At 49.1% G+C, this 140831-nt stretch overlaps 5 protein-coding genes across 13 annotated transcripts in view; 2 read left to right on the forward strand and 3 right to left on the reverse strand.

Moving 5' to 3' along the window:
- DIS3L2 (DIS3 like 3'-5' exoribonuclease 2) overlaps nucleotides 1–22952 on the reverse strand; it is a 181360-nt gene extending 158408 nt beyond the window's left edge. The window contains exons 1-4 of one of the 2 annotated variants that reach the window (XM_041467906.1): nucleotides 22891–22952; nucleotides 19799–20518; nucleotides 4464–4622; nucleotides 4029–4171 (exon numbers count right to left, since the gene is read on the reverse strand). In XM_041467906.1, the coding sequence (XP_041323840.1) occupies nucleotides 4029–4171; nucleotides 4464–4622; nucleotides 19799–20495 (999 nt within the window). In that variant the 5' untranslated portion in view covers nucleotides 20496–20518; nucleotides 22891–22952. Of the gene's footprint in view, nucleotides 1–4028; nucleotides 4172–4463; nucleotides 4623–19798; nucleotides 20562–22890 lie in introns of both variants that reach the window. The other variant, XM_041467905.1, reaches the window with a different exon arrangement.
- Nucleotides 22953–33564: 10612 nt separating this feature from the next.
- Nucleotides 33565–36863, forward strand: NPPC (natriuretic peptide C). The gene is made up of 3 exons (XM_041467702.1): nucleotides 33565–33657; nucleotides 35038–35338; nucleotides 36728–36863. The coding sequence occupies exons 1-2, from the start codon at nucleotides 33565–33567 to the stop codon at nucleotides 35323–35325; spliced, it is 381 nt and encodes a 126-aa protein (XP_041323636.1). The 3' UTR covers nucleotides 35326–35338; nucleotides 36728–36863.
- A 317-nt stretch (nucleotides 36864–37180) lies between these two features.
- COPS7B (COP9 signalosome subunit 7B) lies at nucleotides 37181–55627 on the reverse strand. Of its 5 annotated transcripts, XR_005955171.1 has the most exons (9): nucleotides 55539–55627; nucleotides 53475–53650; nucleotides 52233–52308; nucleotides 50608–50696; nucleotides 49818–50020; nucleotides 48441–48546; nucleotides 42294–42413; nucleotides 41396–41501; nucleotides 37181–38474 (listed from the first exon to the last, which is right to left on the reverse strand). XR_005955171.1 is itself a non-coding variant. In XM_041467704.1 (7 exons), exons 2-7 carry the CDS (start codon nucleotides 53634–53636, stop codon nucleotides 42405–42407), a joined length of 645 nt encoding a protein of 214 aa, XP_041323638.1. In that variant the 5' UTR covers nucleotides 53637–53650; nucleotides 55539–55627; the 3' UTR covers nucleotides 37181–42404. The 5 variants fall into 5 exon arrangements, 2 of the variants coding, with proteins under 2 accessions (XP_041323638.1, XP_041323637.1); XR_005955169.1 differs by having other exon boundaries at nucleotides 37181–41501; XR_005955170.1 differs by having other exon boundaries at nucleotides 41396–42413.
- Nucleotides 55628–60223: 4596 nt separating this feature from the next.
- On the forward strand, nucleotides 60224–94881 carry PDE6D (phosphodiesterase 6D). The gene is made up of 5 exons (XM_041467947.1): nucleotides 60224–60398; nucleotides 87622–87710; nucleotides 90858–90983; nucleotides 91800–91905; nucleotides 94259–94881. Exons 1-5 carry the CDS (start codon nucleotides 60349–60351, stop codon nucleotides 94338–94340), a joined length of 453 nt encoding a protein of 150 aa, XP_041323881.1. The 5' UTR covers nucleotides 60224–60348; the 3' UTR covers nucleotides 94341–94881.
- Nucleotides 94882–106943: 12062 nt separating this feature from the next.
- Nucleotides 106944–115423, reverse strand: PTMA (prothymosin alpha). 4 transcript variants are annotated; one of them, XM_041467969.1, is made up of 5 exons: nucleotides 115021–115423; nucleotides 110902–110973; nucleotides 110131–110221; nucleotides 107510–107583; nucleotides 106944–107055 (listed from the first exon to the last, which is right to left on the reverse strand). In XM_041467969.1, exons 1-5 carry the CDS (start codon nucleotides 115063–115065, stop codon nucleotides 107008–107010), a joined length of 330 nt encoding a protein of 109 aa, XP_041323903.1. In that variant the 5' UTR covers nucleotides 115066–115423; the 3' UTR covers nucleotides 106944–107007. The 4 variants fall into 4 exon arrangements, with proteins under 4 accessions (XP_041323903.1, XP_041323901.1, XP_041323904.1 ...); XM_041467967.1 differs by having other exon boundaries at nucleotides 106945–107055; nucleotides 110125–110221; nucleotides 115021–115420; XM_041467970.1 differs by having other exon boundaries at nucleotides 106949–107055; nucleotides 110131–110218; nucleotides 115021–115415.
- Nucleotides 115424–140831: the final 25408 nt, after the last annotated feature.

Here is a 140831-nt window from a genome sequence, read left to right on the forward strand (position 1 = left end):
AGATTTATAAAGATTTTCCATTGCACTTATTTGCTAAAGTTTACCAGCAAATACAGAATACCAGATTACCAGCAGCATGTATTCCATACTCTTTACATGCTATTTGAGTACTTTGCTGCACTATCTAATTTTATGTCTCACATAACTTGTACTAACAAGGACACTTGCCCCCATGGCAGGCATAACCCAGGACAACACCATGGAAACAAAGATGACCCACTGAGAGAAACCCTGGGGTATTTTATGCTTAAGCAAAGTGAGAACTGACTTGCTGTCATCAGTTTCTATTAGCAGTGGTACCCACTCATGGAAAACTCTCATTGGTTGTCCTCCACCTATTTCCCAGAATCAGTCATCAGAAGCTGCTACAGAGAGAAAGGAAAAAATGGAAAGGGATTGCTGCTGTGTTTGACAATGAGTCAATTCCCATATGTGGCTCTACCTACCAGCACTAAGCCGATGAGGGGATATCCTGTTTTCCTCTGCACAGTCCTTTGAATAGTGTGGGACAGCTGTCAATCAGTCAGGTGTAAATGCCAATCATGCACATGAAAAATCAGGGTTTGTGTCCATGGCCCAGAAGGCACCAGAGCAGCAATATGACCATGGATGCCCAGCTCCAGCAAACACACAGAGGAGCATGGTGTTACCACATTTATTGTGCAGCCTGTTTATCTGCATTTTATATGCACTACCTAATTATGAGCAGCATTAGAATTCTTACGTCAAGTAATATTAAAAAACTTCAGCTCTTCCTTTAAGCAAGAAACTCACAAAATTTATCTTAGAAAGCAGATGGGCCCTATTATCTGTGCCCATGAAAATCCTATTTACAATGTTGTACATTTCACGCTGTGAAATCATATCTGGAACCAGTCACTCTCCCCATCTGCAATGAACAACTGTTCTCATATGTGTATTCGGGGGTGAGGATTTGGCTGCAGAGTCTCATGATGTCACACTAATGTTGTATTATTTTACAATAGCTTGCAAATAATAGCTGCTATATTTATCAATGTTTTTCTGTCATTAGGGCTTTTGTTATGAAAGGGAAGAACAAGGTCTGCAGGAAGGTTTCTAAAACATTTTCTGATGATTCAAGGCAGCTTCACAGACTCTTGCCAATAAAGTTTCTAACCTTACTGAACTTTCCCAGTGAGACACAAAAGGGTCACGATTTTCAAGCTGCTTTGCTAAACGCAGGGCAGGCAGTACTCAGACTAAACTTCAAGCATCCCAAACCAAGCAGTTTATAACAACTATTGTAACACATATGCCTAGGTTCGTTTGTACGTACAAAACACCAAAAAAAGGTCAGGGTTCACAGATATCTGATTGCTACCAAGGCTTCTTTTGAAAAAACAATCCATGAAAACCAGGGAAACCCCAACTTTTGCATCCACAAAAGCCTTTGAAGGAAAAACACCCTTTTAACAGCAAAGCAGGCTCTGCATCTCCGTTCACTCCACCTGACCCCAGCAGCCCTGCAGGGAGGGTCTGGGAGACACTGGAGGCGTGGAGCAGACATGAGTTTCTGGCTGATGCTTCAGAAGATGATTAGAGTCCTTTGGGTCAATGCTCTTTCATACACAGCCTGATTTCATCTGTTGTGTGTAACCATCACTGTGCACTCACGGAAGGATGCAGGAGTTATTCAATCTTGTTTGTCTTCAGGCTATCCGCTGTGATTCCACCAACCTGATACTCCTGGGGTTTGCTCCCTGCAGTTTGAAGGGCAGGGAAGTGGGAATTCTGTGCACTCATAAGCGCCTGAGCTCAGATCCCTTTTCTTGTGGAAGGACGCTTCCGGACACGTCACATGACAAAATGAATCCAGGAATCCGCAGGTCACACTTCTGCTACTTATCAAAACATGACTAATGCCAGATACAGCACCAGAAGCCATCAAAATCAATACTACTGTCAGACGTCAGCACCCATAAAGATAACCTTTCACTCTTCCTGATCTAGGGCTGCCCAACCATGGCACTTGTGTGTCAGCTGAGCAATCTCAGGTCTGTCAGGAGTTTCTGTGGGTTGGACTTTCAGGAACACTTCATTGCACAGCTGCATTGCCAAGGTCCTCCAAGAATCTCAGTGTTATGGTAGGCTCTTTTCTCCCTAACAGAGCTCTCAAATTCCCATCCAAATACTTCCAGGATGCTCCAGGAGACAGCCCATGTTCAGAGAGTCATGCTGCCTGGGAGCACTCCAGTTTCCTCAGGACCATCAGATGCAGACCAATAGGTTTGTCCTCCCCTTCCATAGGCTCCTGTGGAGCCTTTTTGCAGGTTACCATGCCAGAACAATGCCCTGCTTTGGGGGATTAACACAATGGGGATGTGTTCATTCTGTCTCTTCCCATTGTAGCAAAAACCACTGAATATTCATCCATTCACTAAAGCTGCTATCAGGTTCTCACCTATCCTGGTTGAGGCTGCAGTGATGAATGGTCTTGATGAAATCATAAGGATGAATGAACTGAAGATGAGAAATACTGAGCTGGGATGCCCATGATCTAACACTCAGCTCTGAATTATTAAATCTAGCTTCTACAGTCTCTATTGTTTCCCTGACATGTGGAACAGGATGAAAGGAAAACAGACAGAGCCTAAGAAAGCACATATGACTCTTCCAGTTACGCAGCACATGACCTGGAGTAGACACTACACATTTACAAGAATTAGGGATTCCTTTGCCAGGGATCATGCAATCACAAGTCTGTGGGGACTCAGCATTTCAATGGGATTCTCAGGTAGTAGTCATAGCCTGATGTGCCTCATCTGCAGCTGCATTTGACCTCATAGGCAGTCTACACATACTACACTTAACACTATCAGGCTGTTACCAAAAATGGTGCCAAAAACACTCCTGAAGGTAAGGCAGAAGCTTTAGTTGATGCCATATGCCAGTGCAGCCATGAGAGAAGTCACAGCCTAAGGCTCCCATTTCCTCCCTCACCATTTGCTTCCCATTGCAGAAGTCTGTGATGGTCTTTAAAAATGCATTGGCCTAAGGTCCAAGTAGCCCAGTGGACCATGCTGGTGATCAGCAGGGATATGATTTCTCTCAAAGCTAAGAGTGCATGAGATTGGTCTTCAGGATGGAATCAGGCAGTCTTTTATGTAAAATCCTCATCACACCTCCAGAGATTATGCCATTCTAATGATATACAAGAATTATTATAAAATTATTACAAAAAAACCAGACAAAAATTGAGGTGATGTCATTTGAGACTCCAGTGTATTGATGAAAGTAAGTATCATAACCCCACCAATACTACAACATTAATTAAATGGCAATGGACTTGTGTTTGGGTTAACAAAGCCTCAGTGTGGATGTCATGCCTTCATTGACTTCCACCTGCCTTTCTTCTCCAGCCAGTCTGATCTCACTAGGATGCCAGGTGTGTCCTGAAGAACATTACACCATGTTGAAGACTACTATGAACATGGTGCAAGGATGCTCTCTTCTTCTCCATCTCAGCCCTGCCAATCTTCATGTAAATCTTCTTTATCCAGCAGACAGGACAGCAGGTCCACCCCCACATTCTTTAGAAAAGAACTGCTGCCTACTGATGGCAGCAGTTTTGCTGCTTCAAAAAGAAGCACAAACATTTTTGTGAGAAATTTCAGCAAGAGGTATCTTGCTAAGGGCATTTGTTTTTGCTTACACTGACACAGACAGAGGCTGCCAGCAACTGCTGTTGTTTTGAGCATCACTGGTAAAAGGAAGTGTCTCCCCAGTAATGACCAACATGGCCAGGAGACTATTCAATGAGAACTCTGCAATTTATCCCTAGAGTGGATCAGGAATTTTACAGAACATGCAATCAAACAAAAAACTACTTCAGAGGAATGTAGGAGATTCCATCCCACTTCTCATCCCACTGAGAAAGGGAAAATATCTTCCTCTGGCATCTACAAGTGCTACATCAATTCCCTGTCATCAGCTGCTGCTGATTTCCAACAACTGCCTGTGGTTTCCACATTTATCACAAGAGCATGGACACTGTACGTTTCAGGCACCTGAATTAGCTCTCCCCTTTTCAGTCCTGCTGAAACATCTTCCCTTGACACGTAGGCTTCAAATATACTCTTCTTTCTCCCTCGAGTGGGTTTATTTAGATTCTTTCTGTCACCTGAGGTTGGGACAGTAGCATAGCATCCTCCTGCAAACAAAAATTCAGAAGTGTTACCTTGCCCACCAAACATGTCTGTGTATCGTAACAGAATATGTACACAAGTTTTATATTTAAAGTTGAACTTCTGAGAACAGTTTGCCTAGAAATACTGGCACCCAACTTCAGAACACCGAAAAGCCTGGAATAATCATATTTTACAAATAATCAACAATCTTTTACAGCTCATTTTAAAGTCAATAGCATTCATCCCAGCCCATTTTTAAAGCACAGGCTTCAAGGCAGCTTATTCCTGAAGCATGTACACACACTCCTTTAATACCTCTGGGAGTTCCCAGTTGTCTGGGATTTATTCTGCTGTCTGAATTGTTCATTGTTTCTGTCTGCGATTCAGAGAGTTGCCTCTTCCTATCGAAGTTCTGGGGAGTTCTTGCAGATTCAGAGTTGTTTCTCGTCCTTGCAAACCCTCTTTTTTCTGCACCTGAAATCAAATACAGGTTTGAAATAACAAGGAAGGGAAGAGGAACCCCAGTGCCAGCTTGTGGTCCTGGTGAAGCTCACGGTCTCTAGTTCTTCAGTACAAGTTACAACCATGAGTCACATCCTTTATCCAAGAGAAACAATGTCTTCATTAGTTCATTTGTAATCTGTTGGCTCTTTGGGCCTCGTAATACACCACTAACTTATTTTAGCATAAATAAAACGCTGGAAATTACGATGCTAAAGTTGGATACAACCCTTCCAAAATCCTGGGAAATTCATTAGAGCACATAAAATGTGAAATTGTTAAACTGTTTCCAAAGTCTCCACCCCATTAAGCCCCCAAGTAGTGAGAAAATATAACCTCCCTACAACTTAATTAAGCAGGTCAGGAATCAAGGAGACAGAAAAAAATTAACAACCCCCACTGGAGTTATTAACTTAGGAGCTACCAGAGGCAGCACGGTACACAAGGACACCAGAAAGAAGTGCCAAAGCTCCAAATGTCCAGCCTGCTCAGAACAGGCCACAATCATATGAAAATATTCTGCAGAGACTCACCCCTTACTTCCCTGCCATCACCTCAGCCCCTTCCCTACAGCCAGGAGAGCAAGCAGCAGCTTCCAAAGCGTATGCCAACGCTGTTCCACGGATCAGCACATTGGAATGCAACCCAGCGCCGCGCAGCTGCCCTCTTGGCCCTCCACCTGGATACTGAACATGTCATCACAGCTTTGCCTTCCAGCCCCTCCTGGCTACGCTCCCTGGGTCCAAGCTTGTACCTGCAAGTCAGAAAACGTGCAACGCCAACTTATTTGCTACGGTGCTATCCAAGTTACAAGGCAAATTTTTTACCTGTGGTATCCTTCTCAAACCAAATAGCAGATTGCTTCACAGCAGCAAGAAAAAAATGTTTTAAAGGCTGTACGTAAGCAGAGATCTTTAAAAAATATGGTGCAACAAGAGAAAACTGCTACTTTGCCCAATCACAGAGAAAAAGCAGTATTTATATATATAATAACAGGCAAATCAGCAGGAGGGAGGGATCCTCCTAATTCAGGAGGGGAGACACCAAGACAGGCAGAGGGACAACTGAAGGTGCCAGCTCAGACCAGTCCAGGAAGAGATTACACACCACAGCAGTGTCTCCAAAGGGGAAGCTGAAACAAAGAGCAGGCTTCTGTTTTCAGTCACAATAACATAACATAGTTGGGCCTTTTTCTACACAATCAAGCTTTTCACACTCTGAGGGTGCTTCCAGGGCAAAGACTGTTTGAGGAGGCTGCAGCTGTAACACGGCAAATTTAGCACAGCAGCAAATTTAGGTTTCAGTGAGGCAACGCAACCTGTATGGCTCACATAACGGGATGGAACTAAAATTAACTGATTTGCAACTGCCTAATGAACTGATTTACAAATGTCCTAAGGGTCAAGTTAAGTTTAAAAACAGACACCAAAAGTAAAAGTACAGACTAGAGAATTGGCAACACAATTTGCTCCTGGATATGTTTTCAGAGACATTTTGGTGAAGGAATCTGACTTAAACTGCAACAGACAGGATTTTAGGCTGCTCACAGAGAGGTCATGCAATCTGCTTCATTGGAGGTTCTTAAAAATAGGTGAGACAGACGTCTGCCAGAGTTGGTCTAAGAAGAGTAGTTTTTTCCTTGAGGTAGTGAAATGGATTACACGAGCTCGTAAGGTCCCCTAAAGCCCTCGTTTCTATGACAGCAAGTCACAGAAAATACTACTATGAATTAAAGAGCCTGGGATAAAAAGGAGGCTAAAACTTAACATATAATTAAGAAGGAGCTGAAAAAAAAATAAGAGAGCATAAAACTAAAATGCAGAGGGGGGTGAAAGCAAAAAAATATCTCATGAATTGGGCAGCAAGCTAAGAGCCAGAATTCGGCACGGCAGAGAAGAGTTGTCCAAAACTTGGCTTGTCCAATGGTTCAAAAAATTTGGGGCCCCTACAGTCAAAATTAATGTACAGCAACAGCAAAGGGTGGAGAAGCATCTTTGTGTGATAAAAGCAGACATGCAGAAAGGCATCTGCACATTTTCAGCACTTTAACCTTGGGCTTGCTCTGTGAAGGGATTTTTCATTTTCTCAAACTCAAAAACAAAACTCAAAGACAAAATTCACTCAACAAACTCTGCTTCAACATGGCTGGCCTGCACAGCAGTTTACACACAGCCACTTTGGATAGTATTTGGCCCCCTTGGCCATGACATTTATGGCTAAACAAAGCCACCCCTGTTACAAAGCCACAGGCAACTGTCACAATTAGCATTCAACCGGAACACATCAAATTCTGCATGACTGTAATCTCTTGTATTTCTTCTTTTAAAAGAGACCTAACTACAGGTCACCATCTGTTTCAACTAGAGTCAGTATTTGTTTCTGCAATGCACCTGTCCCCTAAAACTGAAGTTAAAAATACCTCTCAAGATGGGCTTTCCTGCTGCCCCCACTGCCCAGCATCAATATTCTGATGCATAAACAAACATCATTCCACAAAGCAAACTGTAACTTAACTACTCTACACAGCATAGGATATATTGACACTATTCTTTCTGAAAAATCTATCACAAACATGGTTAAACCCTATTCCAGCACCATATGTGTCAGTCTTACATTTTCCTTGGTGTCACAGTTGAGTGATTTGTAAGACAGAACAAAATCTCTCATGGCAGGATGTCACACAAAGTAGCAACACATTCTAGGCATTAAAATAACCAAATACTAAATAAATTATTAAGCAATGAATACAAGAAAAAATTTAAAATAATTTCACTGGAAGGAAGACTAAAGTGCAGAGCTGAGGTTGGCTGGTCCATCCTAACAGAAGACTTGAAGCAACCACAGAGCACCAAACACATCTGCTGTGCAGAACCACTCAGGCCTGAACACAGAGCAATTCCAGTGCACAACATGTAAATATTCACAACATGCAGCAAATGCAACACGTTTAGGTGTTTATCTGGCTGCAGAGATGATGTAGAGATGCTCCCTGTGGATGTAGCCAACACTTGCCTGGGATTTCTAGATGTTCTGCCATTTTCAATGGGATATGACAAAGGACTAATAATTTGAGGAAAGGTGGTTGACTGTTCCGTACTTGAAGTCCTCTGGAGGGAGATTTGGGTTGGGAAAAAATCCCAACACCTGCACCAGGCATGGAGGCTCCCTATAAAAGCGACAGAGGGACACCTAAATAGGATCAGCAGTGCCACCAGGGAGCAGGGAAACCCTTCAAACTAGCTAAAGGGAAGCACCTGTGGGAAGCAAACACACAACTCCCACCTCCACAGCCAGAGAGGCGTGAAAGAAAAGTGGGTGTATTCATGGGCTTTCAGGACAGCTCACAATCAGTCACTCAGTTTTATTCCCATCATGGACACCAGGAAAAGAAGCAGAAAGGATGCAGTGGCTGGTTGAGCTATGCTGGAAGGACAGCACTGGAGCTTCATCCAAAATCCAGACCACCTCACTTCATTTCCATCACAACAATGACATCACACAATGGCACATTTTGGTATTTAAACCAAGGTACCTATTAATCTTTTCTCATTTGGGGTGAAAAAAATGCATGCAGGCAGCTTCCCAGAATAATTGATCTGGCTTACAGTAAGAGAGAAGGCTAGATGTTTTAAATCAGCTTATTTGGACATAATTTATACAAAATCACTCTAGAGTTTAGCTTTTGAAAAGTACTGCATTTAATTAAATTTACATCTATTAGTCAGTTGATCAACTAGATGGTCAACTAAATCAACTAAAATGCTCAACTAAACATGAAGATAGCAAGGCCAGAAAGTCTTTAATTTTATATTAAAATTTGCATATTGCTTTACATAAGAAAGAATCAAGATCCTCAATTTTATTTCCCAAAAATAAAACATTCTAACTGCCCTCTCACACCTGACAATCTCTTTGATTACTGCCAGCAGAGAAGGAAAGTATTGCTGAATCTTTATTGGCACATCCATGACAACTCCCACCCAGGATCCAGCAAGAACCAGTTTTACTTGAGAGATCCAAGTGAATTTCAAGATAAGGAGATCTTGGTATAGTTTCTCCCTTTCCTACCAAAGGGCATCTACCCTTTCACCAGACATTTTCACCTCCAAACTTCCAGCTTTCCATCTATATTATTTATGTAGATGCCTACAATAGTTAGGCAGCTCCCTGGAGTGGGTAGGACTGTGAAAGCATCACAGCAGTGCTGGTAACACCTCCGCAGTGTCTGGCCCCTCCCAGACACTATCTCAGCATGTAATGGTTCCTTTTACATTAAAAAAAAAGGAATTTATGTTGAACAGAACAATACTGTTCAAAGATTGGACAGAACAATATTGTTACAAACTTTTTCAATAAAAAATACTTGCATCTGCTATTTACTTTTATCAGTCCGTGACTGGACACCAACATGTACACTAACTCTGCTATTGCTAAAAGGATTTTCCATGGCTTCCCAGCATTAGATCATGGTCTAGCTATGGCAAGGAATCTTTGGAAAACCCTGTTTTCCAGTGAGCATAAGCGTGAGAAGAAACAGAAGCATACCCCCAGAACTGGTAACATGCAATAGAACAATTTGTTATCAGTTAATGAGACACTCTTAACACAAAGTTCCTAAATATTTGTCCATATTTCTACAATGTTCCATTTCATTGCTGACTCATTTCAATGACTTAAACCAATTTCCTTCAAAACTTCCAAGTAATTCTTCAAGACAACCCAGCTGTGCACTTAGTAAGACATGATAAGGGCACACCCATGATCTTGAAGACATGGCAGCTACCAAAAGAAGGATCACCCAACACAGCCCCTAGCCCCAAAAGCAGAAATTAACCAACCAAAGACAACAAGAACTACCCTGATACCAGCCTGTGGTTAGTCTCACACTCCCATTTAAGACTGATTAGGTTAAACACAGCAAGAAAGTTAAATAAAGCATGTTCCTGCTCATCCTTACTAGAGATTTAATGAATTAAGTGTCTAACCACAAGGCAGCCCAAGGCATCACCTCACAGATCTGTCAATTCAAGTTGGCCCTTGACTCCTGGCAGAGCTGACAAAGCAAATTTTAGAAACCATCAAAGTTGGTCTTTTAGCAAATGAATACTCTCCAAGAGCTGCCAGGAAGTTCTATCTGCAACTTTACGAGGCACTATGGATGCTGATGTGTAACAGTGTGTATTAATAGTCTCAGTACCAAAGTTCAGCCAACACAAACTCTGCCTTGTTTTGGAAAGATATCTGGGACATTAAAAAGTCCACAAACCTACACAGCCCCTGAACAACTAATCTCAGGTACTTTTGTGAATCTGTCTCTGCACAGCTTTGATGAGCTGGGGGGACACAGCTCCTGGCTGGGAGCTCTGGACAGGCACAGACCTACTGTTGGCACTGTTGTACCAGGCAACTGCCCCTTTCATCCTCCAAAGGCAATAAACTCTGCCAGCAGAAGACGCTTTGCCAGTACAAACTGCATTAACATCAGGGTGGTTTTGCTAGGATCCCTGTGTCTGCCCCTTTCATATACTTAAGCAGGCAATTTCAGAGCTATTTGATATTTTCTGCAGCTCAAAGAAGCCTCTAGAATAATTCCCTCTCAAAATTTAAAAGCCAAAATATGTTTGTTAGATTGTTTTGAATTTCTAATGCACCAGTGACATCCAGTAGATGCCGTATTATAGAAGTGATGAAGTCAAAAATCTCCAAGCACTTAAATGACTACTACAATATCCGGGATCAAATTACCACGCACAAGCAAAAACAACAGACAAAACCAACAAACACCATTGAAGTGATCTCAAATGTGAGCTATGTCAACAAAAACACTGGTCACAAGCAGGCCAGAAGTAACAAGCTATTTATGTTTTGCAAAATATTTTGCGGATTTAAGAGATTAAATGCCCAACTAATGGTAACAGCCAAATCCTTTTTTGTTCTATTTAGTTTTAAAAGGAAAAACACAAAGACAGCTGGTGGTATAGTTGCTCAGGGAAGGAGTTCTGTACCAGGAATTAAAAAGACACTCCTTGGAATCAATCTCTGTGCTGGAGCCCCAGTAGTACACATACAGGACCAAACCCCATCCACCACATTCACTGAAAGCACAGCTCTGTTTCAACCTATGTTAGAACAGTCGAGCTTCCACATTTCTCTAAATATGAAGTAAAAGAGTTCAGAGTTCTTGGACAGCCTTGGAACAGAACCATTTCCATGAATTTTACAGGATATTGAAGCCAAGAGCTTAAATAAAGTAGATGGCTCAAGATTAAAGACAAAGCAATAGAGACAAATGAGTATGTCATAGGAAAGAATTCATTAGGGATGTAGGAGTGGAAAGGCAAGACTTGGTGATATGTTATCAGTTCAGTGATGTTTCATTGCAACAGAGACCTGCAGGAGATAAACGTGGTAGGCAATATTTCAGATGCTCAATCTGGAGTCCAAGAGAAAATCTGAGTGTGTTCTCCTTATCACAAGCAACTAAAAGAAGATCCTTCTTCTCTCATGAAATGTAAATTCAAAGAATCTTAAACTGGAGGTTCTGCAGCACATTCCTCTGCTTGGTCCAAGCCAGACCACAATCAGCTGCAGCTTGATCATTGTTAAAGCTAAGAGTTCCTACAACATTGCTGTGAGTCCTCCTCAAAAGCAGCCAAGGAAGTGAACAATTTGAAATTATCTTAATAATTGAAAAGGAGGGAAAACTTCCGGGAAGGGACTATCTTGGTGGAACTCAAAAAGAATGGTAATATAACAGCACTGTAGGGATTTAGACAGATGGCAGATTGCATAATTAAGTTTAAAGTTAATTAAACAGTCATTCAAAGAAGAGAGACAATGCAAACCTACATTTACATGCACGGGCTCAGCCAAAATGCAAATTCTATGCAAATGTCCTGAACTGAGTGGATGCTGCCTTGAAATCCAGCTGTCAGAAGTAGCTCCCAGGCCCCCCAGCCTCACTAATTGACCCATTATGATAGGCCACCAGGGTCCAGCCACAGCATAAATCTAAATGTAACTTTCCACCATGAAGACAAATCAAAATAAAATGAGAAGACATGTTAAGTTAAGCCTGTCCACACAGCTCTAAAATGAGTTCAGGAGTAATTCAAAGGACTGGAAAAGCCCAACTGGTTACCAACAACTCTCTACAACATAACACAGCTCTGCCTGAGCCAGCCAGCAGGCTGTCTATGGGCATGGCTGTGTTTGTGCACCAGCACACTGTGAGCCATGGGTGCAGCCATCCAGGAACAAACCCAGAGAGCTCTCTCATCCTGCCTCTTTGGAGAAGGTGATTCTCCAAAGAGCTTTGGCAGAAAGTCTGCCAAAATCTGCACAGAAGAGTTGAACATCCAACCACAAAAGAACAAAGGGAATCCTCACCACATGGGAAACAAGTTGGCCACAGGCAGCATATCCCCCAGCCAGTGACTCCAGGTGGGGAAACACAAGCTGTCATGGTTTGTGAGGGAGTTCTTAGGGCCATGAGCTGCCTTTGGAAGTGACTGTGCCACTGCAGCTGATCATAAACGATTCAGACATCCAACATTCTTACAATGAAATACTGAGAATGAAACACTCTGACTTAGGAATGAAGGTAGCAAAAAAGTGGCATGTCCATGGATATTAAGGAAAGTCAGAAGTAGAGAGAGATGCTCGTTTCCAGATTCATGAAAATGAGGTAGAAAGGACACATATGGTGGAAGGCACATGTTGCCACTGCTCTTTTGCTTTAAGCTGCACATACTTCTTAAAAACTCCTGTGCTGCATGTCCCCAGATTTCAATATGGAACTAGGGAAAATAGTCTTGCTGACTTTGGCTTTCAGAAAGGGCCCAGGCTTTGAAAAACTGAAATGAAGAAAAATGCACAATGGATTCTTTCTGCTGCTGAAAACAATGCTGTGGAAACTGCTCCTGATCGCCAAGATCATGTGCTCACGACACCATGCTTCCACTTCCAAAACACTTCCAAGCATCCTCATGCTTGCAGGCTTTTGACTTCAGTAACTCTGACAGTAATTGCAGTTTTATTCAATTCCTCAGCAGGGTTTGTGTTGCAGGAGTACTACAGGAGCGCAGGAGCCAAGGATACCATTCCAGGCTCTGAACGAAGGGCTGGTGACGAAACTCATTTAGTAGCAATAGACTAAAAGTTTATCAAAATAGTTACTGTGCTCCAGCTGCGTGCAGCAGCGCAGTGGTGTTGTCAGGGAGGGGGTACATCTCTTTTGGTTTTCAGGACTCTCTGTGAACCTGCTCCACCCTGCTCCTGACCTCCTCACTACCTACTCCGCCTGATGACTGCACTCCTCCAGGCTTCCACTCCTGCCTTGGGATGTGGGTCAGGGCTGCTTCCATCCCCCTCGTCCTTCCATCTTCCCTAAACATATTCCACAATGCCTTTTACTCTTTGTTTTATCCAGCAACTACACTGTGAAAAGGCTTCTTCAAGACTTCAAGGAAAACACTTTAAAAACACAATATTGTGGAAGTTCTGTCTTTGATTTTTCTAGGCTTCAGTAGTTTGAGAGAAGCAAGTTGCTCAAAGATCAGAAGAAGCTAAGAGGCTTTGAAAAGCAAAATACCTGACAGGAGGTGCTAACATAGTAGAAGACATTAACAGCTGAAGAAATCAAAGAACTGCCTTCAGATTCCTACATATCCTGAGGTAACCCAAGCTGCTGCTGAATGTGTTCTTCTGCTGATGAACCATTCCCCATACTATACATTCAGTGCAGTAGGTACATAAATCACAATCCATAGCAGTGTGGGGGAAAATGCCTAAAAACATACAAACTGAACAAAACCACATTTTGGCCGCTGGCTTTTATTTGCAGAGAGGCTGGAATATTCTCCAAGGCAGGACATGCCCCATACATACATCTGTGGGCTGCAGCTGCTAGTGTTGACATTTTCCTTCAGCACCCTGGAATTTTTTTTTTTCTTTTTGTCACAGAAGACATTATTTTATGCAATAGATCACAACATTTTGTTTTCCACCCTGCCCCAGCCAAGTCTCAATTCTCTAGCTTGGCTTTCCCCACAAGAGGGAGTTTGGGATATGCAGCTCACAGCATTTAATGGTGACGGTGAGCAGGGGATTGGGGTGGGAGGGCAAAAGATGGGCAACAGCATTTGGGACAGGAAAGCTAGGAGCAGAGTTGGACAGGAAGGCAGCAGAGAAAATCCACAGCAGCCACAGGCTAGAGAGGAACCACAAGAGCCTGTGAATTCAGCTGCAAAGAACCCGGCCAACCTACCTGGATATCCGTGGTGAAGGAGACACTTGGACATCACCTGAATAACAGGCCAGACCTGACCGGGGTGCATGATCTGAGTGACCTCATGGACAGCAGAGGACAGAGGGCTTTTACAAATTAACTCCTGTTTGAATGACAGCATTTTTCAGGGGTGGAAATTGTTATCAGGGCTTCTAAACGTGCTGGTGACAGCTCACATACCACAAGCCTTGGTAAAACTGTTCCAATGGTCATTCACCCTCACTGTTAAATTGTGCTGTTATTTCAAGCCTGGATTTGTTTAGCCTCAAACGCATTATATCATAATCTGCTCAACTGAGCAGCCTATTATTGAACATCTGTTCCCCATGTAGGCAATTTACTGAAAACTCTCCTCCCCCAAGCATCTCTGTGATAACTAAAGCAGGGTTTCTCCAATCACTCACAATCCCAGCGTTTTCATCTTCCCTATGGCTGTCCTCTGAGTATTCATCAATTCATCACCATCCGCCTCAAACTGAGGGCATCACCACAGGATATAACACTCCAGAAGCTGCTGCTGCCGTGCCAAAGTCACAGAGAGTCCATACTCCATCTTCCAATTCCCATGCTCATTCATTACCCTTTTGGCCACATTTCACAGGAGGAGGACGTTCAGCTGATTAATCCACCAAGAGCTCAAAACTTTTTTCCAAGCTGTTGCTTCTCACACTGAGTTCCTCACACTGCTATCATGGCTCTGAGCTGGCAATCCAATAAATGGATTTTGTTTTGCTTGCTCCCAGTCCACCAAGTGATCCAGATGGCTGCCAGTAACTACCCGCATTATTCAATACTCTGCAAGTCATCAAAAAAAAACCCTTTTCAATCCTACAGCATATTTTCTTCCTGATGACTGACAGACATATTAAAACAGCACAGGGTCAGGACATGACACTGCAAGAACCAGACACACCTGTTGGTAACAATTCTAAAATTATTGCTGTATTTAATTAATTAATTTAGTTTGACTAAACAGGTTTTAAACCATTGCACATGCGCTGTGATTTAATTAAGTTCACACAGTAACATCCATTTTCACACCTTTGGCATCAAAACCCTAATCTCATAAGAAACTGACACTGAAGAGCTCAACAGGACCTTTGTTAAATAAATTGATGACAAGAATGAAATGATGTAAAATGAATTAAAAATCAATTCAATTCTTCCATGAGCCTATTATTTTCCTAGGACCAACACCACACTGACAGGCATAGTTACCTGCACCGCATAATGGGGGCTAGTGAGTAGAAAAAAAAAGTAAAAAAAAATAACAGGTTAACAGCAACAACATGTATTTCCACTGAGGAACATTTTCACCTAAGCACTAAGTAGGTGAAGGAAGCTCCTTCATTCACAGAGGTGAGAGCTTTGCTGCCAAATGCAAGGGCTCCTTCTGCAGCATGGTGTGCTTAGGGCTCTGGTAAAGGGCACAGAAGACAGTTATTAGATCACATACAAAAAACACAGTCCCTGCAAGGGCAAGATCTCATCTCCCCAAGAGAGGATACATCAGATATTAACTCACATACTATAGCTGATGTTTGCCAAAAAACATTAGTTGCACAAGATTCAGGAATGCAACATTTTTTCCTATCAAAAGCAAGAGAAATTTATGTTTGTGATGACGTTGCTGAACCATTAGAGAAAGGAGCATTCTATTTTTCATGTATTTTTCATATTTTTCATTTCTCAGATGGGGCCATACAGTAAATCCAGTTTTCCCTTCTCTCACATATCTTATTACTATGATTAACGTCATCTAAGGAACGTTACATTGAACCTGGCAAGATTAGCTACATTTTAAAGATTTCCACAGCAACCAACATTCTCCATTTATTGAGCTGATTCCCGTGGCCTTTAGGAGATTGCTGGCTCATGTTTACTGGTGCCAGATAGGGAGATAACAGCATTCTTGAGACCTGAACTTCACCACACAAGAATTGGAAGACTCAGCCGCTAAAAAGTATGATTATCCCAAATTAGTATTACAAGAAAGGAAAAGGAGAAGATGTGGTTCTTCCTCCAAAGTCCCCCCAGAGAAACAAAGGCAAACACACAATTATACTGCAGCATACCATGGGAAGACAAAATACCTGAGCTTTTGCCATCTTATTAAGGCTGATATTCTTGAGCACTGTTCCCATCAAACACACGGGAAAGCCAGTCCAGGATATTTCCTTTACCTATCCTGAACCTTTTAAATGTCAGGATTGCAGCCACAAGCACAACACCACCATCCAACAGCAACAATTGTTTTTAAAGCTCTGATGCTAAACACCAGCCTGCTTGCCAGCACCACTCCTTCGTGGAAGCTGCCCAAGTTGGTTAAGTACCACAGGCTGGGCAAATAAATGCCAAGTGTCAGACAGATGATAAATCAGAAAGGGCTGTGGAAATCTTCCACTGTTTCATGTTGTTACCCAGGAATTGTCTGCTTCCACTCAGGGGGCATGCTGACCCTAACAGATGGGCAAGATACCTCCATCACATCATAAACCTGAAGTTTTTAGTGAGAGGAGCCTCAGCAGGATACCTAGGGAAGCTGATAGTGTTCTTCCCAAGGAAGCTGTCTGCAGATACAGACTGAGACAATATATCCAGCCCTGCAAAATCTGAACCTACTTCAGAGCAATCAGCCTTGACCAGCATCCTGCCCCACCCAAGTTTCAACATCAACAAAGCCACCTCATTCCCAGGTACTCCAGCTCCCAAGATCCTCTGAAATCAAGCGTGGCTGGGAGATGGTACTCCACATTTGGAGGACAGTCCTTTCCTGAAGATGTCTGATTTCTAGGCTTTCCACCTGGGAATGTGCTATCAAACAGCAATTCTCCCTCAAAAAAAAGGCTAACAAGTGCATGTCCTCAAAACGCAACTGAAATCTTAGTGTTCCAAATAAAACATAGCACTCGTTGTAACCTACTTATTGAGAAAGCAAAGCATCACAAATATTGAAGTTCCACATAGCAGCCATGCAAATCTCAACTCCCGGCACATGACAGACAGATGCTGCAGAAAGAGTCAGCACATCTGTCCTCAAGAAAAAGGAGGCTTTAAGCCCTTTTACAACAACAATTTCACTTAGTCTGAAAGAAGATTTTGATTACTAACTATGGAATGAAGTGGAAAAGCGCTAAGAGCCTTTGATCAAAGCCAGAAAACAACCCAAGGGACTTGATAATTTTCTGTTAAGGAAGTTTAAACCAAATTTTAGCACCCAAAGAATCTAGAGCATTGGAGATTTAAGGGAAAATACCAGGAGGAAAATTGTATTAGATTAAAAATTCTAAGCATCACAATTTAAAGTGATATTTTAGGATTATCTTCTGGTTTAATGGGTTTTGTTTGGGAAGAAACCTGAGAGCAGAAGGTTTTACAGTGATTCTCCTTACAGAGGTTAAAACTGCACAGAAGGGAGCAACTGTGGGATTCCTCTATCTGCAGCTTTGTTTTCCCAAATCCAAGAGTGCTGATGCCACACAGGGAATCCAACCTGCAGTCTCATGACTATGTCACGTATCACATAAGGGACAACAAAGTTCTGTTCACACTCAGCTCTCTCAGCTGCAAAGCCTCCATGAAAAGCAGTTTCTGTATGGAACTCCAGACAGAACATCAGCAGAACTGAGCTCCTGCGCTCAGAGATGCCTGCTTGGGGCTCCATAAACCACTCTGCTTTCCTCTAAGGCCACAGCAATCACTCTGCCACTGAAGGGACATTCACAGGGACCAGTCCCTTGCTGCCTACAGCCTGCCCCAGGGCACTCAAAGGGTTTTCACTGATCACTATATCCACCTTCACTATTAGCTCTGCCAGTTTTAGGGTCATTGTAAACCCGGCCATAGCTAAGCCTGAGCTGAAGAGCTGTTAAGAAGAGGACAATGAAATGAAATTATATAAAGAGAGATGCTTGCCTTTGAGATTAGCTCAAAGGGCCTTTTGGAAAGCCTACAACAGTGTGAAGAGAGCTAATTTGTGAGGAAATGTCACTCCTGAAAAGATGATATGCCTAGCTCTCATGGCAGAAGCAATTCTTGCCATCACAGCTTCACAAGCCTTGATTTAAACTGATCAAACCAGACACCTGCCTATGCAAAATAATATGACTTATATCAGCATCAAGAGAGAAATACAAGCTTTGAAGTGAGAAAATATTAATCTGATACTGTGATGTGTGAGTTCTTATACCTAAGCACTTGCCTACTGCAAAATCTTCATTTCACTTAAACAAGAGTCCTAAAATACACTCAGACTGAACAGCAGAGAAGACATTTCTCTGAAACAAGTGACATATTTATTTTTTCCTATTTCTTTCCTCCCCAATAAACTGTTTTCACATCCCTGCAAGCTTTCTGGAGGGTAACCAGTTGCAGCTACACAGGAGGGTGGCTGGGGAGGCATGCAGGGGAAGAAGAGGAAAGGAGGCACTGCTGTGCAAATAACTTTCCAATAATCTTTCCAACAGTGTGAGTTTTCCACCTGGGAAGTCAAACACAAGGGTCAACATTTTCTGCTTTAGGTGTTTACACTAAACAAACAACCAGTTTTTAAAGGGGTTGTGCAACCCCACTTCCAACCAGAGCAGGAGGTCACTGGGGGTGTTTGCTTTTGAAAGCCAGGCTATTTTTACTTTATCCATGTAGGCACCTGTAATTTTTCTGGATATAAACTGTATGCCTTTGAGACTCTTCATCTGTCATCTGCTCTTCCTACGCTTCAAAAGCTGAAGGAAGTGAAGTCTATTACGACAGGCCAGCACAACAAATAGTGTTACAATGAACCATGTAAAAAAAAGGCCTCCCAAAAATCAAGCTCATCAACAAATTTTACCATAATCTGCATTAAATCTCTATCTGTGATCAGTCTCACAAGCACTCATGGAAGTTTACCAACTTTAGCACATTATGTATCACCACAATCTCAAAAATAACCCAGAAAAATCATATTACTTGCCCCTCTTGAGTCTTAGGGCTTAGTTTTTAAGACTGATTTAGCTAAACAGTTATTTAATTTTCAGTTTAAGAGTTGTGATAGGCTTCAGGCTGATCTTACCCAGCTGAGAAATCCATCTCTCTTATTACAGAGAATTTAACATGGTGACATTTATGAGTTCCTTCAGTAGTAGCGCATTAAGATCAGGCTATCAAAGTATTTCAGCATAAATAACATTCAGAGAAAGTTTTCACCCATTACATTGAGAAAAGAAATTTAAAGTGTCTGGTTTTGGTTCCTTGTTCATATTGTGTTCTGAGGTTCTTTTAATAAAAATTTTACTTATTTATCCCTAAGTAGGCTTTTTGCCTTAAACATCACATTTAAGAGGCACATTCATTTTAGTACTGCAAAATGTGGTCTCTTTGTTACTAACAGCAAAATTTCCTGGAGTCAACACTCTCTATCAGGAATTGGCTATTATACAGACATCTTAGCCCCTGAGTATTAGATTTACCTGGACCAAAAGCAAACCAGCACTCCAGATTCAAAGAGGCAATGCAAAGAAAAGCATGACTGTGCCCTGAGTCAGCTCAGATCCAGTGGTCTTATTAATCTGGACTCTACACCACAGAAATTGGGCTCTTCTAGACCTGAGCTGATCCTGGAAGCAGCACAGCCACAGTCACAGAGTTTAGGCCAGGGAATTAGGCCCTGCCAGCACCGAGCTGGCTCCACATGAAGGCATTTCACATGCCACATGGCTTACTTGTAAACCAGGACAAAGCCACCCACAGGTAACCAAGGGCTGACTAACTTGGACAGAGCAGGACTGGCTCCTGTTAACTCATTCATGACTAACACATTGCATTCAATTCCACAGCAATTGTAGCAAATGGACCAAACAATTCATCAGAGTGAACTCACCTTGGGCTTGACCTGGAGACAAGTGACTGTTTTTTCTGGCATTCATTGCCAGCACATCCTCAACAAACTGTTCAGTCAACAAGTGTCCAGCTGCTGTATCAGTGTTGGCAGGATATCTGCCTCGTTTCTTATGTTTCTTCCTCCACATGTCCTCCTCCTCCCTCTCATCAGAACCAGAAGATTTCTGCAGAGCCCCTCGGTGTCTCAGGCTGTTTGATGCTCTCCCACCAAGGCTGTCACTCACATTTAACAGGCCAGATGCAGTTCCACGCTGATACACATAATAGTCTTCCTCCACCTCCAAGTCTCCCTCTGGACTAACAATGGCATTTTTTTTAAGAGAACATCTGTTCAGAGCACTTTGGGGTTTATCGTTCTCAAACCCAGGCAGGGGCTGTTCCAGGTGAGATGTTCTGACTGGTGAATAGCTGTGCATGTTTATCCCATTCCTGACTGGATTATCCTTCACCAGGCCTCTCCTCAGAGGCAGGTCCACATCCAAGCTGGGGTCATTGGAGAAGCCTTCTTCCAGCTGCATCTTCTGTGCAATGTGGTTCAGGTAGGACTGGAAGCGGCCGCTGTGGTGCTTCTGCAGGAGCCTGGCATAGGCGCTCTTCTGGGAGGCAGCTGCCTTGCTCAGTCCCTCCTTAGCACCTTGGGCAGAAGCTGCACTTCTCACAGACCCCAGCTGGTCCATAGTGCAGTGAAAGGCCCAAACTTCTGAGAGTTGTAAACAGATACAGAGGAAAAAAGGTTTATTTTCCTGAAACAAAGTGTCAAATTATTGATTACACCAAACGACACAGAAGAATAACATTTTTGCAGAAAAGGAATTCTGGGTTTGTAAATCATGCCAGTGTGGGAAAGGGGTTTCACAATGTACTCAACACTTGCCCTGCACCAAATCACTCTCCATAACCTATAAGTGGTCACAAGCCCATAAACTGTACCTGCCCACACACCACATAAAGAGGGATTTTGTCCCACCCCAAATATACAGGATTCCTTTAATCTGCTCTTCCTTGCCTTTGAAAAAGCCAGGAAAATTAAAGCAGCAACTGACAGACTGACAAGAAGCAGCAGTTTAGTGGTTATCAGGAGCAAAATCTTGTCATGTCCAGCCCAGAGTCCTCAAAAATAACTGCATCCTTACTGAAGCTCTTCACTGTTGCTGTCAAAAGCAAACACTGCCTGTCACCTCCCTCCCACAGTGACTGACACTTCTCCATTGCACAGGACAGTTCCTTCAAATACCAAAACTACCCATTTCAGCTTGTCTTTTTAGTCATGAACTCCCTCCCAGTGCAACAGAAGTAAAATAATAATTATCTTGCGGGAGCTCCTAATTCTTACTGACTGAGACACACTGCCTGCAGCTCCATCCAGCACCAATTTCTGTAGATGGTGTCACATCTCCACCTTTGCTACATGAGTATGAAACTTAAGCAGATCAAGCAACTTTCAATTCCTTTCCAGGTGCTTTAGCTTTTAAGCTTTTGGAGCAAAACAATCTACTAAATTATGCTCAGCTACTTTGAGGTAAATTACAGGTATAGACAGGACACAGCAATGATTTTTGCTGTATGTAAAATCGAAGAAGAATGTAAGAATTTCTTGATAATGGAGCCCAGTGCAACTGCTGGCTTCTGTGTGTTTTCATAAAAATGCCTCTTTTTCACTTCAGGACAAGTTTGAAGCTGAACAGCTGAACTTCACCCCAGCTGGTACATGAAGAATTTCAGGGCTCACTGTCTTCTCTGCTATCCCAGAACCATGGGGCACTGTACTCTAAGTTTAAATAAGGATGCTGCCCATTAACCTCTCCCTTCCCTTCTCTAAGCACAGAGATGTTGGCAGGACAGAATACGGAGATCAGCAAAAGCGAAATTTATATTCACTTCCCTACTCCCACCACGCCTGGAATTTTTCTTTGCCCTTACTCAGCCCTCTTCTCCCTTTCACTGTTGTTGCACAGAGGATAAGCAGCCAGGCAGTCTCCACCATGCCCACCCTGCCTGGAAGGGGGCATTACCCAGCAGGGACCAAGGGCTGCAGAGCCAGCTCCTCCTCGGCGTGCCTGCTCCGGCCCTTTTGGAGAAACAAGGTGCATTGCACCGGGATTTACTTCAGTAACTGGGCACGGATGTGAGCGGGCTTCACAATGCAAAGCAAAAATTAAAAATCCCTGAACAAATAGGAAAAATTCTTTATGTGGTTTGCGATTCTTGTTCCTAAGATTTTCCATTGGTGCTGGCCAATAACTAAACTCTTCTAATAGACTGACCTGCTACCGAGCTATTACCCAACACACACGGGTAGGCCTACACCAGCTTTGAACGTCACCTTCTCCTGTTGCCAAGGCAACAGAAGCAGATAACATTTATAAAAGCCAGTGAGACTACTCTCCAAACAATGGTTTGGTTCCAGGAGACAGGAATTTGCCATTCTTATTTACCAGTAAAGAACAAACATTCACAGCTCGTTTTCACAGTATTTTCTACAACTTTAACCACATTAGCAGTCAGCAACCGCAGCACTGAAAGACACAAGCCCCTCCGCATTACAGTTTCATTATTAGTCTTCTTCTGCGGGCAACCAGGAATTGAAATATTCCCCAGAGGGCGGAGGGAAGGCAGAGGTGGGTACAGGTATATCCGCCCTGCTGGGCACGGTGATAACGACGAGTGAAACGCCACGAAGGCCGCGCAGAGGGAGGCCGCTGGCTGAGCCGGGCGCAGGGTGAAAGCCGCCCCTGTTTTTGTCACCCGGCTGGCTCTGGGGTGAGCACTGCCCCGCACCACACGCCCGCCGGGGTGTCCCACTCCCCGGCCAACGCTCCAGCAGCACAGAACCCCGCACCCTCGGCACCCTCGCCCGCCGCCTCTCCTGCCAGGAGCCCCCGGCCCCCCGGCAGCGCGGCCCGGGCCGCCAGCGCGCTCCTGCCGGGCCCGGAGCCGCCGGACAGCGACAGGACAGCGAACTGCGGGGCCCGGCTGCGGCGGCGCTGCCACCGGGCTGACCGCTGCTAGGCCGGGCTCCGCAGGTCCCCCCTCCCCGGTCCCGGTCCCCGTCGCCGTCCCTGTCCCGCTTACCGGCGCCGAGGCCGCTCCGCTCCGTTTGAATGTCCCAGCGCCCCGTCCGCTTCCGGGGCAGCGGCGCCTACGGGCCGCGGCGGGGCCCAGAAGGGCTCAGCGCGAAGCGCTCGCTCCTCAGCCGGCGCGGCGGGGTGGGCGTGGGGATCCCCGGCCGGGGCTCCGGTTTCCCGTGTCCCAGCCCCGCTCCCTGCCCTGCAGAGAGGTTCCCGGTGGTCCGGGGGAAGGGGAGCCTCCAGGCAGCCTGGGCTCCTCTCGGCCAGGCACAGCCTGTGAAGCTGGGAGCCCACCGGGCATGGCGGGGCCGTGGGAGGCAGGAGGTGCCGGCACCCGGCCCGGAGTGCCCCAGCCTGCCGGGTTTGCAGACACCGGGATCCCGGGGGGTTTGGCAGCCACCTGCTTCCAGCCGGGACCAGCGGAGCCTCCTGGGATGGGTTGCTCCAGCTTAAGGCCAGCGCTCCAGCTTCGTCCAAATTTGTATCCAGATCAGTGAAAAAAGCAAGGATAGCTGATCTGATATTGTAAAGATCTGAGTCTGGTGTTGTTCCCGAGGAAACTCACAGCTTTGCAAGAACGTGTGCCTGCTAAAGTCCATGGGGAAACCTCCTTCAGCACCTACACAGCCTCACCTTCACTGCAGAGAAGAGCAGGCTCCAGGATCCCATTCCCTGAGCTCTCTGGGATCCCATTCCCTCAGCTCTCTGGGATCCCGTTCCCTGAGTTCTCTGGGATCCCGTTCCCTGAGCTCTCCCTGCTCCCCTGGCACTGGGAGTTGGGCAGCAGGCAAATTTGCTGATCCCCTGCTCACCCACGCGACAGCACCCAAGGAGTGACCAGCCCGTGGTGCTGAGCAGCAGTGCCTGGCCTCCTCCAGGACAAGTCGGAGCCTGTGGATCAGGGGGTGTCATTAAAGCATGAGACCAGAGTCAAGAGCTGGCACTTTTATTGCCTCCTCTTTCTGTGACCACAGACCTCTCACAAGGCTTTATAGCAGTCAGGCTCTGGCTGACTGAGAATACGTAGTTTGGTCACCCTGGAGTTACCTGCAAACTCAGGCTGTGTTGCCACAGAATTTCAACCAGAAGAAAATCTGGAGAGCAATAAACTGTCCTCATGGCACCCCCAGTCAATCCCATTTGAGTTGTCTGCCTGGAGAATACCCTCAGTGAATGGAGGAATGATCCAAAGGGATGTGAACTGCTGTCTCCTGGGAGGGTTCTGATGGGGAAAGGCTCTGTTTAGTCCTCATTTTGGCAGGAACATCTGAGCAGGCATCCATGCTGCCCCTTCACTTGGGGTGGGGAAGAGCCGACCCCACGGTCCTTATTCTCCATCCTGCGTGCTGCAGGTCAGTGTGCACGTTGCCTGGTGTCAGTCACCTCTGAAGCCCACGAGGACACATCTGCCCAGGCTGCAGCATCACCTGTGGCTCCCAAACACCACCTGGCCCCTCAGCCATTCCCACGAGGCCGTGGCAAGCCCAGACCACTCCAGCTCCAGCCCTCGGGTGGGTCGAGGGAGCTGCCCTGAGAAAGCACCAGGCTTTTGTGTGGACCAGGGGCAGCGAGCACAGACCTGCCTGCACAGGGACAGTCACATCCGCCCCAGTGCCGGGATGCCACCAGCAAAGGCAGTGTCTCGTTTGCATGAACCATGCAGATCCAGCAGCCTCTGCCCACGATCTGCTGGCACTGATGCCAGCTCATCAGCTGCCCCACCCTGGCAGCTCTGGCCACCTCAAGGAGGAGAGTGAGCACTCAACTCTGCTCTGGCATGGCTGAGAGGCAGCGAGTTGCCCCACACTGGCCAAGAGGAAGCGAGCAGCCATCCTCTGTTTGAACAGAGCCACCAGCCACACAGCAGCTGCTCCCACGGGACCCAAAGGCAGAGCAGGGAGACCATTTCTGCTGGAGCTGGCCCCATGGGTGGCATGGCCACACGGGATCACCCTGTCAGAGGGAAGATGTGTGCTCCCCTTCTCCCACCTGCTCTCCTGGCAGCTGATAAAGCAAGGTGGTTGGCACTGTGGAGGTGGGTGCTCTGTGAAGGCAGCGTGGTGGCACAGCCCCAGCTCTTCAGGGCTGACCCGTGCCATCCATTCAGGCTGCCCTTGCTGCATGGAGGAGAGCAAGGATGGGGTGAGGGGACCCAGGGCCTCCAGCCCCACTGTCCCGCTCCCTGTACCAGCCAGATGGGAACAGCAGCTCCTCTCCATGTTGCTGAGTCACACTGTGCCTCTGCTCTTCTTCATTCCAGTGGGGATGAAGCTGAGCTGGAAGTTTGGCCAGGCTGCCCCCTGCACCAGCAAATTCAGCATGCCCTGGTCCTTCCACAGATGGGAGAGGAGGGAGGATTTGGTGTTTGGTAGGGCCACTGCCAGCACTGGGGCCTGTGGCTCACAGGCATATCAGGTGTGGTGGGAAGGATACGGCTCCACAGCTGGATGCCTCTGTCACCCTCACCTCCTGCCTCCAGCTGGGCCCTGCTGCACAAGGGGCTGTGATCTCCAGCAGGTCAGCAGAGCACTTCTCAACCCTGCTCTCCTGGCAGCAGCCAGGGATTTGGGAATCTTGTCTGCTCCATGGGACAGAGCCTGTGTTTGTGCCCTCTTTTCCTCTACCCCATCGCTGACCTGGACAAATGAGAGTTACAGCAAATCCGTGTCTCCCTCCCAGTGCCCCGTGGGCACAGAGGATTCTGAGTGGCTGGGAGCAGCTGCATGCCCATCCTTCACACCCTTTGGGAGAAGTCATGTGCAAACATCACAGCAAGCTGGTGCCTCGTGCAGCATCTCAAACACAATCCCTCCCAGGGAAGGCTGGACTGCTTCAGTCTCACCTTTGGCTCCATTTTCCATCCACACCATCCTGGTGGCTGCTGAACAGAAGGGAGCCATTGCCTCACTGCTGCTTCCCTGACCCTCCATGGCATCTCATGGGCTTTCTAAAAGGGAAAGGTCCCTGAGCAGATTTTTCCCCTGCACTCTCATTTCCTGGGGTGCTGTAGCAGCAGGCCCAGCCGGGTGCCCTGGCTTGCTTTCCCACAGCACAGCATTATCTCACCATCTTCCCCCAGGCAGTAACTGGTAGCTGCTTCCCGACTTGGAGGCTGGAACGTGTTGTGGCACCTCGGCCGAGGTGAGAGCACCACATGGCTGCTTGGCCAGGAGCTCCCAGGGCTGACGAAGGCTTTGGCTCCTCGTGGAGCAGCGAGGGCCCGCCCGGCACTCGTTTACATCAGCGTTCATCAGGAGTGACTGGCCAAGGGGCTGGAGCCACCCCGAGGTGACTCAGCAAGGGGAAGCCTGGATGGGAGCAGAACAGCTCCTGTGAGCTTCCCTGTGCTCCCTGCAGCCCACCCGGCGTGAGCTGAGGCTGCACATGGAAATGCCCCCTGCAAACCCAAATGTCACCTTTCAGGTGTGGGCCATGGCAGAGGGATGGAGGGCAGCAGGGTGCTCTGCCTCTGCCTCCCTGCTGTTGTCTGCAGGAGACACCCACATGGCACAAGCATGAGCTCAAAGGAAAAGCGGGGCTGCGAGTTTGCTCTGGAGCTTCTGAGTGCCCTTGGAAATGTCGTGATTGCAGCAGCAGCACCCAGCATTAGGCCTGAGTCTGTCTCCTTTTGACTTCTCTCAGGCACTGGGGGTCATCTGGGCACTTGGCTGGAGGACATGAGCCATGCTCAGGGAGGATAAAGGAGAGCGTGACAGATTTATTACCATAAATAAGCTAAAAACCATCTCTCTCCACAGTAGATACCATCTGCTGTGTCACAACACATGTGGTCTTGCCCCACCCGTCCTTCAGCTTCTCCAGTCTTCTCCTGAGCCCTCCATACCTCTGGTTGGGAAACACGCCACCCAGGATCAGGACTGATGGGTTCCCATCGCCTTCATTGCCTGGAGGAAGGTCTGCAACTCACCCCAGGCAGGGGGCAAGGTCTGCCTTGGCTTTGTTTGTCCAGTCAAGGAAGAGAGAACTAGACCCCAGCAAAGAGGGACAAGCAGACAAGAAGCAGGTGAAGGAGGCAGTGGAGGAAGGTGGTGAGAAGCCAGGGTAGGAGCAGAGTTAGTGCCTTGCAACTGATTAAATTGAGGTCACCTGGATTTGTCTTTTGGATACCCTTAAGCCTCTTCTCAGTAGTTCTGCTTGTTGTAATGGTCAAATCTCTTATATCCCTCAGTTTTCAGTGTGGACAGCCTTCCAGTGGCAGGACTGAGCCTCCCAAAGGTGCTCAGACTGGCTATGGATGACACCAAAGCTCCACAGGTCACATCAGGAAACTTGGGAAAGGAGCTGCCCTGCACTTACTGAGCTTGTGGGCAGCAGGGTGGGGGGACAGAGTGGGTCAGGGCACATGGGGCAAGGGATAAGCAGTGAGTTCAAACCCCTTCTGATGCTCCTGGGGAGGCGGAAAAGATACTTTCCAGAAGGGCAGGAACTAAGGAACCACACTGCTATGCAGTCCCAGGGGTAGGGACTCACCCCACGAGCCCTGATCTCCGCCCTGCATCTCCCACTCCACACACCAGGATGAGATTGGAACAGCCCCCACGGGGACCCCTCTGCAGGTGGGTGATGAGCGGGGGCAGCATGCTGAGGGCACGGGGGGATGCTGCAGTGGGGACCACGGGCTGCAGGGTCGGTGGGCACGTCCCAGCAGCTCAGGGAAGGCAGGCAGGGGCTGCTGCGGCCCCGCTGCGTCCGGCAGGCAGGCGGGGCACTGAGTTATCAGTATTAGCTCATGTGAAAGCTCGGTGCCTTTGTATCTCAAGCAAACACCGGCCATTATGCCCCAGCAGGCCGGCATTGTTATTCTGTCTGGTTGCTAAAGGTTAGGGCTGTGGAGCCCTGCACGTCCACAGAGGCTGCCGTGGGGTGGCAGCGGGGCCACCGTGACCCCCTGCAGCCACCTCAGCTGTTCCCAGGCATGGCCAAAACCCAGCCAGACCCTTATCGTCTCCACAAGGCTGCCCCAGCATTCGTGGTGCTGAAATCTTCCAATGCCAGCTCCCTTGCCCCAACCAGGGTCATTCAGTGCTCCTCAGCTGGCACCTGCACAAACTCCCTCCAAAAAGAGAAAAAAAAAGAAGCAAAAAGGCCAAACTTGGCTTCAGTGGGACCACAATGGGATCACCTCCTTTTAGGAGGCCGAAGACTTGGCCACCAGCACTGCCAAAACCTACACATTTGGCTCTCTGCCTCCTAACACTGCCCTGGGGTTTCCCACATCCAGGGGCTCCAGGGTGACACTCAGGAAGCCCAAAAGTTTTGTCCTGAAGAACCAATGCCAAAGGGACTTCCCACCACCTGGAGTGGGTTCCCAGGGAGCCAGTTCAGAGGAGCTGGAGGATGTTTGTGTCTGGCAGGGGGCTGCTGATGGCTTTCTCAAGGGTGGCAGGGGTTTGCACAACCAAACCAGGTGGAAGAGGCTCCTGCCAAGCCAGGACGTGCTGCTGCCAGAGCCATGGGGCTTTTGAGGACGTGCTTTCCAGGCCTGGGTGTGCATATAGCACAGGAGGGCACAGACATCCCTCCCCTGAGGCACTGGTGGCATCCGGTTCCACCATGGGATGGAGATTCCCTGGATACAGGCTGGGGGTCCATCCCCACAGGCCTGTTGGATCTCTTCTCAGGATCTGCACACAGCATGGCTCCCTGCAGGGATGAATGTGATATCAGTAACTCATCCTGTGGCCTTTCTGGGCCATCACCCCTTTGGGCAGTTCCTATTCCCAAAGGGATGCTCAGTGCCAAAATCAACAAGCTGGGATGATGTTGGAACCCCAAAACTGTGGGTGAAACACTGCCAGACCCCCATTTCTGGGGAAAGGCATCTTCAAAAAGGAGGACAAAGATTTCTGTGGCATTTAGCTTGGAAAATCCCAACAACCTGCCCCTACATCAGCTGCAGACCTGAGGCTGCCAGGAGCTGGAGGCAGTGCAATTCATGTCCTCTGAGGACTGATGCAGAGGGAGGCTTGTGGTGTGGAGTCACCCGTGCATTAGAATTGCTTCATTTTATTAACATTCAACAAAACCCTGAGACATTGTGTTCCTGCTCCCACCAGAGCAGTGAGGCATCCCAGCTCCAGAGCACAGATATCCCATTGTAGCCCTGGAAAAACACCCAGAATGTCAGGAGGAGACTGTAGCATCCTAGGAAGCCCAGGAGAAATGGTGAATCCCAAAAGACAAAGCCCTGAGGGAAAGAAAACCACTGTGCCTGTGAGAATATCAGCACTTCACTAGCAAAGTCCTGTGAGTCTCTGCCCGGGGCTTGTCTTTTCTCCTCAGCTTTGCCACTCTGGGAAATTTTGGGAGGGGACAGAGAAGCCCCTAACCCTTGCAGCACATGCAGCCCCATTCTTGCCTGCCCCATCAGGGCAGCTCTGTGGGCTGTCTCTCCACCACCATCCCAGTTTGGGGAAAGGGGATATTGGCCATGCCTGTATCCTCAGCCAGAGCCCTCTTCCAGACCCAAAGGAGACAGGGGAAAGTGCAAAATCCCGAAGTGTTTCCTGTAATGCCTCATTCAGCAGCAGCAGCATCCAAAACAAACACCAGGGATGTTCAAACAGGCCAAAATCTCCATCAGGGTTTCAGACAGCACCCCAGGAGCATCACACCTCAGTGTGTGGAGCCACCCCATAACAACCTGGTGGCTGCTGGGGCTGGGAGTTAGAAATGGCCAGTTCTGATCTGCCAGGCCCCTGCCTCAGGGGCTACAGAGTTATTCCCCAGAAAACCTTTCTTTAAAGCATCCTCAGGAGGCACATCATCACAGAGGTGGGACCACACAGTCCCCTGCATGCACCAGAGGCTGCTCATCCATCCCAATAATGAAAATTGAAATCTCTCTTCAAACTGCTTCTCACTGAGCTGGCTATCACCAGACCCCTATAGAGGTACTCCAAAACCTGTAAAAGAAAGAAATCCAACTGTAAAAAACTCCTGTTTCAGCACATCAAACCCTTGGTGACATTCTCTTGGTGAACACAGCACACATCATATTCCTGAGGACTGGTGGTTGGTGGCTGTGCTGGAGGGCAAGTAGCTCCCTGATCCTAATAGCTGCTCCATCTTTGTACCTCCTCCATCCCACCACCTGGGATGGTTCTTAACCAAAAACTCCTTGAGTTGGCCACTGGTTATGGGGAAACATCAGCCCCTCTGGCATCACCATCACATGCACTCAGCCTTCTGATGTCTCTTTCTGCAAAGGGATGATTGGCTTTCACATGGCATCAGCTGGAACTCCTCATCCTAGGGTTATCCATCTCTTGAGCAGGAAATGCTCTCCTGGCACAAGGCAGCAGAAGAGACATAAATCTGGCCTGTGATTTCCCAAATCAATAAGAAACATGCTCCCTAAGGATAAGTGAGTTGAAGAAAAAGGAGATGAATCACTGGCTGTTCACTGCTACAGTAGCAGCTTACTTCAGACTTGAGTCCACATTCTATCCTGTGAACTTTCTTGACATCATCCTCTGGAAGGTGCCTGGAGCCTGGCTCCTAATTTCAGCCAGGAGAGCCAGGGCCCCACTGCTGCCCTCAGTGCTGGCATGGCTCACCCCTTGCTTGTGATGGGGCCAGAACACCCCATGCTGCTGTCACACATATCCCCATGACCCATCTCCTCCCACTCTCCAAATCATGCTGGCACTGGTCACACTTTGATGAATCCCTCTCCATCCTCAGACAGGGGACGTGTGTCCTCTCTCTCACACACAACACAGTCTCTGCCCCCTTCCCCTCTCCCTACACACCAAAACTCCCCATACTCAGGGCTCACCCCATTTTGCCAAGATTCGGCAGCATCTCCACGACAGCCCATTCCCCATAATCCAGGTTTGATGCTGGTTTTTCTCAGGGACAGGCCAGCCCTGGTGCCCCTCTCTCCTCCTGGCTCTCTTTGGGCCCCGGGGTGCAATAGGGAGGGGTGTCACCCCCTCCAGCCCACCCCACAGGTCTCCATCCCTCCTTGTGCAGCTGTGCAGGATCCTCTTTGCTCTCCAGTGCCTGGGGAAGACCCCTGTGAGCCCAGCCCTATCTCTGCACTTCTCATTTTCCACACATGCCTTGAGTCTGCCAGTTCTCATCCTGGGTGATCATCCCACAGGGCTGTGCACTAATGAAGGTCCATCCCTTTAAGGGTTAAAAGCTTTCAGGCCCCCATCCCACCAAACAAAAGGGTTTCTCACTCTTAACCCCTTCCTGCACACCCCTGCTCCAGCTCTGAGCTTTTGCCACCCCAGTGGATCCGATCTGGTTTGAGTTAAATCTTTGTGTGCGCCCGGCTCTGACTTCGGCAGAGTAATTTGAATAACAAGACTAATTGGATTTATAAAGCACAGCCCCCCCCTCCCCCCCCCAAACCCGAGGCTCTGCACAGTGTGACAAAGAAAACACACTAATGAAAACCACGCTGGTGAGAGCCGAGGGCAGGGACAGCCTCCTGCGGCAGGCACTGGCTGAGACCTGACCGCCCTGTGGCAATCGTGGCGATGCTCTGATCCCCCGGGGCGAGGGGCAGCTGCAGCCGCTCCGGTACCGGCCCCACGAACTGCAGCGTGCCAGGGGGGCTGGTGGCAAGCGAGGTGGCCCTTCGTGCCCACACTGTGACATTTCTCTGCAGCCATCGCTTGTCTCCTTCCCCATCCTGGATCCACCGGGAGAAGCCACGGGACAGGCTGCCCACAGCACCAGGGCAGGAGCCAGCACAACCAGAACGGGGATTCTGTGGGGGGTGCTGAGCTGCTGGTGGCCTCGGGCACCCCGACATCCCTGGAGAGATGTCAGCTCTTATCCTGTGGAGAGCCAGGGCTCAGCTGCTGCTCCTCTTTCCCCTGCAGAAGCCTTGCTGATGGGGGTAGTGGTGCAGACCCCCGCATTCCTTGTGCCCTGGTGAGGCTGGCTGCAGCATTCCAGCTACACTTTGTGTGGGACAAGGACTGAACCCCGAGAGAAGGGGCCTCTCTCTGCTCCTTGCCTGCACCCACGGCTCTCTGGCACCCGGGGTCGGCTCTAATCCCGACTCCATCACTTCGCTCTGCCTGCACGCAGACAAATGCCCAAGCACAGCTTCACACTCAAAAAAGTCCAAGTTGTCTCCACCTGGCAGGCACAATGGAAAAAACACCGAGACCTTCTCCTTCCAGCTCCCGTTCACATGGAGCTGAAAAGCCAATCTCGTTTGAAGCGTCCCGTGCCCAGTAGCCCAGGCTGTGGAGGAGGAAACATCTCCCTGCTCCTGAGCAGGGATACTACAGCCCCCCAAAGAGCCATGGTCCCCCAGCAGGGGCAGCTTCCCAGAGATTTGTGGAGCACCAGAGCCCAGAAAGTCCAGGATACAGAGCAGGAGGAAAGGACCAGACTGAAACAGATTCCAGGGACAGGGGCAAGAGCAGAGAATGTTTCTCTGGTCTCAGGGAAGGGATTTGGAGTGCAAACCCAGCTTAATGCAGTTCAGTCCTGGATGCTCCTGCAAAGAAAGGGGTGTCTTTCCTCTGCCCTCATGCTAATAAGAGAATCTGCCCTGGACAGAGGGCCAGGGACGTGCTCAGCTCCATCAGCAAAAAGCCAGCAGTGCTCCAGAGTTGCCTGGTGCCAGCCCCAGCAGCAACAGAGGCACAAATCCTGCCCTGCCAGCCAGGGAAGGGGAAGGCTGAGAGCAAGGGGTCTCCTCAGAGGCCCTGTGATCCACTGGGGTTAATCCCAGGATCACACCTTTCTCCTGTACCCTCCAGCTCTGGGAGCAGGTCAGAGGGAGGCCAGGCTGAACGTGGGTCAGCCAGTGAGGTCCTGTCCCCACAAGGGACCCTGTGACACTGACTGTGCCCTGCAGAGGACATCCCCAGCGTGCTTGAAAAGCCCCATCTCCAGGGCCAGGAACACCATCACGATTTTCCCAGAAGCAGAGGGAGCAGGTCAGCGCCCCAATCCAAGAGACCCATTTGGGTGCCCTCAAGAAGCACCACTGCCCCCTCCATCCCTTTGTGTCCCCCACATCCCTGTCACGGAGGGCAGTGGCCCTGCTCCTGCCAAGCAGGGACCTGGGAGGCACAGTTTCTGATTTAATCCTGGATGTGGGAAAAAAAAAAAAAAAAAAAAAAAAAAAGAAAAAAAAAAAGGTTCTTTTTGCGCTTAATCCTGTCTTTTGGGATGAATCCCACACCGGGACCACCCCCCCGCCTGGCCCGTGTCCTTCCGCGGGAGGTCAGCAGGGCAGTGCGGGCAGCGGAGGGGCAGCGGCAAGGGGAGGGCAGACAGCTTGCAGGGGGGCCGGGGGAGTTTGGGGGGGAGCGGAGGCATCAAGCCAAATGCCCCCCGCTTTCCCTTTCGGGTCTCCAGCTCCCGGAGCTGGTTGTCTTGTGTCATTTGTTACTGCCAGAGGAGAGGGGATACCACCACCCCCCCTTTAAATTCCTGCTATTGTGGAGTGCAGACCGGGTTGGACCTGGGTATTTAGATGACATCACCGAGCAGGTTGGGTTATAAAATGAATGAAGCAGAAAGCAGCCCAAGTTCACTAGCTCGGCACTTCGCAGGCGGCAGGAGGGACCTCGGGGCTCCGCTCTGAACTTTGACTCCCGCCGGTCCCGTCCTCTCCGCGGGGCTGCCCTCGGCTCCCCGCTGCCCCCCCGACCCCCCTGCCGCTCGGCCCCGCAGGATGCAGATCTCACCCTTGCTGGCTGGTGGACTTTTACTCGCGCTGCTCTCCGTCAGGCTGGAGGCGAAGCCGGCGTCTCAGCTCCCACAGAAGGTACGGCTGGAGCTTTCTCCGGCTCTTCCTCCTCTCCCGGTCCCGCTCAGAGTCCTAACGGCACAGGGGGAAACGCGGGGTGCCTGTGGGGTGCCGGAGTCAGTGCAAAGAGGGGTTCTTCTCTCCGCATGGGCTGTTTGACTGCAAGGGGGGACTCCCTGCTTCTCCAGGCTGTCCCGAACGTCCGGGGACATCCGCCCCAAAGCAGAGGCTGGAGCGGGACGCGGTGTGCCCCGCAGCCCGCGGGATCGCGGCAGGGGAGGGTGGCAGTGTGCTCCCGGAGTCACCCTGGAGCCCCCTCTGTGCCGGGCACGGGGAGGGGGAGCAGAGCCGGAGCGGGGCAGGCAGCAGGTGCACGGTGGGACAGGGTGCGAGACCAGAGCCCTCCGGGCACTCCTGGCCAAACAGGCCGGGCAGGGGCACAGAGGTGGGTGTCCCCTCCCCGCGTGTCCCATGGGGAAGGGCGCCCCAAATGAGAGTGTCCCAGGGACCTGGTTGTTCCGAGATGCTGAGGACGAGGGATGTGCCCGAGGCCACCGACACTGGGTGGTGGTCTGGGCACAGAAATGGGGACACTGTCTGACGAGTGCCCCAGGGCAGCAATGGGATAGGGGTCCGGTGTCCCTGTAAGGCACTGGGGATCAGGCTGAAGAAAAAGTGTTGATACAGGGGGAAGTTGGGAAAATGAATGAGGATGAACATTTCTAGGGCTTGGTGGGCAGCAGCTCTGAGCAGGGAGAGGGATGGAAGGCCTGGGAGATGGGGGAACAGTAAGGAAGGAGGTGTGTCCCTCTAATTGTGGGTCAGAATTGGAGGATTGGGAGGACACAGAGAGCATTAACTAGGGGAGGGAGCAGCAGGGAGGAGGATCCCTGATCTCCCCACCACTGCTGGGGACAGTCTGCAAGGCAGTGGTTCTTGGGGAACTGTGGGGCAGGACCCCTCCCCATAATCTGACGAGGTCTGTAAACTGGTGAGGGATGCAGTGACTGAAGGGGTCTGAAAGGAAAGAACCTGCCAGCTTTCAGGCCCCTTCAGATTTTGGGTGGGGGGGAGGAGGGGACGGAATGGGAGGACAGGATAGTGACAGCAGCACAGCTGAGGTGTGCAGCACCCTTGGAGGGGCAGTGTGGATATGCAGTGACCAGGGCAGGAAGATGGTGTGGGTCAGGGGGATGCTCTGACCACAGGGAAGGGAGCACAGATTTAGGGAGGGGAGAAGATGCTCTGGGCACAGCCGCGGGGTGATGGACTGCCCTGCCGGGCACAGACCCAATCGCGAGTTTGCATCGCAGGGGGAAGCACAGACCCTTCTGCGCGTCCCCAGCACTGATGGGGATCGCTGGGGACGGCGGCGCTCTGACCTTCTCCTCCCCACAGGCCTCCCGCGGGTCGGCGGCGGCAGCGGCGGCGGCGGCGGCGGGTCCGCCCGAGGCGGCGGAGCGGGAGAAAGAGCGGGAGAAGGAGCGGAGCGGCGGCGGCGGCGGCTCGGGCCCGCGGGAGGCGCGGGAGGCGCGGGCCGAGGCGCGGCCGCGGGCGGGCTGGGCGCGGCTGCTGCAGGACCCGCCGGGCCGCCGCCACAAGGGCCTCCACAAGAAGGGCCTGGGCAAGGGCTGCTTCGGGCTCAAGCTGGATCGCATCGGCGCCATGAGCGGCCTCGGATGCTGAGGGACCCCTGGCGGTGAGTGCGCGGCCGGGCCGGGCCGGGACCGGGACGCGGCCGGGATGGGGCCGGGGGCTGCGCTCCGGTACCGCGGGGCATGCGGAAGATGCGCCGCTCTGCGAAGGCGAGATGCCAGCGGACGGGACTGCAGGTGTTCATCCGCTGAGCCTCGCAAGCTCCGGCTTTGCTGGGCGGGCAAAGAGGAGGACCCCAAAGTTGGCTTTATTATATTCCCGTCTGGAATCCATCGGCCCTCCCGCTGCCTTGCCCTGCAGAGGGGTCAGAGAGCCCAGCTGCTCCCGCAGCAGCTCAAACTGGATTCCCCCTAATTTGAGCTAGACCCGTAGGCTCCGGGGAGGATGCAGGAGGAGCTCTGGTGCAGCCACATGCTCCTAGCTGCCCCCTCTGCTTGACACACTTAGGTGACCTATGGATAGGTGTAAGGAGGGCAGGGTAGCCCCTGTGTGCCTGCAGTTGGAGTTACGGAGGCTCCTGTCTCAGCCATGCTCCAGTGGTTTTGATTTCAGGAGAACAACACATAAGTTCCCCAGGTTATTTCTAGGTGTGGTGACAGCCATGAGAAGCACTTTCCTAACTGCAGCTTTGTATCAGAGCAAGTTACAGGACGCCAGGGGAAGTTCTTCCCACGGCACTTCACAGCCACTTTGTAGCAACCAATGGGTGAAGGAGTGTCGCTTCCCCGAAGTGATGGGTTTGGAAAAAACATGGAAGTGCCTCCCCTGCCAGGTCTCCCTGCGGTTACTGGGGACAGTGAGGCACAGTTCTGGCCTGGCCCTGCCAGCAGGACACACACAGATGAACTCACACTTCGGCAAGCACTTACCACTGCAGCCCAGGCCACTTGCTCCTCTTCCTATGGCACAGCTCTGCAGTAACATAACTGGGCACAGAGGGGACTGGATCCAGCATCCTGCTGCACTGCAGGGCGATAGGAGTAGCACAACCCAAAGGTGCCTACAGGATGCCAGTGCTGGTCTGTGACCTGTCCTGGAGGGATGGGTGCTGTTTCTCTCTTCCCTCATTTAGAGACTCCTCAATATTGCGAAGTATTGCTAGCTCAGGGCTCCAAGAGTAACACGCCCATGTAGGCAGGTCACACTCCTTCTCTCTCACTAAACCCATCAGAAGAAGGAAAAAACTCTAATAGACAGAAGGGCAGGAGGAGCAGCAGCTTCTCTCAGCCTCTCCCCTGAACACTAGCCAGAAAGAACAGGGTGCACTTCCTTCCTTGCTTTAGCACAAGCAAAAAGCTCAGGGATGGCTTCTGCTGAGTCCAGCATCCCCCAGCCCCAGGCCACGGATACTTTGGCAGGGGTTTTGGCTGGGGATAGGTAAGGGGTGCTGCATGGCAAGTACTAATGGGCACTTCGTTCTTGTTCCTTGCAGGCCTTTGAATCCGTAGTCCACTTTTTCCTACCACGCACAGCCAGGCACAGCCATCCCCCAGGCACCACCTAGAGAAGCAGAGACCCCCTTGGAATGGACAAAAGATGTGGTTGTGTTTTTCTTTTTGGTACGAGGAGTCATGGCACCAACTGTTTTGGTTTTGTTATTTTTTTAACAAGTGCTCTCTATCTTATATATATTATATATACAAACACTCACCGAGACAAGGGACAGTGCTTTTCCAAGAGACTGATGAAGCCAGCTGTATAACATTGCTGTTTGTAAATTCATGTCATGCATAAATGTATTTATGTTGTAAAGCTATTTATATATTGTTTATAAAGAGATATTTATAAAAAAAAATTATTTATGTAACTAAATGAAAAGTCAAGCATTGTAACATTTTTTGTCCTAAGTAGTTGAAAAACTTTAAAAAAAAATCATTCCGTGTGGCATTTTGTAACCTGTCTTTATTTATCAAATTCACATACAATTTCAATGTCAGATTGATTGATTTTAACAGAGCTAAGGAAGAAATTGTTCAGATGTTTTAGAAAAGTCAGGAGTGAGAGAAAGGCCAGCTGATATTTTAAGCTTTGATCCCATATGCAAAAGTAAACTTGTGCCCAATCCTGTGATGCTCTGATGGACTGAATCCTGCCTGGCGCTGTAAGACTCTGCAGACCCCAGCTGAGCTCCCTGCGAGCACACAGCCTTGGGCAGCACCTCTATGCCCAGATCCCAAATGGCACCCATGGAAATGAGCCCACCATGGTTAACAGCCGAGCCCTGGATCGACAGCAGCGTGACAAGGGCAGCATCTGTCCCAGACGTGCTTTAACCACTTCCAGCCCAAGCTTCAGCCCATAACTGCAGTTCTATCACTGGTGCTGGATGGAGACGCCGTCCCTGCTGACAGCAACAAAGAGCCTGCGCTGGACCTGGCCCCCAGCTGCGCTGGTGGGAGCAGAGCTTTGTGCCAGAGGCACTGCCATTCCAGGATCCAGTGGCTCACTAAGTGTCTTGTTGATATTCCCATCCGCCAGCCCTTTGCCACTAAGCTGTAAAGTCCCTTCCTCCAGCAGAGAATTTATTTAACTGAGCCAGGGACCATACGTAGGCAGACCAAAATATACCGAGAGCTGCCTGGTAAGGATTCATAGACACAGCTGTTGCTAAAGCTTCTTGCTATGTAAAGTGCATGAAATAAATCGTTAAAATGACTTGGAGCTCTAAAGGAAACAGCAAGTGAGGGGGTGGGGAGTGCAGTAAACACACAAACTCCTGCTTGAAGGCTCTTTGGTCTCATTCTTCAAAGAGGCCTTAGAAAAAAAGAGAGTGGCAGGCGCCCAGCCCAGCCGTGACAGGAGTCACAAATTATGCCCTGGCCATTGTAGTGGGCTGGGAAACAACGAGCATTATGTTCTGCTGGGCTCTGGTGCCTAGGACAGGGCAAAGAGAAAGTCACCAAGACCCAGAGGCAAAGCGATCCTTTTCCTTAGCAACCACCAGGAAACCATAGAAACCTCCAGCCAGACTCACCCCAGCTCTGACAGAACACTGGGTGCACAGAACAAGAGGATTCATCCCGACACCCGACAGCTCAATCATCAGGTTAGGAGCGCACAGGGGACGTTTCTGACCTCGCATGAGCACGGCCTCCGTCAGAGACAGGTACCCACCTCGCAGTGCCCACAGGACCCAGCTGGACGGGGAGCAGCAGCTGATGGATCACACAACATGTTGCCTATGGGGAACAAAATCAAGACCCTGGCAGGGAGGGAGGCAGTATGGGCAAGTGGCAGCTCCCATAGGGAATGGCAACCTACTGTCAGGGCTCTGTAAGGCAAATACACCTGTGAAGGTCACCCTTCCAGCTCCACACATCTTTAGAGGGAAGGAGGGGCTGTATCAGGAGCTCCTAAAGAGATGCCCATTAAAGGGGACTGTCCGCTGTCACCCAGGAAACCTACACAGGACAACAGGAATCGCTCACTGTGCAGACCTTGCACAGCCAGGTCTGAACAGAGGTGTAAGAAGGTGGTGCTGCAGGTCCTGCTCAGAGTCCTGGTCCTTGAGCATGAAGCCAGAGTAGTGACCATGATAGAGTGACATGCTGGGACCAAGGTGGAGACAATTCTCCTTCCAGTTTTGGCTTTTTGCTTCAAGCCAGAGCTGAAATAAAACCACCTGCCTAATGACAGAGGGGCTGTCCTCAACACAGCAGCAGGGACTCAGCCTCAGGAATTCAATCCACACAATTTTACCACATTAGTGAGGCAGAACCTGAGATAAGATTGGGAGATTGAAGATCACAGCCTGGGGTCATGTACAGTCTGGATTCCTGTTTCTCCTCGGCAGCACTGTCCAAGAATAAAAGCACAGCCCACAGCATGGGTCCCTTCCATCCACTGGGCTTCCTGGGAAAAAGCAAGCCCAAGGAAAAGGGCAAAGCTGTACAGCAAAAGGCCATTAGCTCGGCAGAGAAGAGCAATCAAGAGCTACAGCTCCTGGTGCAGAGGGAGAGGATAACAGCTTGGTTCCTCACTTTCCTGCTTCTGGTCTGACCAGGGAGCCACCTGTCCCTTAGGATGTGGATGCCCACCAGCAGGATGGGAATATTGTGCCCATGTGTGGTGATGATGTGCAAGAGAGAAGGCAGCACTCAGGGGCGAAAGAACACTCAGGAAAGCTCAGATCCACTCAACCTCAGCCCCTCCGTGGCACAGCCAGAGCAGTGGGTCTGACAGGCAGAGAGTGGCACTGCCAGCAGAGGTCAGTTCTCAGCAGTGATGAGCACCTTCCTGCTTCACTGGACAAGCAAGAATGGAAATCAGAAATGGCTCATTAGAACACAGCAATCACCCGAAATGGCCACAACTGGGTCTCTGACAGGGGCTCAGTAGAAAACAAGGGCAGCAAGAAAGAGGGGCCACAGGAATGTGATTAAGAGGCAAGGAGGCATCTTATGCAGCAAAACCAAACTCATCTCGCATCACTGCCTCCCCTGATGGCCAGCTAGGTCAGATCCTTACAACATCCCATGAAAGGATCCATGGCCAGCCCTGGGAAACTCCCCTGCTACATCCCAGCCTAGACAGCATAAGTGAACAATAGTTGTTCTGGATGCAAGGTGCAGCCTCAGGAGGTGGCATCTGATATCTCAACCATAGTCTCAGAGAATGGCCTTTAGCAGAGGTGTGTACACACACCTGGAAGTGAGGGGAGAAGGAGTCCCAGGGTTCCCTGTCCATACTCAGGTCAAATTAGCACTCATGGAACCTACACATTTTCTGCACTACCAGCTGGATGAGGAGTAGCCAATTCAGTTTCCAAATGGGAACACTTGTGACATGACATAGAAACAGCCTTGATTTCTCCTCTCCAGGAGCAATTCCTAGCAGGAGTTGAGCCATCAGCCCCCAGCCTGAAAAATCTAGTGGAAAAGGACAAAGAGCTTCCTCCAGTGCTGTAGTACAAGTGCCTGGCAAAGCCCAAACAGGTTGGAGCAGACGTTGGAACACTCACAGCAGGGGCACTGTTGTCTTCTAATGTTGTGGGAAATCTGTTCTGTTCCCCCAGCCCATATTCCATGTTTTTCCCTGGTACCATTCATGCAACTCTTCCCAGGTACTTATTGCTGAAGGGTTACAAAGCCCAGCTCTGGTGACAGCAAATCCCAAAGCAATGAAGAAAAAGAGAAACCTGGAGTCCCAAAGCAAGAGAGCAAAGGAATTTTCCATCTGGAAAGGGACTTCAGGCATGGAGCAGGGACTGCCAGGGGCAGCAACAAACATGCCCCTGCCACTTGCTCCATGACTTCTCCAAGCATGGGCTGCTTCCCTCAGAAGGCAGAAAAACAAAGGGAAGGGATCACAGGGCGACTTCCAGAGGGAGCCTGCACCTGACACAAGCATGAGTTAAAAACAAGAAGGGAATTGAATTCAGGCCCCTTCCTGTCAGTCAGCAACTAACCTTGTCAGGAGGGATGGCAGCACTAACTGAATCAGGCAATTCATTAGGTTGGGGCACGCAGCAAAAGCCCACGCTCTCTGGAGCAGAACTACAGTGAAAATCCAGGGTAATGAGTTGCAAACTGCCTTTGTAAATGACACTTCTGCAGCGACTCTGGCAGGATGGGAAAAGAGCTAATAGGAAAATCATTAGGTAGCATCCCTTTGATATTGTTGAAAACTGCACAGGCTATTTTTCCTGCCCCCTCCATAATTAACCTGGTATATTACCCATAATATTCCAGGCTGATAGTCCCACAATGGACCACCTTATCTGAATCAGGGGAAAAGAAGGGTGTGCTATTTAAAATGAAGACGATTCCTGGAAAAGCTTAAAAGGTGTTAAGATTTCCCCCCTACCACACACACACATCTTCAACTCCATCACAACCAACCTCTGCCCAGCCAGGAGACCAAAACCCTGTCACAAGTCAGCAGGTAGGAGCAAGGCTGTCCTGGGAAATGCAGCTGCAGAGGAACTGATCTGCCCAAGGTTGCTCTCTGCAGCTGCAGCAGAGCTGGAAGAGGACACAGTTCTGTGCTTTGCCCCTTATTTACAACACTGTCCTTGTCCTTGATTTCCTTTATGCTAAGCCAGGCTACAGCCTGCACCTCCTGAGATGCAGAACAGCTCTGAGGAGCAATGCCTACCCACCTGGCTTGTCTGCCAGCAAGGAGAGGTGTCATCTCCGAGTCGTGATGTAAAAAGTACAGCATCACAGCTGGCAGGTGATCCTGAAGGAACTGGTGCTCTCTAACAGCTGCGAAGGTGACAATGAAACACCGAGACGTTACTTACTGCATCAGCACAGAGCAGCCTTAGGACTGTGCTGATCATGAGACCGTGAGTGGAACATGAGGGCTGGTGAGATAAACAGCATCTTTGGGAAGAATCTGGAGGGCAGGAGAACACTACTTGCAAACCTCATACCCATGAAAATACAGCCTATGGTCAGACAAGCCCCAAATACTCACAATGAGGCTGATCCCTGATGGAATGAGGCTTTGCTTACCCACCCCAATCAGCTCTTATGGAAACACAGAGCTATCATGTGTGACTTTCAAAAACATTTCAAAAACACCCAAATGATACAGATTCCAAAGGCTCTTTGGAGATCTGGAGATGTGGAAGTGTGTGCCATCTCCTACTAGAATTAGAGCAAGCAAGGACTACTGGCACGAATTATTTTGTGTGCTGTGGGGAAATATATATGTGAGGACTGTTAAATGACCTTGTGGCATCCCATTACTGCCTGGAATTTCCAGTGGGTATGTATGCATATTCACTAGAGCAGGGACATCTCTTCCTATCAACAAGAAAAAACTGTGGTCACAGCTACCACACTGAGGCAGTTTGCAGTAGGGCATGTCATGAGATGCACACACTGCACAAAGAAGCCTCCGTGCCTGTAGATTCAGACAGGAAGAAAAAGTGCTGCCCATTCCTTTGCCTGGCTGACCCACTGGAGAGGGGAGTAGCACCACAGGGATGCCAAGAGGCAGGGTCAGCCCAGGCTAGGGGGTAAACACACACTCTCTTTACAATCACTTACCTCTGGGAGCTCTGTGGGAGGGCCAAACTTGAGGAGCTATCAGCAAAATGTCAACAGTCCCTGAGAGACACGGACCTTCGTCATGGAGCAGAATGAAACAATGACATATTCCTAAAAACTCTGCCGAGAAATTCAATCAGACTGTCAGGCTAAAATTCCATATTAAGAATACAAGATTGAGATTACAAGTAGGAACTGAGATCTCTCTAAACTTTAATTTACCTTTCTTGATGGCCCTGGGTTACTCTCTTTCAGATTACACAAAAATATGCTGTGCAGACTCAGGTTTTGGTTCCCTTGCGTTAGGTCAGGTGTTATAGAGGACTTAATGGGGTGGAAAAAAACTACAGGAAATCAGGTCCCTAAGATAGGGCTATCTGGGTCTACTGTGTTAGTTGGGCAGGCTCTTAGATTTCTCCATTTCCCCATTATTTAGAATAATAAAGAGCAAGGCTGTTTTTCTGCATTGCAGTTTGCAACAGGCTCAGACCAAAAATAGGAATCCCCAGCACCAACAGCCCCACAAATGCACAAGTCTGGGCTGTTTTACTGTGCAGGGGTGGGCTTTGTGTGGTTTCTAGCTCAGCTGAACTCATATAACCCCACACAGAACTGAAAGTTTAGGAGAAGTCTGGTTTGCCCATGAGATTTATGTTTTAATACTGCTATCAAAGATACGGGCACTGTTTCTTCTGTCTTCCCTGCAATGAGTAAGCACAAGTCTGTTTGGCACACGTGGATCAACGCATTTTGCCCTCATAGGATAAGAACACTAAAACCAAAAACACTTTCTGGGGTCTGCATCCTTTTACATTCCTTCAGGAACTGAAAGATGTTCAGCAAAATGCACTTTGCAGGGCTGGTGGGAAAATGGCCACTTCTTTCCACCACTGTCTTCTGTAAAGAACAAAAGCTTCACTTTTTCCAGCTTCACTCTGGAGAGCAGCTCTGCAGGTCCTACTCCTGTACACGATCCATGGAGAGAGACCTGCAAGTGTGAGAACAGCTCCACAAGCATCCATGGGATTTCCTGGGGCTGCACAAGACTGATTGCAGGACAGGTCTCAAATCTGAAGACAGAAGGGTCTGTCAGCATCACTGATTTTCCCTCCTGCTCTCAACACAAGAGTAAGTTAGCATTCAACTTAGTTAAGAAGGTGAGGAGGGAAGTAAAAGAAGAAGAATAAATTTTAAGCCAAAACTTTTTTTTTTCCTTCTGTTAAAGACTGACATCAGCGCTGCTTTATTGTGTTCCAGAATTGCCTGATGTTAGCTGGTATCAACCGAGTCTCGGCAGGAATGCCAGGGACATTTGTTAGCATGAGGCACAGCTTTAGGGCTAGGGCAGCCTACCAGCACTGCAATCAGCTGAGATCCTCTCTTCCATTTTCCAGCTCAGTGCTCAATTCCATATTAAACAAGCACTAGTACAAGTGGAGCTGCAGAACACAAAGCTAGACAATAAAGCCCTGAAGAGCAGAGGGAAGGCAGTTTCCATCCACTTTGTCTCCCTCTGGGTGGAAAAGGCAAACAGAAGTTCAATAGCTCAAAGTCTGTCCTGCTGCAATCTTGGAGCGAGCTGCAGCTGGAGCATCCCATTGCTGCCATAAACCACAGCAGGGCAGGATGCTCACCCTGCACCAGGGAGCAGTGTCCAGCAGTGCTCAGACAAGCTGTGCTAGCTGCCTCCAGCAGGCACAGGCAATCCATGGGAGCTTGCATCAAATCGGCCTCTGTTTCCACCTCCCTCTTGTACCCATAGCAGTTCAGCTCCCTAGGCACTCCCCACTTGAAACTGCCCACAATTCAGCCCCTAATTCACACAACTCTACTGAGTTGCTGCCTTTCCTGCAGTCAACAGGACATCAACAGAGTCTTTATCTGCTGTCCTTCTCAAACAGCACAGCACCTCCTGCATCCTTGCCCGTTAACAACTCTGCCTTCTGCTTCATTTCTGGAATAGCTTCTAACTCTTTCCTTCAAGCCAGATTCATTAACCAGCTGCTGCAGAGCTGTTTGCCTCCCCCAGGTACTCTGTGCATGTCATTTGTTAATGACTCATCTCAGCCTGGGCTCATTGCAGACATCCCCCTCCTTTTGCAGCACCAAGCCCTTTGCTGGCACACCAGGAAAGCCAAATACGCCAACAGCTCCATCCCCTCCAACACACCAATCCCTTCTCTGTCCTCTGTCACCATCAGACATGGGACAGCTCTTTACTCAAAGTGCTATTTCCTCTCTTGCTGCTTTGCTGATCAAAGGCAATGCAAACCAAAGCGTAAATAAGATCCTCACCCCCAGCCAGGCTTTGAGAACAGCAAAAACATAAGAACGAGCTCAAAAACTTCCAACTGCTAAAGAAGCTTCAGTAAACTAATGTGACTCCATCACATCCTCCCTGGCAGGGAATAAACACCAAGGGCACCAAACTCACATCTACTTCCCCAGCAGACCGTGGCTTGATGAGGAGCTAAAATGATTCCCAAAGGCATTTGTATTCCTCCTGCCACCTTGCAGGACTGATATTAAAAATGGAAAGAGGACCATAGAGCCTCACTAGTCAAATCCAGTGAGGAACTGGATGACCAGCACATTGCAGCTATCCACACTGCAGGCTAGAAACAGACACAGTCCAGCTCCACCACACAGACTTAGGAACATAAGGTCCACCTGCACCTCCTGAGAAGCTGTCAGCTGAACACTGTAAGAAGCTGAAAAAGGAGCTAATACTGCCATTGCTTGGGAAACAGTTCCATTGAGTTATTGGTGAAGGCTTTGTGCTCTGGGCTCATCCACTTAACATCCTTGTTGCATTTCTAGGGGGAGAGAGAGCTGGTAAAGAATCAGAAGCCTGACCAGAATCAGAAGTGTCTGGGACTTGACCCAGAGGAAGCTGGAGGGAGGGTATTTAGATCTTCCTCTCCAGACTGAAAGCTGGTGTGCCTGCACTGCAGGAGAAGAAAAGGAGAGGGATTTACTCTCACAAGTGAGCAAGTCCTGTGACTGAGGACTGCAAACACGCAGATGGCAGAGCCCTGGTAGCAATAAGAGGAAGGCACGTGCATTGCACGAGCAAATGCAGGTGACAGCTGGCTGCAGGACTGGAGCATTGTCACAGTCCTCTGCTTAAACAGCTCCCCTGCCTGCTCAGGGAAAGAGCTTCTCTTTACAGAAGTGAAAAGCAGGAGCCAAACTACAAAGCAGCACTCTACTAGATGCAAAGGAAGGAACAGACTGGCCTCGGAGCACAACTACAAACCTTCCACAACCAGGCATCAAAGCTGTTTAGGCTCAGGACACATCAAAGCTGTTTAGGCTCAGCTACCAGCTTTGCCACACATCCTTCTGCACAAATCTGGACAAAGATGACCTACTGACAAAACGTGAAGAGGCTTCCCTGTCTCCCAGATGCATCAGAGAGATCAGTCGACCATCGGTCAACATACACCAAGAATCAAATGCATGCTTAAGTGAACAAGTGCCATTGGACAACAAGCCTAAAACAGCCTCCAAGTCAAAACTCCAGACTCTGACATTAAATCAGCATTTTTAATTTTTTTCTAAAATGTACTTTTTTATGAATTGCTGTTCCAATGCTTCCCCCTTAAAAAAAACCCCACACCGTGCCAAACTAGGTGCAAATCACCTGAAGTTAGTTTGTAACAAATAAAAAAAACCCCACAAAACAAAGGCTGAAATGCTTTAGAATCACAACAATGTACAAAAAAAAAAAAAAAAGAAAAAAAAGGAGGAAAATACAACCTGAAAGTGTTCAAAATTCAGAAAGACTCATCAAGTCCATTGCTTCAGCAAGGGGATGCTGCTGCGACCCCTGCCAGTGGGTCCTGGGCCACCAGCCTGCCTCCATGCCAAACAGGCTCCTCCCACTGTCACCAGCATCCAAGGAAGAGTGAATGCATTACCCTCTGAAGGTATCAGTGGGGGAAAGAACTCACAAGCAGCTCTGGGAGGTCACATCACATTCAGGAGGAAGTTTCTAGCATGCCCCTGACCACCTGCAAGGTCTGTGTGAAAGAGCAGCCTGCTTCCTCCTTGTACTGATGCCTCAGAGATGCAGAACAGTGCTTTAAATCTGTGAGAGATTAAAGGGCTTAGTAAGGGCAGTAAACAGACAGTTAAGTAAACAGCCCAGCACTGGAACTCATCTTCACAGAGCGAGGTAGTGTGAATTTCACCCCAGTTTAAAATAGACAGGGGTAGCAGAAAGGCTGAAGGCTTCCATGTAAAGCAGTTCCTGGCCTAGAAACCTTCCTGTGCTCCCTTTGGGAATGAAAAGATCTGTGTTGATGGCTTCCTCGCTCCCAGCCTGGCTTTGGTAGCCACACTTCAACCCTGGGATTCAGATGCTTGCTATAGCAGCTCTCCCATGATCTGATTCAGTAGAGCAGCTTCCTCAAGGTTAAGCAGCAATGAACTAGCTGGGAGGGAGCAAAACGGTCCACAGATATTTTGGTTTTTTCCTGCCCCTTTTGGTTAGTCCCTTTCTTTAAAAGTCCCTCTTGACAGGACCAGAACAAGGACACCCTGAAAACTCATAGGAGCTGCACAGTGTAACTTAGCCAGGTGCTGCTAACTGGGAGCTGTTCAAACAGGGCTTTTACTTGCCAGCTGGGAAGGGACTGGCCCAGAACCCACTGAAAAAGGAGACGCAGGCCCTTTTTGCTCCTCCTGCTGTCATTCCTAACTGAATGACATTTAGATGGCATGTTCTAGTGACGGCTGGAGACCAGCCCTTTGACTTTGGACATCTTCTTTGTGGGCTGCCTTTGTTCTGTGTGTGGAGGGCACTCTCGCTCTACCAGCTGCTGTTCCATCTCCTGTGCCGACGACGAGGCTGTAGCTTTTAATGTTTTCTTTATGTTTGTGACCTGGCCAAGAAGAGACAGTGAATCAGCACCTGCTTCTTCCTTCTCTTGCAGCAGACACTCTGTTCATAAACATATTGAAAAACCCCTGGAGTATAAGAGTGGAGAGTATAAAAGAGACTCTCCCAGCAGTAACATGCTCTCCATTTGAGTTTAATAAAGGTAATGTTTCACCCTCGTTTACAGACAGAGCCAATAGTATTTCCAGTCTGGAATAACTAGGGATTACTTTTTTCCCCAAGGACAATGGTACAATATTGTACCACCCTCCTGTCTGGCTGGAGGGACCTACTACTGCCTTGGTGCAGAAGGAGCCATCCTACCAGTCAGCCAGCAGCAGGAAGAGGAAAGGAGACAGTGAAAGAAAAATTTACTCTCAGGACAGAACTCAAAAAGCAAAAATGGCATTTGGCCTACCTGACTACCTGAGACACAGGTTATTTGCTAAGAAGCAGGAACAGAAATTGGTTTTGTGGGAAGCAGCAGTAATGTTTCTGCTACTCTGGCTGAAAAGGAGAGATACAGCACTAAGCACCACCCTCGATCCCCTGGAACTCTGCAGGGCTCACCACAAATACAGCGAACAAACCTTCAAAAAACCCCCAAGGTTTGGGAGTCAGGCGTGCCAACTCCAAGCCAAAGGCATCTGGCAAACCAAATGTGCCACGGATACCGATCAAGCCCCCAAGCAGGGATGATAACGCCTGATGCAGTGCCTCGGGAGGCCCATGCCCACCTTCCCAGCGGCCGGGGCTGTTCGGGCCCGGGCCGGGCCGGGCCGCGGGCTCGTGCTGCCACCTAACGGCGGGAGCGCGCCAGGGCTCGGCCGAGCCGCCGCGGCACGTTCGGCAAACGCAACCGAGACTCCGGAGACCCGTAACTGCGCTTCCCGGTTTAACAAAGACAAGTGGTTTTTACCCCCTGCCCTCCTTGTACGAAGGGAACAGCGTTGCAATGAAGATTTGCAGTAAAAGAACAGTCTTCCTAACGAATCAATACAGGAAACCACAATTAGTGCAGTTACCTAGCCTAAATTTATAAAAATTTATCAATAGAAGTTCCACTCTGCTGATGCTTTGTGATGTTTGTGGTCTTACTAGCCACTCAGAAGCAGATGTGTTCTCTTTCTACCTGATTTGCATGATTGTTAGCCTTCTTCTGAGAGCCGTGACCATCAACCAGGCATTTACTATAGATTATTTCCTTCAGCAAACAAACATTTATCCAACAGCATAGAGGCCTGAGATGACTCTGTACCCACCTCCATCTCTACCTGCTGCTGAGTTCGGTGGTGGTTCTCTTTGTACTGGTTGGCTCTAAGTACTTGCTGCTCAATTCCTAAAAGAACTGCTTCACAGCCATCACACCTGCAAGATAGAAATGATGTCAAACAGTGTTTATGAATTCTCCCTGGAGCAGCTCAATCAGGCAATCTGAAAAGTCATGCTCATCTAAAAGTTTAAGAGATTATTAAATTTATACTTCCTGCTTAGAGTTGCAAAAAGCTGGCAAGAAAAAGCTTTTCTGTGTACTCGATGCATTTCTCAGCACTCTCTAGAGAGTCTGTGTTACCCTTACCATCAGACAGTAAGTGCAGGTTCAATGCCCTTTCATCTTCCTTTTCAGACAGAATTACAGCTTAAACAGGATGCAACACATCCTGTATTCAGGATGAATACAACACATTGTATTCAAATGCAAAATTTTAAAATCATAGAAAAAAGTAATATTGAGATAATCCTCCTGCCTGTTAAGTGTTCAAATGACAAGAGCACTCAGCATGGAACTCAGAACTGGAAGACAAAAAGGGAATTGGCAGTGGGTTCACTGTTCACTTCCAAACAATGCTGCAAGGTCCTGGAAGCTGTCAGAGCCTTCCCACCGTGATGGGACTGAGGGAGTTGGAGCAGAGAAGCAAAAAACCTGTCCCCACCACAGGACAGCATATTTGCCCAGCAGTTTAATTACTTTTCACTCATTACCATAGCAACTAGGAAGCAATTCCCAGTCAGCTCAGGACCTGCCATGGGCACCATAGTCTATGCAGGAATTTCTTTAGAAGGGAAGGGAATCCTACAAAAAGATGAGAAAAGCTTTCTGGCAAAGGCACAAAGAGGTAATACCACAGTCCCACTACAGTTGCAGACAGGCTGCATTTGCAGAAACAAAGAGAAGACAAAGCCACCTGAAACTTCAAACTTGTAGAGACATCCCACCCAAAGAGCTGTGATTCTCTAGAATTTGCCCACACAGTTCTCAACACAGTGAAAAAGGCTGAAAAGTAACAGTTCTGTCTTCATTATTAAGTGCTGCAGCTCCCACCACAGAACCATGAGTCCAGTTTGGCACCTCTTTCTGTGAAGTCCTCGACTCATCACTGGGGTTCTGCCATGTAAAAGCTACAGTGAGAGCAGAAGCTCACAATGTGGTAGAGTTTGGCTTGATACATAACACAAATTGAATCCCAGATGGGATCTTGGAAAACTTGCCCAACAGACTCCTCCTCCAAGTGCCTACTTATAGCATACGACTCCTGATTAATGGAACATGGTAAAATTGAGCCAGCACTTGAAACTGTCAGGGGGAAAACAGGACAAGCTATGTACAAGGAACAAGGAGGGTGGAGAGACTGCCTCACCATTCCTGGAGTGTTTTGACAATGTTACTGATGTCCTTCTTCTGAATGTCTCTGCCAATACAAAAATCCACCTCTAACACCTGGTTTCGCTGATCCAGCTTCCCTTGGATAATATCTGTGTAAACTGCTTCAATAATGAGATCTTCCAGCTCCCTCAGATTCCTCATATCCAGGTCCTTCAGCAACACAGAATAGGGAATGCACTAAAAACAGCAAGACCAAGAGTAAGGTAACAGTCCTAGAGCAAAATGAATGGCTAAGTCTCAAAAGGTTGAGACTCAAAAGTTTAATGTATCCTACACTTTGACCTGCAGGTGCAGCAGTGACTGATCATGACAGAACAAGTGCTTGCCAGGCTATGAAATATTCTGACACAACTTTGGTAATTCCTGAAGCTTTGGTATAGTATAGCACTTTCTAGAAGAAAAAAGGTAAATGGGATTGTAGAAGAAATTAGGAGTGTTGCATAATTTTCTCTAGAACAAAAAGCCAGTGTTTTAAAGAATGATTCTCCATCTCCAGCAGTGAAAAAAGCCAAACGAAGTTTCCCAGACCTTCCTGACCAATCTGTATGTCAGTTCAGACACCCCCACACTTCACCCCTGGAAGTCTACTAAGTCAATATCCCAAATGCACCAGGAGAGAACACTGTACCCTACATGTACCTTCCCAGTACAGGATTTTTTTGTGAGTACCCATGCAGTCTGATACAACTCCAGTGCTCTGGAGTGGATGCCATTTTCTAAAACAAAACCAAGAGACAGCAGCTGTCAAACCCCACACACTTTACCTTCATTCGGGAAGCCAGGCTTACGATCGTCAAGTGTTTCAGCTTGTTTTTCTGAGTCACTGTTAATTCAGGCAGGTTATCTTTGTTTGCTGTTAACGTCAAAAACACAAGATTCAGGATTTCACTTTGAAAATGACATAATCCAAGCTGCAGAACTCCAGGCTAGTTATGCTACACTACACCCTGAAACATGAGCGCCTCCGGCTAATGTGGGTGCTGGCTGGTGAGCAGAGCGCGCTGCTGCAGATGAACCGGCACAACCAGGGAGAGAAGGGGAAAAGTTAAGAACAACTTGGCAATTCCATTCTTATCTGCTTCTTTAGTAATTCTGGTTCTGGAATTATAAGGCAATTCATAACTGGTGCCCTGCCAAAACAGTTGGTCAATGGCTTTGTTTCTACTAAGTAATTTTTATTTAATTAACAAGCTGACAGAAAAAAAATCTTCCCCCTTTGCTGATCTGGTTGCAAATACAGCTGGTTTTATTTCTCTGAAGAGCTGCAGAATTTAAAGTGCAAAGTACCAAGCTGAGGAAGAGAGGAGAAATCATTAATCTAGATGGCCACACTGTCACTGTATTATATCCATGTGCCTCATGAATATTTAAAAAGAAAAAGGAAACTGGCAGCCCTCCAAAGCTAAGAAACTCTTTAAAATACCTACTTTAATGGAAATTAGTGTTTCAGGGCCACTCAAGTTCTCCCATCCATCCCACCTCATCCAATGCTCTGCATTTTGACTCCTTTTCCCTCTTTCTCTTTCTTCACTAGAAAAGGAAGAATGAACTGTGCTGCCACACAGTGACACAAGAGCCATGGGCAGCAAGCACATCCTCTAATCAGTCACAGAATTCAGGAGGCTCATGTTGCTCCACAGACACTGGAATTTCCAGTCCTTGCACTTACAGATGCTACTGCTCCTTACAGGAACTAGATAGCTCATCCACCACCCTGAGAAACAGCACTATGACAGAATTATTTGTCACACTCTGTAATGGTCTGGATGAGGCTGCTACCCACAAATGAAGCATTAAATTGTAGCAGAATGGAAGCACAAGCACCGGAGATAAAAGCACATTTCAACAGATACAAAGATGATTCACACATAGGCTTTCTAAAGCTGTATAAAAGTCATTATTTCAACTGGTATTCTAGCTAAGAAATTATTCACTTTGTTTCAGCAATGCCGTCATGGAATAAAAGGTTATCTCACAAACCATATAGGTTTTTATAAATAATGCAGAACAATTTTGTCTAAGTTTTCTGCAGTTTCCACAACCAGTGTCATCTGAATTTCCATAGAGATGCCTGAAATCTCCCTCTACAGAGGTAAGTGGCCTGTGAACATCAATGAATTCTGCTGCAGACCAATTCAACCCAGCGCTGCAGTCCCATCCAAACCAGCAGCACCCCAGAGTCTCTAACCCTTCCTTTCATTTTTAGCAACCAAAAAGCACACATGACCCAGACCCCACTACAGACAATTATCTTCCTAAGCAACTCCTGTTCCTGGATGCTTTCACCCAGCCACACTACACCAGGTATCTAAGAAAGCAAAGAATTGCCTCTGACAATCCTAAAGGGCACCCCAGTCCCACCCTCTGCAAACGGGCAGCAGTCTCTTACCCACATAGTCCCGGTAGGTTCCGTATGCAAACAGGTTCAGCAGCTGGAAATAAGCAGCGTTAGACCCCTCAGCAAGCTGGATGGGGAGAAAAGAAAGGTCACACAAAATGGGCAACACAACCCTGAAAGGCACCTTCTCCAGAGAATGGTTTAAGTCTGCACAGAACTTAAGCAGAAAAGCAATTATAACCCAAGCTGGACCCTTTCTAAGGCCTCAAGAGCAGGAAATTTCAGCAGTTTTACAGTCAAGATGATCCAGCCATTTCTATGCACTGGAACTTAATTCCAGTTTGGACTGTCAACTGCTTTGTGTGGCAACTTGGGAGGCAAAAGAAAAAAGCAAATCTTAACTTCAGCTGACAACCTACAGGGCCAGCTCCTGTCATCAGGTGATAAGCAAGCAGGTAATGGTGATGGCTGGTGAGGACCCTGTGAAAGCCAGGACAGCTTACCTGCAGAGCCACCACAGCTTCAGAGCAAAGCAAGCTGTAACTGGAGTGCATTGGAAGGTAACAGCTCTTCTCTCGCCTGCAAACACTTCACTGGAATAACAGCAGCACCAAGCAGTGATTTTTATTTCTTGGGTTTTTAATACCATTAGCTGCACACAAACCCAGGAAAAAGCCAGCACCTGTGATTTGATGCTGAATAACCATCGAGGTGCTTTTATGCGTATTTAAGAGCCTGCCTGGAAAGCCAAACTTGCTGTACACTGTGTTACTCCAGCTGCAGAGATACTCAACTTAGATTCCTTCATTGCAGAAGAGGCAGGGGCTGGCAAAGCACTCTCAGCAAAAGCTCTGGAACTTGCTTTCCACCTTGGTTTGAAATGGTTTGGATTTGGTTACCACCCAGGCCTGATACACTAGACATCTGCTCACAAAGACTTTTGGAGAGCACTGAAGTTCTGCTTTCCAGGACAGTAAAGAAGTAGAAAGGGATTTTTTTCCTTGCTGGCTGCCAAAGTGCCTTCTTAAAACTGCTACTGTGCTGCTGCCAGGTTTTTGCTGTGCTAGCAATTGCCTTAAGGTAGCAAAGTTTTAGATGGGTATTCTTTAACACCTAACATATACAGGCAAAAGCAAGGTCAGCCTCTTATTCAAACACATCTCTCAACCCAGGTAAGTTGCAACAGGCATCCCTGGTACAGAAATTTCACCCACAGGCTGCCTATGGAAACTTCTGGAGATCCCTTATACCAGTAGGGCAGAAGGGGCATTAGAATAAAAACTCAACTCTTACCTCTTTCACATTTGTTAACTCCAACAGCTCTCCAAAGACATAAACCCCAGGAGCTTCCAGCACTTGATTTATAAGAGCAGTCAGAGCTGAGCCACTTGTTCCTTTGGCTAGTAAAATGAACTGCTCTAGAAGATTGCAGGATGGCTTCTGTTCTCCTGCCATTCTAGGTTTTCAATCTGTCAGTAAAAGAACATAATATTAACACATCCTTTCTACTCTGCTGAGTTCTGCCTGGCAGGGGACCAGAAGGTGCTCAGCATAGCAACATTTCAGCTGCCAGCCTCTTCTTCAGCATTCAGGGGCCAGGCCAAAAACCCAGCAGGTTCAACTGCTGATTTAGCTGGGGAGCAAGGATAACTCCTACAATTTCTAAGCAAAATTTCTGTCTGAGCAGTTCCCTAAAAGGATCTGCTCTTGCAGATCCCTTCTTAGAAGACAGGAGTTTAGATTTCATGCTGTTTTCAGACTTTTCCTTCTAGTGATGCTGCCAAATAATGCCAATTGTAAAGATGCTTGTTGATACACTTGATTGACTTCCTCCTTCCTCCTTACACAGCTCCAAACCAGCAAACATAATTCCCCATGAAGGACTGATGCACACTGTATGCCCACACATCCCACCTTTTCCCTTGACTCTGGCTATTGACACAGTGTGTTTCCATAATTCCCATTGCTTTCTCAGCCCAAAAGGCAAAAGAACTGGGGCCTGCAAGCAGCTCCCCTGTCTGCACTGTGCAGTTCAAGTGTTGGGGGTTAGCTGGGAAGCTTAAGTGATAAAAATACCCTTTCTACAAAGGCTCTACTCAAGTCCCTGTAAAGAGAGGTCTTTGTCTTCAGCTGCTGCCTGACATTTCTGGTGTGCATGTTGTCTCCCGGCACCAACATGCTGCTTTTGAAATGTAAACCACTATTTATTAACAAGTTCCACAAAATGAGCTGTTTGTTTACAAACAACTAAGACAAAACTTCCCAAGCATGTGATTCAGAAACCAAACACAGAACTTAGCAGATAAGGGAGGGTTTGTGTTATGTTTGTATGGGATAATTATCAAGCAGAGGGTATAACCTTGATGAAAACCAAACACAGAGAACCTGTTTGTTCTGTGTGACCCACAGGGGCTGGGCCCACATCCACCCTTGTGGGGGCAGCACAGTCACACAGGGGCTTTGCTGTTTCACCAGGCCTAACCAAATTAAGGCTTGTGAAGGCACCACAGCTTCCTGTATTAGTCAACTTCTAAAAATACACTTTACTTTGTTCTATTACACCTGCAAGTACAAATGGTCTCAGCTTTAGAGGGCAACCTTTAACACTCTCCACACTGAGATATCTGAGCCCCCGGAGTCTCTCTGGGGTTCTTTCCACCGGAGGCACACGTGCAGCCTGGCTGAGCAGCGCCTCAGCTCTGAGAATCCCTGCACTACACAACAGTCAGTGTGCCTGCCTAACTCACCAGTGTGCTCCCTCTGCCCACAGGGAGGACAATTTCCTCACGAGAGAATACGGCCTGACTGTGCTGGGAATGAGATTCAGATTTCACAGTTCTGTTGTGCTCCCTCACAGGTAATCAAACCACACGCTGGCGTATGAGGTTACAAAAGACTGGCTGGCTGTAGCCATGCCCTGCTGGGAAAGAGATGCCAATTCTCTGCCCCTTTCCAAGTAAATGTTCGGACAACCGCGGTGCTATTGCAACCTGTGTGCACACCCGTGTCACAGGGAATACCTCGCTGCTTCCACAACCGACTTACCCCGGTGAGAAGTGCTGAAATACAGCCGACACTCCAACGTAGCTTGTCCAAAGGCTACAACAACCCAAGCAGAAGGACAAGCTGGGCTTCTTTCGCGGTCAGGCCTTTCTAAGGTAGCTCAGGGAGTTTCAGGGCGGGAAGCGGCCCGCAGACCCGGCAGCAGGAAGGCGGGGGTTTCCCGGCCCTGCCGTTCTCCCCAGACCCCAGGCAGAGCCCTCGGGCCCCACCGAGCCCTGCCGCAGGGTCGGACACACTGAGGGTCCCCCACCGCCGCCCCTGTTCCCGGGAGGCTTCTCCCAGCCCCGACATTACCTCTCCGCTCCCGGCCTCCCGTCCCGCCGCTCCCGGCGCCGAACCCGCCGCGCCTCAAGCCGCCATGATGGCGGCACCGGTGTCCGCGCGGCTCCTTCCCCCCCGGAACGCGGGGCCGCGCCGAACGTTCCGGCCGATCCCCGGGGGCCGCGAGGAGCGGGAGCCGCGGCCCGGCATCCCTGGGATAGCGGGATGGGAACGGCGGGCTGGCTGTGCTGGCACCTGCAGAGCCACGGCCCAGCAGCCCATGGAGCAAACTTCACTCGCTTATGCTGGAACAGTTGCTCGGGACTCAGCGGAGCAGCTTTTCTAGCATAAGCAAGTAAAATTCCTGCCTCTCTCTTAGGGGGTACCCTTGTGGCAGCATCACTGGGGTTTGCACCCCAACATAAGCCGTGCAAAGGGCTGCTGTTGTAAGGCCACTTCGTTATGAGAAGTGGGGCTGGTATTAGATTGAATGGTTGCACAGAGCACTGGAACAGACTCCCCAGGGAAGTGATGACAGCCCCAATAGCTCAAGGAGTGTTTGGAAACACTCTCAGGCACACAGTGGGATTCCTGGGGCTGTCCTGTGCAAGGACAGGAGTTAGGCTCCATGACCCTTGTGAGTCCCTTCCCACTCAGGATATTCTATGATTCTACCAGCTGAGCCTCTTGGGCCAGTCCTCCAGGGAAACAGCAAGAGATGGAGTGAAGATAGAACTGATTTTGAACTCCATAGAAAAACGGTCCATGCAAACGATAAACCAGAGGGCAGAGCTCTGGCTGTGACATGGGGGAGCAGGAAGGGGACTGGAAGGGTTAAACCCTCCCCAGGGCATAGATCAGGAGCGAAAAGAAGCTTGAAAGGGTATCAGAATGAGGGTGGAAACAAGAGGGAATTGGGGGTTGTACAAGAGAAAGTTGGGGGTTGTCAACCTCCCCAAGGTTTGTAGGCTCATCCATGCCATGTTGTGAATAAAATGTGCCTCTGTTAAAAATCCTTCAGCTGAGAGCAAAGTGCTTCTGGCTTTCAGTCAGCAAGTCCCTGAAGATCAAATCATGGACCAGCATGGTCAGGAGGGGGGATCTTTCAAGGAATGAACATCAGAAACTATTAGGGAAACTGACGGGGCTTAGCCAGTGTCTCAGAGCCATCTACAGCATGTCCCTAGGGTGCCATCATCCATCAGAGAGGGGGTGTCAGACAAGTGCAGAGATGCAGGTGTTGGAATGCTGTTGTGACACTCTGGGCTTCAAAGCAAATTGGATGTAAAAAACCAGGCCCTGCGCAACAAGGGAACTCAGCCAGGGCTATAACAAGCCAGGCAGTAATTTACTTAAGCCACACTTAGCCCTCATCTGCACAGGGAGGGAGAATTACCTCTTTAATCACATCCTAACCAGGCCCTTCCCCAGGGTTCCTGTCATCCTGCAGACATGCTGGAACAGTTGCCTTGGACAAGCAGCGTGGCCTCCTTTTTCCCAACACTTGCTAAAGCTCGAATTCCAGGCTGAAATAGAAATGGAAATATATGATTGTGAGCTATTTTCCACGGATTCTGCAGCCTTTTGCTAGAGCCTGTGGTAAAAATCATCTCTTAGCCCCATGTAGGTCAGCCAGGAGTCCCTGTCCTGATTACTCCCAACTGCAGACAGCCAGCCTGGCTGACTGACCTGGACTTTGGAGGACAGCATCAGCTAAGCTCAGGTTTTGGGATGGATTTTTGTTTTTAAGAGGAAAAATATGTGTATGTCCAGCTGTCTCATTCCCTTTTAAACAGCTATTGCAACCTCTTGCTCCACCCACGCAGCTCTCTGTGTGCCAGGAGATGTTAATCCATTTTATCTTTTAATGTTGGCATTATCTCTTGACTCACCCCACCTCTTCCCCTTGTGATTCCACAGTCCAGGTCCCTTTTAGGCAGCAAATAATTCACCTTATTTCCCTGCACTGCCACAGTAATGTCCCCAAGCAGTGGGGTCCTGGACCCCCAGACTTTGAGGACACCTGACCTCACCAAGGAGAGGGCCAACAGTGAAAACACTTTTGTGTTTCTTGTACTTTTCCTTATATTTTGTTACTCACCTGTGTGTGCACATCCATTCATCCTCATTCCCTGCAGCAGCACACACCTCCAGAGCATGGTGGAGGGCAGCTCCCAGGCCCTACTGAAAAGTTTCCAAACTCTCTTTATTTCCCAGGATCCAGGGACTAAGCTGCTTGCTGGACTCTCATCTCAGCCAGGCAAGGAGCGATGTCTGGGTGGTTGTAGATGTGAAGTTTACAACCTCTTCCATCAAGCATGGGGTGGGATGAAACCCTGGTTTACTAAACTATCTCCCAGTTATGCTGCTCTGCAGAAACACCAGCTCCTTTACCTGCACCTTGAGAACAGCTGCTGGAGAAGCAGAAAACAGGCTGGAGGCATCTTCTCACCTGCAGTGAGCTCAGAAGCTGCCACACCTGCCAGAGATGTGAAGGAAAAGTTTTCAGTTCCAAATGGCACCAAAGGATAGAGGGTGCCAAGAGCTGCAGCAATTTTCTTGCAAGGAGATTTTTAAGACAATGTGCTCAAGTGCTATTTGTGTAAATGCAGCCCGAGGGCTGTGAGAGATCCCAGGGTTTTTGTCACTCTGAGCTGTGCTGTCACGTGTTCCATGGCTGCTTGGCCCTGCACCAGTCACAGGAGCTTCACACTTCAGCTATGAGCTCTTCTGTGGTTTTCAGAAGTTCATGAATGAGAGGCCTGTGCCTCCCAGCACAGCAAGGTAACTTTGGGAATTCTGAGACTTGGCCAGGAAACGCAAAGGCTCCAACTCAAAACTCCACAGACATCCCTACCCCTGTGCTAGAGAAGCCCCTCAAAGCTGCAAGAGTTCCTTTCTATGAGATCCATTTGGTCACTGGCTCCTTCATCTCTGAGGAGCTTGAATGGAGACAGGACGGAGTTTCTTACAACTTCTGTAAACCAGCATGTCCTACTTCCACCTGGCAGGCTCATTTCCTACATACAGCCATTTGTTTCTGCCTTTTCCAGGTCTGCTTTTGTCTTGCTTGCCTTTTCTCCTCATCAGTCGTTTCTCCTCAGTGATCTTTAGTCCCTCCTCTTCAGACAGCATGCAATTCCACAGCCTAGCTAAAATCCAGGATGGACTCTTCACAAAATATAGGTCTATATATTTGCCCAGCTCACCCCTGGCACTCTGCCCAGACTCAAAATGACCCCTTCATACACTTAAACTGATGGTGGGAAATTGAGCATGGATCACATACATCAGGAAAATAAATGCTGCCTATTTTTATTATTAAGATCTCTTGTCAGTGATACTGGCAGTGGCCTTGCCCTTCTGCATTAAATGCAGCCTTTATTAACACTCACATTCTCTGCTTTAGTACAGTGGGTGATTTGGAGGCAAGTGGAGCCATGAGTGAGTGTATTGATGGCACCCTGACTGTTCACTGGTCCTCATTTGAGGACTGGGTTACAACTGCTGGCTTTATTTTTACCATGACTTAATGCTTTTATCAGTTGCACTCAGATGGTTAAGAGAGGGGTTAATTTGCTCATGTTAAAGAGCAGCCTGGCTCGTGGGATGTGTTAACAAACCTGAGACTTTTCCCCCCACAATCAACTCTGCTACACAAACATGAAGATAATTAGAGGGCTAGAGCACCTCTCTGATGAAAGGCTGGAAGAATTTGCATTGTTCAGCCTGGAGAAGGTTCCAGGGTGACATGATTCAGGCCTTTCTGTACCTGAAGGGGTTCTACAAGAAAGATGGAGAGGGACTTTTACAAGGCAATAGAGTTCTAGTGACAGAACAAGGGGCATGGCTTCAAAATGACAGAAGGCAGATTTAGATTAGATATAACGATGAAATTATTTCCTGTGAGGGTGCTGAGGCACTGACACAGGTTGCCTGGCAAAGCTGTGGATGCCCCATCCCTGGATGTGGTCAACGCCATCTGGATGGTCTTTAAGTCCCTTTCAACTCAAGCTGATCTGTGATTCAAATTTCTGCAGCACAAAGAAGGCTGCCTTTGTTCCAGGGGGTAGCACACTATTTATCTTAAACCTTCTCCACAATGCTGCTCCTGTTGGCTCCGGCCTCGGGACACGCACAGTCACAGAACTGCAAGGCTTGGGAGGGACCTCTGGCGACCATCCAGCCCAACCCCCTGCCAAGGCAGGGTCACCTGGAGCAGGTGACACAGACCTCGTCCAGGTGGGGTCGGAAGGTCTCCAGCAGAAGCTGCTCCGGGTCTGAGCACCCGGGTCCCCAGCACCAGCCGAGTTCAAGGGGGGAGCTCCGCCGAGCAGCCCCAAAGACGAAACCTCGGGACCCCCACTGCCTGGGGAGAAGCGCCAGCCAAGCTCCAGCGCCTCGGGGCCGTTGGGCCGCCGCTGACTAGGCCCGGGGCGGCTTCTCACCCCCTCGGCTGCTCCCCGCTGAGGCCTCCGGGGCCCGGGGACCGCCCGCTCCCCCTGCCCGGTCATCCTGCGGCGCCTCCATCGCGGCCACGTCAGGCCCAACCGAAGTGTCTCGGCGACCGCTGCGCACCCACCCTTGAATGAGGGAGAGCGCTGTCTGATTGGCCAGTGGCGCTGTCATTCTTGCGGCAGAAGGCGGGGCGAGGAGGGGACGGCAGCGACTGATTGGTCAGCGCGGCGGCGGGCGGCCGCTGGCGGCCGCTGGGGTTGGTTGCGCCGGGCAGTGGCGGGTGCGCGGGAGGGAGGGGCGGGGGGTCCTGAGGCTCCGCTGTCACCGCCGCGCTCCCGCCAGGCCCGGCCCAGCCCCGTCCGCCCGCCCGCGGCGCGGCAGGACCATGTCGGCCACGGACGAGCGGGCCAAGGAGATCCTCCGCGGCTTCAAGCTGTATCCTCCGTGCGGGGGCCGTGAGGCGGCGCGGGGGGCGCGGGGATTGCCGGCCCGCTGTGGCGAGGCCCCTGGGGCGGGAGGGGGGGTTGCCATGGCAACGCGGTTCTCAATGGCGTCCGCACTCCGGCGGTGGCGGGAGGGTCCCTCAGGGCTGGGACCGGCCCTGAGCCGGCTGGGGCGGGGGGACGGGGACAGGGGCCCGTCCCTGCCCTGCGGGGTGCCGCGGTGAGGGGGTCCCCGCGGCCAAAGTCCTCAGCCGGGTGGCCGCGACCACCGCCCCTCCGGCCCCTGCCCGGCGCTGAGAGGGACTGGGCCGGGGGCGGCGGCCCCGGGCAGCAGGAGCCCCTCACCCGCAGCGAGGACAGCTTACAGAGGGCAGGTGAAGTAGCTGTGCGCCAGGAGGATCTGATCCCTTTCCCTCCGGCCTGCGCTTAAGCACCTCTGCTTGGAAAGGAAATACCTGGTCGCCAGGTCCAGGAGCTGCTAAACATCTTGTTCCCTGTCATACCGTGAGGTACTGGCACATGTGTTGGTCGTGCAGCGTCTTTTATTGCTGACGTATTCTGCGTGTAAATGCCTTTCTGTGCAGCTCGTTTAAAAACTTTTCATGTTGTGGCTTTCAAAAAGCATTCTGATTTTATGCCTGTGGTACCTGGATGTGAATTTAAAGCTGATGAAATTAAATAGAGCTGAGCTCGGAAGAGAGGTGAGAGCCTTTGTGCACCTTCCAACCCAGGATTTCAGCAAAGTAGAGAAAGGCTTGACCTAAAGGCCCATGTTCAGACTAAGGGTGTGAGAAATAGAGTAGCTTTATATTACATGTGGAATATTTTACTGAAGTAAATTCTTCTAAGCTTTGAAGGCAAATGCAAGCTTACTGTCTTGACCTTTAGACATCAGAATATTATTGTGAGTTGGTTTATATTTCTTTTTTACAATAAAAAGGACAGAAGTGAAGGAAATATGCTCTTGATCGAAACCTATTATTTCTAAACAGGGTGGTGGAGGTTTTTTGTTCTGTGAGATGTTCATAATCTCTATGCCAGCTGTAGCAGGATCTGATTTTCTAGGTTGGATTTAGACAGATAGCTTTTATCAAACTATAAGCAAATGCTTTTCTTAACTTGTTATAGAATCATTGCAGTCTCCCCCAGCTGTTAGTACTGCATCTGTTTCCTTTGCTTCTGCACTGGTACTATTGACAGTTCTTTGTATTTATGAAGATGTAGTATTTTAGCTGTCAAAAAATAAATTAAAAACCTTTTGTGCTGGCAATTAGAAGAATAAGCTCCTGACAAGTCCAGACTAAGCGGTTGGTAGAAGTGAGGAGTGCCTTGAAAGTTAAGCCTAGGGAGCAAACTTCCAAGTGCTTTTTGCATGTGTTTGTATATAGTCTTTATTGGATGGCAGAATTTACATAAAGGCCTTTGTCTAACTCTGAACGAAATAATATTTTTTGTTGTTTCCTGTCTTAAAGAGAAAATGCTTCTTGCTTTTTGAGAGGAAGGATGTCAGACAAACTATAATCTCAAGCAGCCTAGCATGCACAAGAAGCTTTATTAGAAGCACTCTGCAGTCTGTGTTGAAGTGCTTTGAGAGGAAGGATGTCAGACAACAAACTATAATCTCAAGCAGCCATAGCATGCACAAGAAGCTTTATTAGAAGCACTCTGCAGTCTGTGTTGAAGTGTGTCAAGTCTAGTCTTTCTTTGTTTGTCCTTGCAAAAAAAAAATTTACTTCTGGCAGGGCAGTTTAAGTCAAAATCTGGACCACACTTCTCCAAAAACGCCGTAGAGTATGTTGAGAGTTGCCACAGGGGCCATGTAGTGCAAAGTCTGACAAATAGGAAAGTCTGGAGAAGCATTTCATAACTGAAACTTTTTAGCAAGTTGAGAAACATCTATGTTGCCTTTAGTAAAGCAGAAGAGAGGCTGAGCAGACATTCCTCATTTGTGAGGGAGCCTTGAGACATCACACCATCCCCACAGGAAACTGCTCATGGCCAGCTGTGACCACACTCCCTGCAAGGGAGACATCAGCTCAGCCTTCCCTTCCCCTGCACAAGGGCAGGCATCTGTTCCAGAGACAATTGCAGTTTAGAGATGCTTTCTCTTCCAGCCACCCTACTGCTGCATGTACTCATTTAATTAATAGAAAGGAAGAGAGAAACATGTTCTGAAAAACTGTTCAGTTTATACTTTGAGTACCTGAAAACTTTCCCCTCTGCTCCCACAAGGGAGGGAGTTCAGCTCCACCAGCTTAAGCACATCCTGCAACCTTGGTACTTCAAACTGAACTTGCTTCTAGCACAAGAGAGGAGCATGGCATTGCACACCCAGCAGCTGTGTGCAAGGGATTCCTTGGGAGGCAAGAACAGTTGCTAGGGCCAGAAGCATCACTGAGGAAGCTGGCTTCCAAAATAATCCCTAATTTTAACATGACAGCAGACACTCTAGCTGGAAGTCCAGTTTGCATTGAGTAATCAGAGTTTCCTCAAACAATTCTCGTTCCTGAGAAGGGGTTAATTACAAGCTTTCCGACTCATTGGGGCATGCTGGATGATTGGGGCATGTGGAAATTAAATTATAGCCTAAATCCACCCTGTAATTTCAATGCAAAGATAGGTTTTCCTTCCTCTATGACACTAGTGCAGAAACATGTTGTGACTAATGTCCCAAAATCCAAGCCAGGAACATTTATTCCCTCTTCTCATGGATTTTGCTGTTTTAAAAATATTAAAACCAAGGGAAATATATTTGATGCTTGCAGGAAAATGAGGATATTGCACATTATTACCCTTATCCTAAGAATTTTTGTGGCACCAGTTAATATTGAACACTAACAGTCCAATAAATATGGTGCAGAAAAATTTTGAAAGCAGACAACAAACAGAGCTGATCACTTGTTCAGGGACAATATTTGCTAACAAAGCTTGTAAGTGTGTTTAGCAACAAACTGTTCTGAAGGCACTTGTCTGAACAGCAGTTGTTACACCCTACATGGTATCTACAGGTAGTTCAGTGCTATGAAAATACACTTGTTTGGCTACAGGCAACATCAGTCCAGTTTGTAACTGAAGATCCATTTGTGTGAAGTATTAGCCAAGTCTTATTTCTGAAAGTATTTATGCACATCTGGTCCTGTGATCTCAAATGCATGAAATTCGATTATGCCTTTTTTGTTTTTTCCTCTCTGGAAGATGTTACTCTGTCAAGCTACAGAAGGGCATTTTACTTGACCCTCACTTACCCTTTCAACACATTCTTCAGATCTTGTTCTGTCATTTTATCTTCAGTGTGTACTATTAAATGCATGTATTTAGCATCCTTTATCAAAAGAAAGTAACACCAGAGATGTACTTCCTCAACAGTCAAAGTTCAGGATTGTTGTATTTTGATGGCTCCCCTTAACAATTTGTGGGTAGCCTCTTTACCTTTGTTCCGAGATAACTAGCACAGAATTATTTTTTCAAATGTGCTGGAATAAGGACCCTGTAGATAGTTACCCTGTTTAGTGTGGTTTGCCAGCATTTGGAAAGCATCCATGCTGTAGATTAGAAAGATCCACTCATGGTTTGCAACTCACATCCAACTCTTGGGGGACCACAGTCCAAGTTCTTTCTGGAGCAAGGAGAAAAAAAACCCCAATGAGTTGGTGTATTCTCATAGGATGGTTAAAGTGCCATGTCTTGCCTCTCAAAACAGAGTAAGGACGTCTGCTTTATATTTTAAATCTTACAGTCAAACAAGATATCACCTTTTATTTGCTTCTGTACAGAGAAGTCTTATCAAAATCTCTGTAGTATTAATTGTCCTGTAGCTGTTTACCAGTTTAGGATAAGTTTTTCCATGAACTTCATTTTAAGGCTGTTCTTCAGAAGTCTCCTGAAACAAGGCAATACAGTGAACATAAGCAAGAAGAGACAACATTAACTGACAGTATTAACCCTAGAACAATTACAGAGTTATAACTCGTGTTTGTGGTCAGTGTAAACATACACCTGTAGCTCAAGCACTCCAACACTTGCAGGCAAAACTTCTCATGACAAAGGCTGGCCTATTTTCCTACAGTCCTCAAAGTTCCCTGAGAAACATCTTCCCAGCTGCCAGAGCTTTTTCCAGCTTTATTCTCACCATTGTTTTTCTGCCTAGGAAGTCTTTCTCTTTGAAAGGTGGGTAGAGCTGTAGTGAAAATACAGTTATACCAGAATCACTAGGAGTATCTATGAACTTTATATTACTCTGCTGACAGGGAAACCTCCAACTTCACTCTGGTCTGCTGTACACACAGGAACTGAAGTTAATGACAGTCTTGTCCACCAATTCCAAAAATAGTCACTGGAATTTTGAACTATTTTGATGCAGCATTCCAAAGTTGAGCAATCTAATTGGAAGCAACATTGAAATAAGTTTCCAGTTTCATTGTTAGGCAGCAGGTGTTTGGCAGGTTATTCATTTGAAATGCTTACCTGGTGCAGTGTTTACAGAACTAACAAGGGAGCAGCTTTAATTAGCTTAAAGATTCCCCTTTGTTTTGAGGTTTCCTCTGTGCACTTCCTCAAATCTCCCTCTGTTACACTCCTTGCAATGGAATAGAAAGACAAACCATCAGTTTCGTGGGTTAAAAGGAGACACTGGCCAGCCAAAAGATGGAACAGGACTTCCCAGAAGCTGGGACATGTACTCTGTAGAGACCCAAAGCAGAACTTGCACGTAGCTTGCTCTAACACAATTTTAAAACACCCTGGAAAACATGAATTTATTCTCCCTCATCCATATTTCTGGTTTTTTGAACCCTCTTACTTTCTACAAAACTTAAAATACTTTACAAGTAAGAGTTGTCCACATTCCCAGTTAGTCTGACTGGAACAAATTCCCACCCTGGCAGTATTGAGAGATCTTTATTTCAGAGACCAGAGTTTCACACAGAAGCTTTAGGCAGGTTGTAGTTGGTAGTTGAATGATAGTCAAGGCACCTTTACCATATCAGAATTATTTCCAGCAGTGACAGAAGTTCTGCACTATGCAGTGATCTCTAGTTCTGGCAAGCTAAACACAGAGTCATGTTTCTTATGACTGAGTCATGAGGCACATCTGCAAATAAAGCAAGAGCAATTTTACCAGGTTTGGTTTTACCTGCCTGATTCCTAAGTGAACACCAAAAACTTCATGTCCTCTCCTTGTTAACTTTCATTGAAAAAAGTGTAAATATTTAACTGTGCTTAATGTGTGATTTGCATTAACTTGCTATCTGAGCTACAGTCAGTTGTCTGTTTTTCAGATTTAATGCAGTCCCTGTGTAATGTTGGAAGTGGGGGTTTGTGCCCATGACAGTGGAAGGGGCATCCAAGGATACAAATGAGTTGCCAGGTGCCACAGAGAATACATCTGGCATCAACTTAAAAGTGGGTTCGGGTTTTACTTTTTAATCTGCAATATTGCTTTAGCACTTTGTAGTTACAAATTTATATCTAAGATTTATCCTTTGATCTATCCAAAGCCTACTCGTCCAGCATTTTACTGGAATATGGTTTCAGTATTTTTAATTGTTTGCTTAGTGCCAACCTAATGAAGTACTTAAAATAATGCAGTTGTCATTAGCAAAATTATTTCCCCTTGTTTCCTTTGTATCATATTAAGATATCAGTTACTCTTTGCATCCTTGGAAGTCATTGGTGCCTTATGCTTCAGCTGTTGTTACAGTATTTGAATTTCCACAGAGCAGAAGATAGTAATTTAATCCATCAAGTGAGAACTGGTAGAGCTTCTTCTCCCCCCCCTACCCCCTGCATTTTCACAGCCAACATATAGGATAAAAGCCAAGCTTATACAGATACAGAGAAGTAGGGGAGGGATCCAAAAATCCTCAGACAGATACTGTTCAGAGGAGGGTTTTTTAATATAGATATCTGATGGAGTTCTTGTGTCTCTGGCAAAAAGAGCTAAAGCAGCCTTAGTGTGGAAGCTGATTTGACTTGTTCTTACATGTTTATCTCTGAATTTAGGCTGATCCCAGAAATAAAGTTGAGTCAAAATTTTACTTGAAATTTTTAAGATAGCAGGCTACTATGTATCTTACATTTATGTAGGAAAGCCTCTTCTATTTCTCTAAGTTGGGAAGATAAGGCAACTTCAAATTTGAGCCCAGAGTCTCTGTTAAAGATAAACCAGTGCTTTGCTTACATCGAGCAGTCAATGTTTGTACAGCAGTAGGAGGTACATTCCCAGGTACAGGGAGCAAGCAGAAAACATCATGATCTATTAAGGTCCACATGGCAACATTGAATTTTGTCCTTTTTTCCTGCGTATTACTATCACAGAGATTATAACATTTAGTTATTTAAGCACATGAAAGGTGATTTTTGTACATCTGTTGCTCTCACATCTCAAGGAGCACATCATATGTTTATTCTAGATGTGCAATAAACTGCAGTAGCAAGCACAGAATATTAAAAGCTTTTCTCAAGTGCTGCCTTTTTGTCCTGAGACTAGATCAGGAGCACTCACAGAAGCTCACAGGTTTGTCATCTGTGTAGTGTCACTTGCTGAGCAGTTTGAGGGAGTATCCCCATGCACTCATTGGGCATTACTGTGAGGTCTCCAAAGCCATTTGGCCCCATGCCCAAGCAGTCACTGTAGGGCTGTTGGGAGGCTCTGTCCAGAAGACACCTGACAGCATCCAAGGTTCTCTTAGGAACCAGATCTCAACTGCACATCACTAAATTCTAGTTGACAGCCAGGATTTTCAGTTGTGATTATGAACTCGAGATTCCATTGTCATATTTCTCCTGAACAGAGTTCTCATTGTGACAGAAATGTTATGTATAGAAGAGACTTAAGGGAAACAGTATCAGATTAGTTCAGTCATGAGTGAGCCTTTGAGTTGATTATGTTCATGACTAGAATTTCAGGCAACATTCTTCTGGAAGAATGGCAGGCTTAGGTAAAAGGAGGAAGGAAAAGATATATTTTTTTTATTTTCAGTCAGCATTTGGGATAGCAATACACAAAAGAATATTATTAAATTTATCCTGTATTGAAAGGATTGTAACTAACTAGAAGCAGTAGTCTTCCATTAGAGACTGAGAGTGTAGAGCATTATACTTAGTAATTCTGCAGAGGACTATTTATATGGGTTGGTCTGTATGCTACACCGTACATAACCTTCAGCTACTCTGTAGCAAGGCAGAAGCTTATTTGGTCCTTGGGACAGCTAATTATATCCATCTTTTCTTATTTATCAAGAAAGCAGGGAAGATCATACACTTTACTCACCAGTGAAAGCAGATTGCCTGCATGCCTCTTTCCTCCTCTTCACATGACCTAATTTAAGCCTTTTGAGAAGGAAGGCTACACATTCTTGGAATCAAGAATTCATCTGATGTTTTAAGCGTCAGAAACTACAGATCAGGGACAGCCTGCTGAGGAAGCAGAGAGTTAATGTGAAGTCACTTTGGTTTGGAAGGTTAAAGGAAATCATATTTTAGGAGGCACTGGAAAAGCTGGCTATTTACACGAGTTTAAATAAAAAATTTATGTATGGGAAAATTCTTACAGAAGCCCTCACTAAGGGGGACCCAGTTTTGATTCGTGTTGGCATGAACTGTTGCTAACTCTGCTTAAGGGAGTTCTGCAACACCCTCAACTGCTCTTGAAGGAAGTTTTGCAGAGAGAGAAGGTAGAGGAACAACCATTGTCCTTATTAATGTACTGCCCTGTGGTGAAATAGACCAACCCATCTGGAAATTGGACACCAAGAAATACCTACCAGCCTTTAACACAGGTGGATCTTCTGAAGGTGCTTTAGACATTTCACTTCCAGTTTAACTCTTTAGGGTAGATTTTAGTGCATTAGAATGCTGGCCTGTCAGAGTCCAACTTAAGATTTCACTGTTTCTCTAGTTACTTCCTTTCCCAGAAGCTGAAATTAAGAGGGGAAAAAGTCCTTCTGTTTGTTACTTTGCTTGAACCTTAGTAAAAGTGAAATTTAAAAACAGCTCAGTCCAGGAAGTGGCATCCTCCTTCTGGGCAAAGAGGCATCCAAAAATACCTGCTCTCGCATTCTTCCACTCCATGCTTCTGTCACAGCAGCTGTACAGAGCATGGGTTGCCATCCCCAGCTGCTTGTTGCCACATGTTCAGAGTCACTAGCCAAGCTGCTCAGATGAGCCCTGCAGCCTCCTGCATGCTGGCTTAAACAACTTCAGCAACAGGCTGAGAAGCAGGACCTGTGCTGGTTGGCAGTTCTGAGGGAGAAAATAAGAAGCAGCTGGAGAGGGCTGTAAGCAGAGTCCTCTCCAGGCACTGCTGCTGTTGGATGTTATCTCCACAGCCTCAGATCAGATGAACTCATGCAGCCTCCTGCTGTGTTCTCCAGCACTCAGCACCGCCTTATCTGAGGAGGCTTCTCACATACCATGTTTAGTTATCCAGCACCAATTCTAAAAACCTAGCTTACCATTATTAGTTGAGCATTTTAGCTTCAAATTGGTAAGTCTGCAGTCACATAATTTCTTTTAAGAGAAATGCATTTCAGATGACCTCAGTAAGGTAGTAATTTTCTCTTTGCCCTTCACCTGTGCAAGAAATCCTTAGCATTAATGTGCTGTGTGAAGAGTTGATCACCAGGCAAGGTCACAAACAGGGTCTGGAGCCATGCAGCAAGTGCCATTAGAGGCTCTATTCTGTGCAGCTTTCAATGAACCAGACAGAGGAAATCACTGGCTAAAAACCCCATGAAGTCTTGGAGAGCAAATGCATGTTGTTTTTAAATACTCTTCCCAGGAAGAGACAGAGAAGCCAGTGAATTTCTCAATCCCATTTGGGCTGTCCATTTATGGAACCCTCATTAATCCACAAGGCGTCATTACAGTTGTATTGATCCATTAAAACACAGTATTTAAACAGCTCCAGAAAGGAGTTCTTCTTTGTGTTTCCTCCTGTAATTCCTTTAAAGGGAACTTCATTATTTTTCTGCCGCACTGACCTGAAGGGTTAGCTTCACAAGAAGGAAGAAACACTGATTTCCTGGTTTTCCACGCATCTTCCATTCTACCACAAGAATAAGTTCCTTTCCTCTCACCACTGGCAATCCCTTCATGACCATCTTCTCCCATCTACACAAATTAGAGGGGAGGCATTAACCAGGCAGCTGTAGCACAAACCTCTACTGCTGATCCCCCAGCCATGCTGCCCTCTTTCTCGTGTAACTACAGCCCTGCCAGTGGCCAGCTGAAAATGTTTCACAGTTCATGATGGTATCTTGCATTTGTTTGCACTGGTAAAACAGTACCTTGTTTTCCTGCTTAACATTGTCTACATCATTCCTAGTGTTGCCAGTTCTGAAATAATAAAACAGTACCTTGTTTTCCTGCTTAGTAACATTGTCTACATCATTCCTAGTGTTGCCAGTTCTGAAATAGTAAATGCGATGAGGCAGTAGATTGTTTGGAAATGTGCAAATTCAAATAAAAAAGGACTATATTTTAATGTAGGCACACCTGTAAAGGGTGTAGATCATGGCAGTTTTCCAGCTTTTTTTGTCTAATTTCCCTGCATTAGCATTCACCTTAACATGAATGCTTATGAAATCCACACTTTGAAACACCAAAATAATATTTTATAAACATATGTATCCTCTGTAAGTCTAGCTTTCCAGTAAGTAAATTTTTATTTTCTTATTGTTAATACCTATATTGAAAAAATCAGCTTGTGAATTACAGCTGATTGTATTTATACATTCTGTCCTTTTTCACAGCAGAAATAAGACATTCCATTGCTTGAGCTGAAAAATATATTAATATATTTTTTTTGAAATTGCAAAAATCTGATTTAATGTATTCTGAAATTTTAACATACACCAACAAGCATGTTAAAACAATAAAATTTAAACCTTAGTATAAACATAACTGTAGATTTTATTGACAGTGAAAGCTATAAGAGCTGCTTGGAAGCAGAGTAGAGTAATAGAGGTCATTGCCTTTTGTGTCATTTCAGTGGAAGTTTCATTACTCTGTCTCAACAATAATGTTGTTTTGGGTTTTTTTTCTGAATTCCAATGCATGCTAAAGCAGAGAAATGCTGGTTTGGGCACAGACCCTCCATCTTCCAGATCATGGTGATCTGGTGACATGCTCAGAGGTTTACATCAGTGTAGGTCATGTAACTGGAGCTGTAGAGGTTGATCAAAGTACAGCATTCAGAAAAAAAAAATTTTGGAGGGGAGGTATTTTACCTCCTCTCAACTGATTTGGAACTGAATTGTTTCCTTGTACTTTCCTTGTTTTGCTGTAGTGCTTTTCCAAACAATTCTCTCTTTTCAGACTGCCATGCTGTTGAACACTGTAAAATGTTGGGATGGTTAAATTGTCAAATCACTAGTCCACACTGCCAATTGAAACACTCCTCATATTCTGGAGATTCATAAAAAAGCACAGTGGTTCTGATATGGAGTCCTTGTTTTTTGAGAGTTCTGCTTCAATCTGCATAAATCCCTGTTTATTCCTCCTGTTTGCATCCACTTTGAGCAGCCTCTGGTCCATTTACAAGGTTAGTTTCCTCCTGCAGCTGCCAATCATTCCCTCCTGACTGTATTTTCATTTTGTTTTCATTCTCCACTTGGTCTGTACGCTCTTAAGTTTTCCTCACTTCCTCAGAAGAGACAAGATAATGAACTTGTTTTCCTTGAATAGTCGTAGTCCTGTCAGTTTTAAGTGGAAATCCAAAAATTGTTTGATCTGTATTTGAAGCATGTGATCCTGCCAGCTTAGTACTCCAGAGATAAAACCACTTTAGGGTCTCAGATCCATGACTTTTCTTTCTCTTACACATTAAATAATTATATCTGATTCTCACTTTGGTCTTCTCCTCTGAGTCTAGAGGGCCACTGACATCCACCTGAGTATTCACATCCTTACTGACTCCCTCAGCTTGGCCTTGAGGGTGTTCATAATCATTTGCTGCCCGTTTATGCCTGGAAAAACAGGGTAACTGACAGTGAGGGTGCTCTTCTTGTTTAGTCAACTCTTCTGGCTGTGAGGGTTTTACAGTTTGCAAGGCTAAAGCATTCCCACTTCTCATGCAGACATAGTCCAAGTTAAAAAAACAACAAGCAAAACTGAAGTATTTGTAGCTCCAGTGACATTCAGGCCAGTACTATCCACAGGGACTGTATATCCAAGGAACCATTTAAGCTAATGCCATGAAAAGTGTAGCTTGTTCCTTTGCTGTGCTGTGTCAGCAAATAGGAGATTGGCATTTGTCATTGTGGACTTTATGAAAGTGCTTGTTCTAGCTGTTTCTGTGGCTGATTTGAATTTTTATTTTGTTTATTAGGTATCGAGTGTGAGTGCCAGGGCTAAATGCTGGTTTATATAAAATCTCAATGAGATTAAATCCCCTTGCCATTCTGTAATTAATTTCAAGGATATTGTGTTGTTTTCCCAGAGAACTTGTGGTGATCTCTGGATGCATTCCTGGTTACAGAAAAATTCTGGATTGAAACAGTGAGTGTTGTGCTGTGTGTGAGATACTGTGGGCAGTTAAAGGCTGCAGAGGTTCAAAATAGCATAAAGTGCTTTGAGTAAACCACCTTTAGGAGAACTGAGTGACTTCTGCTCTACCAACTCCAGCATCACATTCCTGCCAGCACAGGTCCACTGGGGACAGCTGGGAGACAACAAAACAGCAGTTCTGTGTTCAGCCAGTATTACTTCTGCTGCAATATTTAGTTTTCACTCCTGTCATAAACAGAAACCCTTACAGACTAATTACCAGATGTACTGCAGCAGTAGCACTTGTCCCCTGAAGGCTGCAATTGGCATTTGCTTTCAAAGCTGTGTAAAGAGGATCTTTTTGGGTTATCATTCATTTTTGTCTTTTTCCAGCATTATTTGTGAGAAAGGGCAAATGAGCCCACCTGGAAAAGGAAGTTCACTTGTCTGGCCTATTTTTCTGAATAGCACACTGAGCTGTAATCTCACCTTGAGGGAATACACACCATCTTTATGCCAACAGGCCTGGGCAATATGGAATTTGTTGGTGCCAGGATTTCTAGAACAGATGTAGCTCCACAGTGTCAATGTACTGCACTGGATAAAGCACTGTCTGTACTTTTCTTCCCAGTGCCAAAGAAGAGGTGGCTATGTTGGAAAAAGCTCTAGTCTAGGTAAAACCGCATTGTTCACATGCTTAAAATTTACCCCAGCATTTCTGCTTGATTTCCCCACTGTGCATACCTTTATCCCTGACTCTGTCCAGTTCCAAGTCACTTCAAGGCTTTGGAATTGGACTCTTCTGGTGGAGAATAAAAACATTCAGACAAAGGTTAAATAAGGGATAGTTAGCTCAACTCTAAATTCACTTTGTGCATTAATCTGGATTGACTTGACTGGAGTGACAAATTCCCAGTTAATTCAATTGCCAGAGAAAGGTACTGTTTAAAAATTAACATTGTGTTCAAAAGGTGTTCAGTAAGGGGAGTTCAGACAGAATCAGTGTGTGAATGCAAGAGAAATCCAGTGCTTGACCTTTTGTTCCTGCTTTCTCTTGAGACTGCCAGCAAGAATCTCTTTAAGTGCTGCCTTTACAGTTGATTTTGGTGGTGTGAACACCTGCCTTTTAACAATTAGAATAAAACTCACATGCTCATTTCCTGGAAGGCAGGAGCTATCAGACCTAATGACTGCAGACTTTATTGATCTGATGGGGAGGATTTGGAGTGCTGACACACAGCCTGAAGTTTCCATGGCCCCATAAAAATCCCTGGGTCTCTGAAGTCCTTTGCACAAATGAATTCTTCCTCTTTTACAGACCTCTCTGAAACTGAGACCTGTCTATCTGAAGACTGAGCTACAGATTTTCCCTAAATGTTTTTACAAAGTCTTTTTCAATAGTGATTTTTTTGCTTTGTTCTGTATAGGTGGGAACCCCACTTGACAGCAACACTGAAATCTCCCCCGGCCTAGTTTCTGTTCTCAGCAGCACAGTTTAAAGTATGCTCTCAAACACAGTTTTACTTCTGCTCTTTCCTGATTCCCTGGAAGACCAAACAAAAGCAACTTCATATCAGAAATGTAAAAAGTCAAGGGCAGAACTATCTCTGTAGGGACAACCATTTGTCCTTCATGTGAAAGACACCAGTGAACACTTCTTGATATGATGATGTCTCCTATCATGTACCAAACATTCACCAGTTCCATAAGATTGCTGGAGAACAACAGAGTGTCATTTGAATCCCTTAAAATGATGGCTCTTGAAGACTTTGGTGGTAGCTGCAGTTGCTTGTATATCCAGAGTTAAGGATATCTGCCCTCCTGTGCAGGGAGGGGTGTTTTAAGGGCAACTCAGAACAGGATCTCTCCCCAGTAATAGTGCAATGTGCTTGTAGCCTCTTCCAGCCTTTGAGTAGTTAACCAGAAGTAAGGAGTCTTTCAAATGTACAAAATCCTTGATTCTGCCCTGGCCAATCTTTTGCTGAAGAAGATTTCTTAAAATCACAGTTCCTCCTGGTTGCTAAATTTGATGTTCAAGGACCTGTATCAGAGTCCTTGCTAATACAGGTCTATCTGTTGAATTGTCATATTTTATACACTAAATCTGGGGGATTGTTTGTTTGGGTTTTGTTTCATGAAGACTGAGGAAAATAATTTAATTAAAAGATGGAATATATATTTGTTCTTTGTGGAATATTTTTTGCCAACAGAAATTACAATAAAATTCTTGAATAAACAGTATCCACCTGAGAGAGGTAACCAAGCTAGCAGGGCTGTTGACTGCTAACACACTAATCACCTACTTAATGTTAATATATATAGCAGTACAGGAATGATTAATGGGAGGCTTTACAAACATAGGTGTCTGGGTAGTGCATGCATCCTGTGTGTGTGCACGATGTGGTGCTGATCTCTGACATGGGCAGCAGTCCAGAGGAGCAGCAGGAAGAACCTGATGTTGTTGAACTGCTGGACATGCAGTGGTGCTGCTGTACTGTGCCTTTTTTATCCTTGGAAATGGAACAAATAAAGGCTCTTTACAGACAGGAAGCCCGGTTGAGTTGCTTGGAATTCAGGCACAAAGAATCCAGAAGAATTCTTGCACTATTGAGAATGGCAGCCTGGTAAAATAGTGGGTTTTGAAATAGACCTCTTTTGGATTAATAAGGGAGGCCTTTATGCAAAATATTACTGTAATTGCTGCTCATGTTCTGATTGCCTTATCAGGGGAGATGCATCCTCAATGGCATCTTTGTTTGTCTTACAATGAAAAGAGATAGAAAATAAGCAATTAAAGCAGACTTATTGAAATACCATAAATCTGAGCATTCAGCTATGCACTTCTAGCTAAGATTGTTGGTTAGTTTTTATATTAAAAAAAAATAAAATTATTGCTGCAGTCTGTACTTGCTTTGTAGTATGGCCAGACTACTGACAAAAGAAAAATTTTCTCCTTTTGTTTCAACTGTGATCTTTTCTCTCTTCCTGCTTCTCACTCTAAAGCAGTCTTTTATAAATGTGCACATAGACATTAGAGGTTAATTAACTCTGATGTATATTTGGGATCCTTGTTATTGCAATAAACCTTGTAAAGAAATTCTACAGAATCTGACACTGGTAATTTTGAAAATAGATGGACTTTGCTCTGATTGTGTATCAGCTGATATTTTAGTAGTGAATAGCATATTTTTATTGAGCTTTATGGAAATGAAAAACAAACCCCTTGCTCCCTATTTTGTGGTCTAGTGCCACCTAGACATGGGCAAGTCCAACATTAAATTTGTTTCTCCCAGGAAGAGAAGATTCCCAGGGAAAAATCAGCAGACGTCTTTTATATAGTGATAAACAAATATATTTTCAAAAGAAAATGGCCTGGGTTTATCCTGTAATACCTCATAACAGCAGTCTGATATTAGTAGAAGATTAACATTGTTCAGTCATTTAAATGTGAAATCTTTATGGCAAACCAGCATGGATTTTGAGTTAAATCTCAAAGACTCTTGCTTTCTAGCTCTGTGTGTGTGTTGCTTAATCTCCCTGGCCAGCACAGGGGATGTTGTGATCTCCTAGTTAAAGACGTCACACTGAGAAGATTGGAGTAGAGGAATAAATAGAACAAGTGCTAGAAAGCCAAGCAGCTCATCCTGGTTGAACTAAAATGCACTCCACACAAACCACCTTCCCCATAGATTTGTTTCTCCTAAGTAAAACTCAGTTCCCATTTTGTAGAGTATCTAACCAGCTCATTTGAGGCTCTGCTATGTATGTTTGCGTAGGCTTCTGAAATGTTTTTGTACCTAATTGTGCATCTCAGTAGCCAGTATTTTTTACAGGTTACTCCTCTGGTGGAGAAAGCAGACAAGGGCAGTAGTTCCCAAAGGACAAAAAGGCTCAGAATTTGGCTGGTGAGGTTCAGTATGGAGCTTGAGCACTTAAAATTCTGCTGTATCTGGGCTGGCTGTGTGCAGCCCCATCTTGTTGTCATTAGCCTGCATTCCTGACCTGTGCACCAGAGTTAATCTGGGCCGGGGCTGCCAGATCTGTCCAGGCTGACTCTGTGTCTCCAGGTGCCAGGGATACAGTCACAGTGTGTGTCCATGGGACAGGTCTGCTGCTTCTCCTTGGAGCTGGCCTGTGCAAAGCAATAGGGCTGTCAGATGTTCAGACACCCTTCAGAAATAGAGGAGATCCAAAAAAAAAACAAATACATGTTTCTTCATGGCATTTTGTGAAAGGAGGAATGGGGCCCTGTGCTTAGGAGTTCAGTGACAGGTAGATAGCTAAGATTTGAAGGGTTGCCCACTGAAATGTTTTAATTGTTTATGATAATAAATTGCATGAAAAGAATTGTGCATTGTACAAGAATGAGGGAAAAATGAATCCTTGCCCATGCTCAGTAGGATCTGGTGAGGCTGGAACTACTGGGAAGTTTTTCAAGAAAAGTTAAGTTAGGAAAAGCTTGCTACTGGAACTTACTGCTTTTTTCCTGAAGTTTTTTTTATTCCAGCACTGTGTTTAGTCTTTGTCCTCCTCTGATCCCAATAGATTCTGATAGAATGTAATGAAAAAAGGAAACAAGGCAGGATGCAACAGCACGGATATTTCCACACAGTCACTGCTTGCAATCCAGCTCTGGGAAGCTTTAATGGATACAGAAACAACTAATCCCAAAGTATATTTCCCTTAGAGTGCAAGGGAGTATCTCAGTGTCACAAGGCCATTTGTGGATCCTTACAGAGCTGGTTGGGCATTTGTTCTGAAAACAACTCTGCCTAGTACAGAGTTTATTTTTAGTATTTTAACCAGACAGCTCCAAGAGTTGGAAATTTCTCTAAAATTTAATTACTCAACCACTGTCAGCCTGTGTTCAAGGAGTTTGACTTGAGGCTGATGATGGAGTAGCACTGGTACCAGGCTGTTTGGACTTGCTTAAGCAAAATGTGTTTGCATTGGTTCATCTCTAGGAGTCCTTTAGGCTCACAGTCCTCTCTGAATATCATTCTGTGCAAAATTGATGGTCTCTTGGTACAAAATGGAGCCTGCCTGTCCCTGCCAGCAGTGAACAGCCATAGCATTTGTCCCAAGACTTTGTCCTTTTAGATTTACTGCTGGCTGCCTTTTGCAAAATTATTGCTGCAGTTCCTGGAGCTGGCAGTTGTGAGGACAATTTGAATACATGGAAAAGTGCTGTGTTTCCACTCATTCACTGGGCTCTCTTTTATGCATAATGAACTGTGGAAGGAAATCTTGTCTATTAAAGCATGTTAGAAACTTTGTATCAGGGGCATCACTAGTTTTTAGAGTAGTGGAGTTTTTTAAGCTTAGGTGGCTACTTGCCTTAAATCAGCAAAAAAACCTTGTGGTGTTGAGTGTGACCTATACACTGAATTCATTGAGGCACTTTGAGCTCAAAGTATACTTGAGTGTCCAGACTTAGAACAGAAAAAGAAAAGAACATTTTCACAGGAGCTCTAGTTGAATTAATATGAACTAAGGCAGGAACAAATGCTATATTTTCCCCCATGACTTTCCTGTTTTGTATTTCTGGTGTTTATTTAAGTTGTCTTAAAGAAAAGAATATTGATAAGTTTCAGAAGCTTATACATTTTTCTAATTTAAAACCATTTTGCTTCTGTTGTCAAAGGCAATACAGCCATTTTGCTGTCCTGTTTTAACATGGCATTTTAGACACTTAAAAATCCTTCTAATTCTGCAAGCAGTCTTCTTTATTTCCTTCCTTCTCCCCACTTCCATTAGTAATCCTTGGCAGTGGTACAGAACCACCCTGCATTCGAGATAGGGTGACTGAGAAACCAACAAAAGCAAGAGAAACAGAGTAAAGGAAACCACTGGCACACACCCCACAGCATGATGGCAGCAATCTGTGCTCCTGCAGTCACTCCAAGGTACAAATAAAAGTTTCCATCAGCCAGGGAGCACAGTTCCTGGCTTCCTAAAGAGAAGAGGCAGTGTTGTCTGTTGAAGCACAAGTCTTGAAACCAAACACCTCCTGAGATGTTTTCCTCCTCTCTTACTGATTCATTGTGTGGCTGTGGGCAAGTCTTCATTCCCAGTCTCTACAGCAGGCAGTTATTCAAAAGCTACTTCGAGAACATGAGTTGAAGTTTTTGAAGCACAGTGTAGTACTAGGTATGGTTTAAGTTATTGATCAGTGAGCTGTACTGTATTGCCTGTTTAGGGGGGCATCGTGTCTCTCCAGTTAATTGCTGAGGTTTGCCTCTTGTCTGGGGTGGCACTTGGTAGATGACAATGACAATGTGAAGTTCTGCAGACTGGTAGCGCAGTTCACACCAAATTTCCAATCTGCATATCTGTTCTTAGAAGTACATGATCTATTAATGCCTCCAGTAAATTACATATTCTTTTCAAACACGTGAAAGTGATAAATCTGGACTATCAGAAGTAGTCTTCAGAGCTCAGTAGGCTGGTGTGCTAGAGACCTCTGTACAAGGAGACGTGAAATGAAGGAGAGAAAAAAGAAATGAAAGACTAATGGGGAAAAAAAACCACATAGTCACTACATAGGCACAGGCAGTTGGAAGTCATGGAGGCTTTTTGTGTTGTCAGTTGCTTATTTTACCAGGGGGACACTTTCAGCCTGAGATATTGCTTGGAGCTGGATGGATGAACAGAACAACGGAGGGACCTGCTGATGCTCAGCTTTGCCATTGTCAATAAACATCACTTTGCTCAATAGAGAAATTATTGCAGAGGCCTTCAAGGAACAAAGACATCGACTGGCCACAAGCAGTGCTGATAAAACTGCCTCTTTAGAGCCTTTTAGGTTTGCTTTTTCTCCACTTTTCACACAAGGCTACAGGTCATTCAAGTGAAACTGTATGAAAATGCCAGCTAAGCAGCTATGTTTATCCCTTTTAAAAATTTGGTCAAAGAAGTCATTGTTCCTCTGCTCAGGTTTGTGCCCTTTCAATATGGAGAAGTGTGAAGATCCTTTTAGACATAAAAAATCCAATCCTCCAGTGTTGCAAAAATGACATGAAATCAATCCAAGCTTTCTTTTATAAGCAAGCCAATATAATGCATATTTTAAAACAGCTGAATAATTGTATAAAATAAAGAGGCATATTGAGGTTTAAAATGCCTCATTCCATTAAAGCTGATTTTATTGCATGACTGTCGTGACATCAGCTGTGTAAAGAACAATAGTCCATAACAATTTAGAGGGAGATAAATTCCTGTGAGGGCTTCTAGCTGCAACCTCCTTATCTATGAAAATGAAGTTATGCACCAGAACCCCTTGATAGATTGTTTCCATGAAACTCCCTCTACTTCACTTATTGCTGAGAACCTTGAAGTGTTACCACAATAGTTTAGCTGTGAAGAAATTTTTTGTTTTTAAGTCGTTAAGACAAAATAAAGTTATTTCCATTGCTGAATCACTTTCAGTGTTCATTTGCAGAGAGGAAAATTGTTTGATGTGCTAAAATTAAAAAGTGGACAAACCAATTCCAATTGTTTTGGGGTTTAAAGAATTTAACTTAATTTTAAGCATTCTGGATGTGGCTCCTCAATCTGTCCTGCAACCTGTCTTACCTTTTAATATAGGCCAGGCATCTTCTCTAAGGAAGTTGCAGTGTTTTAATTGTATTTTTAGTTTCTCTTGTATACATGGTGTCTCCCTTAGCTTTCTCTGTACTTGCATTCAGTTTTGTTCTGAGCTGCAACCAACCCACTTCAAAATTATGTTCTGATAAAGCCCTATGGATTTTAAAGGTCACATTCTTTTCTCGGATGAATACATCATTCCCATTGATTCACCTATGTTTCTACAAACTCAGACTATTACTGATGACATTAATTATGTTAATATTCAAAGGTTCTTAGCACAAGCTCAGGCTTTTCTAACATGCTAATTTGTGAGATGCATTTAAAATGCAGGGAAGATGGGAGGAGTTGGGTGTTACTGCACTGGAAAAGAGAAAATAATTTTCTTTGTGCAATTCCTGGCCCTGTAAGGAATGATAAGTTTTTCCAAGTTATTGATTGTTTTACTACCTAGATTGTAAAGCAATCTCCAGATGTGATCACATGTTGTTTTTCCTGCTGAGGCGTTGGTGTAAAGGAACTCTGTCAAGGCTATTGAGATTAGCCAAAGAAAAGCCTAAAAAACAACAGGCAGCAGAAAACAGCAGAAAGCCACTATATTCCTTCAGCTTGCTTTGATTTTGGCACTGTTGTCTGGTTCTAGGAACCATTTTAACATCTGTCTCTAGAGGAAACAAAGCACATTTTTAATAGTAGCAAACAGATCTGGCACAAAAGGCAGCTTACTCGCTCTGACAGGGGAATCTGCCCCCCAAGCCAGCTTTAAATTGTTTTGTTAGGGATCTCAAATCTTAGGGTATGGAGTTGGTTTGAGATTAGAAGTGGTTCAGTCTCCCTGGGCTGAGCTTAGTTCCCAGAGAAGTGCCTGGCATGCTCTCCAGGAGCCTTGTCTTCCAGACATTGCTGGTGTGCCAGGGTAACAGGGCAGTCTCTTCATCTGCTGCAGGCAGGAGCTGCTCAGGAGTGTCACACGTTGTTGCTTTTGTCTGAAGAAATCAAAGATTACTTGCAAATGCCTAAATCAGTTCCTGTTGCTCAGCAGTGACAAAAATTGATGGATTTTCTAAGAATTAAGCTTCTCCAAACTAGACTCATCTGAACTTCATCTGACTTCATCTGACTCATCTTGAAGCAAGTGTCTACATCCCTGATCAGCTGCTTGCAAACCACTATAATTTATTCTTTTTTCTGTTTTTCCCTCCTGATGAACCTTAGCTTCATCTTCAGTAGGTCTGTAACTCTTTCCTTTCAAATCTACATCCATTTGTTTCTTTCTCCTTTGGTTTGAGGGAGTGAGGAAGAGTCAGTGAAATAGCAGTCTGGCTTGGTTGGCAGTACTTAAGGTTATTACCAAAGAAATAAAACACATTCTCTCACCCTGCCTGCCCATGCTGGACACTTCTCCTTCCAGAGTCTAGCAGCTCTCCATCTTCATTGTTTTATTACAGGTACCTGCTTTTGTTAAGACTACTATAGGTGTCACAAATTCTGATTTAAATATTTAAGATTTGGAGAGATATTACTGAATATTTTCAGACAGTTAATTGCCAACAGTGAAAATTAAACATTAATTTAAACTCTGCCTTATTTTGCTACCTGAGATCACTAGGATGCCGTGGAGTAGAGATGGATGATAGTTGTTCATTTTGATGAAAATACTGAATAATATTTGTGTCTTTCAACCTAAACTGTTTGAAAACACAGATGTTTAACTGGATAAACTTTTTATTAGCAAATGCTGGACATAGGTTTACTTCATTTCCAGTGTTTGTAGAGGTAAACAGGTTCTATACTTCTCTAATTTATTGGCATCCCACTGCAGCTGAACTGGCTGTGAACAGACCTAGGCTGCATTTTTGTTGCAGACTTCTGCAGTGTGCCTCAACATGAGCCCTGTGAAGTTGAAATGTATTCAGAGATTCAAGCAGGAAATACTTGGTGTGAACATAGCTCAGCTTCAAAATGGTCGCCCAAGGTGCAGGGAGGATGTGACACACAGCAGGGAGCACTGGAGCTTCACTGCCCAGTGGGAGTGGTCAGAGCTCTGTCTACTTAACACAATAGAAGGGAGCAATATTAATTTCTGCCCTTTTAGCATAATCTATTGCAGCTAAGGTAAGGTTGGCATGGTGTGCAGTAACTTGTGTAACTGTCTTTCCAAATACGGGCCAAGAGCAGCTTAATCCAGAACTGTCTGATGGATGTTAGATGGAAATTAGTTGTGTGATACCAGATTTGTGCAGAGACACACAAAGATGTAAGGCAGAAAGTATAAAGGGAAGTACAAAGTATACAAGTATATGATATTGTGTTGATCTTCTTGCTGTCATGCTGTAGCTGTTAAATATATCCCTCTGATTACATAATTTGCTGTGAAATTACTTTGTTGGTTGCTGAGGATTTTTGCTGCATTTTGTCATGTGGTTCACATTAATCTGTGGATCTCCCTGGCTTCTGTTGCACAGCAATTTGTTCTGTACAGGAGACTTTAAAAGCAGGCTCTTTTACAACAAGGGAAGGAGTGCCAGGAGTGCTTTGAAGGGATAATTGGCTTCCTTCCATTTGAGGATTTAATAGAGCACCTTTCCAGCACCTCCCATCATTTTGGGAGCACAGTAACCCACATCTTGTGCATCACTCCAGGAAAGTTGGTTTATAATAGATGAGTTTTTAAAAAGTTCTGCCCCTGTAAGAACTGTCACAGCATGTTTTGTGTCTAATCAGGAACTCAACAAGGTGTGCTGCTTTCTGAAAGCAGAAGTTGACAGTACTATACCCCCAAGGCCCCAGTAATGTTTGAAGAATAACTTCCAGTTTTTGTGCTTTGGTATTCCTGTACACAGAATGGATGGATGCTCATTCAGTAGATAGGATTTTGCACTGAATTTCATCCTTGGGCTAGGAGGAGCACTGCCAGCATGTGTACTTGTGGCTTATTAAACAGCAGACAGCAGCATTTCTCTTGAGTGTGAACAGAGTGAATTCAAGGACCTGAATCAGCAGAATGTCTGTGCATAAGCTTAAATTTAAGCACACAATTAGGAGTTCTGTGGAAGAGTGATTTGGGAATTGTAATAAAAAGTGAGAGTAGAGATGGCATAAGGTTACAGCATGAGTGGAGAAGTGTAAGGCCATTTAGAAGGTCTGCTTTGTAGTCCTGTAGTTTGGTAGTTACTTTACATAATTTATATTGGTCCTTATTCCTCAGACTGGATTGAAACAACTGAGATGAAAATATACTTCTGGGAAAATATGTCTGATATAAATATATATAAATATAATCCCTAAAGTTTGATATTTACTTCCCTGTAAGTTAACATGCTTTCCTGTGCCATCACTGCCTGGTTGTGTCTGCTTTTCACAACAGACCATGAAAAAAAAATGAGGAGCAAAGGTTGGTGGGTCCTGATCAGAAGCTTTTTTGGGTCTGCAACAGAGATTGTTGTCTGAATTGTTCAGGGCTTTCAGCTCCACCTTCTCCCAGAGGATAGGTCTCATTAACATGTTATTGTTGAGATGTTGTTTGCACCTGGCAGGTAGTGAACTGTTTTTAATGTTGCATTTCATGTATTAAAAAAAAAAAAGCTGGCAGGGATGATGAAAGACCTTCTAGGAGTGGTTATGAACATTAGCCTTGTTTTTATTATGAAATGTAAGAGTACAGCAGTTCCTGAGGTTTTTGAATGGTGTAGACATAGACAGCAAGGAATAAAATAAAAAATTGATCACTTTAATAAGAGAAATGATACCTACTGTTTGCCACTGCCTTTGAGATAGTCAAGAAGTGCTGAAGATTACAACATACAAATAATAGTCAGGGAGATGGAAGCAGAACTTCTTTTAATTCCATACTACTTTAATGATAAATTTTGTTTGTACTCACTCTCTTCCTCAAGGCTACTCTTAATTACAAGTGTGGTAATACAAGGCAATCTTTTGCAATGCTAATACACTGAAAGATAAAGGATGTACATTCTGATTTGTTTGAGCCAAGTGATCTCTATAACACATACAAAAAAGAAAGAACTCCTGACATCAGAGGTATTAAAGAAAGCAAAATTTGAATTTAGAAATGCACAAACCATTTCCCTTCATCAGGCTAAGCAAAATAGGTCTGTGAGGGGGCTAATTCATGTAATGTATATAAAGCAAGTCAAGTTCCAGCTACTACAAAGCTTTTATGTAAGACTTTGCTGACCCAATAGGTGGTGGAATATAAATAGATGAACATACACCCTTCCTTCTGCTGTTCTACCTAATCCTTCCTTGCCTTCAGGATTGAAGAGTATTTGATCTATTGAGTCTTAAATCAGACATCATCTCCCAAAAAAAAAAACAAAAAAACACCCCAAGCCCCCAAAATACAAATGAATGAAAATTTAATGGTGTAAGAGTGAGAAACTGAATTAGAAATACACTAATGTTTTTCCTTTCCCCTGCCCCCCCCACATATACAAACTTCACACAGCTGGAGCTGCCTGGCTTCCTACTTGCTCTTAGCTACCCCTGTTAAATGGCTTTATATGAACCTCTTCAAAAAGAGTAATTGTATCAGACCAATATGAATTTACTTTCTCCTTTTCAATAATGCTTAAAATGCCCTCATCATTCTGCCTGCAGGTCTCCACTGCTGCTCAGGAGGTGGAGCACTCTTTATTTTTAGTAACAATATCTCTCATGCTGGGGTGGAAGAATCTTAAACCAATTAAACACATTAGAAGATAATAGCATGTGTGGGTTTCGTTCAAGATCTCCATTTTCTTCACTCTGGGGTATGTTGTATTACCAGCCTTCCTATCCAAGATGACAGAAATAGTCTTGATAAGCTGCTAACTAGGTAAGCAGTACAGCTGCTGCTTTGTCAGGTATTCCCGTGTCAAGAAATCATTTGTGATGGGGTTTGTCTCTTTTTTTCTTTTCTTTTTTTAAAAATTACATTAAAGTCTTATACATTATCTCAGTTTTGACTAAAACTTTTTTCAGATGCCTGTTTCTTTTTAAACATTTATTTTTTTAAAAATAATTAACCTCTTGTGTGTGAAGTGTTTTTTCCAATAGAAAGAAATTGTGTGTGTGTCTGTGCTTTTAAGATCTGATGATTTGTTCTTCCCTTTTAATAATGTTTAGTTACCGGGAAAAAACTTATGAACTGGCTGGTGTATTCTGAACCCTTCAAATATGTCTGAGTCCACAAATTTCTGCTCTTTGTATACACTCTGATTAGCAGGTTGATTTTGTTTTTTCATTTCCAGAAGTTGGAAAAGCATGCCCTGAACATGGACTTGTCAAGGTCAGAAAGCCTTTGACTACACTGACATGAAACCTTTATTTATTTGATAAGGAATTTACACAGGCTAGCAATGTTCAGATTGTTTAAATACAAGATATTTTCTAGGAACTGTGGCATGCATTGCTGCATGCATGAGGCATGGTCTCATCAGAAGGGTTAGAGCCTTGAGCTTTTTATTTATTCTTCATCTTGAATTTGACAGTCATAATACAAAGCATGGGGCAGGCTGTCCTGCATGGATTTACTTTTACAGTGGAACATCCATAAACAAAATAAAGCCAGATAGCACTTTATAGATGTCCAACACCCCAAATGTTAACATACATTTTAAATGTTAACATTGTTCAGCACAGCAGCATAACTTGTGTCACCTTTCATGGACTGGACTGAGAGAAATCCTGATAGGGAGAAGTTACAGAGGTCAGTAGTGTACAGTAGTGTTTTCTCTCACCAGAAATAGTAGGTCACTAACACTATTACTGTATATTTCAAGTAAGGATAATAATTAAGCTGTCTGGCTACTTCTCACTGAAGGGCACTTCTTTTGAGACTGGTGAATGTGATTTTAGAGTGCTCCAAAAATTGACAAGGGAAGAGGGATGGGAAGGCAAGGCAAGTCATGGCAAGGAAAAGGAATGGTCCATTAGTTAGAGTACTGATAGAGCAGCTGAGAGGCTGGATCAGTTCCTTTACAGTGCTGGGTTTGCTGTCCTGGTCAGAGTTTCATTTCCAGTTCAGAGGAACTCAGCTAGTGCTCAGTTTGGCACTACACAGCCTGTGGCCAAACCTGGGAGCTCATAACTCTGACTGATATTGATAGTGAGCAAACAGTAAATAATACTTGTGAGAGGACCATTCTTTAAAGGTAGTACAGGTTTTTGATAATCAAGTGCCCAATTTACTAAATTACTGTTCTAATAGTTAAGAGTGTTTGTGTGGCAGAGTATCGAGAAGATAAATGAGTTTGTCAGTGAGATGCTCAGATTGTCTCATTTGTTATTTTCCCCTCGTACATGGCATTTGATGGATGGCACACTGCTTTCTATGCAAATAGCTTCACCCTGGCTAATTTGTATGTTTGTCTGTGGGAAGATGTATGGGAAAATGGTGGATTTTTTGGCATTTTAAATTACTGTTGGGGCAGTTCCATCCTGCAGGTTGTGTTGGCTGAGGACTTGGAGTTTTTCAGCCAGCACCACATGAAATGCCCAGCCTTGCTGCAGGTTCTTCTTGCCATTCTACTGTTTCTTTTCTCTCTCTGACTTCCCTGCCAGCCCCTGTCTCCCTTGGGTTGCTGGCTGGGGAGAGAGCTCCACTTTGCAGCTTCCTGCTAGGATATGTAGGTGCCAAACAGAGCCCTCAGAGGATGCTTTTCATCTCCTGCACCTTTCTCTTTTGCCTTAATCCCAGAACAAGTGGTAGATACAGTGTGTTTGGAACAAGCCTAGCAGGACATGAGCAGGCTGCCCTATGTTCCCTCTTTCCATTCTCTAAGTTGTTGCTAAGTTTTATGTGAACAGACCCTGTGCACACATTTTCTTTGTCTTTTCAGTGGGGCATGGAAAGTCTGACCAGCTTTCCCCAAGGGAAAGAATCCTCACATCTCTGCTGAGGCAGCCATCTTCCCTTCCCCTCCTCCACATACATAATTTTAAAACAAATGTTCATCTGTGATGTAAAATTTGCTAAAGCATCTGTTTCATCCTGGGAGCTCTGGAAAAATGTGATCTGTGTGATGAGTTTGTGTGAGTCTGCCTGGAAACTGTGCATGTTAGAGGATGAGTTCAGTATGCAAATCTCCAACAGCTCCTATGTATACCCATGTCAAGGTCCGTATTGTCCCTCTTCTGTCTCTGCAACTCCCCAGCCAGTTCCTTGAGCAGTTGTTGTAGGCAGTACTGACTACGAAGGGTGCGCTGCCATAAAGCAGCCAAAGGGAGCTCCTAGAAAGGCTCTGGTTTGTGTGGGCTCATCCCACTGATCCTGCTCTGTTCAGTCTCTGGTGTCGACACTGGTGAATCCTCAGAGCCACCCTCAGGAGCTGCGGAGCAGGAGAGCCTGAGGCTTATGGATGGCCGTGTTCAGGATGGCATCATGCAGGTCTGCAGCTCCTTGTTCTGAGCTGTCAGTGTCTGAGTTACCCTGTGAGAGAGATTTTGCAAAGGTGCACTTAAGATCATTATTAACTGTCCCTTTGGAAATATTAATTTTTCCTACTTGCCTATAGATTTATTGACTAATTCACTGATCAGGGCGTTCTGAAAGCTGGCACAGCCTCACTTGCTGAGAGTGAAAAGAGAAGATCTCTCTTTGCTTAGCACTCAGCAGCTGAAGAATTCCCATGAGTGGCAGTTATGAGGTCAACAGCAAGAGAACAACCCTTGATATTAATATTTTGTAAGCTAAGAAAAGAAGCTGGATTGGATGTTACTCTTTTTCTCATGTTATGTAGAAAGGGCTCCTTTTCCTAGCGATTTTCAAATGCTGGAGAAGAGCAATTGTTTGTGTAACAATCTGTTGTTGTTAGCAATGTTCTTGCTTCTCCACAGCACAGTGACACTCCCTTTATCCTTTAGAAGCAGAGGAAAATGATGAATGAGGTTAACAAGCTCCAATCTAAAGTGAAAACTAAATCTGTGGCTATATAACTCTTGTTGCATTCCTTCAGGTCAGCAGTTGGTTTGTTTATTTATTCTCAGGGAAAAAGCATCTCTTTTCCTTGGCCTCCTGAGAAACAGAAACCATTACTGAAACTCAGCTGGAGCAGCCTATTTCAGAACTCAGCAAAGAATACTACACACAGCATTTAGGGATATAGATAGCTTGTTTTCCTTATTTGCTTCCCAATCAGAAACTGGATGAACCTTCGGGATGCAGAAACAGGGAAAATCCTCTGGCAAGGAACAGAAGATCTGTCTGTACCTGGAGTGGAGCATGAAGGTACTGTGTGACCATTGTGCATTTGGGACTGGGTGGTGCTGCATGTCTGGGTCACCTGAGTTGCAAACATACCCCTGCTTTGAAGGACAGATGTCACCTTTGTCACTTGGGCAAATCATATCACCTCACTGTGCCTCAGATTTTCATTGCAAATAAAACAGGAACTGTCATCTCCATCAGAGGAACTTGGGGAATTAATTAAAACATACTCTGGCCTGAGATTAATGCCCATTGTACAAGGAATACTTAAGATCTTATCTGGTGCACAGTTCACTCATCCATCTAGAAGATGGATGACTGCAAACTGTGGCAGATGCAGAGGAGAGCTATTAGGAGAAGCCACTGAAAAGATTACAGATGAGAGGATGGTCTTCCTTGGGAGAAGAGACAAAAAAAGTAGTTCTTGTATGTCTTAGCTAGAAAAGAAATCTGAGGTAGATGGGTTATGTTTAATAAATAGGCTGAGAAGGGAGGGAGACATCCAACAAAGCAGGGTAATCTGATGGTGAATTAAAAGGTGTGGGAAAATGCAGTTCTGCTACAGTCCTGCAGCAGAAGCAGGGAGGAGAAACAGAATAATTGTTCTAAAATTAAATCCATATGTGTCTTAAAGTCATTATATAGTACTTGTGTGTGTGTGTGTGTGTGTTCTGTGGCGTTTCAGGGCAAATCACAGTCCAGACAGAGCAAACGAAGAATCAAAGATATAGCAGAGTGAATAAATTACATTTTCTTTAAACAGGACTTATATTTGCTTTTTAAAGATGACTTCTGTTTTATTTAAGTACAAGTTTCTTTATAAAATGAACTCTTAAGTTTCAAACCATGATACTGTATTACTACCTTAATTTACTGTTACCACTTAGATGAAATAAAAACAATATTAATGTGGTATTGGATTGCTGCCAAAGTTTTAGCATTAAACTGCCTTAAGTAGTAAAAATCACAGCCTGAGCACCTGAAACTAGAATTAATCATCTAAACCAGCATTTGACAAGCAGGAGCTTTTCCAGCCAGCTCTATTCAGTGACAGGGCATTTGAAACTGGGAGGCAATTTGGAAGATGCAAATCTGTAAAGTTTGGTTTCTTCCAATACACAAGCAAATCTTGGGGTAAGCTGCTGAGGTGTAGCTCTTACAGAATCCCCACAGCCAGCTTTCATTCATGACATACAAATAGTCCTTTCATTATCTAAGCAAAGGTGTAGTTTAAAATGTAAAATCAGTATGGCTAAGGAGAACTTGCTTTCTTCAATGTCTCAAATATTTAAGGTAGCTTTATTTAAATGAAATGAAAACGTAATTATATGAGTATTTTAATTGAATTTCAGTTTCTAACTAAATGGTTGGACCCAAAATTACTTGTGAGTAAATAAGATATGTGTCATTCAACACTTTCTAATCTAATCAGCATTAAGCATCTGACTAAATGTATGTTAACCATGGAAGTGCTTAAATAAATGTGCAGGTATAGTACATCCTCAAGTTAACAAAAAGCACTAGTAAATTTAGGATTAAGTCTGTGCTTATCTGCATCCCAGCATGTTTTAAAATGGATTTAACTGATGAGAATCAAACTCCCTTCTTTTCTATTTTTAATAGAAAAAAGAGAGAAATAAAAGTAAAATGAGCTTAAAATAAATGTCAATTAAAATTTTTGCTTGATGGTATAAATGCAAATTAAAATGTCTTAAATCAGATGTTTAAAGACAATGCAGTCCTACTTTTATTAAAAGTAACTATTTTTTGGTAGTTTTACATTGTTAAAGCAAATATTCTCAGGACTCTGTCTTGGGGATGAAAGAATTGAAATTACTAAATTGCAGAATAGTTTTAACGAGTCATTTTACACTTAACTGCAAAGGGATGTTTATCCACAATGGTGTAGTCTGTACTGGTGAGGAGGGCAGTAAAGGATGGTGCCATGCAGGTTTCCATGGTGCAAAAAGTCCCATAAAAATTATTAGACAACATTTACATTTAAAACTCTTGCATTACACTTCTAATTTTCTTTTTAATCCTCTTTTACCAAGCTGTGGACTGTATACTTCTCCTTGGGGTAGGATGCTGGCTTACATTCCCTAAACCTCCAGCTCTTGAGACTGGTGTCGTATCAAGGTCCTACTCCATAGAACTGTTCTACATCAGAGAGATTTACCTGGGGTTTGGGAGACTCCTGCACTTATTAAACACCAGCCTGCTCCCTGCTCATGGATGTTTTGATGTGCCTTCCATTTTGGAACAGTTTGGCTCATAAAGCACATGCCAGCTGTCTTCCCTCCCCTCTTTATTTCTAAAAAATTCACATGAAACATTCTCCAGTATGCAGGAAGGAATTATGCACAATCACACCACTGAAGTATGATGGGCTTGGGAGATTTTTACTGGTTTGACTCCCTCCTCATATTCTCCTGATTAGGACTCTTAATCAGTGCTCCCAAACTGTCCCTTCTCTTACTCCTCTGCCTCTAAAAAAAAATCATCTTGTGCAATCTTTACCAGGTACAGTTTGCCACTTGCTGTTGGTGTCTCACCCATTGCAAGAGCCCAGAAACCTGGATTGTCAAATTGCTCTCTTGAACCTTCCAGTGTGGTTCTGCTTTACAGCCTGGGCAGGTCTCAGTGTTAGGGGAATAGGCTTTTGCCTCTACAGGACACTGAGATGGCTGAGGAAGTGCTGATGGGCTGAGAAACACGTTTGTGGTTTGCTCTGGGGATGCACAGTCTGAAAGGGAAGGAAAAGTGAGAAGGGCTAAGGAGCTTGGTGTGCTAAGCAGCCCTTTGGCTGCCAGTCATCTTCAGCACAATTCTTAAAGTAAAAATTTAAGTTGCATCTTATATTTCAACTTTAAAAATTATGGTGTTTAGTAACAAGCAACTAAGAACCAGGAGTCTGGTTCTGAGAGATCAGTATTGTATCCCTGGTTCTGTCATAAGTTTCATTCTTGGCTGTGGGCAGGGTACTTAAGGTATTTGCATCTTGGATTTCACTCTTGCAAATGTAAAACAAAGTCCTTTGTGTTTGTATTTTTCCTGCTGCTATGATCTTGTATTAGTCCTAATCATTATTTCCAAGTATAGAATAATAGTACCTGCAGAAGCTGGATTTTACTGTGTTCAAATAATGTTTCTTTATCTGTTTCACAGCTCGAGTTCCTAAAAAAATCCTGAAATGCAAAGCAGTATCTCGGGAGTTAAACTTTTCCTCAGCAGAACAAATGGAAAAATTCCGTCTGGAACAGAAAGTTTATTTCAAAGGGCAGTGTCTAGAAGGTATGGATGTGCTCTGTGTGCTGCAGCACAGGGACTGACCCCCAGCAGGGCAGGGATTAGAGTGACTAAAATGGGTTGAATGTGGTGATTTTAATTTCTCAGAGTAGCACTGAAGCACTCGTCTTGTCAGGACTAATGGGCCACAGTATTAAGGATAGCATTTCATAAGTGTATTAACACTTTGTTATGTAAGCAAAAAAGCTGGGTAATCATGCCCGAGGGCATAAATCCACCACAGGCTGCCTGAGGCAAGGAAACAGGCTATTTCAGAGTCAGCTATTACTGCAATTCCTGGGTCTTCCTCAGAGTGCCAGCCTAGAGCCTCTGGTTTGCCTGGGTTACAGCAGTGCCAGTGACCCCACAACTGCACCTCTGACCCCCCTCACTGCAGTGCTGCTCTTCATCTGGGCTGGAGGAGGGGCAGATAAAACACTGAGCTCCCTGTCTTTTGGGAAACCAGTTGCACGCTTAACCTCAGCTGGATCCCAAGATGTCTGCACGGGGAGGAGGGTGGTTTCCCTGCTCCCAATTAGGTGTGTTGAAATTCTCACCAAATGCCACGGAAGTGGTGTGACCTTATCAGTACCATCAGCTATTTCAAAAAGGGAGTATCTGCTCTAAGAGGAGGGCAGGGCTCAGTGCAGTTTAAGCTGTACAAAGTAATTTAAATGTAAAATGTTGGCAGCCCAGCGGGACAGTTTAGGGAGTTCCCCAGGCTATCAGGTGAAAAGCAAAAGGACCATTTGTGAATTTTCTTCTTTCAATGCCTCTGGATCTCTTTTTTTTTTTTTTCATATTTTTTTTTTTACTTTGCAGAATGGTTCTTTGAATTTGGTTTTGTGATTCCTAACTCCACAAACACTTGGCAGTCCTTGATAGAGGCAGCACCTGAATCACAGATGATGCCAGCTAACGTTTTAACGTGAGTGCCTTGGGCTTGCAGAGTCTGAGAGCAGGCAAAGCAAAAGCAGTGCTTGGCATTTCCTTGGGGGCAACGGTGGGAAGGAGAAGAGGGAACTGCTACCAACTCTGAATCACCTCACTACTGTTAGTTGTTGAGAGATAAAAGGGGTTAAGCCAACCTCATTACCTTCCTTCCCATAGGTCCAATTTGCATTAATATAGCAATAAAGGTTTGGAGAAAGTGAAACTGATTCTTTAATAAAGTTGCTTAATTTTTTGGAAGGTGAATTGTGAAAGGATTTTAAAATGTTTTTCAACTTATACCTGTTATATCCAGGGGAAAAAAAAACCAGCAGATTTTTGGGCCATTTTTAAATCAGCTATGATTGATCATTGACTCTTGTCCAAGGTAGTTCAGTTCATGCAATATATCACCTGTAGTAGCTGCTCTAGTGTTTGTTTCATCACTGTAACATTTTGCTGAACTTTGTGTCTTTAACATTGGCTTATACACATTTAGTGTATATGCATATATACACATTTATATGCACTATGCACGGAGTTGTATCTGGGGCTAAAGTACCTTTAACAGGTAGGAATCAGTCATTTACAGTCACCTGCAGGAAGATTTCACAGCCTCCTCACAAGTCTGCTCCTGGCTCTGTGTGCACATGGGCTCCTGAGCAGGGCAGTGGTGCCTCAGATGTGTCACAGTGACACGTGCTGGGCATTGCTCCGTGTGGGCAGCCAGGCTCCAGCTTTGGGGGCATGATGGAAAAGGCTCCTGGAGGGAGGCTCTTGGGAAGGGTAACCATCCTCCCTGCAGTGCTGGATGGGTGCTGGCAAGCACACAAGGAGAGCACTGCCAGAAACAGAAGGGTTTGGGAACCCTGCTGCCAACAAGAGGCAGGCAGGGAGCAGCCAGTCTCACTGCAAGGTCACTGTGTCCTCTGGAAGATCTCCCTCTCCAGCATTTTCCCTCTCATTCCCTGTCTGGAGCAAAGCCAGTTGCATAGAGAAGGCACTGGGATGGGAGCTACCATCACTGATTCCCATTCACAGCACGTTTCAAAGAGAGTGGGCTTGGAGGAGAGCACCAGTGTTCCAATAGTGCTCCTGGCACAGCCTGCTCAGAACCTTGGAGGTGCTGCACAACACCCTCAGCTCCCAGAGCTGGGCACTGTCGGTACAGGAGGAGCCAGATTTGGGAACCAGAATAAAGAAGCAAAGACATCTGACAAGTTGCTTTTGATCATCTCAGGAATTCAAGACGCTTCAAGAGAAGTTAGTTTTCAAATGACCTTGAGGATTTTCCAATGTCCCATTTGTTCCCTAAGTATGTCCACTTGCAGTGGGGAGCCCAGATCCCTCTCTCCTATTTAGAGAGGTATCCTAAAGTCATTCTTGAGGCTTTTCAGTAGAATGCCCCAGCCCAAAGAAATCCAAAGGGGAATTTGTGGCCCAAAGAAGTCATCATTTTACAGCTGCCAAGATTTGGAGACCCCTCATTTTCTAATATTCCTGAAGACCTCACGTTTGTCTTGGTGTTTCCAAACCAGGAGAGAATGGAGGTGTGATACTTGGTGCTAACCAAGGCACTGTGCATGAAGAGTTCCCAAGATGACTGAGTATCAGATTGAGGACATTCCCTAACATTTAAGTTCAAGCATTGTCCACACCACAGCAAAACCTTACACTCTTAGCAGGTCCAGTGTTACAGACACCAAGAGCCACAGTGGAGGTAGAACTGCTGCTTTGCTTTTCAAAATCCAGGTTTTTAGATAAGGTCAGATCACACTGCTTAGGTGTCCAGGTGTTGTAATGGTCCCAGAGTTCTAATTTTATGTACCAAAACCTAGAAGTCAGCAAGTTAAATCTCCAGAGCTTCTGTGACACCCAAATCCACATTTCCATTGCTGTTTGTATAAAATATGCTTGTGTCTTTGCATTTAAGCACTTCTTAAAAGAAATGATATGTTGGTTGATGTAGCTTGCTCAGCACTAGAGGACAGAGAAGGAGAATAAAAAAAAGAATTCCCATTGGTTTTCACAATTCCTGCAGGAGACAGGGGCCTAAAGGTGCTGGGACTGCTAGTTTATTTTTAGCAGTAGGAGTGAGCAGGAGTTTGCAGTCTGAGCACTGCAGCCTGAGCAGTACTGAGCTCAGACAGGGGAGGGATGGGGGAATATTCCACACAGGAATGTGTTTGGGAGATCCCTGAGTCCTGACTGACCCTGACCACAACAGTGCTCAGAGAAGAGGTTGTGGGGTGGTCAGGGTGTGAGCCCAGGCTTGTGAGAGCGTGGAGAGGAGCAACCACTGTCCATGCATCCTTCTAACGCCTCTTCTTTCTCCTCCTTTCCTCCCGCAGTGGTAATGTTATTATAGAAACCAAATTCTATGATGACGATCTTCTCGTAAGCACTTCCAGAGTGAGACTTTTCTACGTTTGAGATGGGGCTTTTTGGAGCTGTTTTAGTTTTCCTCCATACAGTTCTTGGTGCAGAACCCCCCCGACTATCCAGTGGAAGACACTCCTGTAGGCAGTGACCCTGGGGACCAGCTCAGCGTGGGTTGTGACCTTTGCCCATCAGTTCTTTTGCTTTCTTCTCTGACAAGACCAGACCAAATCCTCAGAGACGGGGCCATCTGCTTAGCGATGCCCTCAGGAAGAGAGGCGTCTCTGAACACAGGCAAACGATGGTCATGCAGAACCAATACTGTAAATTTATGTTAGTCTCATCCTTTCTACTTCTCTGGACCCTGATATGATCTCCCATTTCCACTCACACCGAACTCTCAGTGCTTTTATTTTGGGGTTAAGTTAACCTTTTCATTTTTCTCATGTTGTAGATTTTTATCCTTTCGCTGGATTTCTGTGTAACTGGTCCACACATCCTCTTACCCCAAACTTGTAAAATAGACTGTGATATCACCTAATGTAATTAAAACAAATTTCTCAATTAAAACATTCCTACCGTCCAAAGAAGGGAAGAAATGTCAGTTTTGTGTGTTTTCCTTTCCATTACAAAAATGTACCTCAGCAGGCACAAACTCCCATCGCTCAAGCCAGCAGCAGCACAGGGCTTTCCACTGCTCTGCCCCTTCCACAACCCCCCTCTCTGTGCTTTTCCTCCAACTGGCTACATCAGAAAGGTGTCCTGACTTCTCTTGCCAAGGATTCTCCTTGGCCTCCCCTCTGTCTGTTAATCCCTTGGGGCCGGTTGTCTCCTTGTCACCACTTTCTTGAGCAGCACTGCACACTACTGTGCTTTTCCAAGAGCCTGGAGACACTCAAGCCCCTCTGGAAAACCCGTGTACCCCTGAGCCCACCAGCATCACTCCCGTGCTGGGCTGGGCTCCCTGGAGCTCCAGTGGGGCTGCAGTTGCTGACACCAACACTCCCCGCGTGTGGAGGCTTCAGTGACACACAGCAGCACTTCTGTGACAGATTTCTCCAGCCCTGCTGCCACTTTTCCCTGCAGTTTGTAATCCGCTCTAGCACATGGACATTGTGGGAAGGGGCATCTCCAGCTGCTGCTCCTGAACATCACAGGCAGCTGTGCAATCACTCAGTGCCTTGGTCAGCCTGTCCTGTTGCTGGGCTTGAGATCCTCAGAACCACAGGGAAATTAAAGGCATCATTTCACATCCTGGATTCAGCCACTGGGTGTGTGTGGGAGGGATACAGAGTAAATATTGTTTAGGGGGTTTGAAGCTGGACTATTAATCCCCATTAGCCACAACAACAACTTTCTCACCAGACCTCACTGATGGATCCCAGCCTGGAGCACCTGCAGGGCAGAGTCTTGTCAGCAGTGTGACCCATCCTAGGCCAGCCTTCAAACGGAGACACCAACCAAAACTGCACCCAGCATGAACAACAGCCAGTGAGGGTGGGACCTCTGTCCAAGAGGAGACACAAAGGTATCCAAAAAGGAGAAACAAAAAAGGTTGAAGGTCTTGAGAGCAGGTGTCTTTGTGTTGTAGGGCAGACACCCTGCTAGACCCACACAGGAGGTGTCCAGCAGAGACAGGGAGCAGGCACCACCTCTGCCAAGCTCAGCTACAGCCAAGGACTGACCCAGAGCACAGGGACAGATGCTCTCAGTTGGGTGTGAGTCTACCCTGCTGCCTTTCCTTCTACTGGCCAGTTGTAGCCTGGGCTGTCTCCAAAGCAGCACAGCCAGCAGGTCAAGGGAGATGCTTCTCCCCCTGTATTGGAGAGACCCCACCTGGAGTGTTGCATCCAGCCCTGGGGTGTCAGTACAGGAAAGGCATGGACCTGATGGAGGAGGTCCAGAGAAGGCCACAAAAATGGTCAGAGGGAAGGGCTGGCTTGCCAGTGAAGGTAGGCTGAGACAGCTGTGGTTGTTCAGCCTGGAGAAGGCTCCAGAGAGACAGAGATTTTTGCAGCCTTCCAGTACTTGAAGGGGCCTATAAGAGATGGGAACAGACTTTTTAGCAGGGCTCTTAGCAATAGGACAAGGGGTGATGGCTTTAAGCTCAAGAAGGGTCAATTTAGATTAGATATAAGGAAAGAATTTTTTAGGGTGAGGGTGCTGAAACCCTGGAACAGGTTGCCCAGATCAGTGGATCAGCACCTGACCTGGTTGGAGATGTCCCTGCTCATGGCAGGGGGGGGTTGGACTAGGTGACCTTTAAAAGTCCTTTCCAACCCACATCATCCTGTGAGACAAGCTGTGAGCTCCCACACCCACTGAACTCCCCGGCGCCTGCGGGGCCGCTCACGCTGGAGGCTCCGCGGGGCTTTGAGTGGCCCCCGACACGCGTGGCTGAGGCTCCCGCCCGGTGAGCAGCCCTGGGAGAGGGTCCCGGAGGGACGCGGGGCCTGAGACGGCCCGGAGGGACCTCTGGAGCCCCTTCCCTCCTCGCCCGCCCTGCCCGGCCTGGCCCAGTTTGCCCAGTTTGCCCAGTTTGCCCAGTTCGCCAGTTTGCCCAGTTTGCCCAGTTCGCCAGTTTGCCCAGTTTGCCCAGTTCGCCCAGTTTGCCCAGTTTGCCCAGTTTGCCCAGTTTGCCCAGTTCGCCGTTCGCCCAGTCGGAGCTGGCGGGCCCCAGTTTGCCCAGTTCGCCAGTTTGCCCAGTTTGCCCAGTTCGCCGTTCGCCCAGTCGGAGCTGGCGGGCCCCGCTATGATGGGTCACTGGCGCCCTCCAGTGGCTCCGTGGGGAATAGCCGGGAGCGGCTCACCCGCTCCTGGTCCCGAACCGCCTCTCCCGGAACGCGCCAGGGCCGGCATCAGCCTCCCTGAGGCACCGCAGGAGCAAACTGCCGTAGGGCAGGGGTGACACTGGGGTCTGAGCAGCCACCACCCAAAACCCAGGCAAAAGGCCCCGGGGTGCTCAGAGCAGGAGCTCGTCCTTGGCCCAGGCAGCTGCGGGTTCCCTTCCCTGTGGGGCTGATGGGATTTGGGAGCCCTGGGAGAAGGGGCAGGAGACACAGGCATGACCCATGCCCAGGACCCAAGCAGGGCACAGTCAGATCTTGGCTCCCTTGCATGGGACAGCAAGGGTGCCAGTGAAGGGAAAAGCAGGGCTGGAAAGTGAGAGCGGGGAACAGGAGGTCAGGGATGCATGTGTCACCACTGCCACCAACAACCCATGTCCCTGTGGCAGTTCTGGCTGCAACCTGAGGGCAGCCTCATGCCACTCTGTGCAAAGTTTGGGGATCACAAATGAGTGCAAGCACCAACACAGTGATTTCCCCTCTTATTAACCAAATAAGTTCCCACCTGGAAGTTCACAGGCTTGGCAGGCATCTCTGGGCCACGAAGCTGCCCCCAGCCAGGTCCACATGCAGGGCTCTGCACAAGGGAAAAGCTCTGTAGTGGAAGAGAGGCAACTTTGGCAAGGGCAGGACCTGGCTAAGGCCCCTGAGGAGCCTCTCACAACGCAGGGCCTTGCCCAAAGGCCAGGCCACTCACAAACCCCTGGCTCACTTGGAGCTGCTGCCTCCAGGCACCAGTGGAGCCTTCGGCATCGAGCTGGCCAAGCAGCACCAGGGACAGGAACCGGCCGGGTGCGGCAGCCGCCGCTGCGGGTGACTCCCGCCAGCAGCCCGACCTTCCCGCCCGTTGTTCCCTTGTTTCGGGGTGTTCCAGCCTCGATAACTCCCACGGAGGGCACCAGTGCCTCCCTGCTCGGGAGGCTGCTCCCTGCCAGCTGCAAAGTTGCCACAGGGCGACTACCTGTCCCCTACCTCGGGAGGGCCGTGAGCCGCCCTGGCAGCCTTGGAAACCCAGCGGTAAAAGCAGGGCCTGGCACGCAGTCAGGGGCCACAGAGGCACATCGGGAAGCAGAGAGAGCTGTGCACAGCTTGGGGGGCTGGCACACAGAGATTTGGGGTGAAGCTCCATCCTCACTACCCTCCGGCCATGTCTTGGCCTGAGAGCACTCCAAGCTGGGCTGTTGCACAGCAGCGAGGCAGCGAGGGAGAAGGGAGATGCACAACACCCTTTTGGCTCCACGGGAGCTCTCTGCATAGTTTTGGGGTCCATCACACCAAAAGGCTCCCTGAAGCACGGCTGATGGCAATGGAACCACCCTGCGATGGGCTGCAGGGCTGGCTGTGGAGCAGGACCCTGCACTGGGCGTGTGAGAGGCTCCTCCCTGTGCGCTGCCGTGAAGGTGAGGGGAACAGGGCCGGCTCCTCCTCTCCACAGCAAGCACCAGGCTCTCACACCCCCAGCGCCCACCCAGCAGCTCTCCAGGCTGTCACCCACCCCGGCTGCTGAGGGAGCCCTCCAGGCTGTCACCAACCCGGCTGCTGAGGGAGCCCTCTGCTGCCTGCCCGCCTGGCAAAGCCACCCGGCTCCCGCTGGAGCGTGCCCCAAATCTGCCCTGCCCAGTCAAGGCTCAGGCGGGGCGGCAGAGCCATCCTAATGTGGTTAATGAGCTGATTCATGAAAGTTGCTGCCGAACAAAAGGCGCACAAACAGCCCAGGGCCACGTTATGTTCGGTGCCTGCTTTGCTACTCTTACCTTCCCGCAGGTGCCGGTGGCGCGGGCAGGGCGCGGGGACAGCGAGCAGAGAGTGGTGACAACGAGCAGCAACGGGGTCAGCAACATCTCACCCAGTGCCATCCAGTTCAGCAGCACTGGGAGGAGACAGGAGGCCCAGGAAGGTTTGAGTCCCTCTGCTCCTTTTAGGGGGACACAGATCCTGCCCCTGGGTTGCCAAATCAGAGCAGGCAGAGCCCCAAGCAGGCACTCAACCACTTGGACATAGGGATTTCACTGCCAGGTGACTTGAGCACAGTTCCATCTATCCCCAGGGACAGAAGGAGGGCAGCTGGAGCAAATACAGGATTCAAAGCACCCTTTTTTCAGTCCAAGGTGTCCAATTCCACCTGCCTTAGGGAGCCTCTGCCCACCAGCCCTCAGTGCTACAGGACCTGGCTGCAATCCCTGTTGTGCCCAGCAGCTGCCTCACCGAGTGCTGGTCTCACATCCACATCCACAGCAGTACTCCAAGAGGCGGGCCAACCATCACCACAGTCCCTTTGGAAGAGCATTCCATTATTCCATTCTCATGGCATCCAGCTCTGAGCCAAAATCCTTCCTGCACCACCTCCCTACAGCAGAATCCTGCCTGCTCTCCCAGCACCTCAGTGCCAGGCAGGGCGTGGAGAGTGGCAGACACCCAGATGGGGTGACAAGCTGAGACAAGCAGGGGACACAGAGCAAGGGGATGAGAAGACAGTGCAATGGTGCTGGGGTCCTGGTGTTCCCAAATCCGGGCTGGAAAGGTCTGACACTGCCCTGAATGTGAGAAAGGGGAACAGTGGCAAGTTGTGGGAATGGATCACGGTCTCACAAGGTATGGAAGATGGGCCCCAAGAAATTGCTGGGGATGCAGGAGTGAGGTGAAGGGCCTGAGGGAGAGGGGCTGACAGAGCTCGAGCCACCTGGCTGATAGAGAAGCAAGTGTTCCAAGGAGAGGGCAGGGGCCCAATTTCCATGGGAGGAGGTGGCAAACCCGGCAGCTGAGGCCAGATACATTTGGCTCAGGAACTGGGAACGTCTGCGCCCCTTGATGTTTCCCGGAATCCTTGCAGGAAATTCCCTGGCACAGAGCAGGAGCACGGGGGAGGTAGTTCCGGCCGCCCCGGGCCAGCAGTCACGCTGTGCCGCCTGTTCATCCCCATCAGCACCAGCCTGGCTGGCTTTCCGGGCAGGTTGGCCTTGGCAGCACGACCCAGGAGGCGGGACAGCCACGGCGCGTCCCCCCAAGGCGCTGCGGTGGCTCTGGGGGCAGCGCGGGGCCTCCCCACCCCGCAGCACTAGATGGTGCTGCAAGACAGCTCTGCCCGGCTGCGGGGCCCGCGGGGAGGCCGCTGCTCGCCCTCACCGCTCGGCCGGGCCCCGGCGGAGCCACCGAGGGCCAGCCCGGGCCGGGCCGCAGCAGGCAGGCCGGCGGGTCACCCGGGATGGGACGAGCCCCAGCGGAGGAGCGGCCCCACCTCTGCGCTGGACACGGTGTTCCTCGGGCCAGCCCGGAGCTGGGATGAGGTGTCCCAGCATCTCCACAGGCACCGACAGCTCCGTGCCTCACGCCCGCCTTCATCCCTCTTTCGACCGTGTTCCTGCCAAGCTGGGGACGCACAAGTCCCCAAGGCCGCAGCAAACAGGCCGGTGGGGCTCCCCACGGCCACACACAGTCCCAGCCTTTGCTGGGGACCTGCCAGCTCTGAGGGCTGCCCACAGCCATCCCAGAGCTGCACAGAGTGCAGGGAGCAGCTCTAATCCCTGCCTGGGGACAGGTGTCTCATGCTCATCTCCTCCCATGGCAGTCCCGCTCCTGCCTGCTGCTCACTGCCCCAGACGCTGCTCCAGAGCTGCAGCCTTGCTCCACAGCCTGTCCCAGGGATGGAGCTTCAGGCTGGGGGTGTCCCTGGGGAAGCAGCACATCCTCACCTTGAGAGTAGGGACAATGGGGGTTAGCCCCAAGATGGGAAATCAGCCAGCCCCTGCAATTGCTGCGGTTTGGTTCAACCAAAATTGGCTCTGTGGCCTGCACCGCACCATCCCTGCAGGGCCTGCACCCCACGGCAGCTGCTCTGAGCCCTCCTGGGCCCTCAGGGCCTCATTTGGTGGTGCAGACAACCCAGTGCATGGTGTCCAGCCCCATGCAGGACCACACTCCCTGCCACTCCAGACAGGGCATTTAGAGCCACGTCCCTCCTCTGCCTGCGGGTCCAGGGTCTGGCAGTGCCCTGCAGCTGGACAGGGAGCAGGTGCCTTGTACTTGCTATGGGTCATTGTCCTCCTCAACACGGCCTGTGGGTCACATGCCCACTGAGCACTGGGGTCTGCAGCTTTGGGCACAAGCTGCAGCCCCCCTCACACCTCCTGCCCCGAGCCCTGATGTAGGGGTGCTGCTTCCCAGCTCCCTGAGGGAGCAGGGCCAGGAGCCTGCTCTGCTTGCAGCAAAGGAGAGGAACCCAGGGAGATGCCCACAAAGCCCAGGGCAGAGTAATCTGGAGGATCCACATTTCCACCCAACACCCAGGCAGAGCCCCTCGCCTTCAGGCCTCTCTCTGGGTAGGAAAGGACACATATAACGATCCCATCCCTGTGGGTTCTCCAAGAGCAAATCAGGTTGTGCTTTCTCAACCCCCAGCTGTTCCACTTGTACTGTGCTTTCTTAGAAAAGGAATGCAGGATCCTCTCCAGGTCCACATCTGCTCTGAAGGACAGCACTGGACACTTACTTCAAGGTCTCTTCCTGGCCCACACAGAGCACAGCACTGTGGAGTGGCCTCTGAGCCCACCAGCCCCTGCTTGCCCACCACCCCTCCCTCTGGGGCTCCCCAGTCAGCCATGAACAGGAGCCACAGCCCTCAGCAGGGTCTGCAAAGCTGAGGGTCTCTCAGCCCTTCCTTCTGTTCTCCTGCCCTTCGGAGAGGATCAGCTCAGCCAGAGAAGATGGAGCAGCTATGGGCACAAGGATGGAGGATTCGCAGGGTCTGCACAGGAGGAGCTCCACGCAGCCCAGCTCTGCTCCCTTTCCAAGGCTCCCACTCCCAGAGGGGGAAAGGATTGAGGTGGTGACCCCAAGAAGATCTGGCAGTGGGGGCAAGCATCCAGCTGGGTTTCAGAGCTCAAGGACCTCTGCTGGGCTGTGGACAGCCAGGTCCCTCCAAGTGCCAAGTCAGGGCCCAGGGACAGAGCTGCCCTGGCTCTGAGAGGGACAGGCTGTGGGGACACAGCAGCCAGGGACGAGACAGGAATGAGATGTCCCACTTCTGCTCTTCCACCTGGGCTGGTCTTTCCTGCCCACACCAGGCAGCTCTTGAGGCAAGTGCACAAACATTCCTGAGCCATATAGGAGGCACAGACTTGTTGGGTTGAGCCATGACTGGCCAAGGCCCTGGGCTGCCACAGCCCACTCCTGAGGGGTCTATTCCAATGGGACACCTCACATCCTGAGCCAGGTGGCAATTGCTCCACCACAGGAGCAGCTCTTCGTGTCTATTTTCAACAGCAACCACTCAAAATTGCTTCTCTGTGAGCTTGAGGAATCACACCTGGAAGGCAGTTTCACTCGTCAGTCTCTTAAGCTGATGCCGATTATTCACCCAGACACAAACTGCAGCAGTAACCAACCCTAGCCTGTGTCTTGCTTGCAGTCCAAGCCCTGCATTCCCCACAGGCAGGTTCTCCACCGAGCCCCCAAGGTGCTCCAAATTTCATGAGGGTTGCCAAGATACAACAAGAAGTTTTGGATGAGGCTAAGCAAAAGCTACAGCTGGTGCAGGACAACTAACCCACTATGGGCAGGTCAGGACTGGAGGCAGCTGTGCCAGCCCAGGTTCAGTGCAGTTGTCCACAGGGCACGGGCTCAGCCCCAATGGTTCTGCTGGCCGTGACCTGTGGCAGGACAGCTCCACTGCAGTGATGTGCATCAGGCCAACCACACGGGAGTCGCTCTCAGTCCGCCTGGTTGCTGAACTGCACAAAGGTGGCTTCAGCTGAGGTCTGGACACAGCAGAATCCTTGGGAAGGACTGCCCTTGGTTTAAGTGGCCACTGGAGCACATTGGCACAGCCTGAGTCCCTCCCAGCACATACGAGGCTCTCCTGATAGTTCATGTGGGAGCTACCTCACCCATCTTCAGAGGTCAGCAGCCACCTCAGCTCCATCCACTCGCCTCCACAGTCTCCAGGAGCAGTGTGATCAGCAGCTCAGCAGGATTCGGATCCCTCACGACCTGTGGTGTCTGCAGGTGAGGGGTGGCACCGGCAGTTCTGCTCTGCAGGTCACAGCTGAACGTGTGCCCTGTGACACAGCTCTGGCTGAGGGCCCCAGCACCGCTCCGTGCCTGAAGACACACCATGGCTGCTTGCTCTTCACCTTCTGTCCTGTGGCAGCAGCCCCCACAGAGCCCAGCTCAGGCCTCCAGGCAGAGCTGGGATCATCTTCTGGACATCTGAGGCAGGTGGGACTCTCCAGCTCCCAGTGGGCAGAGCCTGGCACAAGGCTGATTCCTCAGGAAGACCATCTCCAAGATCCTCACAGGCACCTTCAGCTGACATGACACCTGCAAGCCTTCTCCTGCTGGGGGGACCTACTGCTCCTGTCCTAAGACATCACCCAGGTGAGCAGTCCCTGGAGCATTTTGGATTCACTCGGCCCGTGGCACTGGGCACCAAAAAAACACCGCGTTCCACCTACATCCTCCCAGGACCCTGCAGTGGGAGCCTTTTCCACAGGAACAACCTTCAACATGACCACAACTCCTCCATCCTGGGGTGACCCTGACTGCTGGGAGAGCCCAGGTGCCGAAGGGCCTTTATAGCTCCTGGCAGGGTGTGGCTGCCCCTGATTAGCTGGGCCAGAGGGCAGGCAGCAGCTCCTGATTGGCTCAACCCAGTCCCTCTCATGCTGTGATTGGTGGGCTGCTGCTGCAGGGGGGAGGCAGCAGCAGTGACAAATGGCAGCACGTGGTTGGCTGTAGTGTAGTGCTAGGTGGCAGCACATGATTGGTCAGACCAGCGTGTTGCTTGGTTGTGATTGGTGGAGGCAGCATGCAGGAGGAAGGGCCAGGTGGCAGCACAGGATTGGCTGGTTGGCTGAGCCACCACGTGGGGATTGGCTGGGGCTGGGATCCCTGCGAGGATCCATGCACTGAGCTGTGCCCCAGCCCCGGCAGCGCCAGAGCACCCCCAGGGTCACGGGGTGGCAGGGGCAGCAGAGCCAGGAGCGGGCAGAGATGGGGTGCAGAAACACCAGGGCACGTGGGGATGAGGAAGGGGGGTTTGCCCTCTCCATCACCACTGGCTGCAGGGCTCACAGCAGCCAGGTGTAGACCAGGGGCTGTAGGGCTGGGGGTCACTCTGACCTGCCCCCACACCTCTGGCTGCTCTGTGCCCTACCCAACATTAGTATGCTCACCTGGTTGGCTGGGGGCAGCCTCCAGTTTTACCCCACACCAAAATGCACCCTATGACCCAAGACTGCCAGGTTTTTGGGGGGCTGCAGGGCAGACAAGCCATTCTCTGCAATGGGGACAGTAAGGCCACTGCTCCCCCACTGTTCCCCCTTTCCACCCCCAGGCCCTCACACCAGCTTTGTGCGTGCAGGGTCCCCACATTTCAGCGGCACCTGGAGCCAGCTCTTGGCTATGCAGCTGCAGAAGCTTATTTGAATAATTTGCCTTGCAAATCTACAAGTACCAGCTTGAGTCTTGCACCGTGAGTGCCCATCCCATCATGGTGCAGGAGCCACGTATGGGGCAGCCGTGGTGAGGACACAAGGATGTGGATGTGACTCCCAGCACTGCGTATCAAAGCCCCACCCAGCAGCACGGTGACACTCAGGTGACACTGAGCAGCACCGTTTGCCACTCCCATGATGTCCCATCCCATGGGAGGACTGGATAACCAAAGCTAGTGCATCCTCCAGCCCTGCCACAAGCTCCCCTCACCCTGGCAGGGCTGGATGGGGCCTGTGCACAGAGACAGTAAATCTAAGCTGATAAGCTATCCGCCAGCACCACGGTTCAGTGGATAATTAAGGTGTAAGTGCAGAGTAAGTGACCTGGCTGCTCCTGGGGCTCAGGAGAGGCTGTGACCCTCACAGCCAGTGCATTAAATGCACATTGGTTCCTCTTTTAAAAAAAAAAAAAAAAAAAAAAAAAAAAAAGAGTAAAATATGAATCACATCCCAGCATCTGAACACTGACTGCTGGGATTGCAGCGTGAGAGGAGGAAACAGAGACCATCTGGTGAGGCTTTGGCACAGCCTGGATCAGCAGGGAAAGGGGACTCCCTGGAGCCAGGGCGAGGGCTTGGGAGCACAGATACAAAGCAGGTTCTTACAAATGAACTCCACACACCTGGCAGAGCAGGCTGAGCTTTTCCAAGCTCCAGCACCCTGGAGGAGGGAGAAAAAATGAGTTGGAGGAAAGTCAGAAGCAAAGCAGCAGAGGCTAAGGCTAAGTTAAGGCCATTTTGGTTTGTTAGAGCACACAGACAAACCTGAGCCTGTCTCCCCCGAGTGCCACTACCAAACCTTGAACTTGGCACCAGTTCTGGCTGAATCCGATCCCTGCTGACACTTGACTGCTGCCCCACTGCCAGCAACACTCAAGCCCCAAGGGAGGGAAGGCATTTACACGGCCTGAGCTCTCCCCACCCCACAATCAGGGGTCAATCACCTGCAGCAGATACTGCAAGGATTTTGGAGATGGGTTTCTCATCCCCACTACACAAGCCAAACAATCCCCAACAAATTTGGCTGCAGACAGGAGAATTACTGAGCAAACCATACCCACACTCCCTGTCCATGTTTCCCAGTCTAACCCATCCCTATCTCTTGCCAAGGGCAGCCAGAGCATGCAGGATCATGCACAGGCCATGCTGGGGACACTGGTGCAGCTCTCCACAGGAATACAGCCATGGAAAGACTCCACCTCCCCTGCCACCACAGCAGCAGGGGGACAGCACAGCCCCCAGACCCTCCCCATCAACACTCTGCACCCCTCTCTCTCTCTTCCCAGCCCAAGTCCAAAGCAAAGAAAGAAAGGAGATAAAGAAGGGAAGAAAGAAATAAAAAACTAAAACAAATGAAAACTAAAACAAAAAGCAGCAGTTGGGAGGCAGCCTTGTTAGGACAACTCAGCAAAATAAAATTCCGGTTTATTGTTGGACAACATTGTTTCACACATACATCAAACAGGCCAAAAAAAAAAAAAAAAAAAAAGAAAAAATAAAAATAAACAGCAACTTCATAGACAGAAAAAAAAAAGAAAACCTTTTTATCTTTGGCCTTGCCACCTCATACAAACCACGATCTATGGTACAGCTAAAGTACATACACAAAAAAAGTTACTGGAATGCTCAGAATAAGATTGTAATTTTTTTTTTTTTTTGCATTTTTGTCTTTTTTAATTTTTTTTTACAAGGTTTTGTTTTATTCTCCTTTGAGATAATGGTTTGGGCCTGGTCACACCACAAGTAAAGTCAGAGATAGGTAACAAGAGAGATATACACTTCAAAGCCCCCCTTTTGGTCAATCCGAGATCACTTAAAAATGGCGGACCTCCTAACAATATGTACAAAAATATAAAATGTAAATAAAAAATACAAACAAATTCTCCTTTAAAGTACTTTTAAGAAAGAAAGCAGGGCCTTGAAGTTTTGGTGCTCGGGGGGGAGAGGGTTTGTGGGGGAAGGGGGGTTTTTCTCTCCCCGCTAACGGGCGAATCGTTTCCATGTTCGTTGAGTGGCAGCGCCGCGCCGGGGGGCGGGGACGGGGTTCACTCTACTTGGTGAGGATGACCACGGCGGAGGGGGGAGGAAGGGGGTGTGTGAGGGAAAGGGGGCTGCAACAGGAGTCCCAAGGGGAGACCCAAGGGTGAAGAGGACGCGCTGGCCTTTTTTGTTGGTTTGTTTTCCTCCTTATTTAAAAAAAAAAAAAAAAAAAAAAAAAAAAAAAAAAAAAAAAAAATTTTTCCCGCTATCTTTCTTCTTATTTCTCACCCTGGCTGGCATCTGCTGCTGTGGGTTTTTCTTTTTGTTTTTTTTTTGTTTGTTTTTTTCCCTTTTTTAAAAAAAAAAAAAAAAAAAAAAAAAAAAAAAAGAAAAAAGAATTTGCTGCCTAGTCATCTTCATCGGTTTTCTGCTTCTTGGGATCGACGTCGTCGTCCTAGGGGGAAAGCAGAGCCGTCAGAAGAGGGGATGGGGACTGGGGCTGCTGGGGGCAGGCAAGAATCACCCCGAGGCAGGGAGTGAGGCAGGGGAGTTTGGGGTCCCTCTCCTGCCTCAGGGACAAGGTCTGAGCACCACAGGTTTTTCCCTCCCTCAGGTAAAATCCTCTCTTCTCAGGGAGCCCCTGAGTGCCCCCCACCCAGGCCCACCATGAGCATGCCAGGTCTCCCCAGCCCAGGGCCAGGGCTCTGCTGGCAGGAGTAGACACCCCCCTAACCAGGCCAGTGTATAAACAGAACTGGGCTGTGTCCCTGGAGAGACATGGGGAGCACACAGGCAAAGCATTCCAGCCCCAGAGTTATGCCCAGCCTCTCCAGCCCCACTGACACCCTCCCCCCTCCCAAACCCTCTGGGGACATGTGTGGCTCTGAGGGGCTGCCTACTCTTTGTACCTCATCATCCTCAGCTGCCCGTTTGCCTGTGGCTCCCTCAGCTTCATCATCGTCATCACCATCCTCTTCCTCACCTGCATGGAGTACAAAGGGAGGAAATGTGAGACCCTCTGGAGAGTTCCAGTATCACACACCTTCCCTCTGGATTTAATCCTGGCACATCCCCACACTGTGATACCATGTCCCCATCTCCCCAGGTGGCACAGGCCCTTCTGAGGACAAGAGGTGAGAGAAGACACTGTGGCTTTCTGGGCATCCCCCAAATGACCTGACCCACCAAAGGGAAAGTAAGGATTGGCAGCCTCAAGTTTGATTCACACTACATTTTTAACACGGACAGTGAGATGGCAAAACCACCACCTACCACAAGTGCCAAAATCATGGCAAAAATGGGGGGGAAAAAAAGAGGAAAAAACTCTTTCTAGTGGCTGCTCTGCCTAACCACTCCAGATTACTTCTGCTTCCCTTCGCAGCTATTAGTCCATCTTTAATGAGTTAAGAGAGCCAGAACGCATTAGTTCTGAGTCAGAACACTTTCTAATTATCAGAACAGCAAACAAATGCTTCCAACTTATCTTACAGCCAGCCAGGAGGATGAGCAGCGAGCTCTGGGCTTTGACCCACTTTGAGCTCAAATAGGCCAGTGGATCAGAACGACTGAGTCAATCACCTTTGGCCACTTTTGGGGGCTCAGGGGCAAGCCCAGAGGCAAAACAGCTTCTCAGCTGCTGAGACAAGTCTCTTGTGTAACAGGAGACCCTACTAAAACTTAGAGAGTTAAGGCCAGTAAGCTGGCTTTAAACCACCACCATGAGCCACACGTACGGACAGCCTGGACAGCCGGAGGGATTAAGGTCAGCCCATCCTCCCTTCCCCTCGCCCCTCCTGACGTGTGCCCAGCTGCGGTGCGGCCCATGCAGCGGGAAGGGCCAAGATTAGCTCCCAGCACTGGATCAACACCCCGGCAGCCATCACATGCACTGGGCTGGCCGGCAGGTCAGGTGACAGTGCCAAGCTGATTGGGAGCATTTTTAGTTCTTTGAGCTGCTTTAAGCAAAGCAAATAATGAGATGGGATGGAGAGATGTGAGAGGAAAATATACCCTCAAGCTCTCCTCTGCTGTCAAACCCCGGGAGTTTGGCTGCAAGTCTTGGCTAAAAAAGCTGATGCAAGCTGGACTTGCTGCCTTTAAATCTCTCTCCTGCAGTGCTCAGGTGCAGCTCTCAGGCAGGGATCGCCCGAGGGCAGCAAGCAGGACAGTGCCCGTGCCAGCAGTCAGAGCCTGTGCCGAATCCCCACAAGGCATCGGCGTCTCCAGGCACCGCGTGCCAAATCGTGCCTGTGTTCGGTGAGCTGGGAAGAGCAGGGCTGGCACTGCGGGACCAAAGCTCCCCGGGTTTGTCACAGCAGTATCCAAGCAACACTTCCACCCCACACATGCGCCTGCAGCACACGCATCCTCCCTGCTCCTGCCCGAGAGGAGCAGGGAGAGCCAAGTATGCCCCATCTCATCCACCCTAAAGTAAGGCTGGGGGTAAATGGGCTCAGGACAGCACACAGCAGTGCTGCATCTGACCTCAGGGGTGAAAAGCCCAAGTTAAAGAGGATCACAATTCCCAGTTGTTCCTAGTGAACCAATTCCTACTGAAGGGCACAGCAGGCTGCTGGGAGAGTGCTACCCCAAAGGAGGTGGCTTTCCCAGCTCACACTTTCAGAATAAGAACTGGTTTAACGGTCATTAAATTTTCAGCCCTGTCCGTATCTCCCAAAACTAGCCAGCAGGTTAGTAGGTCAGCACGCAAACCAAAAATTCACAGGGGATTAACCTAGTAACAGATAATCAGGGGCCCTGAGTTCATCTCAGCATAACAAGAAAGGTTTTCTCCCAGCCTTAACAAGCGATAAAAATAAACAATGTTATTCATCCAAGCAGATCTTGGGAAAAAAATAATAGCAGGGAGGGTGAGAAGTGATTCGGCAAGTCACTGCTGCCAAAACCCACTTCCAGGCTGGGTCAGGTCAGGAAGCAGCAGAGGGCAGGGAGACAGAGTACACTGCAGCCATAGAAGGTTCAAAGCAAGCCTATCTACTCCAGCTGGAGGATCAGGTAAGAGCCGCAGGTTCCTCTGCTCGTTTCCACACAGCATCCAGCCTGGGAAAGAGGGCTGCTGGTGCTTTCAGCACGCTGCTTCATGAACAAGCACGGAGACACACCCTCTGTGCCTGGGCCAAGGCATGGCCACCCAGGGCTGTCCCTGTCCCACTGGCCGGCGCTGGCGTCTGCAGCAGCGGCTGCACTCACAGGAGTCAAGGGCAGATTTTACTACTCGCACGGAAGGGCTAATGCGCTTATTCAGCGCCGCGGGAAGGTGCCGTCTGGCCAGAGGGAGGGAGGAAGGAATCTGCCCTCAACCTGCTGGAAGGGATTCAAGGCTGACTTCACTCCCAGCAGCAGTGGCTCGGGCAAGCAAGGAAGGAGCGAGCCTGGCTGGCGGGAGCTCTCTGCCCACAGCCGCGAGGGGGAGATGCTGCTCTCCGTTCGCCTCCACTTCCCAGAGCCTGCTGTCCAGAGCAGGACACCACTGTGGGATGGGGGTGGGGGAACAAAAAGTTACCATCACCCTCTTCCTCCTCGTCCTCTTCTTCACCACCTTCCTCCTCCTCTTCGTCTACTTCGTTGTCAGCCTCCTGCTCTCCGTTTTCCTCGTTCTCCTTGGCAAGACAAAACATCACTTAAAAAAAATGCACTGGGAAAGGGAGAAGGTGGAAGAGACATTCAGCACAAGTGCGTGTTCCCACCTTTCCTGCCGAAAGCAAAGCACCAGCCCACCGGGGCCCTGGGTGCACATCCCGCTTTCTGCCTGCCTCCACACAACCCAGACAGCCCAGGCACAAATGATCAAGCCTACAGTAACTTGGGGCTGCAGCTTTGAGACAAAGCCTGTAATGGCTCTCATGGCACATTGAAATGTAGCACAGTGATTTTCCCCCAGCACATCAAAAGAGGAAACCAACCAGTTTACTTGTACTATGATGTATTTCCCAGCTGAACTGGTTGTAACATTGTAAATCCTAGTGGGTTTTAAATTTTTTTTCCTCTTTATCCTTGCCTAGGGAATAGTTGGTACTGGACAGCCTCACACAGCTGTCAGGGAGGGAATCCAAGCCCAGCCCTTCTCTTCTGCACACACATGAACAGCCCACAGGCTGGGAGTGTCTGTGTAACGTGAAGCACCAAAGGCTGAAGGGCTTTGCAGGGCTCAGAGCTGCCATTTACAGGGATCCCCTCTCAACAGTGCTAGGGACAAACTTGCAGCAAAAGCAAGAAGAGGAGAAAAAAAAAAGCATTGATGTACAGACTGCCTCTCCCAGCAGATTGCAGCCATACTCACAGCATTGCCGTTGGCTGGTGCATCTCTGCCATTTTCTGTTTCTTCAACTACTTCCTTCTTCTCTTTTAGATCCTGGAAGGAGCAGAAAAGCAGAGAAGTCACCCCGATTCCAGGTGTTTGGGTCAGAGAAGCTGCAGATCAGGTGTGAAAAACACAGTCTGAGAGCGAGAGCAGGCGCTGGTTTCTCTTCATACAGATTTGTTCTGTGATTTGGTCGCCACGTTCTGGCTCCTCCTTGGGAACGGGAAAACATGGGGGCGAATCTCAATCCAAGTCAGCCTTGCCAGAGCAGCCCTCTAAAAAAGAGACTGCTCTGTTTCACCTCTGAGCTCCCAAACAGACAGAGCTGGCCGCCTGCATATATGCTCAACAGCAGCAGAGCTGGCTGATTGCCCATCTTAGCACAGTCCACGCAAGCTCCTGCAATGCCACGGAGAGCCGGCAGCCCTGTCCAAAGGATGGGCTCTGCCATCCTGGGGCTGCGGGCATCCACGGCTGCTCAGAACCTTCCCAGCAGGAACAAATCCCAGGGACTCATTAGCAGAGGCTGTGGTCTCTGCCCTGCCTAGCGAAAATCATACAGCAAATATTACATGCCTGGTCTTTCTCACAGCAGCAGAGAGGAGGCTCCAGCATCCAGCTCACAGCCTGAAGTGTAACAGGATGGGGTGGGGGAAGAAGTCTATTTTTACACTGCTCCAAGAGCCATGCCTGGCTAGTTCGGTTCAAGCCTCCACCGCGAGCAGAGCGGGAGCTTGTGTGTTTTTGCTATTGATCACTGTCAAAATGTCATGCCAAGTCGCTCAGCAAACAGGCTGAAAAGATCCAACTTTATGTTCCCGCATTAAGAACACTTGGATTTAACACTGGCATCTCTGCTTGCATCCTCCTCCCCTTCTGTTCCTCCATCAACTGGAGCGAGATCCTTCAGCACAGTGAGTGCTACCCCAGCCAAGCAAAGCAGGGAGGCCCTTCCCCAGGGCCAGCAGCACAGCCACAGCCGGCTTCAGCAGCAACCATGAGGTGTTTAAAAGTTGCTGGAAGCTCCTGCTCCACTGCGGTGGCTTCTCCCCCTCCTGCCGGCCCTTTGCAGCTGCCGGTGCCGCCCACAGACAGCGGGCACTTTCACTCCCGGGAGCCGCTGCCTCGTGGGAACACGGCAGCGAAGAGCATGGCCCTGCTAGCGTGATCACTGCTCCCTTCTGGGAGGGTTTCTACCGCCCTGCAGACCGCGCAGGGGAGGCAGCACAGGTTACTTAAATAGACAGATGCCGTTTCCAGATTTCCCACAGACTGCCAGTGCACTGAGGAAAGACTTTCCCTGCAAGAAAGCCTTGAAGGGGGACAACACCTGTTGATCGAACCTCACCTAAGCAAACCAACCCAGAAGTCTGGAGTAAAACAAACACACAAGCTCCCTCTTCCTTTCACTGCTCACACACAAATCCCAGCCCACCTCCTCCACACTGCCCAGTTCCACCAGTTTTACACTGTCAGTGGCTTCCACTGCCCTGTTCCCTGGAGACTGATCACAACCATTTGGCCTCTTATGCATCACTGGGCTACAGCTGCTCCATCACACCAAGCACATGGGCACGAGGGCAAAAAAGCAGTTCCCAAGTTAAACACAGAGCAAGTCAAGCAGTCAGAATTTCCGCTTCTCAATGTGCCCAACAGTTCTTTTTAAAACGAGTAGTTCACAAGTTGCAAGCAATTCTCCCAGTGAAGGAACAATTCGTTCTTAGGCATTTTAGCTGGACAGATCTCCAGCCCTGACCTTTCCTGCATCACTGAAAACGCTCTCAGTTTAACCACTATCACGATGCCAGGTCATGAAGTTTGTGGTAGCAACAGGGTTGCGGAGAGCATCAGATTCCCCCTTTTCCTTTCCCACTCCAACACAAACAGATATGCGCAGGAGCGTCCAGACCAAGGGCCGGTGCAGGCAGCAGGGCTGTTCTGGCGCCAAGACTGGGACACAGCCTCTAATTATAGGTGTGTCAGGGCTGTTTGTCTATGGAATGAATAGCAGCGGTGCAGAGCCACATACCACCGGCCCGGAAAGCTCTACCTTCTCCGCGGCCCTGCCCTCGGCAGGATCCCTGTGGGAAGCGGGGGAAATCAGGACCGGGGACGACAGAGGCAGCGCCTCAGCCCGCGCCTCCCGCCGGCAGGGGGCTCACCCGCGCCGCCACGCGCGCGGCCGCCATTCAAACCGCGCGCCACTCTCCACGTCCCGCTGATTGGCCGGCAGCCAGCACGGCGCCCCGCGGGCTGCCGGGAGCTGTAGTCCCGGCGGGGGCGGCGCGGCGGACTCCGGCTCCCAGGGCCGCACGTGGTGGGCGCCCCGCGGCACCGGCCGGGGGCGGCGCCCGGGCGGGGCGGGAACCCCCTCCCCCCCATCCCCGCCTCCCGAGAGCGTTCCGGACGGCGAGGCGGGACGAGAGCAAGCGGCCCCGGTGCCTCCGCACTTCTCTGAGGTGTGGGGGGGTCACCTTGCCGCCGTGCGCGCCTCCGCCCGCCCTGCAGCGCGGACCCTTGTCCGCTCTCAGGAGCGTGAGCCAGAGACGAGACCCCTTCCCGCACGCGGTAAAAAGGGCAGGGGAAGGTTAACGGCAAACTTGGCCCCGTTCCTCCGGGGAAGGATGGGGATCGACCCGCCTCGCCGCTTCCCGGCAGTGGGAGAGCCGGAGGCGGCGGGGACCAAGCCACGGCCCCGGAACAGAGGCAGGGCAGGCGGGATGGGGGCATGGCTGCGGGAGCGGGAAACAGAAGTGAAATAGAAATCTGCCAGAAACGGCGTTTTGTTGGTTGTTTTTTATAAACCCTCCTCCCGGTCGGATTTTTTTTTTCCCCCTCCAGCCGCACTTCCCCCGGGAGCGGCGCGACCCTGGGCCAGCCGGGGCGCAGTGTGAGGAGGCTGCCGGGCACGTCCCCCGCAGCCTTCCCACGCACTGGTCCGGGCCGGGTCCCCTCGCAACTTTTCCGGCCGTGGCCCCGGGCTGCACGGCGGCCGCTCGGGGATCGCAGTCCCCCCGGGGGACGCTCCGCCGCGGCTCGCAGACAAAGGCGTGCGCCGGGAGCCGCAGCGGGGACTCCCGGGAGAGCCTCTCCCGGCTGGTACCGGCGCTCCCCAACCACTTCCCATCACCTCCAGCAGCGACTCGCAAAGTTATCCTCGCTGCGAGCAGCTTGGGCCAGGGCCGGCGCCCTCAGCCCTGCCGCCCCAGCGCTCCGGGGCATCTCCTACTATGGGGGTGCCTCCATCGGGGTAACTCCAAAAATAACAAAAGCTCCCCCCTGGGACAGCTGCGGATCACCCCCTACTCCCGCAACAGTAACTCCCCCATCGAAATAGTAACTCCCAATACGGGGCAGTACCTAAATCGCAAATGCCCCCCCTCCCCCCGTCCTTCCGGGGGGAAACGCCGAAAAAACAACTGTCCCCCCCCACACTCCAGGGGTAACACCGCCACAGCAGACGCCCCTCCCGCATCAACGGGGCGCAACTCCGAAATAGCAACCACCCGCCCACCCCGCTTTTCGGCAGCAACTCCACAACAGACACTGCCCCCCCCACCCGTGCGTGTTCCGGAGCGCTTCCCCCCACATCCCCCCGCAGGGACGGGGCCGAGCGGAACACAAGTTTGACGGGGCTGTCAAGCTCCCGCACCGCGGATTGAATGAGCGAGCGCTGCCGGGTGCCGAGGCACTGCCGTGCGTGTACCCCCCCGGCTCCCCGAGCCCCTCCGCAGCGGGATGACCAGCTACTGTCCCAAGGAAAGGCGGGAGGGAGTGGGACGCGGAGCCGCGGCGCTCGGCAGCACCGGCAAAGGCGGCGAGCACGTTTCCCGCACACTGTAGACAAAGGAACAGCGCTGGCAGCCCCGCACGGCGAGCGCGGCGGCACCGGCTCGGCACCGCGCCGCCAACTTCAACGCGAACGACGGAGGAGGAAGGGGGAAAAACGAGGGGGCGGGACGGGCGGGGGGGGAAAAAAAATTCCGATAAAAAAACAGAAAAGGGAAAAAAAATCCCGAAATCGCTCAGAAAAAAATATTAAAAGAGGGAGGGGGGAAAAAAGCCGTGGAGCAGGGCGCGAGGCGGCGGGTCGCTCACCTTGGCGGAGATTTCAGCGCTGGTGTCCACGGCCGCGTCGGACATGGCGGGGGCGTGCGGGGCTGTGTCGCGCGGGGCTGCGGCGGCGCGGGCGGGCGGGCAGAACAATGCCAAGATGGCTTTGCGCGAGCCAGTGGGAACTCACGCGGCGCCGCCGGCCCTCTTATAGAGCCGGGGGGCGGCGCGCGCGCTGCCCCGCGCCGCGCCCCATTGGCCGCGCGCGCCGCGGCCGCCGGGCGCCCATTGGCCGCGGTGCAAACAATGGGGCACGGCCGCTTAAAGGAGCCGGCGAGCGCCGCCACTGCGGCGATGAGTTGGGCCCGGTCTCAGCGTGGCGGGCGCAGAGGGAAGCGGAGCCACGCCCCCCCCGCGCTACCTCCGCCCCCGCCCCGCCCCGCCCCCCCCGCCGTGCGTGTGAGGCGGCGGGCGGGCGTGAGGGGGGAGCTGCCGCCGCGCCTGCGGAGGGGCGGAGGGGAAATAATAATAGTTAAAAATAAAATAGTAACAGTAGTGCGGGAGAACCGGCGCTGCCCTCCCCCAGCCGCGCTCCCATGGGGCCGCCAGTGGTCCCGGGGCAGCCCCGTCCCTTCGGTACCCCGCTAGGCCCCCTCGTTCTCTGTGTTTTCGGCGCCCCGCGGAAACTTTGGTCACAACAACCGCGGCCGCCCCTGGGGGGAGCGGGGAGGGGCGGCCCGCCCAGCCTGCCGCTCAGAAATGCGGGATTCCCACCCGTTTGCTTATTTTACAGTAAAAAAACCGTATCCAAGCTGCTTCTCCTCCCCCCCTCCCCGCAACCTTCTGCGAGTACTGGGTTCGAAGCTCACCAGGAGCTTCCCAATGCTCCCTATCCGCAGCTCCCCGTTATATACGGCCGTGCCCCTCGCGCCGCGCCGGCGGGCACCGCGACCGCATCTGTCCCCCTCACACCGCGGGGTAACAGGGCACCGACGCAGCGACTGAGGGGTCTCAGCCACACTCAAGATGGCGCCGATAGCTCTTCGTGGGGCAACCACACGGTTTTACCATCCCCTGGGAGCCGCTTCGCCGCCCACAACGGCCCCGGGGGTGAGACAGAGCCGCGCGCGAATGGTCCCCGGTGCGGAAAGCGCGAATTAAGGGGTGAAGGGGTGGGAAAAACGCCCCTCCAGACGGAGAACAGCGGGGCTGCCACACTCAATATGGCCGCCGGACTGAGGCAGAACTTGTCCTCGGAGGGCGGGATATAGGCATCGAACGATGTGGATTGGTCAGCATCGCCAGGCGAACGCTGTACTGACGCTTTGCGGCTTCTTATTGGCTGCGCCGCCTGTCTGTCTACGGCGAAGTGGTTTTGAAAACCCGGAGGCGACTCGGGGCGGAGCTGTGGAGCGGAGTTGACGGGGGTCGGCTGGGAGCCCGGGGTAGGGGCTGCCGCGGGCGGTGGCCGCTGATCCCGGCTACTAGGAGCCGCGCTGACCCGGGGTTCCTCCCTTTACGACTTCAGGAGAGCTGTGGAGAAGCCATGGTAGTCCCCACACCGCCTGGCAGCAGGCTTCGCGACACGAGGCGTCATGGCGCTGGCATCCCTTGCCCCATCCCCACACGCCCCCGGCGGCTGGACACAGAGACAGGGCCGCGTTTCCAGGACAAAATGTCCCTCCCACTCAGCGCAGTAGCACAGCAAACAGGCTGGTCTGTGCCTGGGTGCACCATACAGCACTCTACTCCTCAGTCTCCGTGTCCTGCCCCTCGTGGGAGCAGCACTGAGGAGATGGTGCCATGGGGACAGGGATCAGGGCCACAGGGCTCGGCACCGGCACGGCCGAGACCTCACAGCGGCCGCTGACCCTTGGAGTGACCTCGTACCAGGGCCAGCCACCCCCTGCCCTGGCCGTCCCCTGGCCCCAGGGGCTGCGACCCCACGAGCAACTCTCGCTTTGGATCACAGGCGCTGTCGACACAGCAGTGCCCCGCTCAAGAAGGTCGGGCACTGCTGGCGTTTTGTCAGGAGGGACATTTTGGAACGATGGATTTCTCGCGTTGGGACCTTTTGGGGATGATGGATTTCTCACGTCGGATGTCCCGCTCTGACCTGGTGGCAGGACTGGGTGGGAGCAGGGCAAAAGCTTCTCCATGCACTCAGGGGAAGGAGAGGGCTGTGGAAACCGGGATTTCTGGTTGCTTCTGGCTACGCCTCTCGCTTGGAGTGTTCGAGACAAGGGCAGCTGCTATTCCCGGAGACAGGACTCAGTGGGTTTGGGGCAGGTTGCTCGTAGTGCTGGAGGCAGGAGCGCCCTCTGCCACAGCCCAGCCGGGAGCTGGCGGCCAGCGAGATTCGAAATGTGTTTGAAAGAGGAAAGAAAAAAAAACACCCAAGCCCAGACCCCTGAAAAAATCACTTCTGCTATAACTTGTCTTTCATGCATGCCTTCTGCTCAAACTAGGGATGTTCCTTCGGGCTTGGGGTTCCCACGTTTCAGGAAGAGTTAAAAAAAGAAAATGAGATGTGGGATATTTCAGGAAGAAAATTCGGAATTTAGGAATCCTCAAGGGATGGTCACACCAGGATCTCACAGAGGACAGGGGGCGGGGGGGTGGTGGTGGGAGGACTGGAGATAAAAAAAACAACCAAGCCTGCAGTGGAAGCAAAACTGCCTTAAACCACTCCGCGTCGGAAATCCATGTATAGCCCTTGCTGCCGTCCCTCTGTGCAGCGGGATAACCGGCGGGCGAGTGCCTGTGCGAGTAAGGCAGGGAGAAGCAGGCTCGGCTCGGCGCTTTATGCCTCAGCAGTCCAAAAAGAAACAACAGGAACTGTTGCCTGTAAAAGGCAGCTGCTTCTTTACCTCTTCTCCACCCCTCCGGACTGCCAGGGCTGGGGAGCGGCTCCTCAGGGAGCAGAGAGAGAAGGAGGAGGGTGGAAGGGGACTTTGCAAAAGTGCCCGAGCATCGGGGACAGAAGTTTCCAGGGCTGAGCTCTCTGCCTGAGACCTCGCTCCGTCTGCGGCAGGCGATTGCTTTGGCCGAGGTGCCGGAGGAGGAGGTCGGACTTTTCCCTCCTCACCGGCCGTTTCCCTAGCTCAGCAAGTAGCAGCCTCTCTAATCCCCGGTGAAGATCATGCTGCTCGGGCGATTATTTCATCGCGGCAAGCTGCTCCTCGGAGGAAATTCTCATTACGCTCTTCGGAGAGGCAAGGGAGGGGCGACTGTCACTCAGCTGCTCTGGAAAAAACAGAGGGATGAGCCTGCAGCATCCCCGGGCTCCGGCGCACGAGACGTGGTAGTGTTTCTAGGTCAGGCTGGTGATGCGGGACGTGAAGCCGGCAGAGATGACATCCTGGCTGTGTCACCTTCTGTTCCTCGATGGGCAAGGGTGGCACACGGGGGCCAGGTTTTCTCTGGAAGAGCAGTGCTGGGGGGGGATGGGGGTGGAGGGCAATGGGGAGGTGGGAAGGAGGTTCATGTGCGCTCACAGGAGGGAGGGGAGAACTGGAATCAGCTCATGGTTCCAGAAACTGTCTTTGAGAGACCATGGGGCCAAGGCTGAGACCTGGCTGCAGGAGCCAGAGACTGCATTCGAGAGCACCGGCTGCCCCAGCCCAGGGAAGGGCTGATGAGGCCACCCTCCTCCCCATGTCCCGGGCTGCTGCTCCTCTGTCCAGCCCCATGAACCACGTAAACAGACAGGAGCGGGGCCCTGTGGCACACTTTAATTAAGGGATGGAGACACTGACTTCGCCTTTCCCCAGAGGATTGCAAAAGGCCCAGGCGGGCCCCACACTGCAGCTCACGGCCATCCCTGCTCCAACACGCGCTCTGCCCCCCACGTTACAACACAGGGCTCTGACTCACCAGCTGTTCCCAGCCCGCTGCTTCCAAGCCTGTAGACATCGCAGGGATCCCTCAGATGGATGTAGGGAGTCTGTCTTCTCTGCACTCCACTGGATGGAGCTGGATGTGGTAGGCAGTACATGGCACAGTCCTTGGGCCTCTGCATAGAGCCCCAGAGTGAGGACAGCGTTCTGGAGGAGTTATCCCCTGTGACTGAAGGGTGTGGGAAAGGGATGTGACCTCTCCAGATCCTCTGACCCCAGCAGGCAATGACACCCTTGATGCTCACTGGCTTCTCTGCGGCTCTGGGAAGCCACTGCCCTATCTGGCTGAGATGTGGGTCCAAGGCAGTCCCTTATCTGCTGCACGTGGGTGCTGTCAGGAGCCACGGCCAGGTAGAGGGGGGCAATATACCTCAGCACTGCTGCTAATCCTGCTCCTGGCTACAGGCAGAGTGGGAACATGATGGGGATACCAGGGAAGCCTCTGGTTTGGGATGCTGGCTGTTCCAGGGAGCCCACAACATCAGGAGTGGATCCAGCATCTCCTCCTGGCTGCCAAGGGCCAGCACTGCTGATGTCATGACCCAGGCACCAGTACTCACATCCCCATCTTTCCTTGCCTGTGTGTTGGAACAACCTCAACTCATCCCTGAGAGACGGCCATGGCAAGGTTTAAAGGCAGGAAAGCTGATTATTGCCTTTCTCTCAAGGGAAGGGTGAGGAGGCCATTGGGGCAACATGCTCCTGGGGCCAGGGGAAGAGACCTGTATTCTTGGGCGTGGGCTCTGTGAAGCTGGAAAACAGTTGTTTCCCTCTCATTAGTGTTTTCTGGTTTTCCCCTGGTTTGAAGGCTGGTTGTGACTACGAGCTGTGGATCAGACCCAGAGCAAGGGCCTATGGCATGGGGTTTACACACCCACATCTCGCCCCAGGCCTGGGCCTTCGGCCAGAGACAAGGTTTCACTCCTCAGGGCTCCCGTCCCACTGCTCAAATGATGCATGGAAGAGATTTAAAAGGAGAGAGGAAGGTGGGAGGGAGGAGGCGAGTCAAGATTCTCTTCCCTCCCTCCCTCCCTCCCTCCCTCCCTCTTCTCAGCACTTCGCAAACATGGTATCTTTGCAATGTCTGCTGGAGGAGGGAAAACACCTCCTGCACGTGCCCAGGGCTGGATATGTGTTTAGGCAGGGATTGCCCCATGGTGTAGCCAGCCCCAGGCACATGACCCTGATTGTGCCCTACTCTCTGTCCCCTTTCCTCCTGCTGTCCCCAGCAGAGCCACCCCACAGAAGTCCCCACCCAGCCAGGGCCACCTGTCTGCCCCAAGCTGGCCCTGAAGTGTCAATGGCTACCATCCTGCAAGGACAGCTGTGGGGAGCCACCACTCCTTCGTTTCATCCCTCCTTGGTGCGTTAGCACACCTGGGAGAAGATGGATACAAAACGCGCACGCACACACTCACAAAACCAACCCCAAATCTGGATCAGTATCAGAGAGAATTAATTACTGCCTCATGCATATTCAGATGAGAAACTCAGCTGAACCTGGCAGCGCCTTGGGCGGCCCTGCAAAGGAGAATTCCTCTGGAGAGATATAAATCACCTCTCCCTTCTATTGCTTTCCCCATGGAGCACTACCTCCTGGGGAAGAACTGAACCTTGATTTCCTTTTTTTCCCCTCCTTCTTCTTCGTTTTCAATCTGCGCGGGGCCCCTGTAATTACAATGGGCTGCTTTAGGGCTTGAGTTATTTATTGGGTAACAGGGACACACCTACCCAGCTCCAGCCGCCTGCCTGCCCGCGTGTCACAGCTTGCCCTGCCTACCCAGCAGCGCCTGCCGCGCTGTGCCGTGCCATGCTGTGCCGTGCTGCTTTAGCTTGAGACAGCTCGGGCAGCAGCAGCAAACGGGGACTACCAGCCTTATGTGATCCACTGAAGGCACATTGGTGGTGTAGCTCCTGCGAGCAGGGGAGAGAGTCACACTCTTGCTTATTGCAAAACACTCTCTTGCACACACGTTTGGGATGCCACTGGAGCTCACACCACTTGTGAAATCCTTGGCCCTATTTTATAGGTGGGTAAAGTGAGGCATGGAGCAGGGAGTTGCTTTCCTCAGGGTCATCCCCAGGCATCAGAAGAATATCCCATCCCTCCAACCAGTGGGTGGCTGGGAAAGAAAGTGCCGGCCCAAGTGCTCAGCTCAAGACTTCGGCTGGTGGGACCTCTCCCCTGTGCCTCTGCTTTGCTTCCCAGTGGGAATCCTTTGCCCAGCCCCAGCTCAGCATGCCCCTGCCCAACCCCTTTCCCCCCACAGGCAGGCCTGTGTGCTCAGAAGAGACAAGCACTCGGGGCTGGAGACCACATGGCTGGAGGGAATTAAATAATTGATGGACCAGAAGTCTCAAGCAGATACTGAATCTCCAGGGGCAGCATTCGAGAGGCAAAGCAGAGCCCTGGATAAGACCCTTCTCTCTGATATAATGCAAACATCTCTCATTCCTGCCTGGGGCTCCTGGTGGGCTGAAGATGTGGGGTGCTGGGGATAGGAGTGCTCCTCCACTCACCTCTCAGCTTGCCCACCGTGCTGCTGGAGCTCTGCAGGGACTGGCCACCTTCCAGCCCAGCAGGGAGGAGCCAGAGGAAGGAGGCTGCTGCTTCCAGGCTGAAACCCTCCTGCTTGGGGTGGTTCCCACTGAACAACACCTTTGGAAAGAGTAGGCTGAGCAGGGAAGAGGAAAGAAGTCTGCCAAATCAAGGTGGGTGCTTGGCTCTTCCCTGTACAAGAACGTGGGGCCATCAGATAGCAGCAAGCTCCACTCCAGTGAAAGGAAGAGCTCTCCTGCCACGGCTGAGCAGTGGCCTCCTTGCTGTGGGAGCATGGAAAATGGCTTAAAAAATTTCAGGCAAAAAGCAACTGGATAAGTTCAGCAGAGAAACTGGAAGACGTAAATCCAGTGGTCCCATTCCCTGTTCTGGCAGTCCCTCAGTGGCAAAGCCTGGGAGAGGGTACTGCCTAACAGTCTCTCTCCTGCTTCCTGCCCTCAGCATCATGGCAGAGGTGCTGGTGACCCACTGCTGGCCCAGCCACGATGGACATCAGTGGGTCACAAGGTGAAAGGACTCCCCATGCAATAGCCATGCATCCCGGGCATCAGCCTTGCAGGGCTGCAGTGGCAAGAGGAACAGGTTTTCCCACCCGAAGCACTGATCAAGAGCTGCGATGGGATTTGCCAGGCTGCAGCATGCAGCATCCCTCTGCATTAGACGTATTTGTCGATATTTTATCCACCAATAAAAGCAATGCATGACCAAATTGAATATTTTATTTAATATACGCTAACCAGGAGCTGGTTGGCATTGCACCCAATGGAAAATATTTGCTGCCCTCTCTCTCATTTTTTAGCATATTTTTTTAGGAAAAGTTGTTGAATTTTTTTGCTTGTAATTTATTTTTTTTTTCCTTTAGGTAATAACAATATGATCTGAAAATAACAATTTTCATTTACCAACTCAGGAATTTAGTGAACAAGCTGTTTCAATAACCATTTGGACAACTATTGGAAAAAAAAAAGGGGAGAGAAAAATGCATTTGAAATCCTCAAAATAGCTCCCCCCTCCACCAACTTCAGTAATTTGGAGAAGAGCAGTTCCTTAATTTTTTTCCCCCAGCATACTAGATGAAACATTTGAGAGTGTTTGAAGCTGGCAAGAACTGCATTTCTAGCTACTGATGTCATGAAAATATAAATTGGCAGATTTTTCACGCTGGGTCAACGTGTAGCGATAAGCACAATGCCATACCTTTAGGAGCAGTATTTGTTGGTAAACAGATGGGGAGCAGCCCTTAATGTCCATAGTCAATAACACACAGCCAACGTGCAGTGCCGGGTGGCTGTCGGAGCAATAAATTCACAATCTTCCTGGTAGAGCCTGGGCCATCCTGGGCTGTCACTGTTGAGCCTGTTGTGGGGAAAATACACAATGTGAAGAATCACAATGAATAATTTAAGAGAACGTCCTTGTTAAACGTTCTTCAACTGCCCATTGACTCATTTCTGCTGCTCCTGTTTCAAGCAACTGGAGGAATCCTTCCTATTTTCCATGCCAAATATAGCAGTTTTTCCAGAAATGCTCAAACACACAAGCCAGGAAGTTTCCCTTCTCTGGGTGAGTCACTGGAAGTTCAGGCTGCATTTTCATGATTGCTTCAAGCCGATCGAAATCTGTGCCGCTGCCAAAGGAGCCGTCCAGCTCTGCCGGTGTGCGGCCTCCCTCACTGCTTGTGCAACAAAAGGAAATTGAGGAACGCACTCTGCCTTTTTTCCTTTCTTTCTTTTTTTTTTTTTTTAATTTTTTTTTATTTTAAACCAGTTTATTTGGCCAACTCGTCTCATGGCTGTGCAGGCTTTAGGGGAGCTCATCTGGTCTAGGAGATATAAGGATGCTCCTTACACCAGTGGCTAAAAGCAAAGGGGATATGGGGGAAATGCCATCCCCATGGGGTCACAGTGTCACTCAGCTCAGCTGCAGAGCTTATGGGGTCTGTGTTCACGCTCCTAGCCCCAGGATGGGAACACAGGGAAGATCCCTGCCAAGAGATTTTCTTGGGTGGCATCTCTGAGATTCTAGACATGGATTGGGCACATTGCAACCAATCTGTATCTCAGGACTGTCCCCCACTTGTTAAGGATGTTCAGGAATCCTACTTCAGTGGAGACACCTGTGATAGGCAGGATTTTGGAGAGAAGAGATATTTTAGCAGGATCATTCTCTTCCTACTTCTTTCCTTTACACCTTCCCGCATCCCTTAGCATTTATTTTAGCTACTGTCCACATTGGTTTCCAAAGAAAACGTGCTTTCTCCCATTTTTGCTGCTTATTCCTTTCTAATTGCTGCAAATGGGACCAATTTTAAACAAATTTGGTGGTGATGTGAGGGGGAGATTCTCGATCTTCTTGCAATGTCCTGGAAACAAGTGGCTCAGCAGCTGGGGTACACTCGCTAGAACTCACCCCAAGAGACCTGCCACTGCAGATCCACTGTCTTCTGTTAGTCAGCAGAATCCACACCAAGCACCACGACTGAAGCATGGCTTTGAAACTGCAAGGTCCCCAGTGCTCCCCAGGGTGCACCTCAGCTTTTCCCAGCTTCACTGGGTGCCCTCCTGCTCCTTCCTTGGTGGATGTGGGACAAGCATTGCTCTTGCAACACTGTGCCCTGGGATTTTGGGGCTGCAGTCCATTTCACAGGGCTCCCATGAGGATAAACAAGCCTGGTTTGTGTTTCCAGTGCTCTCAGGAGCTGCAGCTTTTGTGGCTGGGGGATCCCCATGGCTCTGTGGCTGCTTTTAAGGAAGAGTAACTGAGGCTAGGAAGTGTCTTGCCAGGTGGTGTGGGTTTGCTACAAAGGAGCTTGCATCTCTGGTGGGATATTTTTGGAGATCAGCAAAGCAGAACAGGTTGAAATTCCCTGCTCTAGAAACCAGCATTATTTTTTTTTTCTTCCTCACAATGTTCTGTTGTTTTTCAGAGATGGTGCTCACCTCTTTGCAGAGAAGCCTTGCTAACAGGCAGTTCCTCTTCCTGCTTTGGAAAGGCATCTCTGCTTGCCTCTGGTCTCTCCCTCCCTCCTCTGATGGAGCCTCATGGCCAGAGTTTGCTCTCACTGGCCCTGATCCAGGCAGGCACTTACACAGGTCACTGCTCCAACTCGAAAGCCAGTGGATCACTCCAAGGCTGCCCTGGGGACTAACAGGTTTTCCTGCTCTATCTCCTGAAGAAGCTGGGGAAGGAAGGGAGTGTCCAAGCTAGGCCAGAGCTGGCTGCGGTGCGTGCCTCTGGGTGAGCTGTTGGAAGTGCTGGGGTAGTTACTGCCCACCCTATGTGGCACTGCTGTCCCCAGGCACTGGCACTGCAGGGTAGCAAAGCCACCAGAGTGGGACATGGCAGCTCCTGGTCAGTCCAGGCTGGGAGGGTGGCCACAGACAGCAGCACACAACTGGGCAGCACCAGTGTTGGATGTCACAGCTCCATCATGGACTGCTGGCTGCTACTGAGGAAAGTTCTTCCTTCTAATGGCTTTGCTTCCTATCTCCTGTATTTCCCATCTGCCAGGGAAGACTGGAGCTAGGACTCCTTGTTATGAAAGCCTACAGGCAGGACCCACCTCCAGGCAGATGCCACCATCCCTGCCTGCCCTCGTCCTTCCCAGGGTCCCAAGAGGATATGACAAGGGACAGCCACCATTAAATTGTGACTCCCTTGGGTCCCTACAGCTTCTGCCCCACCTTGCATGTATCTCCCCGTGCAGAGCCAGGCAGGCTTTGGGACACTGATAGTCCCTCCCCATATCCAGGTGACCCAGGGGATGGGGAGAGAGTTTGAGGAGGACATTGCTCACCTGCAGCAGCTCAGCTCAAGCACTTTGGCCATCCTGCTGCAATGGGGACCCCAGCTTCTTCTGCCCCACAATGGGGGCCTGGCTGAGAGGCATGAAGCACTCAGGCTGGACACCCAAAATCCACAGAGAGCTGTCACAGGCTGAGCAGTGGGTGCTGAAGGATGCAGCAGACATGAGGCAGCCAAGCCCCTGTGGATCTGCTGTTTAGCTCCACTCACACACCCTTGGTCAGGCTCTGGAAGTGTAAATCATCCTGGCCCTCCCCAGAGATGCCATGTCCACTCTGGCTGGGACAATGGGGTCCCCACCAGTGCTTTCTGCATGCCACACATCATGCAGCAAGCATGCCCTGACTGAGGTCTGTTCCTTTAGCACAGCCAGGACTCTGCTCCCATTCCCCAGCTGAACTGCACAGGCTTTGCCCCAGGATGTGAATTTGGGTGCTGGAATTTATCCGAGGCTGTTTTGGCTGTGGCTGAACTCCACCTCCGGGCAATGACATGTTGTTTCCATAGTAGCTAATGGACTGGAGATGGAAGGGGGAAACACATAGCTGTGCTAAAAAGGGACTCGTGAGTAATGTGGTTTCTCCCAGCGCAGAGTAGGAACAACTTTCTAGCACTCGAGGAGCCCCTCCTTCGCCCCTCCTTCGCCCGGTGCCTGTGAAGTGTCAAGAGGAGAGAGTGTGTGTGTGCAGAGCTGTGCACGGGGCAGGAGGACAAGGGGGTTCTTGTGGGTGCTTGGGGAGCGTGGGGGGCCATGTGGCGGCTGTGCAGGGCAGGCTGTGCAAGGAGAGGGGACACACGGCGAGCATGAGAGCCTGTGGGGAGGGTGCAGCACAAATGCTGGGGATACATAAGGAAAGCACGTGTCTGTGGGGGTGTCCGCACCCTGTTGTGTGCAGAGGGCAGTTCCCGGAGGAAGGCGGGAGCAGCCTGGGGCAGCCTGGCATTGTGGTGATCTGCTGGAGCTGAGGCTGTCACAGGCAGCAGTGTGGCTGGGGCAAGCCAGGCCGTGGGCGTCTGAGGGCCCTGCTCACCCAGGGGACAATAAAGAGTGACAAGGACAAAATCTGGAAGATAAAAAGAGGCAATGCGAGAGATCAGGACTCTGCCTCTGCTGCACCCCTTATAAAGACACTGGTGAGTCTTGGTGTAGAGCAGGGGGTTAGTCCTGGCTCTGCTGCCAACCCGCTCTCAGCCTTCCACCATGCCTGAGTCCAGTACCTCTCCAGGAGCAGGGAGAACTGGATTTTCCTCTGTGCCACAGCCCTGGGCTTCCCCCTGGCCAGTCGGGCACAGAAACGTGGGGCCTCCACCCTTTGACATTTCCATGGACCAAATCTACCCTTGGCAGGAACACCTCCACGTGCAAACTGAGGGCAGATCCTGGGGACATCCTTGTGCCCATCTGTGGCTGGCAGCCCTGGCCGGATCCCTGCACCCTGGCTGCTGTTCCAGCATTTTTCTTCCACTTGCACGTTCCCCAGCTTGTTCGGTTGTGTAGCTCCCGCCGTGTCCGGCTCTTTGTGTTGTTTGCTGTTAAGTAAATCACTGGCAGCTCCCCAGAGCGCTGGGTAATGGCAGGATAATTCCCAGCAAGACCCTGGTAATTCACTTGAAGGAAAGCAGAGCAGAGGAAAACAGCACTATTAGCCATTATCCTGGCCTCTCAAAGGCCTCCTCGCCTGCAGAAACGCCGCATGGTGCAGCAGGCATGCCTGCCACAGCTCCCAGACACTGTGGGCTGTGGGAGGGCCAGGAGCAGCAGAGGATGCCAGGATTCAGTTTTCTCTTGCCATCCTGGACAAGCACATGAAATGTGGTCGAGTGCCTCCACCTACTATGGATACAAGGAGGTTGATGTCAGTCCTGGGAGAAGCGCCCCAAGGACAGGATTCAGGCGATGCAGAAGTGCCCATCAGATGGTGCAGACCACAGGATGCTCCAGCTTTAGGTCTCCCACCAAGAGCACGGGATGCACGGCTTAACTGAGGCCTCAAGCTGCAGGAGTGACCCTTCAGCCAGGAGTCACCAGGCACCTGCCCTGCTGCTGGCAGGGGTCCGGTAGCCTGAATATGGAGGAGGACAGTCACAATACTCTGGCTTCCAGAGCTCCTGACAGCTTCTCTGGAGCTTGGGGTTTTTGCCACCTGCACCAGCAAAGATCATGTCCCTTCCAGATGGCCTCAGCACCTTTCACACCTCCCTATTGTTGGAAGCCCTCGATCCTGGCTGGGGCTCAGTGGAAACCAAGGGGCCTTACCAGTGGTAGCTCTAGCACCAACCCTGCCCCACTCTGCACCCGCAGGATCCGCATCCATGTGCACATGTTCACCACGGCTCTCCAGAAAGCTCCAGCAGTGTTTCTGAGTTGCACAAGCAGGTGTGTGGCACAGTGGGGGCAGACCCTCCAAAGAGCCTGGAGGAGGCCTTGAGGTGACAGGCTCCCTGCAGAAGTCTTGCTTCCTTCCAGCTCTGCAAAGGGGCACTGAGCTCCTCTGCAAACCTGCCCCTGAAGTGGCTATCAGCATTTCTGAGAGAGGCCTCTGTTTGCAGAACTGCTGAACTTCCCCCTGAGCCTCCAGCAGCGGGAGGGTGCCTGGAGCTGCTGGCTGCCCCCCGCCTGGCTCCCCCAGCAGCAGCCGGGCGGGCGAGGTGAGCTCCCGCCCCACCCAAACCCACGCTCAGCGCCCTTGGCATGCGCTCACAGACGGGCACCCACACACTGAGGAATGCACACAAAGGTGCACCAGGCTTATATACATGGATGCAAGTTTTCTGGTGCTTCCCATTGGCTGGCTCGAGAGCAAAGTCCTGGCTTTGCCGGCAGCAATAAAGGCTTCCAGGCCAGGCTAGTAGTAAAAGTAGTAAACTTTAAGGGGAAAGGCTTTTCTGACGGTTTCCGCAGTGCTGGTTGCCGCTGTTGCCTGACAAAGGCTTTCCCTCTGTTCACTTTATGCACATTTGGTGCTCATTAAGTGTGTGGGGCTGCAGCTCCAAGCGCATGGGGCAGCTCTGCTCCCAAGCACTACAGATTGACCCACCCCCACCTTGCACTCCAGCTCCCATCCAGGTTCCCCTGCCTGGCAGCCGAGTGGGATCTGGGAGACCTTCCCAAAGTGCTATGGCTTTGGCTTCATTCCCATGTGCTCCCCAGGAGTGGCAAGTCTGTGGAATCATGTTTTGATAGTCCACATCTGCCCATGTTTCCCAGCAATGCCCCTTGCTCTGTGCATGTGCAGCAGGAAATGAATGACCGCAGAAACAGAGACGGTTTCAGGGAGATTGGGAGCAGCTTGTCCCTCTTGGAGAAGTTCTTTGCAACATTTGGACTCTCTCCTGAAGAGGTCCCAGAAGAGGCATTATGGTTGCCCTCAAATGTTTTGAGTCAAAAGAACAAATAACAGTCCTAACTTTGGTTTTCAGGCTCTGCCACAGCCTCACACCATGAAGCACCCAAAGACAAGAGCTTGAACTCACCTCTGTAAAGATATCAAAAGTATATCCTGTTGGAAGCCAAGGATCCATTTCAAAGATTCAACAATCATTTCCAGAACGGCCTCGAGGGCAAAGCACTGACCCTCATCAGCCCCTGTGACCTCCAACCCAGAGATGCTGTATGGAAAGCATAGGACATACTTGGCATGGGTCACTGAAGATAAATATGGCAAAGCTGTGTGCTCTGTGCTGCCTTCTCAGAGCAAAAGTCCTCCTGCCCAGGGTGCTGTGCTGCTAGGGCAGCCAGAAATGGTGGTGGGAAATGGAGGAGACGCCAGAGATATGGCCATGTCCAGAAGGGCACGATGAAGTGTACCAGCTGGAGCAAAGCTTTATGAGGTATGGATCAAGGTGACAACAGAAGATGAGATTTTACTACCCCTAAGACACCCATCCATTACTGGGATGCCTGCTATCATCAAGCAGGAGGGAGAACGACCATCAGTGCACAGTTCATCCTCCCACCTTTTACTCATCCCATTGGGTTAGTGATGTTCCACCAAGCAACAAGGAAAAGGAGGTTCTCTGTGTCCAAAGGTACCTCTCAGTTAATAAAATGTCTCAAGACAACCTCTTGGGTTGTGTCTGAGAGGACAAGGCTGGCGTAGCTGCCATAAAGCACAGAACAGCACCAATCTAATGGGATTTCCCTTCAGCACCATGTTCAGCCGCGGGCTGGGGTTGAGGATTTGATTGGGAGCAAGTTCTCCAAGTTGTGACCTCCAAGGAAGGCTCTGTTTGGTCTTTTGGGTTGGTGACAGTTCCAGACACGTGTCAAAGATTTATGTATCAGAGAGGCTCCCAGGCCTTGGTGGCTCTGGGCTGGGGTTAGCCACACTTTGGCTCTCTGCCCTTCACTGCTTTACACACATATCAAGGGATCCCTTCAAGGCAGAGAGGAGAGCAGGCTGGATGAGCTGTCTCCCTAGCCCTGATATCAGGGAGCCAATTTGCTCACCTCCGGGTCTTGGTGAAGCAGGTGGAGTTCAGTGCTTTTGGGAGGATCAGACCAGAAAAAAAGGCCACCCCTCCCATGTGGCTTCCTCTACACCGCAGGCCCTTGTATTTTACCCACTTACTGCTTCAATGGATGCCAAAGCAAACACCTCTTCCAGGAGGGAACCAAGTCTTGATCTGAAGATAAACCCATAGAGTCTCATTAGCTGGTTGGTTCTGGTGATTAATCATGCTTCTTGTGGAGGAATCCTGGTAATTTCTCATGTGATTTTACCCTGGCTTTAGAATTCGGCCTTTGGTTTGTTGCCTATATGAAAGCATTTAGCATTGAAATGGAGGTAATTAGGCTCCTGAGAGAGTTTTAATTTAAAAAACTTTAACTCCTAGTTAAGGGTTTTGTCAGCGTAAAGAAAAGGGTCAAAGGACCCCAGATGAAGAAGATGGTGGACAATTTTGTTAATGGAGTAATATAATGACAAATCTCTCAATGTGTAAAGGTGCTAGATTAAAATGGGCGTAGAAGGAGCAATAAGGATATTTTAGCATTGCCTGTTCTCATAAGACGTTAACAAAGTCAGGCTGTATGAACATCACCTTCCTTAAGACACTTGTGAGATCAAGCACCGATAACGATACGCAAAGTGGCTCTAATGCTTCGACTAACGAGGAACTGATAGGAGAGTGAAGTCAGCCAGCAGAGCCAGGTATCCGAGGTATGTGCTGTGGGATACCTGCTTGGAGTAGGCTGAGATGAATATGTACGTTTGGATTGCTGTAGGGGATCAAAGGGCGTGTCTGAGGGTTTTGTTTCCCAGGCTGAGGTCTCCAAAACCTGTGGTGGATCTTTCCTCTGCCAAGCCAGAGAGATTGGGAACATGATGAGAAAAGGCTGGAGGTTTAACTTTGATAGAACGCACCCCTCATTCGGCAGCAGGCTGAGGAGTTTGTCTTGTCGGTTTCTCCTCTGTAAATGTTTGGTGTTGTCTACAACAACTGAAATTAGCTTTCCCGTGGCCTTAGGAAAGCACTCATACACCTCTTAATCTCTCTTTCATTTAGATAACCAGACTAGGCATGTGTGCTCTCGTTCTCTCCCATGCTCAGGCTTCCTTGCAGTGATTCTTTTCTGCCTCTTCTCCCATGTTTCATCTCCATTTAAAACAAAACAAGACAAAACAAAACAAAACAAAATTGAACTGAACTGAAAACCATAGACATGACTTGCATCAGCCATGTCATTACTCTCCATTCAAACATCCAAAACCTGTGCTACTCCTTGCACTCCCAAATCACAGTAGGAGCTCTGCTTGAGTTGTTTCCCCTGACCATCTCCGTCCATCTCCATTTCCATCCTCCCATTTGGTAACTGAAGTCCACAGTTTGCTCCTTCCTCCTTGCATTTGACTTGCTAAGATGTTTTGTTTGAATGGGTTGAGTTCACCAAAGTAACAAACCACTGAGCAGGACTGTGATGTCCTTATCTCACTACCCATCCTTCCGCCATGTGCCAGCCGTGAGAAGGATTCAGAAGCATCCACCTATCCACGGGGAAGATTCCTGTGTATCAACAGAGGTCATCTATTCCTGAGGCTCATCTGTAGCCAACTCTTGCAGGAAATACTTTATCCTATTGTATCTCAGAGTTCTCAGTCAAAATGTTCACAAGAACAGTGTTGTGTCACACAGTGAGTGACCTTCTCGCACCAAGCCCAAACATTGTTGCCACAAAAACTGGGCAATTCATTATTTATATTCTGTTAGCTCTGTGTTGGTTAATGCTCAGATTCTCTTCCACTCTTTTGCATGGTGCCAGGTTAACAGGTCTGATTTATCCAGTGATCTCATTTGCCTTTTTTAGAAATTCTGGCAAAACATTAGCATTTCTCTGATCTTCTTGCAAATAAGGATTAGTAGGGCAGGACACCTCTGCCAGCTCTCCAAGGACTCTTCTGGGCTTGTAAGTTTACTCCTGTATGTGCTCTAATGTCTCTAAGCTCGAAGATTCCAGTGGTCTATATGATATCTCATCCGATACAAGTATATCCCCTCCTGGAATTACTCACTGAGCACATCAGCTTTTATGTGTCAGTTTTACCATCTCCATGATGTTAGGTGGAGACTGTATCAATGCTGTCGCTTCTTTTCTTCTCCATCTACCTGCACTTCTCTTCTGTTGTCCTCACCCCAGCCCGGTAGGGACATTTTGCTTGGTTTTTTAGCATTTGTAATTAACATCTTGAATTTCCATTTTATTGATTGATTTTTAGTCAGTCCTCCTTCCCTTCCACTTGTCATGTGTAGCTCTTTGGTTTCCAATTTACCACTGAATCAGAATGGGCTTTTAGCCAGACCCGTTTCCTCTCTGTTTGCACTGTGACATGCCACATATGAAAAAATCTTTCTGAAGAGCTCACAATATTTTCTCACATTTTTTTCTAAATTATTCTTCCCAATCTGAATTCCTCTTCTCCTTTCACCCTTGGAAAAATTAACCCTATGGAGCATCACACTTAAATGAGCCAGAACAACTTTTTTATTTTTTGCCCAGAACAAGCAGAATCAGGTCAACCAATCAGGACAACCCCTGCCTTCCAGCCCAGCAATTAATTCATCTGTACCTGTCATAACGAGGTCCGAAGTCACGTTATTTTGTGTCTTATTTGTGTCTTTCATGTCAGATTATTACCTACAGTTTCAGCAACCTTCATTCTTTGTTTTTTTTAACTAGTGGGTGTGCCAGACCTTCAGGATGGTCTTCACCCTGGTGTAATTTCTCTGAACAATCCAGTAAGTTGTTCACCATTCTGCTGTGTGTTAGCACCAACAAAGACTTACCAGACGACTTCAAAATTCCACCTGGCCTCACAACTACATCCCTTCTTCCAGGAGAAACCACAGCATGTCCTATAGCTCCTGGCCTATTTAAGCATCTCCGTTTAGTTTTTAGCCCTCAGCCCCAGACTTTAATTTTCCTTCTATAAAGTATAATCTTTCTTCTCCAAGTGCCTGTGGCACCATTTTTCTGAGTGCCCAGAGGGTCCCAAATCCATGAGGTCCCCAGGGTGTCTCAGTGCTGGATAAGATGCCCTTGGCACCTTGTTTCTCAGGGAGCAGGAAGTGTGTGTGGTGTTTAACACCCACCTGGCAGGACTGTGGGGCAAGAAAAGGTGGAAGAAAAAGGTGCAATTTCCAGGAGAAAACACTCAGCTGGCAAAGGATGAGTGGGAACCTCTTAGCCCTGCAGCCAAGAGGCCAAGGTGATGGGCTCTCAGCTGGAGCTGCAGGCAGGCAGCCAGGGGCATAAAGACTAGGGAGAGGAAAAGCCCAGAGCATCTCCTGGCAGCTCAGGGAGACCAGGGGAGCACAGAGAGGAGCAAAGCAGCATCCTCCACTCTTCCCTTGTGTGCAGGCAGTCGGGAAGCTGTCGTGATTTAGATCCCAGCCTGGCTAGGCTCGGTGTGCCTTGGCTTGTCAGGAAAGGCTGGCAGCCCAGGGCTGAGGGCTGTCTTCTGCAAACACAGATGGCAGTTTGGGGCTCTAGAGTCCACATGTGGGGCAGTCTGCTTGTCTTTCTATGGGAGCCTTCTGCTTTGGGGTCTAACAATACTCCCTACCCCCTCCAGTGTGTCCCCAAGGACTTTTGCAAAGTTTCTTATACGGAAAAATTTTCTGCCAGCAGTAGTGTAAGGAAAAATGCAACAACTATTTTCTGTGTCCCAGCCCTGGAGGGGGACAGGAGGATGAAGAAGATCACAGAGGTGAGAGGGGTCTTTTTTGGGGACACACACAACCTGTATTCGAGTGTGCTGCTCCCTCGCTGTGACACCCGTCCTTGTCCTCCCGAGCGCTGCCCTCTGCAAAGTGGCTTTTCCCGTGGTGTCCTCTGTCACCCCAGTGGTGTCCCCAGGAGACCTTTCTCATTCCTGAGCAACACTGGTAACTCCTGGCTTTCAGGCTGCCAGCCAAAGGCTTGCCAGGCTGCCTGGGCACTCAGGTCAGGGTGGTTTAGCATGATGTTTTCTCTCTCCCTGCACTATGCACTTCATTGCTGGGGAAGGTGAGAAACACAATGCAGAGCCAGCAAACCCAGGCAGGAAACAACTGCATCCATAAAAGCTGGCAGCCAGGTGTACCAGCTGCCCCCAGGCAGCCCTGCACAGGCACCAGGCTGTGGCATTAGAGGAGAGATCAAGCTGCTGGTAATCAGCTCAGGGCTCAGGCCATCAGGATCAGGACAGAGTCTGAGGGCACAGGGCCAGCTCCTCATCCGCTTGTTTTGGTTCCTTCCCCAGTGTTTCCTTCCCGTGGGCAGCAGGGACCGATGGCATCAGAGCAGCAGGAGCAGCTCTGAGGGACTGCCGGAGGGTGCCCTGCCATGACGCCAATCCATCCCACCACAATCTGCAGCTAATTCTTAATCTGGCCACGAGCTTTGGGGATTTCCCAGCGCTGACACACTCTACAATTGCAGGAGCATCTGAATTACAGCATGATCATTCCTCTGCACGAGCACAGCCTCTGTCCCTGCAGCAGAAGGAGGTGGTTTATAGCCTAGATCCTATGTCACCAGCCTCCCCTAAATCCACCTCCTTTGTGTATCCCAGCTTCCCAGAGAGGTTCAGCTGTAGGCAGTTATTTTTATGGTCTATTTCTTGGTCCTTTGCTCATGCAATGAAAATGAGCAACTCGGAAGCCAGATGGGACAGGTATTCCTGGGTAGGAGCAACTGCTTTCTTTTAGGAACCAAAAAAAAAAAAAAAAAAAAAAAAAAAAAAAAAAAAAAAAAAAAAAACCCCCCAGAATCAAAAAAAAAAAGGAAAAAAAAAAAAAGGAAAAAAAACCCCACCAACAAACACCAAACCAAACAAAATAAAACCAAAAAAATCATATTAGCTTTTAATTTTTTCTTGCTCTACACTGAATAAGAAGGGAAGCAGGACAGCCCAGACATCTGTCTCCATCACTATCCCATGGTTGCCAGCCTGGATGTCTCTCAGATGTGCAGGGAGCAGTGCAGGAGCAGGAACCACAGGATGGACCATGGTCCTCTCATCTCTGACCCCTCTCAGCACAGGGATGTCTGAGCTTTTGTATCTAACAGATTTCCATGGATTTTTCTTCCTGCTGTGGGGAGTCCTGCAGAGAGTCCTGCAGAGTGACCAACACCACCAATTTTGCTTCTCCACCTTCAGTCTTCATTCGTTGCCCCAGTGGCTTTTCTGCTGCAGGCAGCAGGAGCTGCCACACCTCCTCACCTTTCCCCTGACACTTGGGATAATATTTAACCTTCTATCATCTCCCCTTGGTGTCTCTTCATCCATGTGGACATCACGGCTGTTCCTGCCACAGAATATCCTTGAAGTGCCACTCTGAGCCTCATCCAGCTCTGGAGGATCCTTAGGAAATATGAAGGCTGGAGTGGCAGGGGCAGGACCTGCCAAGGGCAGGACCCCTTTTCCTTCATGGGGCAGGGAAGCAAGGATGCAAGCTGCCAGCCACCTCAGCCTTTATGGGGCAGGGATGCAAGGATGCAGGGAAGCAGCGATGCAGGAATGCAGGAATGCACACCACCTCACCCCCTGCGGGGCAGCGGCAGGGCTCCTGTTTCGGGAGGCAGCGGGGTTTGCTGTGAGCTTTGGGAACCGGCCCCCTGTCTGTCCCTGTCCCTGTCCCCCCGCCCCATGCCGCCTCTCTCAAGCGTGGAGCGGGGCGCCCTCTGCCGCGAGAGAGCGGCACTGCCGGGAGCGGGGGCAGGCGGCCGCCCCGAGCCTCTCACCGCTCTCGGCAGCCCCGTTACGACAGCAGGGTGGGCAGCAAGGCAGAATCCCCCCTTCCCTGAACTTGGAAAGTCTGGATCCCACTTCTCCTGGTCACCCCCAGCCCCCCATTCCCAACCGAGGATGCTGTGACAAGCCCCCAGCTAGTGTCCTCCTCCATGCAGGGCGCAGCACCCTGCTGTGGAGCGGGAGCTTTCCCTCCAGGGGAAGGAGGAGAAACGTGTTTGTGCTCCCCAGCTTTTCCTCAAAGGCTCTTTTCAAGCAGCGGCTCCCAAGTGAGAGGTGCTTTGCGGCGTGTCTGGGCTCGTGGGTTTGGCTGCCGAGGACTTTTCCAAGTGCTTTTTGTCTTTGTGGCTCCTTCCCCTGCACCCCGCTGCCTCCCGACGCTCCTGCAGTCCCTGTCTCTTTCTGGGCCTTTCTCAGAGGAAGTCGTGCCTCCTTCCAAGCATTCCCAAGCTGCTTTATGCACCCTGTTTTGGCAAACTGGCTCCAGCATAGCTGGCAGTGGTGAGCTGAAACATCACAGCATCCAGCTGGCTGTTCTCCTCTGCTGCCGGAGGGTCCTGCCTGTCCCTTGTGTGTCCCTGGTCCCTTTTTTGAACCTGAACGTGGCCGTGGATTTGTACTCAGGCCCCAAGCTCTGAACCCGGGCTTGAAGAAACATCCCCTGCGGCTGCCTCCGCTTCCCCAGGGGAACGTCTGGCAGAGCCCCACACCAGCCAGGGGCTGATCTATGCCGCCGCCTGAAATAAAGCGTTGCCCGTCCTGCTCTTCACGCTGGGTGAGCCAAGCCCGTTCAAAAACCAGTTTCAGGATGAAACTTCTGTGATCCCTTGGTGTGAACCAGGCCTAGGCAGACAGGTACAGGGGAATGCTGCACCCCTGGGCAGGGCATGGGAGAGGTGTTCACAGCGGGGGCACAACAGGGATGGGGGCACCCGTGGGGGCAGATGCCCTGATTCTGCAAGGGCCGTGGCCAGGGGCTCCCTGTGACTGGCTTAGAAGAGGGAGAGCAAAGGGGTTTTTAGTAAGTCCTCACCATCTGGGCAGATCTGGGGTCACCAGTCTGGGGGTGCAGCACCCCATGGCACCAGTGGGAAGTGGCACAGGGCAGCAACTCCCCTGTTCATGCCACACACTGGATGCTTGGAGCAGGGACCCATCTGCCCCAAATCACAGCCAGGACTTACGAATCTGTCCCCTTTGTGCTCGTGGCCCCAACTGATGTCCACTGGCCCCGCAGCAATCTCCTGCTCTTTCCCCCACCCCCAACCCATCTCCAAAATGCTCTTTGGGGAAGGAGGCGGTGGTCTTTGTGTCCCTTTAAGCCGCAGCGATGCTTTGCCAACGCCAGCTGCTCCCCAGCCACACACGCTCCCCTACAATGCCCTTTTCATGCGCAGCGGCCGTCTGAGCAGTGAAATGCCCCTTCAGAGCCGCGCCGTGCCCGTGCCAGCTGTGACTCTCGCAATGCGGGTGCTCTCTCAGCATGGCACAGCGTCCTTGCCAGCTCCGGTGAGAGCGATGCCAGCGAATACCCCCGGAGCGGCAGCTCAGCCTCGGTGCAAACACGGCACCGGCAAAAGTCGCTGGGCAGCGCAGCTGGCCCGGTCCTCCCGGCATCCCCAGGGATGCGGGTGCTGGTCTCTTTTCCCCGGCACTGAATGCCCGTTTCTACTCCAGGTCATCCGGCAGCGCTGCAGTCATAAATCCTGGCCACCTGCCCTCAAGGGCCAGCACAAATGCTGCCTCGTTAGGTTTAGCTAATAAAGCAATAACAACAAGAGAAAAAAGCGAGCTAATCCCCGAGTGCTGGCGCTGGGCTTTGAGGTGCCATATTGCACCAGGGAGAAGCAGCGAGGCAGCCGGGCAGCGGGGAGCCCACAGCCATATGGAACCGACCTCGGGTCTGCTGGGAATTACAGCACTGATATTTCCAGGGAGAAAGATGGTGTTCCAGGCCTGGCTGGTTTATTTACAGAATAAAACCTCCAGAGAGGCAAGGCAGCATATCCCCAAGTGCAGGGAAGAGGAAGAAATAGGTTCAGGAAGAGAAGCAGCATTACAGGGGATGCCCGTGGGGTTGGAGGGGTGGGTGTGAGCCCCCCTGCCTCATGGGCCTGCTGCTGTGGGCAGAAGGGTGTAAAACCCAGAGCCAGGCATCTCTAAGGCACCTCTCAAAATGTAGAGTGTGCCTGTCCTTAGTGCCTCACAACCTATTTTTTCCCCATTAGAAACCCTCCCTAGCCCAAATGCCAGAGCACTTCTAGCCTGACACACCCCACCCCAGCTCTCTTCCCAGCCACAGTCCCTCTGCAGTGTGGTGGCATCAAGCCAAGTGCCACATTGAGTGGATTGTCCCATGGAACACGCAACTGCCCTGCTTCCCAAGGGATTCCTGCAGTGCTGGGGAGCAGGTCCCACGGGTGATCCTGCTGTCACACCACTGTGCCTTCCTGCCCTGACCATGGCTTCCCCAGACAGCTGGGCTGAAGTCCATGTGAATGTTGCACCCCACTGGAACAGGTCCCCAGAGAAATCCCAGCTGGCCAGGGATGGGTTCTCCAGGTGCACTGATTGCTTGGACATTTTGGGAGGAAGGTCCCTTCCTTAGTATCCTCTCCAAAGTCTTCCAGATGTGATGAGCCCTGGGACTGCACCCATCCAGGCTGGAGCTTCTACACTGAATAACACCCGACGTGAAGCCATGTCCTCATTGTATGCCCCTGCCTTCCTCTCTGTCACCATTACATCACCCTGGGCAAGTATGATGGGGCCCACACCCCTTGCTGCCGAGTGCTGTGCTCATGTCCAGCCTAGGAAGCAGAACATCCTTAACTTGCTGGTCAAAATGGAGTCACATATGTTTGTGACAAGGACTGGGGTGTCCCAGCAAAGAAAAGCCGCTCTGCCCTTAGAGAGACCAATCCTGGATAGAAACACTCTCTGGTACAATGTGGCAGTGGGTGCTGGGACTCACTGGCCAGTCTTTGGTGCCAAGAGCACCAGTGGATGTGGGCACAAAAAGCCAAAAGGAGGCTGGTATGCTGTGACTGCCTCGCAGGGTGTTTGGTGAGCTGGAGCCCAGGGCTCTTCATCCCTCACGGGCACATTTCCCGAGGAGAAGTGCGTGCTCACCACTTTCTGCTGAGCTGCAGCCCAGGGTGGTTATGAATAATGTACCAGATAACAGGCGATCGATGTGTCTCACCCGGATGGACTCCTCTCCTCCAGCCTTCCCCCAGTGCCTCTCTTATTCTGCATGGCTGGACCTGTGCCCCTTGTCACTCATTTTCTGGTGGCATCACGCAGGGACAGTTGGGATCCAGCCCAGCAGATGAGTGGAGTCAGAGGAGCCAGCAGTGATAGCCAGGCACAGGACCAGTTCCATGGATCATTTCATATCACATTTCCTGGGAAAAATTTGGCAGGTACAAATCTTCCACCCCACCAGGGATTTCCCTGTGAGGCAGAGCTCAACAGCAGCAATTGGTAACTCCCCTCCACAGCAGCAGGGATGGGAGTCTCATATCCAGTGACCTCATGGATATGATCCAGGAGGGAATATGGACCTGGGGATGGATGACCAGTTCAGAAGAAAGAGAAGGCAGAGTCAGCCCATGAGGAGCTGCATGTGATTTGTGTATGGAAGAGTAGTTCTTGACACTGCTAGGCCATTTGCTATGGGGACAAATGAGTGATTTTTATTGCATGCACTCCTTGAATGCTGTGTCACCTGCCAGAGCTCCCCCGTTGAGTGGAAATGGGGCACAACCCTTCCCAAAAGCCTCCTGAGAGGATCCTGCTGAAGCCTAATGAAATTTAAAGCTAAGGGAGGCGAGCCAGGAGCAGGAGTAAGGTCTGAGACAACCTTGAGCAAAGGGGGATTGGCAGAGGTGGCTGCAGATAAGGAACGGCTGCTCTTGGTGGGGTGTGTCTGAGCACACATGCCTGGTATTTGCAAATCCAGACTGATTTATCCTGCCTCCAGGACTTTGGCCAAATAACATTTTGGCAGGAATTTCTTGGTAAGATGTAGAGGCAGCTCTGGCCTTGGCAGGGCCAACAGTGAACCTTTCAGAGAGACCAGGACCAAGAAAGTCTCTGATCACTTAGACTTCCAGTGGGATGCAGGCACCAGGGCTCCAAGCATCCTCCTCCTGTCCTGCAGCAGCCCCTTCGTGCGGCTCCTGCAGCACCTCTCAGGTAGCTCCCAGCCAGTGAGGAGGGCAGCTGGATGCTCCCAAGTCTTAAACTGCTGCATTTCAGATGGTTCCCATTGCATTTCCAGATCACTCTGGGGAAGTGTCACCTCTGTCTAATATTCACACAGCCTTCACTGAATCACAGATTCACCTGGATGCAGTCAGATCCTCCATCCCCTTTTGTCTTTTCTAGGAGCTCAGCATCTGGCTCAGCATCTCGAGTTCTCTGTTCCTGAAATGTTTTGGGATCACACCATTACCAGCAGGGCCAAGACTTGATCTCTTGGCAACACTGGAGATTAGCTCCAAGGCCTTGAATTGGCAACAGAAAGAGAGGCAGAGGCTGCTCGGAACTGTTTCCAACTGGGCCAGGCACACAGTCGGCAGAGGATGTAATCCCTCCCCAGGGATGCCACTGTGATCACACAAGAATTATGAATAGACAAACCTCACAAGCTCCAAGGGTGAGCGCCAGTTTGGGCAGCCACACTGACCTGTTACTCCTGAGCACTTCCTGTTGTTCCCAGGTGCCCAATGACAATCCCATAACCCCACTGATTCAGAGCCAGGATCAAAACCCATTGCCTCACTCCTTCCCAGGGACTCTCCTGTCTCATCCCATTATGCCTGCACAACTTAACCCACTGTCTGCTCTTCCCAGCTGATGCTGCTTTGCTCCATGATTCTGAGAGCCTTGGCTCCCTCCCTCTCCTTCTCCTCTCTCAGGGGAAAGTAGTTCCCAAGGTGCTCAGAGCAGCGAGGCCAGAAAACGAGGGCACTTCTCCAGCTCACCTAATTGTTGGTTACTGTCCCTCTCCCTCAGTGCCTAATTAAGTGGAGCAGGAGGAAAGCCCAGGAGAAGCTGCTGAAGGCACAGGAACACGTGTGCACATTACGGAGAGGCTGGTGAGTGTCCTCATCCACACTGCCTCAAAAACAACAGGAGGAGAGTGATGCCAGGGATCAAGCAGGAGCAGTGACTGGACTTTGTGTCTAGACCTGGATGCACACCTGCAATGTGACAAATGCTTCACACATGCTTGTTGCTAAGTGATCTGCAAGATAGCTGTCAGGTTTAGAGCAGAGAAGAGATCTCATCCCAGAGGGGCTGCACTAAGGATGAGCAGGACCAGGGCTGGTGGCCAGGCTCCCTCCTGGGCTC

The sequence above is a fragment of the Pyrgilauda ruficollis genome, unplaced genomic scaffold (genome assembly GCF_017590135.1).
Source record: "Pyrgilauda ruficollis isolate IOZ18807 unplaced genomic scaffold, ASM1759013v1 scaffold21, whole genome shotgun sequence".
Classification (NCBI taxonomy): Eukaryota; Metazoa; Chordata; class Aves; order Passeriformes; family Passeridae; genus Pyrgilauda; species Pyrgilauda ruficollis.

Coding starts and splice junctions, on each gene's coding strand:
- COPS7B (XM_041467703.1), bottom strand. CDS start 53,636: ATGGCAGGAGAACAGAAGCCATCCTGCAATCTTCTAGAGCAGTTCATT. Junction 52,309..53,474: donor AGTTAACAAATGTGAAAGAG/GTAAGAGTTGAG, acceptor CTCCCCATCCAG/CTTGCTGAGGGGTCTAACGC. Junction 50,021..50,607: donor GCCTGGCTTCCCGAATGAAG/GTAAAGTGTGTG, acceptor TGCTGTTTTTAG/TGCATTCCCTATTCTGTGTT.
- PDE6D (XM_041467947.1), top strand. CDS start 60,349: ATGTCGGCCACGGACGAGCGGGCCAAGGAGATCCTCCGCGGCTTCAAG. Junction 60,399..87,621: donor ATCCTCCGCGGCTTCAAGCT/GTATCCTCCGTG, acceptor CTTCCCAATCAG/AAACTGGATGAACCTTCGGG. Junction 91,906..94,258: donor ATGCCAGCTAACGTTTTAAC/GTGAGTGCCTTG, acceptor TTCCTCCCGCAG/TGGTAATGTTATTATAGAAA.
- NPPC (XM_041467702.1), top strand. CDS start 33,565: ATGCAGATCTCACCCTTGCTGGCTGGTGGACTTTTACTCGCGCTGCTC. Junction 33,658..35,037: donor CGTCTCAGCTCCCACAGAAG/GTACGGCTGGAG, acceptor TCCTCCCCACAG/GCCTCCCGCGGGTCGGCGGC.
- PTMA (XM_041467967.1), bottom strand. CDS start 115,065: ATGTCCGACGCGGCCGTGGACACCAGCGCTGAAATCTCCGCCAAG. Junction 110,974..115,020: donor GCGCTGAAATCTCCGCCAAG/GTGAGCGACCCG, acceptor TGCTCCTTCCAG/GATCTAAAAGAGAAGAAGGA. Junction 110,222..110,901: donor CACCAGCCAACGGCAATGCT/GTGAGTATGGCT, acceptor TGTCTTGCCAAG/GAGAACGAGGAAAACGGAGA.